This window comes from Blennius ocellaris (genome assembly GCF_963422515.1).
Source record: "Blennius ocellaris genome assembly, chromosome: 16".
NCBI lineage: Eukaryota > Metazoa > Chordata > Actinopteri > Blenniiformes > Blenniidae > Blennius > Blennius ocellaris.
This window is the reverse complement of record NC_137665.1, coordinates 6,181,816-6,324,465: the sequence shown is the minus strand read 5'-3', so window position 1 is coordinate 6,324,465 and position 142,650 is coordinate 6,181,816. Positions and strand designations below refer to the sequence as shown.

The following is a 142,650-nucleotide window of genomic DNA, read 5'->3' as shown; positions in this document are numbered from 1 at the left end:
TAAGCTGGAAACTGGCATTATGAGTTCAGAACAAGAAAAACATGTTTATATTGTAGTTAGTGGGATGAGTAAACAGCAGTTAGCTGAGCTAAGATAGCAGCTAGCTCTGCTCCGTCACAAAGTGACTCACCTCGACAACAAAAGGAGCTTCTTATCAGCATTCATCAGCGTAAAGCATTCTATCTTTGTACAGGCAGCGTGAAACTACTGAAATATAAATAAATATGTCTAAATGAACATGTTTATGCCCAAGAGGCAGAGGGTCTGAGTCGCTTGCTTCCCTTTCTTCCTCTATTGATTTTACTGTCAGTTTACCGACGAGCGTACTAGCGCCACTTAAAGGACTGGAATAGAATAAAAGAAACTACAGTTTTTTTTTAATCCACTATTATTTCTCGTTCTTAATTGTATATGATCAAAAGTGCAAGATCAAAGTATATTCTTACACTTATTTCTGATTATAGGGTGATTAAAAAAAATAAGAATAAAAAAACGCCTCAGTGCTTTTGCGTCACTGTGGCATACGTCATCACCGAGCGACATTCCCTCGCGGCGCCCGTGCTCGAAGTGGATAAAGTCGTTCAAAGGAAATGTGAGTTTTAATCAATTTTCACACAGTTCACTCGATATGATTTTCATTTCCAGTATGTTTTAAAACTGATAAAGGAAAGTAGCGTGATATTTTGGATTTTTGCGTGCGGAAGATTATTGTGATCCTCTTTTCAATGGCCGCGCATTTCACAATGAACGCTGCTGTTAGCATTAGCATTACAGGTACCAAATTTGATCTAAAAAGGCTCCAAACAGGGTCTTAACGTTCTCTATGGAGGCTCCCTTCAAAGTTCTAACAGGCTCCCAACAGACTAGACAGGCTCCTAATTCTCTCCCAACAGGTTCCGAACCCTCTTAAAACATGCTGATAACAGTCACTTAACAAGTTCAGGAACAGGCTGCGACCATACCTTACTAATGCTGTTCTGAAAAATATGTTATATCGTTACGATTTATTCATCATCAATCTTTCAATAGCTGTTCAGACAAAGTGACTTTTGGGAATGAATTGGAATTGCGGCACATCGAGCTACAATTTATGGTTTATTATGTACATAACGGACGAAGTATTTTTGTAATTGAAATGAATTTGGTTATTCACTTGCTTAAAAGAAGAAAGTGGCTATACAAATTTTATCAATCAAAATCTAACTGTCAATTATTCTTAAATAAGTGATTGGAGTCAATCTATTCCAGTGACATTTTCGTCATGGTTTTTCTAAATTAACATTCATTTCTACCTGACCTTAGGGCACCATCACCTACAAAACGGAAGGAGGAGGAAAAAACTAAAGACAGAGGCAAAGACAAGGCCACCACCAAAGAAGGAGACAAAGAGAGAGGTCGGGACAAAGCCAGGAAACGCCGCAGTGCATCCACTGGCAGCAGCAGCAGCAGGTTTGTTTCTCAGGAAAAATTTCACAAGATTATGTTGGAGAGGTAAAGTCGTATTTTGGGGGATTTTTGGGGGGAATTTGATCCATTTGTCTTTGTTGTGACCAGGTCCAGATCCAGCTCTACGTCCAGCAGCAGCTCTGGTTCCAGCTCCGGTTCCTCAAGTGGCTCCAGCTCATCTGGCTCAAGCCGTTCTGGTTCTTCAAGCTCTCGATCCTCCTCCTCTTCCAGTTCCTCGGGCTCTCCCAGCCCCAGCCGCAGACGCCATGACAACCGCAGACGCTCCCGCTCTGCGTATGTCCAATCTTCTTTCATCTGATATGTGACATTTGAACACTACTGTTTCTTCATCGTGACTCCATTTTTCTGCCTTTCTGGGGGGTTTTTTGTTTTTGTTTTTTAGCTCCAAAACGCAGAAGAGGGGAGAAGAAAAGGAACGCAGGAAAAGAAGTCCAAGTCCCAAACCAACTAAGGTTCACTTGGGGCGCCTTACCAAGAACGTAACCAAGGTTAGCTGAGAAATGATTAAAGAAGAAGGAAAAAAAGCATGATCTCACATGTTTATAGCCAATGAAGGAGGGTTGTTCATTTGCTTAGTTTTACTTTTAGTTGTCAATTCTATGTTTAGGCAGTTCAGATAATATGTGCATTAACAATAACAACATTACTTAAAGGAAAACGCATAAAATGATCTCTGTCTGAAGTCTTGACAACTAAAAGTTTGTCTTGTTTACCAGGAGCACATCCAGGAGATCTTTTCCACATATGGTAAAATCAAAATGGTCGAACTTCCGATGGATAGGGCCCACCCACACTTGCCAAGGGGCTATGCTTATGTGGAGTTTGAGACCCCCGAAGAAGCCCAGAAGGCTCTCAAGCACATGGACGGAGGTCTGTGAGAATGATCACAGGTTTAGTCTGGATGGAGTCGTCATTTTATTGTGGAATAATTGTTTTTTTTTTTCCCTTTCCTCTCATGATTGTTAATATTAGGCCAGATTGATGGTCAAGAAATCACCGCAGCCGCTGTGCTGACGCAGCGAATCCGTCCACCACCTCGCCGCCCGTCTCCACCTCGCAGGATGCCCCCGCCACCACCCATGTGGCGTCGCAGCCCACCACGCATGAGGAGAAGGTACCGCGAAGACCTTCAACACTTTTAATCCTCTTTGATTTTGACCATTAGCTCGAATGAGTCCGTTCTAATATCCCATCCGCATTTATTTTCAACCGTTGTGTTTTCGCCCAGGTCCCGGTCCCCAAGGAGGCGCTCTCCGGTCCGCCGCCGCTCTCGCTCCAGATCTCCAGGCCGCAGGCGTCACCGCTCTCGTTCCAGCTCCAACTCCTCCCGATAAATGTGTCTGCCAGATCCAGACACCACGTGGTCTCTCAGAGTCACCTTTACCTCTTGCTTTCCCAGAATTCTTGGACTCATAAATGTCAGCTGTACGGTAGCGAACAAAACATTTGTCTTATCTGTAGGAAGCAAGCATGTTGGTTTTTTTTTTTTTTTTTATGTGCAAATGTTATTCTTGTTTTAATTTTTGGTGCTAAGTAGATTCTAAACGGATTACTTGGTATTGATGTTGTGGCAGAGTTTGGACTCCATTGAAATCTACAAATGTTTTGTTTACTTTTGCAAAATTTTGAATTTTTAGATGTTTTGACAAAATAAAAATGCTGAATCATCAGGATAAAGATGGATTTTTGTTGTTCTTGCTTATGGTTCAGTCCATTCAAGATTAGAGTCCAGAAGATTGAATCCACATGCAGGGCAAGGCAAGCACACACTTGGGGCCATGAGCCATTTATAAGGACCAATTCACCCAAAACACATCCGAAATGCAAGAATACCTGGAGAAAGCCCACACATGCATGGGGATCACATGCAACTCCAAACAAAGGCATAGTGGAGACATGAATTTATGACCTTGTTACAAATTGAGGGTGGTAAATGATGTGTATCAGGATACATTTTGCTGTTTGAGCTACTGTTCTGATTGCCAACTTCCTCCCCCAGGCTGTATGCCAGACCTGAACCCAGGCCTTGTGCTTTAGATGCTCAAATATCAAGTTGTCACCCCATCTCACTTGCTCCGGTGCTTTACAAGGGTATTCGGGGGAACAGAAAATTTGTTTTTTCTTCATCACGTCGTCTGAAAACAGAAGTAAATCAGATTTTCTGTGTTTTTGTGATTTGCTGTGTTTGTTAATATTTTCTCAAGTGTACACCCACTTGCTTATGTATCATCTAATATTGATAACTATTCTTTTTTTTTATACATGAGTTTCCTCTCAAAACTAAAAGTGGGAGCTCTGTTTTATCTTGTTTCTGCTTGGAGGTTGACTTTATTTTTAGAGTTGTGTTCGCATGTCCTGAGGATCAAACACGTCTCCTTTGTCGGATAAATGTGACAAACTCGTATTTATATTTTACCCGAAATCTGTCATCCTAAAATGAACCATCAGTACGTGTGCGGTAAGATGTGGTGGATTAAAAATGTTGACCGGAACAACACAGATTTTTCTTTTCCAAATAAAGATGGTGGCAGGTCAGATGACTCAAAGCCATTTCTGTCAGGAGTCACACACCTCGCTCCAGCACCGGATCCTCTCTGGCACTCCTGCAGGCAATCAGCTAATTGATTGTCAAGCAGTCTTAAGCCCTGCAGGGAGGAGGGTCCGGTGCCAGAGGATTGCCTAGTCTTCACTCCGTGTGGAGGTGCGTCGGTGTTGTCCTCCCCGGGGGGTGAGTGTCCTCCCCGGGGTGGTTCCTGTTCCCGTTCCTGTTCCGACGCCGGCTCCAAGAAGTTCCCCGTCCGGGTCCCGACGCCGGCTCCAAGAAGTTCCCCGGTCCCGTCCGGGTCCCGTCCCGGTTCCGTCCCCAGAAGTTCCCCGTCCGGGTCCCGTCCCGGTTCCGTCCCCAGAAGTTCCCCGTCCGGGTCCCGTCCCGGTTCCGTCCCCAGAAGTTCCCCGTCCGGGTCCCGTCCCGGTTCCGTCCCAAGAGTTCCCCGTCCGGGTCCCGTCCCGGTTCCAAGAGGCCCCCCCTGAGATTCCCCCCCGGGTCCCGTCCCGGTTCCAAGAGGCTCCCCGGAGTTCCCCGGGTCCCGTCACCGTTCCAGCTCCCCTTTCCCTGTTCCCTCAATAAACCTTACTGTTTGCAAACAACTTTCTGCTTGAGGTCTGCTTCTGGGTTCAGGACACTCCACACGCTGGCGCCCAGCCGTGACAATTTCAGACATCAGAAAATTGTGAATGTTGGATGAAATGAGATAGCAGATGGATGATGGATTGACTACATTCAAAAACTCAGATAAACATCCACAAGAACACTTCAAACTCAAGCTCATGCTTTGATAATCTATAAATATTCGTCCCGTCTCTTTCCACAAATTACTAAGATAAAGTTATTTTTTCTCACAAAAATTATCTCTTGAAATAGTAATGGGGAAACAGCACATTACAGAAATGGATGTCAGAATGTCAGAGTTTCAATTGTCACTTTCCTGTCTTTCAACCATTTGACTTTACAATCAATTCAAAGGAGACGCTTCCTGTAAGAGTTGATATTAGCTAAACCTTGAGGAAACTTCTTTAACAGAAGTATCCTTCATCTCTGTTCTAAAAAAAAAAATCCTTTGCTTTTGAAAATGTGGACTTGTTTGTTTTCTACGTGATTCAACAGCGTAAACAGCTCGAGGCGCTCACGACAATGGTGGCATATTAAAGAAGACAGTTGGAGCCACTGGAGAATTGCTGGGGGAAAGTCCAAATTTAGTCTTCGCCACAGCCGTCACAGCTTCACCTAAATGGCTCCACGAGTCAATGGACACATAAAACGCACACAATAGCCACAACAGGCCGCGCCCCAGGATACTTGAGCTGATGGCCCAATAAATTGGCCCCAAAACAGCTTATAAAACATTATTTTTCATTGTTGGATTTTTATTGTCAAGGCTGAAACCTTTCATTAAAATCTAATACAGGGGTGGCCAACCCTGGTCCTCGAGAGCCGCAGTCCTGCACGTTTTAGATGTCTCCTCACATCAATACAGCTGACAGCAATTAGTGGCTCCTTGTCAAGCTTTCTGCAGAGCCTCATCGTGACAACAGGTGTGTTTGAGCAGGGAAACATCTAAAACATGCAGGACTGCGGCTCTCGAGGACCAGGGTTGGCCACCCCTGATAGTTTGGTAAAGGGTGGAACAAAGAACACAAACAGGCGCTCTGCTGCACAACTCAGACCTGCTTTAATTGCTCCTGACACATTAGGACCTCCCTGCAGCACATCTCTTCACATTCTGTTCTATTATTCTTTCCAGGGAGGTATTAAAAAAAAAAAAATCTATAGAAAAAGAGAAACCTTTGTGAGTGCTTTTTACTGTTAAATACCCTTTTGAATCATCATCATCATCATCATCATCATCAAATATACTAGAAATATTTCATTAATCCCAGGGGGAAATTCTCAGTTCATCATCATTCTCATCATCTTGTCGGCATAAGTCTGCTGTCCTCCTGTGTCACATCATATTTATAACACTTTGACAGAGGAAATGTTTTTGTTTTTTCACTTTGTAATTGCATTATAATGGATGGCAATTTGCACCTTTTTTGAGGATTTTTTTTTTTCCCCAGAGCTGTTATCTCTTATGCATTATTTAAATGGACTGAGGCATCCTGCCTCTCCCCCCGGGGCAGAGTGAGGAAAAGACACTGTGGGGTGTAGAAGGGCACAGCTCTCAGCTTTAATCAACCACACAAGGCACTTTATACACATTATTCATCTTCCTCTTTCGGATCCCTTCCGTGCTCTCTCACTCTGCAACATACAAGAGGAAGAGTTAATTGATTTAAGCCTCTTTTAATATAAGGTTTAAGGTTTTTCTTTATAGACAATGTCACATCTCTTTAAGATGATATTTCAGTGCAACAAGTGATCTATGAATCTATGAACCTTCAAGTCATGGAGGCTGGAGTCTAAAGGTGAAGGCAGAGTCCCTCACAGCAAAAACAGAGAGATAGATGTTCACACACACAAACTCACACTCACCACTATGGGCAATTTTAGGGTTGTCTTGAATGTTCTGGGGGGTTTTTTTTTTGCACAGTGACTTTACAAGTTTTCAGATTCTGATACTTTGGAATCTCGAAGCAGAGCACACAGGCCTCCTCCTCTTCATCCTTCTACTCCAGTGACACACTATTGATCTCACAGTGTCTACAAACTAAAACCAGGTGTGGTCAGATTCCTGGTGTCTGATTCATCTTCTCCCACAGAGCACTAGAATATTGATGAGGAAATGTATCTCACACTTGCTTCTATCGCCCATTTGAAGGGAGGCCAAGTGATTTCTTGGGTTCAGCACTGAGCGCAGACCATGATGATGAGTTGGGGTTGTTTACTTACAGTTCTTAAGCTTTCAGAATGATTCAGAATTATACTATAAATTATTGGTACAATAAAAGGTCGTCCTGTCATAAAAGCAATAAACTGAATGTATGTATGATGGATATTGTAGCTGCACAGCCCGCCAGCACTTTGCTTCTCCTTGATAAAAACATATATTTTGTACATTTTTAAGCTTGAACATCAGATTTTATAGAGGAGCTGGGTCAAGGCTAGGTTCAAGGTCAAAAATAATGGGTGCCCCCTCCCCCTCTTTTCGTGATAGTGAGCATATTTGTCAGATCACATTAAAGTCGATGGAAGGAAAGTAGCCTGAAAGCAAACAGGTAACCTGACGCTGCAGAAGGGAGTGTGTTTTCACCACCACCACAAATCGCCACACGGTTTGTCAGTAAATATGCTCGCAATGAGGGCTGAGCAGGAACGTGCAGAAAGCTGGAGGATGTGTACTGAGGACAAGTGTGAAAGAAAGGAAGTAGCCGACAAACAAATACCAAAATCAAGACGATTCATGCTGCCGCGCAGACAGATTGTACAATTGCTCAATGACATTGAACTGTCTTGTTTTAATCATATTTACCGGCACATTAATCGTTCAGATTTTACACATCAGCATTTTCCTATTAGCCATCCAAATCTATTCCAGTGGTCCACTCTCCGGAGAATATTTGCTTCCTGTTGTTTTTTTCTGCTCGATATAAGATAAATTACAAAAGCTACATGATCAAAATCTGTTATTTGTTGACGGACAGCAACTCATTGATGAAATATCAAGTGAAGAACATCAGTCATGAAGTTTTAAGATATCTTAAAGTACAATCAATGAAACACTTCGCTAGTGCAGATTGAGGAAACCACAAACACATCCAATGACTCGACTGGCCTTCAATATTGAAAATTATGAATATCCGACACTTAAAAAAAACAAAAATGCTTCAAGTCTGAAACATCAATCTGTATTTATGTGGATCAATTACAGTGACAAGGTGAAATAGACACATTACAGCAATCCAACGATGTATTACAGGATTGATGCAGGGTCACCATGCATATGAGGCTTTAATATTAAATAATAGTCACAATAACATAATGAGTATATGTATAAAGAAGTAAAGGCAAATGTATCCCAAAGTCCAAAAGTCACAGTGTTGAGAGAGAGAGAGAGTGAGAGTGAGAGAGATAAACACCTTGTTACAATGACAAATCTGAATTTTCACATGGGCGATTTTTCTTTTAAAAACAAAACAAAAAGAATATACAAACAAGTCAAACTTTTCATAAAATATGTTCATGTGGTCTTGACTTAAAATGACTTGTCAAATGGATACATAACAGGTGATGATGTCCTCCTTTACCGTCCAAAGTGCTCAACACCAATTCCAGAAGTACGTGAAAGATGAAATAAAAACCACGGGACAACTTATCTGTGTCATTTCAGAACTTTTTCACAGCTTTGTAACATTGACGCTAAAATGTCACGAAAAGCCTTTTAGAAACCAGGCAGCCTATATTATATCCACAACCAGCAATACTATTTTAAACAGCACAAAACAGATATCACAATATGTTAATAAATACTGTACCTTGGAGAACAAACAATGACATGAAATAAGAAAACAATGGTTGGAGGTTCAAAAATATACCTGATTAAAAACTGCCCAGGGGGAATAAAGGCAGCATAAAGTCTATTTGTCAGAATTGATCAATTGCAGGCAACAAGGGCGTCCAGTGGTTTGATCCTGCTGGCTCACTGGAGGCTCGCTCTGTGATGTTTACGAGTTCTTCTCGTTCCTTCATTAGCTTCTTCTTGCTTGACCCATGATCCAAATACGTGCATGTCGGTTTTAACTGGTGACCGTGACATCTACATGCACATTTAAAGTCACCAATCCATCTCAAATGCATGTTTTTGGGCTGTTGGCGACAATCTGAGTAAAGTGGAGAAAACCCAAGGTAAGAACATATAAGCTCCTGAACCCTAACCCGAGCTCTTTTGACTCTTGATGTGCTTTAGTTTTTCCGCCTGATATCTCAGTTTTAACAGAAAGGAAATTTGATTCACATACAAGGTGCAATCGACACAGAGAAGAAAAAAAAATTCCTGAATTAATTCCATTGAATATATTTTAAATCTATTCCATCATCATACTTCTCCATTAAAGTCCCGGTGAATTGAACAGCAAATGCTCGATTGCAGGTAGACAATAAACTAAATCAGTTATTTCTTGCCCAATATGTTTCTCGGTGCTGTGAAATAAATGTTGCTCAATAAATATCAATATTAAAAAGAATCAGCACAAAATAAAACTAAAAACAAACAAGAAAACATGACCTTGTATTGTTCTGTGTTCAACAATAAAAATAAATTACAATGTAGGCCTAAGGCTGGAGTGTCAAACTCATTTTATTTCAAGGGAATGCTGCAGCCCAGTTTGATCTCGAATGGGCACAACAAACTATAAATACTAATAATTTCAACACTTTACTGGAGTTTTATAGGAAGAGCATGTTCGTACATTCTGCCAATTTTCCCATTTAATGCACTTTTCAACAAATCTGCCAAGAACAACCAATAATTCCAATGTTTTCTTTGTTATTTCTACTCTTTGAAAGGATGTACTTCTCACCAGATTAGACAATCCTGAGGCCCATGGATTACATGTTTGACACCCCTGGCCAAAGCATAAAGACAGCCATCTGAAAACTTACAACATTTCTACATTTCAGAATACAGTGTATAAATGAACAGCACTGTGGGTCTGGTAACTAGGATGGAGACACTAAAAAGGTGTGCAGCTCTGTGATGAATTCTCTGTATTATTATTTCCCCGATCTTCATCTCCGACATTGTTTCAGTCACAAAAGGTTTATCAGCGATTAAAGTCGATAAAAGCCCCGGGGGTTAAATATTTCAGGTTCTGTGCCGCAGCACACAGCAGGTCGACAGAAAAACTCAGACATCATTGACCATTCACAATTTTTTCTGAAGACACATGCTCGGTGGTGGTGTTATGAGTGACCTCCATCTGGACAAACTGTGGAAAAACAACATGGAAATAGATTATGCATGAAGGGCAACAACAAAAACTTTAACAACAAAGAAACATAGACACAAGCTGTTTCTCCTTCCGAATGATGGAAAACACAATACTGTTATTGTTGAGAGTTACAATGATTTGAAATTGGTTCTCAAAATGACTTCCCATTTCTGAGAGTACACAACAACAAAAAAGCATATCAGGGGAACCATTTAGCACTCTGCAGTGGAGTTGCTGATTGCACAGCTTTATTGGAAAAAGAAACTATTCTAATAAATGAAAGGCATCCAAAAGTATTCAACTATACCAAATTGACACGCATGGGAAAACTGCTATAAAAATCCAATAAAAAAAAAGAAAAAAGGAATATGTATATTACCTTGGCAGGATCCTGTCTCCCCCCAGTCGGGTCTGCAGTGCGAACGCCCTTTGATTTGTGGAAACAGAGCGCCTTCTGGAAGCTTTGTCTGAAGTTATCGGAGAGGAAGCCGTAAAGAATGGGGTTGGCGCAGGAGTTGACGTAGGTTAGGATGACCAGGGAAAAGAAGAGCGCAGCATTCGTTTTGTTCTCGGGGATGATGTAGACCAGGTTGACGATGTTGGCCGTGAAGAAGGGCAGCCAACAGAAGACAAACACCAACACAATGATCACCACCATGCGTGTCACCTTACGCTCCGATCTACGCCGCTTGGTCACGCCTGCACGCACACCTGCCGACCTCACCTGGAAGTAAAACGACCGAGTAAGAAAGGCTATAATAACACATAAAGGCAAGATCCCAGTAAGTTTAACGAGACGTCAAATGAATTTGCCTTCTTACCTTAATCACAATGAGGAGATAACAGAGGGAAATGACCACCAGGGGACCAAAAAAACCAAGGATAGACGTGCAGAGGATGAAGACTGCGGACCACAGACCTTGAGGCCTGGGCCAGCTTATGTTGCAGGTGTTGAAACCTTCTTGTACACGTGAGTAGATCGTAAGTGGCAGCACGATCAGAAAGGACACAACCCACACCATGGCGCTTAAAATCTTGGCCCTCTGCGGCTTCCGCCACTTGGCACTGCGGATGGGATAAACCACGGCGAGGAAGCGGTCGATGCTCATGAGGGTCAGGCAAAAGTTGGAGGCGAACTGGCTCATGCCATCAACGGTCATGCACAACTTACAGAAGAAATCCCCATATGGCCAGTAAGAAAGAGTACTGTTGGTCCCCAGGAAGGGGATTCCCAGGATGTAGAGTTCATCTGCCACCGCTAAATTGAGGATGTACAAGTTAGTGACTGTCTTCGTCTTGGCGTAGCGAACTACCACATAGATGGCCAATGTGTTGCCCAGAAAACCCACAATAAAGACGATGGTGTAGATGACTGCCGTGGGCTCGCTGAAGAGCAACGGTGTGGATGATTCAGAGACATTGGTAGCTGTCGTCGGGTAGAACTGAGGTGAAGCCCTGCTGTTGTTCTCAAATATCCAATTGCTTGTATCCATGTTTGAAGAGGGGATACTGGTGTTCCTATGGAGTATTGTAGGAAACTTTTCTGAAAAGAAGAGACAGAAATTCACACTTAGTACACGAGACACTGAAAACTATATATTAGCATTCAAATAGAATACATTTTTGCACCAAATAGTTCATATTACGTCCACCTTTTCACACATTGCACAGTCAACACCCCAACACTGCTCTCTGGGCAAAGTGCCAAAATGTACCAAGTGAAGAGGGAAACTGAACTGTCCAGGCAAGAAGCCAACATGATTCCATTTCTCTTAATGGAAAATTGCACTTTAGCTGAGGATGGCACTGCTTGAGGCAGTTTCAGGTATTGTTTCTGCCAATGGACTAAATGTCCACAATGAAGGGGAAGAGAGGAAAGACAATCAAGTGGCAAGAAGCCCAGAGTCAAAATCACTACTTTGACAATGGCTACTTCAGGATAACATTAAGACAGATGAAGAGATTGTACAGGAGGAGAAATTAATGCAAAGGCACACTGAATCAGTGCAACGATTAACAGGGTGCTCACCGCATGATTTCAGCTTGAGACTGCAGCAAACTTTGGTTAAAAATGTAAAAATATTTATGTCAAAATGGCTTGGGTTCAGTCAGATTATACTTTTCATACTTTTCGGTGCAGCATTCAATGAAGTAACCCAGCAGGCAGCATTCACTGTGGCTTTGGGTTTACTGACAGACCTTGTAGGAGAGACGAGACATTTTCTCTTCATCCCATAACGAAGGTATTAGGATGAAATAATCTGAATTGACACAAAAGTAGTAAAATGGCATTTTGATCCCAATTTAATGATGTTAAATACATATGAATGTGAAACACAAAGGTGAAAGTGCACTTCATATACTCACATGCTATCAATAAATTCTACCACTGGGTACATGCACACTTTAATAAAGAACTCTTTATCTTCCCCATACTTACATACAATTTGATCTACTTTGCTACATTTTAAATATCAAGTCGTTTCTGAGTATGGTCACAATTTGAAATATTATCCAAACCTTTTTGGTTTGCATTGCACTCATTATTCAACCCAAAATTCTTTTTATTTAGTTTGGAAAACTACCAATTTTGTTTAAGAAATGTGCTTAGGATATATAGAAGTAAATGTAATTGATTTCCTGCAATGGACAATACAATAAAATATGGTCAAAAATATCTAACAATCAAAACTTTGTTATTTTAGTTGAGCTTAAAATGTTCACGTAAAAATGAAAAAGCCAAAAAGCCTTTTTTTTCTCTGCAGAGACAGATACCTCACTCGATGCTTCACAGGTCACCTAAGATTAAAAGATCAATCTCCAAACTGCCATTTGTCAGACATTGCAACCTGCGGCTGTGAAAAGGTGTTGCACAAATAAATACTTTGACGTAGAGATCCATTGAAGCGTGCTCCAAAAACACGGGAGTGACGCGCGTCCCGCAGCTTCATGTTGGGAAAACAAATAGTCGAAACCCATGTCCCCTTCAGACTGCACGAGGCTTGACATTTCCCTCCATTACTCTATAACGTATAATCTCTAATGTTTTTGTTGTTGATTTATTATTATTATTATTATTAATTTAAGTTTTCCCGAGCAATTTAATGAGGATTAAGAAATGCAAAAAAACAACAAACAAAAAACATCTTAGAGGCAGTGCGCAAATCCCCAGTAAGAATACAAGCAACACAAATGGTGTTTATACTTTATATCTTCTTTAAAGTCAGGGGAAATATGTGAGATTTTAGTTCTTTGGATGATGTGATCCTACCTGTGCGCCTCTTCACTATCCAGCGAGGAGACGATGCGCGTCTCCGGGACTGTTCACCAAATGTCCACTTTCCCTGCTCCTATCTCCAGTTGCCTTAAATGAAACCCGCCTATCGCTCCACTTCTCATGTTGAGGCATTCTCCCGGTGCCAGTGTGGCAAAATCTGCAAACTCCGATGCTCTGGAACCGACGCCATGGTTCAATTCACGCAGTTTTATACGCATGAAGTTGCGCAAAAGGAAAAAAATGCATCAGTGGGTCATGCTGCGCGCGGACGCACCGTATTATATACGAGCGAGATGTTACTCCGCCTTTTCGATGTGAAACACCTACCAGCTGAGCTCAACCACCAGCCAAGACCAATAGTTGGTGTGGAAGCATCCACAGCGATTTTTTTTTCCCTTTTCCTTTTTCTAGTGCGATGTCCATTCTGCAGCAGCCTCAGTCACTCAGATGGAGAGTACAGCGATGGAGATATGTCAGTTCAAACATGGGGGGGAATACATTACATTGATTCGAGCATCCAAGGCGAGTAATGCGCCAGAAATGTAAAAAAGGAGGATGAAACCGAACTATGAAGGAGATATTTGATGTTAACTCTGTGGGAAAACTACCTACTTTAAATCCATTACTTCCATGTTGTTGTCATCCAGATTAGTGTATACCGTTCATAGCAGGCCACAGTGCATTCACATAAAACAATGCACATTCATGTTGGCCCCGTGTCATCATCTTCATATCTGTTTTTTCAAAGAAGTTGGTGACACCTGAGAGTCACTCCGGTTCGAACCGGACTAAATGGGGCAGGTTTATGAGGCCAGTGAGTATACAGGTAAACACTGTCACACAGCTGTGCATGGAGGCTTGCCCTGAGGGGACAGGTCGCTGTAGCAGTGCTCAGCATGCCAGGTTAGACTGACATGGCTCATTTGCACTGGGTTTTTGTTTTTTTTCACTTGTGTGGGCAGATTTACCTGCTTCTGAAAAATTGTACAAACAAAACATGTGCTTAAGAAAACGAAAACAGTCTGTGATGAATGTTGGCATCACAAAATGTTATAGGTCTGAGGAGGTCAAAAATATGAAATGTAAAGCAGATTGAGTTTCTGATTCATACCAAACTTGGGATTTATGTGAGGCCTGTACTACGCACTCACATACAGCAGAGTTTTTTTTAAATGTGTAGCCAGGGATGCATCAAAGGGATGATTTCTTTTCCTTTTCACTTTCGAGAAGAAACTGTGAAAACATAGTAAGTGGAAGGCCAAACTCTGAACTCCACGGTTCCATGGAGAATTTGCAAATCTCCCAAATTTTACAAATCCAATTTGAGGCTGGCTCAGCTAAACTTGCTTTATTGAAATGGCTTGCAGCAGATATTTAACGATGAATTAAAGAAATAAATCCTTCATCCATGTTTCTCAACTGCTTTACCCAGCTTAAGGTCATGGAATGCTAGAGTCATCTGCCTATAGGTGATGGCAGCGTACAGTCTTTCCAGGCATTACAGGGGTAACACATAGTCACACACAGCAATATCAATTTGAAACCACCGATGAGCTCTCACATTTTCTGGGATTCAAACCTGGAACATCTTCTCTGTGAGGCAGGAGTGCTGACCACTATACTGACCACTCCCACTATTTCTTATAGGGCAGTGACTATTGTTGGAATTCAAGTGGTGTGACAAATATAGCATTCATTTATAGTTTGGTTTAAATGCAGAAACAAAAGAACACTTTGAATCTATTTAGACTCCATGCATTTTCTTTATCTTCCATTACTTTCTATTTGCTCCATGTCTTGCTCATAACTGACCGCAGCTTTATGCAGCTAATTTGGATATTCTGGCTGGTCGGTATCAAGCTTCCTCCCCACGGATGGCGAGATCGTATCAGGGTGATGTCAGTCACTGACTCTGGACGGCTGATGACATAAAATGGGCAGAAATCAATTTAAGAACTCTCTCAAAGGTAAATGAAGCACATCATCTGTGCTTGCAGCCCACAGGATCACTCAGCCCAGCTGGATCAATATTCTACCGTTGATTATAAGGACAAAGACATATGTGGAAAAAGGGTAGAAGGAAGAGACTGAAGAAGAAAGACACAATGCTGTGATTTTGGTTGGCAGAGACATAGTTTACATCAGCCCTGAAAATGACTGAAAGGAGACTTCCAACTAATTGACATAACTCCAGCTGATGTGAGTGAGTCTGCTATCAGACTGATGCACAAAGCTACTTAACTACACAAACATGCTGTATGAAATCCTTTCATGGTTTTCCATCAGCTTGTGCTCAGATGTTATTCCAACAGCACATGATATTTTGATAAACTCTTTTGTTCGTCCATACAGACTCCAGATGGGACTGTTGACTTTAGCGGGCTGAAACAGCTGGGCCCATTGTGTCATCACACAATGCCTCAAAAATGACATAATTAAAATTCTTTATTATGCAAAAGAGACTCTGATTGTGTTGGATGTATCTTTTCTTTTTTTTTGGAGGACTCTGTGTCCTGAGCAACAGGAGCAGGAGCAACAGTCTGAGCAACACGGTCTGTCACCACCAGCAGAAGCGTTGGTAGTTCATTGGAAATATGATAGGAAGAATGGCAGACTACATTTAGAATATCCATTTTAAGCTATTCAGTGAGTTTGTAGTCAAATTCACCAGCAAAACATTTTTAATAGAGTAAAAATGGAATTAAGTTGTCATCGCAGATTGAAAAAATAGCTTAGGATGATCTTATCTGAGTAGAACAGCATATGAAGTTAACACCTGTAATGAGCAAATCATTGTATGCTATTTCCTCCGCATTTGATTCAGCTCAGGGGCCCGCAGTGATGACCGATAGGTTTTGGGAATTGAACCAACAACACTCAAACCCCAAGTTTGCTTCTCTAACCTCTAGGGTACCACTGCTCAGTATATATTGTATAATGTCAAACACAACAGTCATTTCATGCCTCTTTTACAGAAGAAGAAAACCGGGAGAACCAGGCTCAGATGTTTTCCGTTGTTTGGGCTGAGGTTAGAGATAGAAAGAGAGAAAAAGATAGAGACAGGCAGCAAATAGCAACAGATTGCTATAAAACCACTTGCTGCAGACATAATGGGAACATGAGGAGGCTAATGGAACAAACTCGCAGCTGCACTGTCGGAGAGAGAGCGAGAGAGAGAGAGAGAGGGAGAGAGAGGTAATTGTGTATTATTCTTTTGTGGAGGCTGAGAAGGATGAGACAGACAGAGGAGTTGAATCGGCTTTCTTTATCTCCAACAGCATGACAGGTCACCTGTCACAACTTCACCTTTTAACAGGACGTCACTGACACACCCACTCCATGGTGTTTTAGAGAGAACCTCCCACTGTGTGCACGCCACACTTTATTTGATATTCCACAGGCATCGTGAAAAATCTGTGCTCATTTTCGTTTTTCAATGTGACAATAAACCATTCTACAAAAAGCCTTCTTACTTTTCCCAAAGAGCAAATCCAGACGAGTGAAATAGGAACTGCTGAATGGATGTATTACATTACAAAGATAAAAACCATTCCAACAAGCTTAATTACAGCTTGTCAGGAACCTACTTTCAAAGCTAAAGGGTGAATGAAACAAGGCGTTTATCGAAAAGAAGGGCATTTTATTAAGCACTTTGTTTCTTGGTGAAGAGACTTTGTCAGCCTGCATTTAATCCTGAAAAAAAATTAAGCACTAAAAGCATAAATTAAAGCAGCTTAAGAAAAAATCTGCAGACTTGTGTATGTGAAGAAGAATGTAAAGGCCTTTGAGCAGGCAGCTATTTTTTTTCCAGGGATGACAGCTGAAGTGTCTCAACCTGAGACACGTAATCAAAACCAAGTGATACTCTTCGGATGCCTCAGTACACCTGGATATTGTTCCTGACCTTTATGATCAGAGAGTGCTCATCTTCTGATGTAGAGCAGGTTAATTTGCAACGTAGATAGATAGGAACGAGGAATTCGTCTCAAGGAATGTCTCTAGGCTTTTATCATTTCATATCGGTTTTGTTTATCTGAAGGGCATTCACAGTAATCAATCCAAAAGGGCACCTTCCAGATGTGGCTGATTAGAAGATTCATATTTGCCACAAGGAAAAGAGAACCCACATCTAGAAGACAGTGGTTGGTTCAGTCTCACAGCTTATATGCATTCTACATAATTATGAGCTGCGCTCATCGCTACCAGGTTTAGAATTTCTACTTCGAGGGGTCCGACTACGATTGGATCAAAGGTATTTTTATTTGGTGCAGTTGTTGAACATTTGTTCCGAAAGAATCCGTGTATTTTTGGAAGAATTATGTCTTTGAAAGACAGTGTCTATGTGTCATAGCTGGGCATTAATGTATTTCCTGTGCAGGCTTTTCTCTTTCTTAAAGCCGAACCCACCTTCTCTTTCTCAGCTTTTTTTTGCTCATTAAGATCATATGTGTGAATTGTGTGAGTGAATGAATAAATGTGATGGATTGTGTAAAGCATGTTGAGGCTGCTGAAGTGGTAAAATGCCCTATGGATGAAGTTTAGTCTCCGTTTTATGGTCAATTCTGCTGTATATATGAGACACTCATTTCATCACGGTTGACATGCTATGGTTTAGACATTCAACTAAATTAAATATATTTTTTTTCTATGTTTTCTTTTATAAAAGAAAACATAGAAAAAAAATGTATCACTTGAAATAGAATAAAAATAAGAAATTAGAGAATATAGGCAAGAAAAAGAATGCAACAAGAATTTAAATATAGACGTTATAAAACTGAAATGTGTACACCTGTTTTTTGTTGTTGTATTTTTTTGCAGTCTTCCAGATAATTTTATTTCCACATGAAACCAGAATCACCTATAATCAATACTTAAATACTTATTGTCAATTGAATTATGGGAATAATTAAATCTCTGCATGTTGATTCATGAAGCTTCATTTGCAGCTATTTGGTCTTTTTACATTAAATCGGTATCTCTAACTCGTACACATTGTTATATGATTGCAAATTGACATTGTGGTATGGAGGAGGAAGGTTTGTGGTCCTGATCATGCTCATCGCTTCCCCTCCCTGGTCTACATGTTCCCGCCATGTTGGACTGGGTGTCTTTCCTCCTCTTGAGAGTCGTGCCGACTAATTTGTGATGACTCATTTTCACGACATCCTCCTCCTCCAGCCCCACCAGGGGTTGAGCCTCACTGATTGCAACGCAGCTGAGTCAAAGGCCGCTAATCAGAGGAGAAGATAATGCCCACAAAAAGGACAGAATTAGTGAGTGTGGGTGACTCACATGCTGCCAGGATTATCGCCACAGTTATCTGTTAGGCTCACTTCAGTGGATCACAGCTTGAGGCCAACGATCGATCGAGAACGATAAAGGTAACGAAAGACTTTGCACCAGTTTGAAAGTGAACACACACTGAAATACCTTTAAAAACAAGCAGAAATCTCATTAATGTAAAGCAGTGTTCTGTGTTCATTGCTGATAATCAACAGGTCTAGTAAGCTTACTTTTGAAAGATCTGAATATAAATAATTGAGGAATATGCTGCACTTATCTATTTATTTCAGTTATGCCGGATCTGGATATAGAGCCAGTTACAAGCTCGTTATCTCATAGCACTTTGCATTCACTGTTATTCTAACAAAAGGAAAAAATGTAACTCACAATATTTGGGATTTAAAGTGATCCTGGAGATTATTTAATTACAGTAAACCCCTAGTTAATTTTAACATTCGGTTGTAATTGAACAATTTGTCAAACCACTACACCATTGAGTCACTGAACTTATTCATGAATGATCCAAATCATAAAGACAATTTTAGTCAAATGATCCTTTATTGAACTAGTGAAGGTTTACATTGACAGAAACAAACATGCCCACAATGATGTGTAAATAATAATGAGTATTTGGATTAATTGAGTATTTTATTTTTCTAATAAATGCTAAATTAGACATATTTGTGTTTTCTGTTGGGGATTCTCATAAAATACTGATATATTTCCTGACAAAGTGTTTCATTTCACCACTACATTTTACTCTAATTGTAGTTAATCATTAGCAAGCATGATGGGCTTGAATGTTAATGGATAATAGAACGATCAGCATCCATTACTATGTTCCACTGCCACCATTTTCCACCTGTACAAAGTCCAAATGAAATTTCAAAACGTCTACATGTTGTTGCAGTAATTTTGCACGATCAATTGCTCAGACAGTGGATATAAGCCCTCAGTAGTAGTAGTGTGTCACATGAAAATCCATGTTCACCTTTTCTGCTGCATGTGACACCGTATACAGCACAATCAATTCTCCTGATTTACAGATGACAATGTGAAATATATAAGCTTTTTTATTTTTTTTTTATTTTTGCAGAGTCTGTCATGTCTGACATACATCTCAGAGTCCACTGACTCGGATGTAATCTGTGTCTGACAGGAAGACACGAGAAGAAAAGCAAACTCTGCACGCTTTGGTTGCTCCATTTGATTGTCACTCACTCACACAGATTACTCTGCAAAGGTGAACAATGGCGGCAAAATTACCCCAGAGATCCCAGTGACGTCTTTCGAAGGTCCCAACTGGCAAAAAAAGAAAAAAGTTAATTAAAGTTATACTTTCTAGCTTTTTACGATTGTCCTCGTCCCTCGCATGACCCGAGGAAGAAAGGGTGACGAAGGAGAGGAAAGAAAGAAAACACCATGCACCAAATCCAATTGTCTGTGTTGCTGATGGTTGCTGATGATCCTTTCCACTTTTCCCACACTGCCCTCAGAAGGCTGACATTTCTTACTGTCTTTCTTATCAATTCTCATCTCTTTCATTTCTTTGTTATTTTTTTCCCCATCACATCTCTGCCTTTTCTTAACAGATAATGTTAGAAATGTATTTTACTATCTACAGTACAATACTTCTTCCGAAATAGTCTTATTCCATCAGATGTGGCCTGAATACGAAGAGACTTGTATCAAAATATTACAGACAGTCGCTGCTTTGCTTGGATAAGTTTAAGCATAGGAAGTGGGGGAATCTTTATTCCACTAGTGTATGAAGAAAACAAAACCGAGTGCATCCCAAAAGAATGTTGACTCTTTAATTGAATCTGTGCAATAGTGAGTGTGGGGGGGGGGGGGGGTGTAAATATATTGTTTAGGCTCTCCAACATGTTTAGTTTTCACTACTGGGAGTAGAACTGAGCTCATCATTGCATGTGAGCCCTGCACACTCTCCAGTCAAAGGCACAGGTAAACATGTTGTTTAAAGCTTTCCTCTATGCACTCATCCTCAGCTAGAAACATTCTATGTATGACTTACTCTTTAGAGATTCTTCATGAGAACAGCTACTATTTTGCTGCAACTGTTGCATTAACAAAGTGATTCATAGTCATTAAGATTCAAACTCTTATGAACATGCAGTGGAAATGGATGACTGGTGAGTTGAAGCCCCAGCAGTCTGTTAACCTCCTTAACCACAGTAATATGTGGTTTTGCTTCTTAAGCATTTCATTTTATTCACTGCTGCTCATTCCATATGGCTTCAACTTTCAGCTGACAAAGTATAAAGCCTGGGAGGTTCAAAGTCCACTACAGGGAAAACACAGAGACGGAAAGAGACCATCATACAAACGCACTCTCCCACTGCTATAACCACTTCAGTCACTGATTCACCTGAAATGCATCTGTTTATTATGTTGAGGAAAGAAGCAGTGTTGTAAACTCACACAGCCACGAGGACGAAGACACAGACATCACGTGCAAATCCTCAGAACCAGAATCAAACCTTCTTCTTTATCTGTGAGATGACAGTGCTAACACTCTACCTTTCCCAGGTTCGATGTCAAAGTTTAAAATGTTTTATTACAAGATGGAAGAGTAAAAACAGGACTGCAGAAAATTGAAATGAGTTTCACTTTAGTTTATCTGTACATGTGTTATTGTTGAAGATAATCAGTGTTTTACCACAAATGTTAAAATATTGAATGTTGTCAGGCATCCCAAGGCAACTATTGCTACTTAGACAACAATTTGTTCAGTGATTCATTCCTCATAGATCAATTTGATTATGACCCAGAGCAATCAAATGAAGTATGATGTCAATATTATATACTTGAGGTTTCAAAGTTCTGTCTGGCTATTGTATAATTCTCCAACAGCCACTTTAATCATTAACAAACTCACTTTCTGTCTGGCAACTTACAGTGCTCTGATTTTTGATCAATTGTGTGGACATATTTCCTACAATAATTGTATTCGGAATCAGAATATATTGTTTATCTAAAATATAAACAAAAAAATAATCTTTCTTACAAACAGTACAAACATTGTGAGCACAGTATGAAACGGTCATTTTAGTTCAAAGTGATTCAGATCCACAATAAAATGTTTTCAGTTTATGGGTTCAGGAGCGGCTGCTCCTTGAGTATTCTGAATGGACACAAGATAAATAGAGTAGCCCGAGTCCACCGTGTAGACGAGGAAGTTGAATATTGTCATGATGGTGACCATCACCAGTTTGTCCCACCAACAAACACGTTCACAGTCAACTGGTCTTTTCGTGTTGTAGAAGCTATACAGTGGCCACATGACCATGGCTGTTGCATACATCACTGCAGCTAAAATGTTATAGACAATGACTGGTATCTCAAAGGGGAACGGAAGGCGAGTGGTCAGTTGTCCGAGCGTCAGTAGGATTATGAGGAGGGCAAAGATGAAGCACAAGGAGTACACAGCCACGCACCACTGCAGTTCGGGAGATCTTGAGTAGCGGCTGGAATCCAGGGATATAAATATGAGGCATGCCAGGAAGGTCTCCAACATCTTCATTATGCCTGGCAGCGTGGAGAGAAACCCTATGATCTCCCCTCGGGGACGGAGGCGCGTGAAGACCACTTCTCCGACATATATGGCCAAACACACCCAGGAAACCACGGAGGCGCCGATTTGCCGGTGGCAGGTCGAGCAGGTGAAGAAGGTGGGGTACATGATGGAGGTAGACAGGCAGAGGAGGCACGCCAATATGGCAAAACCGGCGGTGAAATCATCCCAGGCGAATGGCAGCTTCTGGCTGACTGTGGTGAACTCCAGGATGAGAATGAGAAGCGTGAAGAAGAAGCAGAAGCACCAGGTGAACATGCACCACGCCCAGTAGGGGGACCAATTGTATCCCACTGTTGCCACCAGGACAAAGCAAAGACATGTCGTGATGGTCGCCATAACTCGCATGATGCCCACAGGCTGGGTGAGCGCTCGCAAATCCACACTGACCATGGCTGAGCAGGATGAGTCACTTCGATCTTATTAAAAAGTGCACAGCTTTGTTTCCAAGTCCTTCTGCCGTATTCAGTGTATCGTTCCATGAAGCAAGGGCTTGACCCACACCCTGTCGAAGAAATCCATGTGGGGGAAAAGCCCCAAAGCGGAGTGCTCTTTCAAATTGAAACTTAGGTGTGGTGGTGTATACTCAAGCTCAACATCCTGGGCTTATCTGTGCTATTTATGGCCTCTGATTCAAGCTCTGATTGGACACATGTTAAACTTTATCATCTCGCAGTGTAATGACACTGGACTCTGGTCCTCGCCGCGTGATCAGGTGTTGTCGTATAAGGGAGGAAATTGCTCTCATTCTGACCGAGTGTTCAGTTGGCTTCTTTTTCCTGGCTTTAGAAAAAGAGGCTTGAGAATCTTTCATGGAAGGAAATGGAGCAAAGTCAGTTCAATTATTATTATTATTTTTAATCCCATACAATGTCTCCTTACGGTCTTTTTTCATTTATCTTAAACTTTTGCAAGCTCTTAATATTTCTCTTATGTTTGCAGAGTTATTATTAACTCTTGTTCCCTATCATTATGACCTTGTGAAAGATAATCCTTTCATGACACATCTGAGATTGTGCAACAGCCAAGTATGGCCAGGGTTATTACTTACAAGATAAGCAAACCAGGTGTAAATATTGATGACATAGTACCGGTACTTAAAAAAGGCCAACAAATGTATAGCTAAACTCCCACCTTTGTCCTGTTGGTTTTCCAAACATAGCTATGTATAGAATGATAGAGGACTAAGTACATTTCATGAGATCAAACTCTGTTAATAAAGTAATCTGGATGGATATTTTATTAAAAGTGAAATGTTTTGATTTCCAGTGTGTACATTACTGCACTGTTTGAGATAATTATGTAAGGTGAATATTCTCTTTTTCTTTTTGTGAAAAATATTTATTACATTGTTGCTTTATTGACTCACAAATTGTGGATTTTTGCTGCGTGAGCACAAGAGTAACTTTAAGTTACAGCAAAAAACAGCTCAGTGTGACATTTTGGCTTCTTGACATTTTCCCAGCTATGATGAAATGAAAACTAGTAGTCTGTAGGTAAGCTGTCAGATGATATCAAGATATTGTATTTCTGAGTTTAAAAATGTACTAAAATCACAGGACAACAACAGGTTAAAACGTCTTTATGTGTTTAGAGCAATGCATTTTGGTTGACACTGCCACAATGAGTCCATATTTTTTAAATTCTGCATTAAGTATTTTTTTTTAATGCACTTAAAAGTAGAATAAAAGCCGAAATAACTTTTCTATAAAAGACTTTTCGTGACTGACAGTGGAAGGACTTTAATTTTTTGCATATCTTCCATCGTCATAGTTTCTGAAGCTTGTGGGCTGTCAAAATTCTTATAAATAATTTCTTTGAGAGATCACAAAAAGGGACATTTACAGCCATAATTTCTTGACATGTTACACATCTCAAACCCTGAGCTTCTACTTTCAATAACGGCAAGGACCCAGCAGCCACACCCTGTTTCACTATTCGTTTAGTTTCTCCCCGATATGGACTTTAGTTAAAGGTATACAATGACCCCTCTCTTTCTATGAGCAACATTTAATCTAGAAAAAAGGGCGTGGAGCTGTGAAGTCATTGCATGTAGCCGCCTTGTGGCTCACAGTATGCACACTTTGACACACCTTTGCAAACATCAAATGGGCACCTCTTTTAATCATTAAGCTGATTTAACATCCATTCTTTCAGGACGAACAACATTCCACAACCAAAAACTTGTAATAGCAATAGAAATGTATAGAGACACAAACCTATGTTGTCTTTATTACGTTTCTTGACATTTTACATGATCGCATCAGTAACAATGTACACTTAATAAATGCGGCACAGACTGCAACTCAACTGTGGTTATGTTTGTAAAAAAAAAAAAAACTTAATAAGAAGGAAGGCTGGGCTAATTTGTCACATGACATGTTTTAAGATGCAAAAAAACTGATACATCACAGGAAACATTTTTCTTTTTTGCATTTTATGTTCTGCTGACAAAGAACACCAGCCTGAATGAGTAAACTGTATCTACAATATAGGCAACAAGGTTGATAAAGGTCAGTATAGTGATAACAACATGCATGTCCCATAGACAAATTATGTTAAATGACGAGCAGATGCTTGGTCTGGGATTGTCCTTGAAGCTGTAAAATGGCCAGATGACCATGGCTGTGATATACATCAACACTGCCAGGACATTGCAGACCGTAAGGACTTTGTCAAACGGTGCGGGGAAAAGAGACAGCAGGCGACAGATGGTAAAGATGATGACAAGGATTGCGAAAATGAAGCAAATAGAGTAGACAGCAATACACCACTGAAGTCCTGCATAAAACTTATATGAGGGGCCCAAACAGACGAAAATGATACAGGCCACAAAAGCCTCCAGGACCTTGAGCAGACCCGGCACCGTGGAAAGAAATCCACTTATCTCACCAGGTCTGGCCCGAGTTAACCCAACCTCAACAGCATACAGGATGAAGGCAATCCAGGATGTGACAGAGGCACCGATCTGTCTGCTGCATGTAGGGCAGGTGAAAAATCTGGGATAGATGATGGATGTTGTCAGCAACTGCAGGAAGGAAAATACCAAAAATGAGATTGAGTCAATGTCGTTCTCAGATAAAGAGAACACAGGTTTTTAAAACTCAGATTAGTAATTGCTGTTCCTAAAACCTAATCCAGCCAATTCTGTACAAGTTTATACACTTTTTTAAATACACATAGGAATGATTAAAATTGTACACACCATCAGAGTAGCCAACATGGCAAAAGCTGTTGTGAAATCACTCCAAGAGATCGGCAACTTTGCACTGACACTGATGAACTCCAGCAGGACTATGAGGATGGTGACACAGAAGCAGAAGCACCAGCAGAACATGCACCACGTCCAGAAGGAGCCACCTATATGGCCCACCGACGCCACCAGGCTGAAGGAGATGCAGGTGAAGATGATCTGGAGAAGACGGACGATGCCCACCGGCGCAGTCAGGGTCGTGAGGTCCAGCGTAACCATGGTGAATGCAATTCTGTGGTCAGTTTACAGCAGGTTGGTTTCCTCGATTTCTTCTTGTTCCGTGCAGCCTCCTCACTGCGATGCTGCCTCAGCTGTTGCTTCTGGTGGTCTTGCCTCATGTGCTGGACAGAGGAAATGACTTGAGTGTGGCTCTTGGTGCCACTCCCTCGCTGATGCCCTACCCAGTCCCAGCCAAACTGTGTAAGTGCATGAAAACATTACACCGAGTGTTTGTTCCCTGTTATCACTTCCCTCACATTCAGTTGTGAAGGAAGCTTGGGCAATGATTAAATGATCATTATAACAGGATTTAGCAAATGGGAACAGGAACTATGCCCCCACATACTTTTCAAACGACCCCTAATTTGTTCCAGGCATGTCAAAATCTATCTATCTATCCATCTGTCTGCCTGTCTGTGCTCTTCTAAGTGCTGTCAATCGATTAAAAAGATTAACTAATTAATTACAATTAAAAAAATGTATTGCTCTGTACTTAATTGCATTTAATCACATTTTTTTTTCTACTTAAGACTGAAGCTTGGAATGTATATATTCATGGAAAACCATAGAATGAATGTAGATTCAACACGCCAAGACTAAATTCACAGACTATTTTTAAAATGTCCTTTTAGCTTTGGGTGAATGCAATTTCTCTCCAAGTTTAGCTGAAATAAATAAATACATAAGTAAAGAAATGAGCATCTTTCTTATATCAACCCATTCGTATGTCTGGGTTTTGTTAAGAGTCCAGGTTTGTCACTTTGAGAAACAAAAGTTTTAGCTTATTACATGAACAAATTTGCAATAATAAATGTAATGTGAGGGTGATGTGTTTGTAGTCGGCTCACTCTTAAAAGGCATACACAGAACGACGGAGACAAATTTTGTCTGGAGCAGTCTTTTTGCTTGAATTCACACTTTCTCTATCATTTCACAACCACACATCCTGATTATGTCCACCTGTCATCAATCACATGTCTCCACTGTCCAATGAGCATTTAGGAGAGGTTTTCACTGAGATAAAACTTCAGATGAATTCAACTTATTTAATTAACCATTTTAGCAAGTACATAATTATAAATATTAGAACACAAATTTGGAAGTAATTGTAGAAATATTGTAAATGGATTTTAACAAATTACTCTGAATGCATTGATTTGTAAAACTTACAATATATACACAGAGAGAGGGGGCGAGAGAGAAGCCCCAAGAAGTAAACAAGGAGAGAGAGAGAGAGAGAGAGAGAGAGTGAGAGAGAGAGAGACTGTTATTGCAATACAGAGTATTGATCATTCTCTTGTCACCATCTTATCTATTTGACCTACTCTAGTCTGGTTGTCTTGACAGTCAATTCATGATTAATCAATTTGTATTGATCTTCTGATTCAATATTTGTCAGAGCAAAGAATAATAAGAGAAAGATACACAGGACCAAAGTCACTGCGATTGAACCGTCACTGGAAACCTACTAATATTTGTGTAAATCTCAAATGTTAACCTTTTTGAAGAAAATATTTCACATTTTTGTGTCTGTATCTTTTTGTAAATGACAAAAACACCAATCCGTAAATAACATGACTGGACTCTGAAAACCATCATTATGTTTTTGAAACAGAAAGAACTTTTGGGAGTAAAATATACAGGTATTTTTGTTCAAATGTAAACGTTAATGGTAATCAGAGGTACAAATATTGGAAATATCTACTCAAACATAGCAATAAAGGATTATAATACTGAGTGACCCTTGTGAAACTTTACTGCCCATGCTGTAAACCGTGCATTTCTTGTTATTGTTGCTGCGGTAGAAGCCCCATCATTTTTTAGCAAACACATTTTAAATTCAGTAGCTTAAAATACTTCCAAGATATTGACAAAAAGGTCAAATATTGCAACTGGTCTAATCAGTATGTCTCCTGTTACAGCTTCTTGGGATACTGCATCACCCTCCTGCTGCCAATGTGATCTAAAAAGCTATTTGCCGTGCATTGTTCCCTCCATGGAGTTGAATTATACAGGCCAGTAATGTGAAACGAGTTCTGCTTTCTGCTTTCTTTTCGTTCATGGTTCATGGCTCGAGTCAGAATAAAATTTCAGCATGAAGTACATTCAGTAAAAATGAATGAATTTGGTATCATTTCCTTTGCTGCTAAAGACAAAACCCATCAGACAAACATCACAGTTTAATAAAATTATGTGAAATAGATTTTTTTCAGCCCACGATCAATAACAGGAAAACAAACAAACTCAGACCAAACAATAGACACTCGAGAAACAGGAAGTCCATTAGAACAGTTTGAGCCACATTGAACCATCAGTGAGTGCCATGTTGTAAACTAAGAATCCTGTATGTTTCATCTGCAGGACAAAGCTGGACTCCTTTGACTTGCATTTGCTCATTTTCTGTGTCATTGAATCCATCCATAAAACATGGCTCAAGACTATTACTTCACTTGTTGGCTATCTGTCACAGGCTGGTTGCTTCGGTTCTGTACGTTGTTTTAATATTTACTTGCAATCACACTTAACACCAGTTATGTTTGGCGTTAAGGTCAATTCAACGATCCAAAATTGTTAGTATTTATTGAGTGCTTTGAGAGCTCTAGCTCTCCACTGACCTTCGACCCTCACCAGTTTGCATATCCGGCAAACACATCTACTGCAGGTGAATAAATGAATGAATGAATGTCTTTATTGCCATCATGAAAGACACACAATGAAAGTGAAATTGTTTCTACTGAACAATATAAAACAGTCAGGTTAAAATACCTGACCTAGAAATAGTTCCACTGAACACTAAAGAAATGTAATACATGTAAAAATAGTGTGTTGATCAAATATCAAATACATTATATGTTTGAACTTCTCCACTTTATGCTGTGTAACTCGGTAGAAAAGCAGAGCTGTGTCAGAATGCCGTTTGTGGACTATAGCTTGGCATTCAATACCACCATTCAGGACATTGTGATAGTCATAAGTCAACACAAACAACTGAAGTAAATCGTAGATATCATAGAAATACAAACACCCCATGAAAAAAAGACAAAGAAATAAATACAACATTTATGGAAACCAGTCAAAGTGGTTAGGTTTCTTCCTTCAGTGCCGTTTTCTGGCCAGCAGATGAAGCCAGAGAACATACCTGATGAAAAAGTGAAAAATGGACAGAAAAAATGACAAATTAATAAATACGAGAAAAAACAATGATACAAAAAAAGTAAACCAACCATTTATGTCTGATATTAGGGAAAAACAATTAGGTGGTTGGTTGGATAGATAGATAGATAGATAGATAGATCTATCATATGTTCTTGCTCTGTGACTGTACGTTGTATTGTTTTCCATGTACTTGTCTTCTCTGCTATTTATTTAATAATATTTTAATATTATTTTGACACTGTAAACATGTTTTAGGTACTGCTCTCCCTACCCCTTTCCAGGCATTTTAATCAGATATATGAGGTGTGCACATATATGTTTATAAGTATATGTGGGTATACTTAAACATAGAATATATATTTTGTATAAATATATTTTCATAAGCTGTAATTTAATGCACTATTTTCATCAAATGGTGTATATATTTTTGGGACGTATCTGTGTGTGTGTAGGGGTGTGTATATAGGGATATTGGTTATGTATATAATTGCATAAAACGTTTGAAATGTGCCATGCCTGAAATAAATGGTTAATATAGCAAAATAGTAAACAAGAACAATAATGAGCATAAATGCAATATAAAGCAAATTAACTTTAGCATAAAAGAAATAAATGAGATAAAACTACAGGGATATAAGAACGACAAGGAATAATAACCAGCAGCAATGGAACACCGGAAACGGAAGACGAGTACGACACGTAAGCATGGCAACGGCCAAACAAAGTCAGGGGAATCGTTTCCTGGACGTTGTCATGGTAACGTGTTCCGTGTTCAGTTGTACTGTTATTGTTGGTTTATTGACCTTTATCATTCCTGCATCTGTGTTGCTTTGTTTGGATAGATTTCCGTGTTAATTCAATCAATCAATTAAAAAATATATATATATAAACAAAAACTAAGACGTTTATCCGTATAAGTTCACGTGACGCTCCATGTGGAAGACGGGATGGCGGAGGACGACACCGAAGCAATTCGTTCGGTAAAGTGAACTCGTTCAAATCGTTTTGACGTGCACCGCGATTATCCCATTTATTGACCAGCAGGTTCTCGCCTTCCTTCTCTCCTTCTACCCGCAGTTGTTCATCCGCAATGTGAGCATTGGCGGCGTAACTGAGGAGTCATGGACGGACGAGACCAGGGCGACTTTAGACCAGTTTGTCGTGGACACTTCTGTCAAAACCCTGCTGGTCTTCATGGACACCGGCGGCCTGCGGGTGCAGTTCTCCGTGCCGTCAACGGTACGAGCAGCACATTCTCTCCCACCTTGGTCTATGGAGTCTGTGTGTTTTATTATCAGTGAGTCTCAACTTCGTCACGTCCACACATTTTGAAAAGGGAGAAGCTGTGGGGCCGCTGTGCTTTTTCCTCCGCAAGCCCGGAGCCGTGATCACCGCGGAGACGTTTGACGAGGCCGTGCAGTTTGGCACCGTGCGGGGCGACCCCATCCAGCAGCTGCTCCACCACATGCCCTGTGTGTGGGCCCCGGCCATCGCCCACTGCTTCTCCAAGAAGAAACACCTCGAGCACAGCTTGATGAACGAGATGCACTGCTTCCTCACCAGCCTCACAGGTGAATTATTTTATGCCCCCCCCAATGGCTGTGGGGTGCATGTTGCAGTCTCTACTTGTTGCACAAAGCACGTCAACAGTTGGTGCCTCATGATGACACACTGAATGTTTTTTTCCCCCTATTTATTCAATTCTTTATCAGATCAAGTAAGTAAAACATCTGGGAATACGGTCCTATACATCCCTATGGAAGCTTCCCAGTACAGTCCTGAAGAAGCTGCAAAGGACAAGGATCTGGTCGAAAGGATGGAAAGTAAGCTCCATATACTGTATATACAAAGGCCTTTATTTTCCTATCAGGGGTTTTTTTTTAAAAATTTTTTATTTAAAGGACATATCCTCAAATATCTGCTTTAAAGTGCAGCATCTGTGACTCTTGTGTCTTATTTTTTTTGCAATCTTTCTAATTTCATCATCCTTTTGTTTTGATTTGTCCTCCCATTTCCTCTTCTTAAATTGATGCATGATGAGGCCAATCATTGATTTGGTCATACTTCATTTATTGCAGAACATGCTTACTTCTAGTAGAACAGGATTCTGCCACCTTTATGGCTAAAAGAGGCATTTTCCCATTTTCCCACAAAACTTAATTTTCCTGGAGCCACAAAACATAAATTCTCTGAAATGAAGAAAAAACACACTTTAAAAAAGCTTTTTAAACAAGAACTTTCATTCAGAAAATGTCAGAAGTACTATTTGGATATATTTTTATACATGTTTTATTTCTTTTTTTTGGGGGGGGGGTATTTGCCCTTCTTTCGCTACACTTTTTTTCTTATTTTTTTCACATTTTTCAAAATCTATTTTTTGTTTTCCTTATTTTTTCATTAACCAATTTTTCTTTTCCCAAAAAGTTTTTAGCTGTTTTTAGCTTCGATGTTAGATCATTAAAAAAAATAAAAATCAGTGCGGTATGCAAATAAATATAAGGAAAATCTTTATTTACAAATGCATATTTACAAATCTTTTCCTAATCTTTGTCCATATTTGTATTTTCCATTCCATGTCTTGCTTGTTGTGCCTGTTGTAGCTGTTGTGATCTACTGGACGAGGCAGATCAAGGGGCTACGTGATGCCCAAATTGTGAAGATGTGGGAAAAGTGTGGTCCACTGCAGGAGATAGCCTTCTGGGAGGACCGCTTGTCTAAGCTGTTGGACATGGAGCAGCAGCTGCAAAAGCCAAATGTCAAACACATCAAGCACATCCTGCAACTGGCCAAATGTCAGTATGTGAAACACTTTTGTGAGATGTCCAGTGACATACAGGTAGGTACAGTCTGAGGAAAAAAAATAAAAAACCACTCCCAAACTATCTTTTAACAATTGTAGAATATATATCACTCTTCAGAATAAGTGACATCACTTAGGAATCATCCAATGGAGACGTGACTCACTGAAATACAATGTCGTGTTTTATTATTTCATTGTTAATATATTAAGTAAGTAAGTAAGTAAACTTTATTTATACAGCGCCTTTCACAGACCAAGGTCACAAAGCGCTTCACAGTTTCAGTAAAAACATAAACAGGAATAAAATGCAAATACAGATTTAAAAGGCCAAGACAACACATTGATAGACATAACATCCCTAAAATATTAAGGTTTTTTCTTTTTTCTTTTGCGGCAGTGGAAAAAAAGTGTGATTGGCTCCATTGCAGAGATTATTCACAGTCTATGAAGACTAAGTCTGAAATATGGCTTTATTCAAATTTACAAGAGTACATACAGTAAATAAACAAACAAGTGATTTAAGATGGTTACTTGCATGCAAAACTAGCAAAAAGAGAACAATTGGAAAGATGTTGTTAAAACATGCAGATCATAACAACATTGACTGGAGAACTATTCTCCATTGCCACTCGTTATTGCATCTGTTCTGCCCCATTGTGTTTATTAACAAACATTGACCTTGTCATCAATGCTAGAATTGTCTCTGTTTCTGTGTGTCCAGGAGTGCACTCTTCAGGCCCAATCAAACCTGGCCTTCCTCTCCAAACTGAAGGAGCCCTGTGAAGAGCTCGCCCAGCTTCCGCCGTGCCAAGTTCCCTCGAAGCTCAAGCACATTGTAAATCTCATCCGGATCATCTGGCTGGACTCCCCCCACTTTAACACCAACGAGAAGATCATTTGTCTCTTCAACCAGGTATCAGGGTGTTATTCCACTAGAGAGTTTGGGGATCAGGGCACTCATGAGAGATATATTTAATTGATGTTTATTGCCTTTTATTTGTATCATTATTTGCCATAAATATGTAAAGAAATATGCTGTGTATTTACAGAGAGCCATACTGTGTTTGCCCATTCAGGTTCAATGTAGCTACTCTGGTTTAGTTTGTTAAATGGCCTTTAACAGAATCAAATATTGCTTTTTATTTAAATATTTTTTTATTCATCCATATTTGGTAAAGACAGATTTCACCATGTTGGCAGTTTTACTTTTTGTTTTGTTTTGTTTAGTTGTTTTTTTTTTTTTTTACCATTTTGTGACAAGAGGTTTGTTTTCTGCTGTGTTCCAGTTGACTAATGAGATCATCCGCCTGTGTTCCAAAACCATCTCTCTGGACAGACTCTTTCAGGGCTATGTCTTCTCCAGCAAGCAGATCCTGGACGACTGTATTCAGTGCTGCTTGTCCTGGAAGGAAATTTACCTGCACAGTGCAAAAATTCACCACAAGTAATATAAACGCGATACACACCTCTAAACGAGTCATTAAGTTTGGTGTTGTTTATTCGATCCAGTAGGAAGGATGAACGATTATGTTTTATAAAATCTATGAGAGGTTTCAATACTAAAACATTTCATGTATCCTTCCACCACCTCTTTGTTGCTTATTTAACAATGTATTTTTTTTTTATGTGTCTTCACATCAGATATTCTGAACAAGGTTGGGTTTTGGACAACACAAGCTTTTTTGTGGTGACTGATACTTTCATTCGGAGGCTCACCGATCTGATTGAGGTTCTATTTAATTTTTTTTTTTACCCCCCACAGTCTCATTTTAATCCTATGACCAATCATCTTGGCATTTTGGGATGTTCTTTTCTTTTATCAGGTGTGTGACTGTCAGAATCAGTTTGCTCGTTGGGAGGACGGGCAGCAGAGACCTCCGCCCATCTTCGGCAGTCACCTGGGACAGACATTCACCCAGAGCCTCCTGAAGATTGAGCGCAACTTCCATTGTTGCCTGCGCAGCCTGCGTTCTGTTGACAAGCACATCTTCGATGTCAATTCTTACCTCACGTGGGAAACGGAATTCAGCAGGTTGAATTATTCAAGACTTTAGCCATGAGATTAAATCTGTAGTTATATCACTCTAATGCTTTTTTTTCTTTTAAACTTCATAATGGAAAAAGAGAGTAGCTACCAGCCTAAATGTGTGTGTTTGTCTTGACTAATAGATTTTGTACAGCAATAAAGAGCTTGGAAATGGAGACAAGGCAACTGATGGCTTCAGTATTCAAGACGGCGAACACTTTTGAGGAAGGAGTTCATCTTGTGGACATTTTTAGGCCGATTTCTGCTCGCGAGGTGTCTCTCTTTCACACACAGACATGCTTTTGAGCTCTCACTTCCCTTTTTATCTATACTTTCACACTCTACATCTGTTTGTATCCTCTCATGTGATTTTCCCCAAAGGCCAATAAACAAGCTGCAGAGGAGGCGGTTAAGGGAGTGCAAGACATCCTATATAATGAGATCAAACTGGTAAAGAATGGCATGACAAACCCAAAGTGTCCTGACCATATACCAAGTACAGCAGGCCAAGCCCACTATTTAATGGCCCTCAAATATCACTTAGAGAGTCTTGCGAAGGTATTTAAATCCACTTTGGTCCAGAATATTGTTTTTCATGGTACCATTTAAGAATTGTGCAAAAAAACCCAACAAATCTCTCTTTGTGCCTTTTTCTGTGCCTCCAGGTGATTGACAAGGCTTACTTCATGCCTGACATTTACAGAAGCGAACTGGACCAGACAGTCCAGACTTTGGAGGCGATGGTGATGAAGAGCTTCACAGAGTGGAGCCAGAAACTAGATGGACAGTACCTCAAGAGACTGGAACAGCCACTCATAGCGCGCTGCAGAGAAGGGACTGCGAAGCTGAGCATCAACTTTGACAAGTTGGTTCAACACAAGTGCTATAATGCAATTGCAAGAAAGTGCACTGCTACTGCAGTGGATCCTGTAATTAGTGAGCTTGAGACATGAGACATGCAAATGTACTTGTCTTATGTTTCATGGTTGTTGTTTTTTTTTTTTTTTTTTTAATAATCCAGCACCCTTTTGAGTCTTTTCTCTGAGATCCACTACTGGGAACGACTAAAGTTTGAGATCCCTCAGTGTGTCAATGACATTTACCAAATGAAGGACAATGTGAGAATCCTGAGGGAAAGGGTTCTGCTGCTGATCAAAGACTATAATAGGTTTGGGACATACACTTCAACAGTGATGGCATCCGCCATATTATGCTGCACTTTCCATTCTTCTTTCTGACTCCCTCATCTGCTTGTCTTGTGTGTGTTTACATGTCAGGATCATTGATGCGCTGTCTCCAGAAGAGCTGGGTCTGTTTCGGGAGAAAATTCGCTTAATGGACAGGAAGATTCAGCCAAGTCTGACGAGGTTCCAGTGGCTGTCTCGACGAGAGTCTGACGTCTTTATCCGCGACTGTCTCCTGCATGTTGGCAAGGTTGTAACTTGTAGTTTACCCCTTAAAGATGTGATCACATGAAGCTTAGGTTTCTGGCTGCACTGACCTTTAGTGTTCATGATGTGTTATTGTGATTTTTAACTCAACTGGAATCACTTATCTGACACATAGTTTACATCCAGTAAAAAAGCCACACTGGATTATTCTCACTGCGCAACCTATTTGTCTCCACACTTCTTTTTTTCATAACACTTTAGGTCAAGTCGATAGTCGATGACTACAAAGAATCACATCTATCAATCTCCAAACTTTGTTGCAAGATGAGTGAAACTTTGCTGGTTCACCTGGATGGAAAGACCGTGTACAGGTAACAAGTGATACGGGCTCTATTTTTCATTGCTCAGGATGCATGTAAACTTATATAGTAGGTAAATGAAATGGATAAGGGGCCGTCAATATTTCCCCACACAGTTACTGAGGGTTTGGGAGGGTTTTCCGTTTAGTTTAAAACATTCCCTTTCTGAACATTAGCAACCTGGAATTTGAGGTTGTCCAGAAGACTCACCAGCAAAGCTGTCTCCAAACACTGCGCTCGGCACACAGCAGTATTGTTGACATTATGACCCAGATCCACAGCATCTTTGTGAACGACGGACAGGAGGTATGTGCACTGCTATTTGTTTTGTCAGGCACATCAGTCGCCGGCAGGATTTACCCAAGGGGAATTTATTCCCAACAATAGAAATCCAATTGTCCATGTTATTGAAGTTTACCGCATATTTAAAATAAGCTTGCCTGTGACTGAAAGTTTATAAGAGATCATACAGCGATCGTTTCAGGGCTTCATTTTTCAAGTATCTGAATGAATAAGAATAAAATGTTGGTGAATAAAAGGTTGAGATTAATTATTTACATACCATTTGGATAAAACTAAATTTATTATAGCTTATTAGTTTAATAGCTTATTTGACATTTGATTTATTAGTAAGCTCAAGACAAGATTTTGTTACAATTTTGCATGTCCATTTTTACCATGGTTTTTTTTTTTTTAGGTTCAAGAATGTTGGCTGAGCTACACAGAGAAGGTGGATCAGATGGTGGAGGAGGCTCTGAGGTGTAATGTCAGGAACTCCATGAAGAAGCTTTCCATAGCCATCAATGCAGATTATAGGGCAATACCAAACCCCTTGTTTAAAGTCTACGTCACGTTGCGCCCGGCATCTTCTCCGACCACACCAAAGGTGACACTATTTGTCTCTGAGCGAAGCGAAATGTTGTCAAAATGATACCTTACGGTTTTCTCCGAATTTAAAGAAACATACGGTTAATTTGTTTTTTCTGCTTGAGCTGATATTTCAGTTTAAAGAATTTGATTGTATTTTGTGGGAATTCCTGGCACAACAGGACAGAAAAATTTATATCTATTAGTCAACCAGCACAGAATTTTCAGCTTTTGAATGTTTTAATAGACTTTTCATTGTCCTGGTGTGGTGTATGTCTTCACAAATGTTTTTTCCTTCATGTTTTATGTTCTCTAAAAGTTCCTGGTGTCATTGTGTTTCATGTTTTTCTGATTCTGTGTTTCTGGTTTGAATCCACAGTTCTTGTCTTGCTCCACGTTTAGGTTAATGTGCTTCTTCTCTGTCCTCATCTCCTGTGTCTTGTTGCTGGGTCCTCTTTTCCTTTTCACCCTGATGTGTTTCAGCAGAGCAGTGTTCAGTGAACAGAGAGCATCCATATAAGCAGATATACTTATAAGTGAAACGAATAGCCAGAAAGCGGTTCAGGGTCATTATGTGATGTAAATATTCAATGCCATGGAGAGAAAATGGCTGAAACTAGAAGGTCCAAGATAAAAGGGAAGATATGCAACACAGTAATACAAACCAGACATAACAAGTCTTTTTTTCCAGTCTTGGGATCTTATTTGAAGTCATAGCCTCCTTTTTGTTTAACGTGACACATTTCTGTGTGTGTGTGTGTGTGTGTGTGTTTTCACAGGTGTCTCTTGAGTTCTCCCCAAGTCTTGGAAAGCTCACTCAGATTGTCAACATTTTACCCCAGCTCATTAACATCATCTCAGAATTTAAACGCCTTCCCGAGCTTCTGTCCTGCAGAAAGACTCCGGGGAATGAAATATACAACAACATAGGTGCAAACATTTATGTCCAATTCATGCACGCGATTTGATATGAGCTGTATGCGAACATGTCTGTCCATCTGCTCATCTGCTCATGTTTGATCGCGCAGAGCAAGATGACGAGCTGAAGAAGATTCAGGCTGCCGTTAGCACAGGAGTGACAGCTCTTACCAGCCAGCTACAGTCTTATTTGAAGACCTGGGACAAATACAGGAACATCTGGGAAATCAACAAGGACTCTTTTATACAACGCTACCAGAAGCTCAACCCATCGGTGTCTTCTTTTGACGCAGACATCCACAGGTGTGTTGCAGTTCAGCAAAATTGGATGTTCCTATTTATTGTTTTGCTGCACCTGCTTTGCGAAATGTAGTACCCAGCATGCATTAAAGCTGGCTACACTCATTTGCTGTAATGTGGAAACCTGCCTGCTCATTATTTCCGCTTATCCTGCCATAAATGACTTCACATTTGCCCAGAACACTGTAGTTTTTAAATACCACTGTTGAAGGTTGCTATCATCACGAATCTGCCGCTCACGTCTGTTGTTTTCGCTTCTCATTTATATCAGGTACACGGAGGAGGCCGACAGTGTAGTACAGGAGGAAAGTGTATTCGATGTTCGATTCATCATGCTCGACTGTTCGCCACTCAAGTCCTGTTTGGTGCAGCACTGCAATGAGTGGCAAGCCAAGTTCACCCAGCTTCTCAGTCACATGGCCAGAACTGGCCTCCAGGAACTCCATACATCCCTGCAAGACAACGCCAAACGGTGAGTGTCGGGTTCAATAATCTTCTATTCAGGAGCAGAAGAAATAACTTTATTAGGTTGCAGTTGTTGTACTTCCATTATGCCCCTGTTACTTTGTAACTCCTTCAAGGCAATGTTGTTCTCTGTGATTGGCCTCATCAAGACAGTGCTCAGATAAAAACGTATCACTGGAATTTCCTCTCAAATGTTGCACTCACCAGTCTAGATTTAGCAGCTGGGGTGAGCTCCTCCACTGCTGCAGGTTTTGGAATTAAAATTTAATTAAATTTTATGTCGCATAGCACCTCGAAAATACAAATCAACACTTTCTGTAAAATGAATCAGTCACAGAGGTGACAAAAGTTGAATTGGTCTGATACTTTGTTGTGCGTGTTTGATGGATTCTGTCCAGGCTGGAACGACCTCCACAGACACTGGTGGAGCTTGGTGAGAGCCTGAAGCACTTGAAAAGTCTGCAGGACAATTCAGCCAAGACAGAGGCTCAGATTCCTCTCATCCATGAACAATTTGCTATCCTGGGAAAATATGAAATCCCAGTGGAACAGACTGTAAGTACTGTGCTTTTCATTAGACAAATATACATGCTTGTGTACATTTTTGCACTGAAACTATGAGAACAATTTAGAGTCGAGTGGAATTGAGTAGAAATAATGTATCTGCTCTAATCGATGAAAACGCTTGGATTCTTTTTTTTCTCTTTACCTCCCTGAAAGAATAAAAAAAAGAGGCCATATATCTTTTACATTTATGATTTACTGAAATTGTACACATAAACGGTTGCGGAAGTATTTCCTCTCATTCTGATAATTTTCTTCTGATTTTGCAGGTGCAGGAAATGCTGGAGGTGCTGGATGAAGAGTGGGTGTGGTTCCAGCAGGTATTAATTGACAGTGACATCACGCTGCAGAAACACAAAGAGAAGTTCAAGACCGACCTCATCGCCTCCTCGGAAGAGCTCAAGAAGAAGATTCGGACCAGCTTGCAGGAGTTCAAAGCCAGAGGTTCAGTGTGTTTCATCACCTTGGCTTGAGGACCGCTCTGCTCCTCTGTCCTTTTTCTTGTTGATTCATCTGATTAGATATCTCGAGTCTTGGTTATCACTTACTAACAACTCCATGTGTGCCTTATTGAATTTGTCTTTGTATTTGCACACCCAGGTCCTTTCGACAGTGCGCTGGCCACTGAGTCGGCCTTCCAACAAATAGCTGAGCATCGCAGAGAACTGGAGACCCTGAAACAGGAACAAGAAACCATCCTCAATGGACTGGGTTTCTTCAAAATAGAGCAACCATCTTCCAAAAGCATTTGCATTCTTGAAAAGGTCTGAAATAGCTTCTGTCTCATTTTCCCAAGATACTGGCACAAACAAAACTATGACAAGCTCCAGAGAGGTTTACTTTATGAGGATTAATTTGTGGTGTTGACAGTTGTTTTACGTTAGTGGTGTTTAAGGTGTGGAAGAAGTGAAGACAACCATCAAGACTGTATGTGATGAATGTAATGATTGATTATTTTGATCAATTTGTTTGTGCAAACCTCACTATGGATATATCGTCATGCAGGACATTGAGCGACTGCAGCAGGTGTGGGATATCGCAAAAGAGTGGGATTCCAAATGGAACAGCTGGAAAGGCGACCAGTTTGCAAGACTGCAGACGGCGGCCCTGGAGAGCACAGCAAACGACATATTGAAGAAACTGCACAAATTCCAGACAGAACTCCAGGTCAGCTCGGCCATAACACACAGCGATGCATTCTGACACTTTAACTGCAATATTTTACCAACATGCAAGCCTTCCAACCAAACACCAGCTTTTTATTCATGTAATCTTTATGCACTTCAGTAGTGAGGATGTGAGGTTCATCTCATTGCAGGATAAGGACTGGGACATAATGGATTCTTCTATGAAGAAGATTGAACACTTTAGGAAGATCGTTCCTCTCATTGCTGAACTGAGGAACCCAGATATGAGAGACAGGTATTGACTAAAAGTATTTCTCATCATATCAGTGCCTTTTTTGTTTTTTGTTTTACAGAAGTCATGAGAGGAACACAAACTTCATGACAGTCAAGTGATTAATACTTTAAGATTATTGTTAGAGATGATAATATCTAAAGGGATCAATAACCTTAATTGTTATTTTTTTTCTAACAGGAAAGATCTTTCACAGCTTGTTTAAAAGTGGTCACATAGAATAAGCCTGTTTCTCATTGTGGCCAGACCGCTCCTGCATTCTATCAAGAATGTTATTAATGCATTTTCTAAGAAAAAAACTAAAAAAACATTGCCATTGTATTGTTTGTATTGATTGTTTGAGCTAAGTGGTAGACAATGAAGAATTCATAATGAAATTGGCAAATAATAAGAACAGTCTAATCACTTTGTGGTCAATATCAAGTACATAAATTACATGGGTTTGGAATAAGTGCACTATGACTGTGGGTTTTTTTTCATGATCTGACCTGCAGACTGCCTTGAAACTAACTGTACTGTATATGCCACCTTTCCGCCAGGCACTGGAAGCAGATCTGCGAGGAGCTTCAGTGCTCATTTGACCCCACCAGTGCAAAACTCACTCTGGAGATGATCATGTCTCTGGGCCTTGACAATTATGCTGGCAAAATATCTGAGGTCTCTGGAACCTCCAGCAAGGAACTCTTCATAGAGCAGGTTCAGTGTGCTTTACATGGTCTCTGTGTGTTTTTATTTTTTTGCTGCTTCTTTATTTCAATACAAAGAGGAACATGTGTTTTGTCTGCAAACAGTGAAAACAAAAATGGAATTCAAACAAATGTTCTTTGTGTTGGATATCAAAGGGTCTGGAGGGCATTGCTAAGACGTGGAAGGAAGCGCTTCTGGATGTGGAGCCTTACAAAGACGAAGGCCACTACCTGCTGAGGTGAGACAGTGAGCTCTTCAACAGAGAATCTACACACTTACAGGCCTTTTACTTGTATGTAAAGCAGTAAACCTGTCATTTTCTGGCCACAACTACCATGATGTTTTCTCTCAGAAGGAAATTCTGCACCTGTGTTGGATCATGATGAACGTTTGAGCTCACCTGACCTGAAGTCTTCTCCTCCTGTCTCCCTCAGTACCGAGGAAGTCGTCCAAGCCCTGGAGGACACCCAGGTGATCCTGTCCACAATGAAGTCATCTCGCTTTGCCAAATCTTTTCAGCAGCAGTTGGACCGTTGGGAGCGCCAGCTGACCCACGTGCTAGAAGTCATTGAAATGATCCTCACCGTGCAGCGTCACTGGACTTATCTGGAGGTACACACCCACATAACCACGGTTACATTGCTAGTGTCTATGGGAACTTCCATTTCAAAAGTATACATTTACATTATCATGTTGAAGAAAGCTATCTGTCTTTTATGCCTTATCGTGATTAGTCAATTCAATCTGTTCTCTATCTAGTTCATGAGCCTCCCTTCTCCATTCTTTTAGAATATTTTTCAAGGGAATGACATCAGAGAGCAGTTGCCTTGTGTTTGCAAAGAGTTTGAAGATGTCAGTTCCAGTTGGAAAACTATAATGAGCCGCCTCTATCAGGATACCAATGCCTTGAAGGGAACGCACCACCCCGGTATGACAGCATTTCTCTCTTATTTTTTCCTTTAAATTATAGTGGAATCCAAAGTAAGCATGAATTCACACAGTTGGTCTGATGAACCAAATATGCTTTTAAAAAAAAACATCAAGTGTCATTTTTTTTAAAGTTCCATAGTGAACTAGTATTGTTTGAAACTCTTGAATTTTGCATCCAATTTCATCTACATTCCTAAATGCAAGGTGTCTTTGCATGTGAGTGACAAAGTACTTGAAATAAGCATTTGAATGTGGAAAGTAGCAGATTGGACGTAATTTTCAGTCATTTAATATAAACAGGAATGATTTTCCAGTCTGTTATTGACTTCTCTGTCTGTCAGGCTTGCCGGAGAAACTGTTGGAGATAAGAGCCAAGCTGGAAGGAATTCTAAAGGCCTTGGACATATACCTGGAGACCAAGAGACAGATTTTCCCAAGATTTTATTTCATGTCCAACGATCACATCTTGGAGATCCTCGGACAGTCCAAGAACCCCGAAGCCATGCAGCCTCACCTGAAGAAATGTTTCGATAACATTAAGAGCCTGCAAATAGAAAAGGCACAAACTCAGTCAAGCACACATCCTCAGTGGCCATTGATAGAATATGATAGGAACATTTTAATATTTAGCGGAACGCATCTAATCCTCACACATTGATATGTTTTATTTTTTTCCTCAGATTTTTAATATCCTCAAACCCAACTGTATAAAATGTGCTTTAAAGCTATTGCTGTTGTACTATGTGACTTAAATGCCTTGTCATGTCTTGTAAATGTCCTGTTACTGTGTTTTGTGTTCATTTTGTAGGCATGTGGTGAAGCAATGTGTTCTGCTGATGGAGAGATTATTCCCTTAATCCAAAAAGTGCCACTGGACCAATCCGTGGAGGTATACCAGTCATGACTGTGACTGTCATTAATTAGAATGGCTTTATTATAATACGAATTGCTGCTTTACAGAGGATATAAATGGAGAATATCTTGCTTTTTGTGTGCATGTAGATTTGGCTTTGTGAACTCGAGAATGGGATGCGTGTTACTCTGAAGCATAGCCTGAACAACTGCCTTGAAGATCTTAAGAAGATGGCCGAAGCGAGAGACAAATGGGTCAAGAAGTGGCCAGGACAGGTACATTGGCATGTCTTTTTTCTTTCAAACAGCCTGGCTACAAAGTGCTGCAGTCCTGTTTTTAGTGTTTGATGTATAAAACATGAAAGGAAGCCACATGCTGTCCAATTCATTCACTCTAACCAACATACACAATCAGGACGTTTAAAAAGAAAAACAATGAGAGGGTGTATCAGATCAGCGAACATAATGACCACTAAGTTTTATCGTAACAGGCTTAATATAGTTTCACCATCGCGGATATGAAGTCATAATCTCAGTGTAGAAATGTGAAAACATTCAAAAACGATATGCTGAAATAATGAAGCATGTTTTAAAGCAGCTTTCATGCTGATCAAAATTAAATCATTAGTTGTATTGAATGCATTGAATATGAAAAGCTTACAATATATTCAAACTGAAAGGTGTTTCTTACATGGTAAAGTTACAGCATCATCTGTCATGGAGGGAGACCTGCAGGAGAGTGTAGAACTCTACAGTGATTAGAATCCATTTGGAAATCAGTTGTCAATATTGGCCAAATGCTTCAAAATCTTAGCTAATCTTTTTTCATGTACATGCAATTTTTATCCCAATATCTGTGGCTCACTTAAAATATAGAGCTAACAAAGTTACCAGTGAGTTTCAGCTTTTCATGATTTTTTTTTTTTCCCCTGTTTTAGAGTTTGATCATAGCGAGTCAAGTCAAGTGGACGTCTAATGTCACTAAAGCGCTCATTAAGGAGAAGGATGACAAGTCTTCTCTGAGGTCCTTGAAGAAGAATCAGGTATGTTTGGCTTCTTTTATCAAAAATCTACATTTTCTGCCAAAAATTTTTTTTATGCATTTTACTATCATTTGTTATCATCTTTTGCAAACACACCAGGATATGTCTGTCAAAACTCATAAAAGGCTGTTGAACTTTAAGCTTTCATCAGTTGCAGTGTTTAAAACATAAAGGATTTCATGACATTAAATGTAAAGTGGCCTACATTAAACTTGAGTAAAATTGTCTACCTCAGGTGCGCATGCTCCAGTCCTACTCAGAAATGGTTCGTGACAACCTCCCCGAAGTCCTGCGCTTGAAGATCGTGGCCTTGATTACAGTGGAGGTTCATGCTCGGGATGTGATTGACAAGCTGGCGAAGGCAGGCTGCGCTGACGTCAATGCCTTTGACTGGCAGCGTCAGCTGCGACTGTACTGGGACAAGGTATGCTCTGGCAGAGGCAAGGAACTTTGAACGACCACAAATGCCATTGTATTTCAATTTCTTTGTGATAGACCAAAACAAAAAAACCTTCATAATTGTCCACACAGGTGGATAATTATATGACTGCTGAAGGCTCTTGGTTGCACTGGATTTTTATTCATATTATTTCCCTGCCACGTCACAATTATTTTGCACGTGTTAGTTCATCGCTTAAAATTCCAAAAAGATACATTTACATTTGTAGTTGTAATGTAAATATATCTGGAAAATTTCACAGGTTCAAATAGTTTTGCAAGGCACTACATTAATTCATGTATTCTACGCCTTAGTCTACAGACCAGAATGGTTTTACTGGAAAATAAAAAAAATATCTACATATTTGAAATGAGCATGCTTTTTGAAATTGTGATAGCTAGCCATTGTTAGAATGTTTGGATGTTTGATAATGAAGCTTGTTTTCTTTGTACAGCTGCCCACTGTGAATTTTTCAACTTAATTTTTCTAGTTTTGCAAACCGATGGGGCTAGAATTACCTGAAAAGATGCCATAATAATGTCAGCCTAACTTTGTTTGTTTGCCGCCGCCACAAGAATGCGTTTGACTGCATAATCCGACAGACCAACGCAAGTTTTAAGTATGGCTACGAGTACCTGGGCAACTCTGGACGACTTGTCATCACTCCGCTCACCGACAGGTCATGATCCATCAATATGATTTTTTTAATTGTGTTTATTTCCAGACCTATACTGGACACTACAGTCACACAGTGTTATTAGTTACATGTTCTATTTCTTGATATCATAAATTAGATCAATTGAAAAATAAGTCAACGCAAGCATTTTCTATTTAATAATCTATTGTTTATGACATACATTTTTTTCCCTCAAACATTCTATATACCTTTAATGTGTTTATTTTCCAATGCTTTTTCTTCAACATTTATGTGAATATTTAACTTTATTCCAGGTGTTACATGACCCTAACCACAGCACTCCATCTGCATCGAGGAGGCTGTCCTAAAGGTCCATCTGGAACAGGGAAGACGGAGACAGTGAAGGATTTGGGCAAGGCACTTGGCATGTATGTCGTTGTCGTCAACTGCTCAGAAGGACTGGACTATAAATCTATGGGGCGCATGTACTCTGGTATAGCTCAGGTAGGAAGGACCTTTAACTATGAGATAAATGTGATATTGACTTGAACGGTAAATACAATAATCATGTGTCGGTCACAAAGCTTTTCACTTTTCTCTGTGTGCTGCATTTTATTTGCTTTGGCCAGAGTGGAGCGTGGGGATGCTTCGATAATTTTAATCGTATCAACATCGAGGTGTTGTCGGTGGTGGTCCAGCAGATCCTCTCTATTCTGTCTGCGCTGGCAGCCGGACAGTCAAAGTTCCAGTTTGAAGGACAGCATGTGCAACTTGTCGGGTCATGTGGCATCTTTACCACTATGAATCCTGGTAAGACAGCCCAACTGCACTTGCACTGTACTTTCATTCAATGCAATTGGAAAGATCACACTTTTAGCCAAGAATAGGTAGAAGAGAAGCAAACTCTGTTGTCGTAGTCATTTTCACTATTTTATTCTGCTGTTTTTGACCTTTTTCCCTCTTTCATTAGGTTATGCTGGTTGTACAGAGCTTCCTGACAACCTCAAGTTCATGTTCAGACCTATTTCCATGGTGATGCCCGACTCTACTCTCATAGCTCAGATCCTGTTGTTAAGCGAGGGTTTCAACAACTGCAAGGTAGAACTACCACTCTGCAGAAATGTGTAGGAATGAAGGAACTGTGCAAAGTTTAGCTGGTTATGCATGTTATCCTTGCATGTTGCATTAATGATTTGTCTATAGCTGTGTTCTTGTAATGAATTTCATCTAAGCTATTTCTCTAAAAATCAACACACAAGCTTCAGTTTGAAGACATTTAAAGATACATCTTCTTCAAATCAGTGAAATGGATTTTGATAAGAAACACCATCCTTATAGTATATTTGCACATTGATGTCAACTACTTCCATGTTGTCTTACTTATACAAAAGTCTTGAAACTTCTGTCTTTACTGTCGTAGGTCTTTGCGAAGAAGGTGTTGACCCTTTACTCGCTGGCGGTACAACAGCTGTCAAAACAGGACCACTATGATTTTGGCCTCCGTGCTCTCACCTTGTTGATTCGCTATGCTGGAAGGAAACGCCGCTCTGAGCCCAAGGTTCAGGTTCCTGATGAAGGAGTGGGTCTCACTTTATCCGTCTCATTCATCAACCCTCACTTTTTCATCATTTGGTCCCTCACTTTATTAATTTTGAAAACTACCATTTGGCCTCCGCAAAACAAAAGCTGATCAAAGTTCTTCACATTATAAGGGAGTAATATTCTGTAATGGGTTCCAACATTGTGCAGGGTTTAACACTGTCACTTTTTAATGTTGACTTTGCATTTATGCCCTGTGCTTGCTTGAGTCTTCTTTGGGGAACTTTACTTCATTTCTTTCTCAGAGTACAATGTTTTAATTAAATATCTTCCTGTTATTTTTCACATTGTGATAATACATTAACATAAAAACAGCAGCCTCACAAACCTACTAATTTACCCAACCAAAACATCTATACATACATTTTTTCATGTTTTATTTTCAAGCTTTTTTGTATCGATGTCAGCTGTTAGATCTCCAGTGCCCTCATTTGACCCCAGACTCACAAGTGCCACCTTTTTGTTCAGTCCACTCAGCTTCTCTTCTGTCCTTTTCTCCTTTCATTTGATGATACATGACACAATACCTTTGAAGCACAACAATTAGTACTCGTATATTACCCATCCTAAAATCACAACGTAGCTGACAGAAGCTTCATCAAACTGATATCTACCTACATAGATTAAACATGACTGTATTATTTCATCTATGGAAGCACGGAGCACAAATGTTAGACGATGGTGTTTGTAACTTGCGTTGGAAAACAACATGGGAAAGTTACTGTAACTACCTGGACTACAATGTTATTGTACAGCGTGTTGCCTGCCTGGAACATGAATAATTATTCTCTTCTGTTTTTGTCCTCAGATCCTGCTAATGGCTATCAAGGACATGAACATCGCTAAGATGACCTCTGTCGACCTGCCACTGTTCAATGGGATCATCCGTGATTTGTTCCCTGGTGTGGAAGTACCGATTGTCGACGCTGGTCTGGTGAGTCGATAATTTTAGCATTCTTACAATGATGCATCTTGATTCAGTTTGGTTAATTATCTAATGTTCCTTTGCTAACCCGGTAATGGACTGAGGCCATCTGCAACATTTGCATCATTACTTACTTTTTTAGTTTCTTCAGGAACACAGACATCTTTCACACTTGCTGTGCTCCTTGCCTTTCACAGTGGTCTCTCACTCTCTGCATCTCTGTCCATTTACACCTCAGGAAGTGTCTATTTCTTATTTTTGCACAATGTAGCAACACTTATTTAATTCAGTCATTTAACTGTAATATCAGTACATACTTTTAAGAATCGGAAAACATACTTTATCCTTTTTGCCTTCAATCATTATTAGTTTGGTTTGCTTGTCCTCAACCAGATGTGTTGTTTATTTTGCATTTAATAGACAGACAAACTAATGGAATGGCATGGAATATTTGAGGCCACTTGCTTCCCTGTGGCTGTATGTCTCACATAGGTTGAGTGTTTCATGAGTTAATGAAAATCAATCAATTGTACCTCTATTGTTAAGATAGTTGACTTAGATCAAATAGATTGGTTGGATTTTGAGACAACTATATGTATGTGACAACATTCATTATATCATCATTTAAAAAAGTAGTGCCAGTTTAAATTTTTCTAGCAATCACTGACTTCCATCATTGCGTTTTGTGTGATGCAGTTGAAAGAGGCCATAGAGGTGGAGCTCCGTCGGAGCGGTTTGCAGGTGACGCCGTTCACCGTGACCAAAGTCATCCAACTTTACCAAACCAAAAACACCCGACACGCCACCATGCTTGTTGGCAAAACAGGCAGTGGTAAAAGTGTTACTTGGAGGATTTTAAAGAATGCCCTCACTGCCCTGCACCATCAGGGAGTACCTGGTTATCAGCCTGTCCAGGTAGGTGTGCGTCTAAAGTGAAACAATCCAATGTTTTTATCGGCTGAGCTGTTCAGTCTACCTGCTTTTACTCATAGTAAGTTAGGGTTAGCTTTGGTCTTTTGCAACTCTGAGTGGATTGAAGCAGATTGATGGATAATTTTGCAAAGTTCTTAATGGATGCAGACGTAGATGAAGGAAACAATGCAGGCATGAATGTTATCACATTAGCCACACATTGATAGTTGGTTCCAAACAGCAGGCAAAACCTGGTTATGGTGAAGCACATATGCTCACATTATACAGCCAGGTAAAAGTCTCACGTCTTCCATTTAAAACTGTTGTTTATCAGTTTCGATGTGGGCAGCTGACAGAGTTTGTGATGTTGGTCTGCAGTCATCCTGCTCTCTTTGCTCTGTTTCCTGCCTCCGTGCATGCGCCACAACAGGACTATCCTCTGAATCCCAAAGCGATGACTGTGGGAGAGCTGTACGGGGAAAACAACTTGTCTACTAATGAGTGGCGTGATGGGATACTCTCCTCCCTCATGAGATCAGCCTGTGCAGGTGCTAACACAACAACACATGCACTAATGTGCCCACTTCATGTAGTAATGAGCACAACAATGATCTAATTTTCCCATTAAAGATGAGAAAACAGACGATAAGTGGATTGTGTTTGACGGGCCTGTTGACACACTGTGGATTGAGAGTATGAATTCCATTATGGATGACAACAAATTGCTCACACTCGTTAATGGGGAGAGAATGTCCATACCTGAGCAGGTGAGAACAGTGTAAAAGTGTAAAACTCATAGGGCACAGAAAAGAATTTGTCCATTTAGCTGATGGTTTCACAAAAACAAGCGGCTTTATTTACAGTGCTAATTGTTTTTGTCATAGGTGTCTTTGCTGTTTGAGGTAGAGAACCTGGCCATGGCCTCTCCTGCTTCAGTGTCTCGCTGTGGGATAGTCTACTACGACAATGCCGATCTGGGATGGAAGCCTTTTGTTCAGTCTTGGCTAGACAAGCGAGACAAAGTAACGTGCAGCCACTCACAACAGCATAAGAAAACCATCCTCCAGAATGCTTCTCCACACCTCACATCTGCTGTCCTCTTTGTTGTTTCATTTCTCCACAGGCTGAAGTGGCACACTTGGATCTCCTGTTTGAGAAATACATAGTGAACACTTTGAACTTTAAACGGACCAACTGTAAGGAGCCGATCCCGATCACCGATCTCAACGCTGTCACCTCTCTTTGCCGCCTCTATGACTCCCTGGCTACATCCAGCAGTGGGGTATGTCAATAACATGCACCCTGTACCATCCATTGCATTTAACACTTAAATGCATTTGATGTTTCCACTTGTACTTGAAATTTAGCTCTAAGTCTGTATTTTCCACGCTCCATCAGGTGAATATTTCTGATGCACAGAGTTTGGGTAGGATGGTGGAACTTTGGTTCGTCTTCAGCTTGATTTGGTCTGTCTGTGCCTCTGTGGATGAGGATGGACGCAAAAAGATGAACAACTTCCTGCGAGAGATGGACGGCACCTTTCCTCTCAAGGTTCATTGTATAGAATGGTCTGCAGACACTCAGCCTCTCCCTTATTGCGAGGGATTTTCATGACTAGTTTAAAAAAGAAAACATTGAGAAAATTGACAATAAAGTATTTTAACAGAGGCATTAAAAATCCTCACAGTGAAAGTACAGTGCTTTTGAAGAGTGATTCTATGCCTGTAGACGCCACATCATTACCCAAAACAAACGCAGTGACGTGGTATTCTATAACCATTACAATTATTTTAATGTTATTGAGTGCATCATTTTAGGTTTGAGTTTGATTTTATGAATGTAGCACATTTACATAAATGCAATGCATCTCTTTAACTGGCAGAAATATTATCTCATGTCTTTACCTCAAATCTTTCAGAACTCAATTTATGACTATGTCGTGGACTCAAAGAATAAAAGCTGGGTTCCTTTTGAAGAGCAGCTGCCCAAAGGATGGCGCTACGATGCAGCGTGAGTAAGCAGCTGGTTTTGTCTAAGCTTGAGTGTGTTGATGTGCTCTCCATCCACCTCACCTGTTCCATATCCCATCTTGCATGTGTGACTTCTCCTTCTCCCTGCAGTGCTCCTTTCTATAAGATTATGGTCCCTACAATAGACACAGTACGCTACAACTTACTGGTGCAGGCTCTGGTGTCGAAACAGTATCCAGTGTTGCTCACTGGGCCCGTGGGTACTGGCAAAACATCTTTGGCCCAGAGTGTCCTGCGAGGCCTGGATAACAATTGGACTGCTCTCACTATCAACATGTCTACACAGGTCAGTGTCTTTAATGGTCTGTGTACAACTGGGAGTGTCTAGTCTCTGTATTTATTTCCATATCACTGCAGGATTCAAATGACGTTCTGAAATTAAAATCTGACAGCAGACGAAGGATCTGTCTCTTTTTAAAGGTTTAAGTTGAATTGCGCTGGAGCTATGGTTAACTGCACTGAATTTAGGCTGTATATATAATAATATATAATCCATATAAACATGAATGTTTTCAATTAGAATGACTCAACATGTGAGCTATTGTTTGACTGATGTATGATGTTATTAATTACAGCATTACTTTTGGTTTAGAAACCCTTCATCTACTCGGGTAGTTAAACAATAATTTCATCTGCATGTTTGTGTCCTCCTTTTCCCATGCCTCTGCCCAGACCTCCTCCACTCACATCCAAACCATCATAGAGAGCCGACTAGAAAAGCGAACAAAAACTTTGTTTATACCCGCCGGTGGAAAGCGCCTGCTGTGCTTCCTGGATGACTTCAACATGCCAGCCCATGACCTCTTTGGCTCCCAGCCACCGCTGGAGCTGCTGCGCCACTGGACTGATTATGGCTTCTGGTACGACCATCAAAAACTGACCCGGAAGGTCATCAAGGTGAGAAATGGACCGTTCATGAAGTACTGTTAACATCAATGTTGAAATATGACCATGATGCATGTTTTATATTTTTAACACTGCTTTCATTACTTCTAAATATTGTGACTTCTTAACAATCATATTAACGCTCAGCTGTGTGTGTGTGTGTGTGTGTGTGTGTGTGTGTGTGTGTGTGTGTGTGTGTGTGTGTGTGTGTGTGTGTGTGTGTGTGTGTGTGTGTGCGTGTGTGCGTGTGTGCGTGCGCGCGCGTGCGTGCGTGCGTGCGTGCGTGCGTCTGTGTTTCAGGACATGGTCTTACTGACATCCATGGGGCCCCCCGGTGGAGGGAGGACTACAATTTCTCCCAGATTACAGAGTAGATTCAACCTCATAAATATGACCTTTCCCAATGTAAGTATTGTTTTGCCAATTAAAGAAAGTTAATTTTTTCTTATCAAATTACAAAAAACTCAAATTTAAGTTAGTGTCTTTTGTCTTGTCCTTTATCAGTTCCTTACAGTAGATTGTGGTATTCTTTCACTTGTTTTATATTCTTTTGTCATAATTTATTACTACTTTTTGGTCAGACCATACAAAAAAATGCTTGATTCATGATCAAATCTGCTGCAAAATGGCACTCTGTCTCAACATCCAGCCCTTCTGTTTTCTTTGGTTTGACTGTTTCTAATATTTGACCAATACATCTCCCCTTTGCATGTAGGAATTGCAGATCAAAAGTATCTATACCACCATGATGAATCAAAAGTTTCAGGACTTTCAGGAGTTGAAGCCCATTGGGAAAATCCTGACTGAGGCCACGCTGGAGCTCTACTATGCTGTCACTGCTTGTTTTCGTCCTACTCCAGCCAAGATACACTACCTCTTCAACCTCAGGGACATCTCTAAGGTACACAAAAATGGAAGAATATACAGTGGTTTATTTCCTTCGGGGAATATGCACGGGAACACCGAAACCTAACACCTTGTTATCGTCTCCAAATGTTAGATAATGGTGTGTGTTTCTTGTTTATCTCTTCCAGGTGTTTCAGGGCCTACTTAGAGCTCACCCAGATTTCCATGATGCTAAAAGCAACATTGCAAGACTGTGGATCCATGAGTGCTTTAGGTAAGAAAATGTTTTATTTTTCACAAACTCCCATTGTCATCTGGCATATCGAAGTCATAGCAGTTCAACTTCAGTATTGATTATTATTTGTTGATTTTTTTTATGGGGCAGTGGTGGCTTATAAGTTTTTGAAGCAAGTCCCAGTTCATCTCTGGTCTGTGGGGGTAAAATTAACTCTCATCACCTCCACCACAGAGAGCCCTTGAGCAAGGCCCTTAAATCCCGAGTACTACCCAGGCACTGCACAGTGGCTGCCTGTCAGCTTCAAAGCAAAGTACCAATCTTACTGTACCACAGCCTAAAAGTGGCAGATTAAATAATTCCTTCTTCAAAATGTTGTCACTTTCAGAGTCTTCTCAGATCGCCTTGTGAATCAAAGTGACATGGATACCTTCATAGCTTTGCTTGGAGAAAAACTGAACTCTCACTTTGACATCTCGTTCCACAAAATCTGCCCAAACAAGCAACGGCCAATATTTGGTACTGCACACCTGCATACACATATGAGCACCGCAATGCCTTTAGCCAGCTCTTGGTGCATAAAGTATTACTATCACTATACTACTAAAGTTGTGGATGTGTTTTTATCTCTCTGTGTGTCAGGTGATTTCATGAGTGATGCCTCTGTGTATGAGGACCTGCTGGACATGAAAGCTCTCAAGACGTTCATGGAAAAGCAGTTTGAGGGTTACAACCAGACACCTGGCGTAGTGTCCATGAGCCCGGTGCTCTTCCAAGACGCCATTGAACACAGTGCGTCTGCAACACTGCACGCACTCTCGTGTGCAAAAGTGTGATCAACTGGGAATGAGATAAAGCAGTAGAAACAAAAATATAGGTATAAATGGTTGCATTTGAGGTAAATTGTATGATTTTTTTTTTTCTTTCAATCAACAGTAACACGCATTGTACGGGTGATCAGTCAGCCTAGAGGCAACATGGCTGTGGTTGGTGTCGGAGGCTGTGGTAAACGGAGTCTGTCCAAGATAGCGGCCTTTATCTGTGGGTACCAGTTGTTTGAGGTGGAGGTCACCAACCAGTACCGCAAACAGGAGTTTAGAGAAGGTGAGAGCCAATACTTTGCCAGTTATTTTACAAAGCTCTGTCCAAAATCCCCCCAAAAAAGGCATTCTCCAAAATAAAAAATGAATTTTGAACATTGTGACAGTGTTGGATGATGTTCAGTGTGAGCGCTTACAGAGGTGGGTCACCAAGGTGACATTCTTAATCACCGTTATGTACTCTAAATGTTTTTTTTCTCCTTTGCTTTCAGACATCAAGAAGCTGTATCGTTTGACTGGAGTAGACAACAAGCCCACGGTCTTCCTTTTCAATGACAACCAGATAAAAGACGAAGCCTTCCTCGAGGACATCAGTAACATCATGAGCTCTGCAGAGGTACCTAACCTCTACAAGCAGGACGAGTTTGCTGAGGTTTGTACGATCTTCAATTTACTTTTTGTCTTTGTGTCTATCAAGACCAAGCGTATATCTCAGTCTAACCTATTTAAATATCACCAAGTGTAAAAAAAGTGTTTACTTGTTAAAAAACCTTTTTTCGCATACTTCTTCAAAGAGGTTGAAGAAATCTGTTATTTATAGATATCAAATATGTCCATTTCTTTCTGCTTTTCTACATGCTTTCTGCCTGTAGGTATGCGAGGCTCTGTCAGACTCTGCTAGGAAAGACAAAGTGCCAGAGACTCCCGACTCCTTGTTCAGCTACTTGATCGAGCGAGTCAGGAACAACCTGCACGTCGTGCTCTGTATGAGTCCAATAGGAGAACCCTTCAGGTAGATTGAACCTATCATAGCATTTCCAAATGACATGGATGCAGTGACTGAGAGAGTGTGCTATTTGTGCACGCACACACACCTGCATTCACTTCTTGATATTTTTCTTCATTGTGCCTTGATGACTTTGTTGTAATTAGTGGCACAGTGTTGCATGTGCATACCTTGATTATTCTCCTCAGTTGGTTTCTCGAACCATCTTCCTTAATGCTTAGTGCGACGGTTAATGATGATGGTTAACTACAAATTCTGTCTGAATAAAACACATGAATGACTGCTTGCCAAAAGGAACCACATCCTTCAGTACCCTGCCCTTGTCAACTGCACCACCATCGACTGGTTCTGTGAATTTCACAAAGTCGCGCTGCTGGAAGTAGCCGAGTGGTTTTTGGACGGACTGGAGCTGGGCTCCATGGAAGAGGTGAGGCATTCGTGCACAGTTCCTTACACATTTTTGTGCTGATTTTTTTTAGTTCATATGTAACTTTAGCTTCATAGGGCTGAAAAATTGTAGTATAGTATACAGAAGATTAAGAGGTCTGAAGGGATGCACAATATGATGAAACATGAATCAACCTTTATTCTAGGATCCTAATAATTGTGGCCATGCAGTTTAATGGCCCACACAGTACACAATGTCTCCAAACTGGGCTTCATGTACTCTTTTGTACTGTTTTTCAAAAAGGCCTATTCTATTTGCCAACACCTGCTAATGAAGTACAAAATATATTACATGGTTTTAAGTTATTTAGGCTGGGGTCTCTGTTCACAAGTGCTTGTATGTGTGCTTCATCCTCTTGTAGATTCAGACAAAGATTGCTGGCATCTTTGTATCAATACACGAGTCAGTGGCTCAGATCTCACAAAAGATGAATTTGGAGATGAGGAGGAAAAACTATGTGACACCAGCGAACTACCTGGAGTTGGTGTCTGGATACAAGAAGTAAGCACTTTCATACTCCCTCCTAAACCAAATGGTGCTCTGCTTTTCTCCCTTCTTTAGGAAAATCGTGAGTATTCATGTAGGTTTTCACAGTCTCGTGGTTCAGAAATCCATTCTCAAGTGTCGCTGATATAGATGTTGAGTGCACAAAGTGTACTGGTCCAGATTTAAGACAAGGATGTTATTTCCTGGAAAGAGATGTCAAAATAGAGACGTCCTATATATGAATTATCGGGCCTATTTTGAGTTCTGCAGTACAGTACAAGGTCCTCAGAAACAAGGGGAACATGCTGTATGTGGTCATGTCATGAATATGTCGAATGTAAAGTGATCAGACCAGCGGGATGACAAGGCAGCTTTGAGAGCTGGAAATTGTTATTAAGGCTATAAAATGATCCACCTGGAAAAATGTTTACAACTGCTGTTTGATTCCAAATGTGTTTATTATCTATATTTTAGAAAATCTCATGTTGTCAATCTGGAGTGACATTTGTGTCCCTGCAGGTTATTGACAGAGAAACGCAGTGTGTTGGGGGAGCAGGTGAGCAGGCTGCGTAACTGCCTTCTTAAGCTCAGTGACACACGAAGGAACGTGGAGGCCATGTCTGTGGAGCTCATGGAGGCCAAGGAGCAGGTGGCCAAGTCCGAAAAAGAATGCGACGAATGCTTCTCTGTCATCGTACAACAGAAAAGAGAAGTTGACAAGCAGCAGAAGGTACGTTTCATTAACATGCACAAGCTCACATAATACCAAATAGATAGGATTATTATGACCAGTAACAACATGCATGCAAAACCACCGTAGCAGTATGATTGGATCGCAGTGCTGTGATCGACACATTCTGATTGACAGACAATATGGGTGAATGAACCGAGCTGACATTTTCTTATCTGCAGTGTAATTGTTTTCATGGAAAATTGCAAGAACTGACGAAAGTCGGTTGAAAATAATGTGATTGAGTTTATAAACTGGCCTTTAACACATGCTATTGCAAAAAATGCTTCATTTCTGTATGTTTCTGTCCCAGGTAGATTGTTGAAAGAGTCTTTGAACAATCAATAACACACTGGTGGATATTTGTCCGTCTCTGTATAGATGGTGAGTGCCAGCAGTGAGAAAATTAAGGCAGAAGAGTCGGAGTGTAAAGCCATAGCCCATAATGCACAGATAGACTTGGACGAGGCGCTGCCTGCCCTGGAAGAGGCCATGAAGGTAGATCAAGTTTTTCCTCTGCCATCTCTTATTTTCAATGCTGTAAATGTCGAATAGCAATTGTGAAAATACAAAGACTAATTACGTTGAATACACAGACTAATTCATTGAATACTAAGACAGAGGTTAATTACATGTTTTTGACAAAAACAACTGCTGTTCATGATGTGTTTACTGTTGTGCTACTTCAGTAGCACAACAGGTTCTGAATCACACGTTACTGCTCTGCCCTCCAACATCAACGCTCTTGTTTCCCACACAGGCTCTGGAGTCTCTGAATAAGGGGGACATGACAGAGATCAAGTCGTATAGCCGTCCTCCCGCACTCGTGGAGACAGTGATGCAGGCTGTTATGACCCTTCTGGGGAAAGACCCTACTTGGTCGGAGGCAAAGAGGCAGCTGGGTAAGACGTAGCATTAAAACAATGTCAGTCGGTAAAAGCAGTAAAGGAACTGTAAATACCCAACTGTTCTGACAATGGCCAGAATAAGCAGTGCAGATTGTGGACTGTTACACTTGTTTTCCCAGTGCAACAGTTGATTGGGAAGTGGTGAGCTTCGCACTTTAATGTTATATTCTTGTGCAGCACTTTGGTCAACTATACTAAAATGTGAAGTTTTTATTGTGTGCTATAGAAAGTCCAAACTCAGTGCGTGCTCAAACATGTAACCACAATCAAATGTTCCTTTGCAGGTGAGGCTAACTTCATCAAAACACTGGTGAACTTTGACAAGGACAATATATCGGACCGTGTGTGGAAGAAAATTGGAAAGTACTGCAAACAGGCTGACTTCCAGCCAGATATCATTGGAAAGGTTTCAGTGGCTGCCAAGTCTCTTTGCATGTGGGTCAGAGCCATACAGGTAAATGGGTGTCTGCTGGCTTGCAAAACAAGCCAGCAGACACAGTATCATTCTTGCTTAGGGTGGAAAAGATTGTGATTTGAGTTCTTGGGTGAACCGCAAATTGATATGAACCATTGATGTTAAGTGGGTAATCTAGGGAGTCTTCCAAGGTCGAGGGTTCAATTGACCGTCTCACTCTGCCGCTATGTCAAAATCTTTATTGCTTGTTTCTTGCTTTGACTTCCAATTTGTTTAAATTCTAGGTGTATGGGCATGTCTACAGGGTTGTAGAGCCAAAGAGAGCTCAGCTCAATACTGTCATGGCCCAGCTTCGAGACAAACAGGCTGCTCTGGCTGACGCTCAGAACAAACAGCAACAGGTATGAAGCTCAGCTCATCGAGCAACCACCCAATGGATGTGTCGATGCTATCTCAAGTCCAGTTTGTCTGTCAGGTCGCAAGTAATGTGTGCGTTTGCTTGTACAATCAGCTGGCAGAGAAGCTCGACGAGCTGAAAAAGCAGCACGACGAGAAAGTGGCTATAAAAAGAAGTTTGAGGATTAAATCAGAAGAGATGGAGCTGAAAATGAACCGAGCCGACAAGCTGGTGACTGGACTCACTGGAGAGAGAATCCGCTGGGAGGAGAAAGTCACTGTACGTCACACACATACACACACAGCAATGGAAAGATGGAAAATTGCAGAAAATTTTGGAAACTTCAAAGCAGTTCAGCTGCAGAAAAGACTTAAAATATGAATGTAATATGCTCTTGTAAGACAATGTCCCAGAATTTCTGAGAGGGTGTTCATATCTTAATCAACCATAAAGACCTTCTCTTTGAATTCATCAGAGTTATTTGGAAGTAAAACTCTATAGTTGTGAAACTTACATTAAGCATGGTGGTCTATATTTTCTATACTGCCGGTTTTATCATCTGCGCATTCATTTCATTCATGTTCAGGGTCTTGAACAAAACATGGGATACCTGGTGGGCGACTGTTTGCTGGCAGCATCTTTCCTCTCCTACATGGGACCGTTCCTATCCCATTATAGAGATGAGCTGCTCATCATGTGGAAGAAGGAGGTCAGATGCACTCACACTACATAAATATATGGAGTATATTCTTATGTACAGGGCAGTGAAATGTAAATGGGTTGTTTTCTGTTTAGGAAAATGTCTTCCTATATGATTAAACAGATTACAGTTATAGTGTCATGATTTGGTGAAACAGTTGTTTGTTTTTGCTCCCTGTCTTTTCTCCTCTTGGGCCTTAGCTTCAGGATTCGGGGATCCCCTACACACCAGGTTTCAGTTTTGCAGAGTTTCTTGCCAACCCAACAGTGGTGAAGGACTGGAATATTCAGGGTCTGCCCTCCGATGCATTTTCTACTGAGAACGGATTAATTGTCACTCGTGGAAACCGGTCAGTGAATGTTAGAAAAACAATTATATTATGTGTTTATCACAGATATTAACGGCTTTTCTAAATATATTTGTTACATTTAGATTTTTTGTTGTTGTTTGTGTTTGCATTCACAAGACAAAACATGATACATGCATTGATTACAGACTCACTTGATCTATTCTTTATTGGGGTTTTTTTTGTTTGTTTATTTTTGCATCCAAGATGGCCACTAATGATCGACCCACAGGGCCAAGCTCTGAAGTGGATCCAGAAAATGGAATCAAAGAAGGTGAGATGCTGACACATGGCACTCTATTACGTCTTCAACGTAATGAACAATACAAGGCTGATCAAATGGTTGCCAGAACACCACTGTGCAGCTCCTGATTCTGGTGTATTTCTGTGTGCGTCACATTCTGTACCTACAGGATCTGAAAGTTATCAACTTTCAAATGCCGGACTACCTGCAAATGCTGGAGAATGCCATTCAGCTTGGGAATCCCGTTTTGCTGCAGAATGTGCAGGAACAGCTGGACCCCTCACTCACCCCAATTCTCCATAAGTCCGTGAAACGGAAAGGTCTGGAACACACTTTCACACTGAAGCGTTCACAAATTAAACATTTAAAAAGCTAAATTTGTGTGAACATGTCTACATTTGTGTGTTTTCTTTCCAGGTGGCAGGCTGCTAATGAAGCTGGGTGATCGGGAGGTGGAGTACAGTCCAGAGTTTCGCTTTTATATTACCACCAAGATGTCTAACCCCCACTTCACACAAGAGATCTCATCAAAGACTACAATCATCAATTTTGCTGTCAAGGAACAGGTGTGAGAGAGTGTGTGTGTTTGTGTTTGTGTGGTTTCCCTATGTTTTACACTTACTCTGAAACTGCCCAGTTTCGGTGTATGTTTGTCCTACTGCCTAAAACACATCGTCTTTGGGATTTGTGTGTGTCTGTGCAGGGCCTGGAAGCTCAACTGCTGGGAATTGTGGTGCGTAAAGAGCGCAGAGAGCTGGAAGAGCAGAAGGACTCTCTGGTGATCAGCATTGCTTCTGGCAGGAGAAACCTGCAGGACCTGGAGGATGAGATCCTCAGGTAGTTGAGATTATTTTTATAATGACTTTTAAAGTGATAAATAAATAAATAAATAAATTAATTAATTAATTAAGCTCCGGGCAGCTAATGGGAGTCAAGAGTCTTGCTCGGGGTGATCTGGAAGCTGTGAGATTTGAACCTGCAGGATTCTGATCCCACATCTGTTTCTCTAAGCTCAAGGCCACCGCTGCTCCAAAAATGTTGTACATTCTTGCCGTCATAAACAAGCAGACACTGTTAATGCTGTATCAATGACGACCTAAAGTCACAAAATACTTCAGTGCCGCTCATTTTGCAGCTTTATGTATATATTCTTACAGTGTTAATCCTCTGAGACGTTATTCGTCCAAGTGGCTAATAACACTTTCACCCACTAAGTGCAACTGTGTGCAAATGATCTATTACTCAGTTTATGCCTGTGCGTAACAGTTTTTACTGTATGACGTCTTTTGCGCTTTGCCTCCTTTTTTTTTTCTTGAGCTTACTTCTCAGCATGACACCGCTCTTAATTCTTTGTTGTTTTTTTCTTTCTTTTTTCTTTATATCAATGTCTCTTATGTTGACCCTACCAGACTGCTGAGTGAGGCGACTGGCTCACTGCTGGACGATGCTCAGCTTTTAAACACCCTGCAGACATCCAAAATGACAGCGGCTGAGGTTTCAGAGCAGTTGGAGAGCAGCGAACAGACTGAACTCAAGATCGACTCTGCAAGAGAGGTGCTGCAGTAGTGCTGAAGCGAAACAGAAGTTATTCACTACATTTGTCATTTTGCCACAAATATCTCATGTTATCTTTACTACCTGTTACTTACTTACTGTAACTGAAATTAGAATAGAATTAATATTGTTGTCAAAAGAAATGCTGTTGTTACATTTTTTACAGTCCACATACTCATAGTTTTCTAAATTGCTTTTGTTAATTCTGAATATTGGTGGAGAGGAATTAAAGTATTCTGTGTTCACAGGCCTACCGCCCATGTGCCCAGCGAGCCTGCATTCTCTACATCATTCAGAACGACATGAGCAGCCTCAATCCGATGTATCAGTTCTCTTTGGATGCCTACATTAACTTGTTCATCCTGAGTATAGAAAAAAGCAAGCGCAGCTACAAGCTGGAGGAAAGGGTCGCCAACCTCAATGAGTACCACACATATGCGGTGTATAGGTGAGCATCAGGAGGTATCTTTTCAAATCTTTTAAATAATCTCCAGCCAGGTCACTTTACATTCACACCATCAGGCGATTTTGTGTCGTTTCATCGACTTCAAATGCATGTTTCTGTGCATGTGGGCGTGAACAAGACCCTGAAAAAGCCCCACAAATAGAGGCTGAGTTTGTCCTCGTAGTCACACAAACACCAGAAATGAGCACTTACAGTACATGTAGTACAAAGTGAAAAATAGCTGATGAAAGACCACTTTATATGAAATGTATGAACTAGTATGACACATTTTGAATGGACTGAAACTTGTCTAATGTGGCGTTTTGTCTTGCACAGGTACACGTGCCGCGCTCTGTTTGATGTTCACAAGATGCTTTTCAGCTTCCAGATGAGTGTCAAAATCATGGAGATGGCTGGCAAACTCAACATGGATGAGTACAACTTCTTTCTTCGGGGGGGAGTGGTACGGAACACCAAGTACACCCATGCATTGCTTTTGATTTTGAGATAGTCCAACAGGACAAACTTAACGGCGCAGATGCTTTGTGATTTATGCATTGGATGTGTGACCTACTTTTTGATGGAGTGATAAAAAAAAAAAACACGAAACAAACTGTTTTGTTTGTGTTTCTAGGTGCTAAATAAGAAGAGTCAGATGGTTCACTCGTGTCCCAATTGGTTGACAGAGTGCAGCTGGGATAACATCACAGAACTGGATAAGCTCCACAACTTCCGTGGCATCATACTCTCTTTTGAGCTGTATCCTCAAGAGTGGCACACCTGGTTCACCAGCTCTGAGCCGGAGAAAGCTCGACTACCACGTCAGTGTCTTTTTGGTGTTTTCACTGCCTTGATAGTTTGCTACTGAAAGAAATTGTTCCTGAAGCATGAAACATGCCGCTGTTGCTCCAGAACCAACCCAACAGAGGAGATCAGCATAGCCTCATCTTTACTCTCCTTTAAAAGTATCTCTCTTCTACAACCAAATGTATCTTTAAAAATCTTTGGACCTAAATAATGCTGTAAACGGATAGATTAGATGGATTACTTTTGTTGTTATTCTGACAATTTACATCAAACATGTACTGCAGAGCAAAATTTCAATGCAGGGCAAAAGCAAGGCGATAAACACACAATTTAAAAAGTACCCAAGATTAAAATACTTAAAAAGCACCTGAGATAAAATAAGGTGCGAAAAATACAGTGTTATAATAAATATGTAGAAATGAGTTAAAACAGAGTATAAATACGTTAAAACAGAATGATTGCTTTTTTTTTAATACAGCATAAATTCATTGAAATACATTCTTAATAGTCCCTTGAAAAGCAGTGAAAACAGCAGTTTAATGAGTTTAAACGCACCCCTCCAGACTGGATATAAAAAAATGTACACGTCCGAGCAAAAGAGCATGTTTGGTTTCTCTTGTTAAACATAGTAGTGTTCAGACATTTACAAATGTGTGTTGTGTGTCTCTCTCATTGAATCATCGCTGCATGACGGAACTTGAGAGTTCCCCCATTATTTCTTTCATCCAGCACCTTTTATACTTTTTTGTTACTCAGTTCTCTTAATATTCCATATATGTTTCTGCCCTCCTTCACCCTGGAATATCCTTGCATTAACTTTCCTCTCTGTTTCGTTCCCTCTAGATGACTGGGACGTCAACTGCAATGAGTTCCAGAAGATGCTGATCGTGCGTTCTCTGCGTCAGGACCGCATCTCTTTCTGCGTCGCCTCCTTCGTCGCTTGCCACCTCGGCGGACGCTTTGTAGAACCGCCTGACCTCGACATGAATGCGGTGAGTGACAGCTGTATCCATTTCATCCTATTTCTGTCTTGAGCATCAGTTCAGAAGGTTTCAATTTTACGTGTATTAGGAGTCAATAAGTTTTCTTTTTTCGTCTCATCCATCCTCACTTTCCTCTTTTTTGCTGACTACACTTTAATCTTCTTTTTTCCCCCCAGGTTTTGGAGGAATCCACCAACTCTACTCCTCTGATCTTTGTTCTGTCGCCTGGCGTGGACCCCACAGGGGCCCTGCAGCAACTGGCTGAGGCCTCTGGCATGAGCAAGCATTTGCACGCTCTCTCGCTGGGTCAGGGACAGGTCCCCATTGCCAAGTCACTGATAGAAGAGGGTGTCAAGAATGGTGCGCGATTGCTTGTTTTATAAGCTCACTATAATGTATTTATAACTTTGAAAGCTGTCTGTGCGTTCACAAAGTTAGGGTTTTTTTGGGTTTTTTTTTTTAACGATCACTGAAGGGATTCTAAACACTCTTCTGCTCAGGTCATTGGGTTTTCCTTGCCAACTGCCATCTGTCCCTGCAATGGATGCATGAGCTGAACAAACTGGTCAAGCAGCTACAAATGCAGGAGTGCCATCCTGACTTCAGGCTGTGGCTCAGTTCTTCAGCACACCCCAACTTTCCCCTCTCCATTCTCCAGACTGGCATCAAGATGACCACCGAGCCACAAAAGGTGTGCAGGGTCACATACGCAAACGCTCGTGTTTCGACTCAGTCACCTTGGAGGAGTTTCCGTGACACTGGTCTTTTGTTTGTCCTCAGGGACTGAAAGCCAACGTGAAGCGTCTGTACCAGCTGGTGACGGAGACTCAGTTTGCCCGCTGCTCTAAACCAGCTATCTACAGGAAGCTCCTCTTCTGCCTCTGCTTTTTCCACAGTATCCTTCTGGAGAGGAAGAAGTTCATGCAGTTGGGCTGGAACAATGTTTATGGCTTCAACAATTCTGACTTTGAGGTCAGATGTTCATTTAATACCAAATACAAACAGAGCTCTCTCAAAGCGAGATAAAGAATAATAAATAATTACTAATTAAATTTTTTATGCTAACAGACTATTAATCTGTGGTGTCATTAATCAAACCATTTCCATCAATCAACAGTCAAGTGCTTTAAAATGCAGGTGACATAATTGTCACATTGAACGTTATAGCACATTTCCTCTGTATTGTATGTCTGGTTCAAGCTGTACAGATTTTTGTTCTCCTATTTGTAACCGAGTCGTTCTCTGCTGTGTGTCATTGTCCTTCCTAGATGAGTGAGAGTCTGCTGTGTATGTACCTGGATCAGTATAAGGAAATTCCCTGGCATGCACTCAAAAACCTCATTGCTGACATCGTCTATGGAGGACATATCACAGACGAGTGGGACAGACGCCTCCTAACAACATACATAGATGATTATTTCTGTGACGGTGCAGTAAACCAGCATTTCTTCAAGTGAGACACTGTCACACACTCATATTTCAGCCATATTTTATTTTATGAGTTGCATTCTCAAATGCCTTTAAAACATGGAATTTTTGTTTTATGAACTGAAGGACACAACCTGACTTCTAAATACTTAGTTTGTCACATTCACACAGTTTAAGTAGAAAACACAACTGAGCCTCCTTGCTTGTTGCAGTGTGTTAGTACCACCAAGTGGACAAACTCATTACTGCCACTTAAAACAGCATAAAACACTGCTAAAAACATTGTCAGGTGATAATTGAAATTTTAAAGGGGAACCTGGAGAACATGCAAGCCCCACACAAACACGATAAAGTGAGATTTTTTAACCACTACACCAAATGTGGCCTGCACATGTTTAATTTAAATGCATATAAATAATCTCAAATAATCAAATCATATTTTGTTTTTCATGTGCCTGTTGTTCTGGTTTCCTTGTTTTTCTGTCAGATTGTCCAGCTTGCCTTTTTATTACATCCCCCGTGATGGTTCTCTGGCCATTTACAAGGAGTATATCGACACGCTGCCACCCACAGACAACCCGGAGGTGTTTGGGCAACACCCTAATGCCGGCATTGCAAGTCAGATCGCTGAGACGCAGACTCTGTTCGACACCCTCCTCTCCCTGCAGCCCCAGGTCACCAGTGGCACTGCCGCTATGGCCCGGCCCAGTAGGGAAGAGAAGGTGAGAGGCGATGCAGGGGCGACAGTAGTTGAGTGAATTGAATAGATTGTTTTGTCTTAATCCATTATCTTTGTGGAAATAATGTTGTGGCAAACTCTAACACTATTCTGATAATTCTGTCATCAAATTATTTTTTTCAGTCTTTATGTTGAGTGAATTGAAATTAAAGGTCAGAATATTAAGATTGTGATAAACAACAACCGGTTGATTCCTCTGACATGCCATTTGGATGATTTTGTGATTGTCATTCAACATGTTTGTTCTGTTTGAGGTCAAGCTATTGCTGTTTTATCACATGAGGCAGTATCATCTCCTATGGTTTCTATTGAAGCCAGTGCCTAGTTGATGTTATGTTTGAGCAAGAGAAACATGCACTTGATGCAAGTTTTTATTCTATTAATAATGTGACTTCATGGCATTTTGTTTGCTGTAATATGGCTGTTGCGCAACATCTCACGCCTGTTTGTAGGTGTTGGAGCTGTTGGCTGATGTCCGTGACAAGATCCCAGAATGCATTGACTACGAGCAAACCTGGTCATTTCTACAGGACAATCCTTCACCTCTTGACCTGGTTCTGCTACAAGAGATCCAAAGATACAACTCTGTGCTGACCACTATCGAGTACGACCTCCATGTGTTTGTGTGTTTGTGTCAAAATCTCATCATTTTAAATGAAATCAGAAATTCAGTGCCACGTGCAATTAAAAAGGAAGGAATTTGAGTGAGGGAACATTTTGCTTAATTACAATGAAGCCACTGTGATATTTATATATGATGTAAAACAGCCTGAATTCAATGGTATAGAATTGATAATAATAATATTAATAATAATAATACTTTTTGTGGTATAGAGCTTTTCAGGACACTCAGACATTTTACATCTTCACATTATAAAATCAGCAAGCATAAAATGGAGAAACATCATAAAAACAGTCATACATCAAGAGTGATCTGTTCAAGGTGTAACCAGTCTTCACCAAGTCAGCTGGGATCTTCTTCAGGATCCCCACCACTTGAGTTGGATAAAGCAGTGGAGCAGATAATGATCGCAAATGATAATAACCAGTATCAGACTAAGAAACAGAAACTAGGGGATTCCTGTCCTTGTTGCTTTAAGTTTTTGTATGTGTGTATTTAGTTCATCCCTGCTGGAGCTTGAGAAGGGGATCCAAGGTTCAATTTTAATGACATCCAGCATGGAAGAGACCTTCAATTGCATCCACGATGGTCGCGTCCCACGTCTGTGGCAGAAGGTGTGTGTACACACCGAGCACCCACAACTCTCTTTTTCACAAGCTCACTTTATTGCTTTCATTTTACATTGATTGTATGTCTTCATTTGGCTGCTTGAGGCAAAATCTTCACCTTCTAACTTCATAAATAGATGAATATATCATCATGCCTCTTTGATGGAATTGCAGTATGGGAATTTAAACTCCCTGAGAGACCACACCTGCTCGCCACTTCTTATCTGACTGCATGAAGTTGGCAGACACCAGCCAGGATGAAGTGCTGCTCGGATCAATAATAATGTGAATAAGATATGCAAAAAAAGTGGTTGTGTTCAGTCAGGATTAGAATGATAAGTGAATGCTTTGAAAAACAAATACTGTGTGAAATCCAATGTAAGCAGATAAACAAGCAAAATCTGAACATATTTCCAAACACCAAAGTACAAACTAACCATTTCAGTCACAGATCATGTTTCACTTCTCTCTCTGATTTTTTTCACTTCGTTTTTTTTCTGACCTCACACAAACTATTTCATCCCGTTTCATCCGATTATTGTTTCAGAACCTGCAGATACCGACAATCAACTTTTGTCTCCCTGCCTCACATGCAGTATTCACTTCCCCTCGCCTCCGCACATCAACCCTCTATCTCAGCTGCTCTTCTCCCCTGCATGGCCACTTTTTGACAGTAAAAAACTGCACTGGGCCGAATTCGATAAATTCCCTGTGACTTGAAATGAGTGTAGGTGTGCCATGTCTCCCTCGTCGTCTCTTTGTCTCAGCCTTTCTCTGTTTGACCATTAGGCCTACCCCTCGCTGAAGCCTCTGGCAGCATGGACCAGGGATCTCTGCCAGCGGGTTGATCATTTTGCTTGCTGGGCAAAGACCACCAAGGCCCCCACCTTGTTCTGGTTGTCCGCCTTCACCGTGCCCAATGGCTTCCTTGCTGCTGTGCTGCAGTCGTATGCCCGACAACACAACGTGAGAATTTCCCACAACCATGCCCAGACTTGTTCCATTCCTTAGAAGAAAATTACAGTGACAAGTGGTTGTGGTTAAATAGAATTTAACTCATCAAATGCCAGTTCGATTACAATCACATCCTCAACATTTCAGATTATGTTACCCTTTCCAATTGAAATAACAAATCTGTCTTCCACACAACATCCCAGTGCAAAGCATTATGGGATTTACACCACTGACTAAATCTGATGATGTTCTTGATGCATATGAACACACACATTAGTTTGATCACCTTATTTGGTCTTAAATGGAACAATCTGATCTCTCAATCTGAGGTAATTCAATCAGATTAAAGTTATATATTTTTTTTTTTTTTGCAGATATCCATCGACAAGCTCTCCTGGGAGTTTATTGTCTCCACTGAGGATGACAACAACCCCCTTCACCCCTCCGATGTGAGTCCTTCTACACGTTGTTGGATTTCTATAAACTCGTCGTCAGACCATCTATTTTTAAGACTTTCAGTCACATTTTTCATTCTCACTCAATCTGTAACAATTCTTCAAAATAAAAAAAGTTGTCATTTGTCTTGTATATCCAAGTTTTCTGTCACTGCATTTTTTTGTTAATAATACAAATTTGCTTTTCTTTCTCTTCTTCCTGTAAAAAAACGAATGCACACTCTTATCATTTCCTGTTTTTCTTGAACATTCCCGCTCGTGGATTTTTTTTACTTTCCTTCCTCTATATTCTCGATTCATATTTTCTCTCACACCTCTTATTTCTGCTCCTTGTTCCTTGCCAATCGTCTCTGATAATACCTCTATAATATAATCTGATAATAATATCTTTTGCCATATTTTATGTCGTCTCTCCTCCAGCACTTGTTGGCCTCCTTTCCCTCATTTAGTTTCCCTTATCTCGCTTCTGTTTTTCTTGTCACCGCCCTCCCTTTTTGCCTGTTTTACTCTGCCCCCTGTCCTTTCCTCTCTCGGTTGCCTGACCTAATTGGCATAGCTTTTTGTTATCGCAATTTTTCTTTTTATGCTTTCAAAATGTCACCTTTAAAAATGTTCCTGTCCTCCCGTGCTCATAACCCTACCCTTTCTGATTGCTCACTTGCTCCGTCCTCCTCTAGGACGGTGTGTTTGTCAGGGGGATGTTCCTGGAGGGGGCCGCTTGGGACAAGAACAACTCCTGCCTTGTGGAAGCTGAGCGAATGCACATGGTCTGTGCCATGCCCACCATCCACTTCAAACCTGTGGAAAAGCGCAAGAAAATGGCAAAGAGTGAGTTGGTCAGGACTTGTTGACAGAGGATTCCTTATGACTCCAGATTCTTGCAGTCTATAGTTTTTGCGTTTATGTTGTCCCATTGAGCATCACTGACCTTAGTCTGTGTCTGCGCAGGTATGTACCTGTGTCCCTGCTACTACTACCCGGTGCGAGCCGGGAGGGCAGACGGGGCATCTTTCGTGGTTGACGTTGCCCTTGAATCAGGAGCTATGACCCCTGAGCACTGGATCAAGAGAGGGGCCGCTCTTCTCCTGAGTCTGGAAAGCTAAACACTTTAAAAAGAAAAGGTTCTTTGAAAGCAAAAATTTGTTTGGTTGAAATACATATGTTCACGTTTGTTGCATTTAATAAAATAGGGGTTTTTTTACACCTCAATGCTCTTCCACAGTCATATATTTTATCCATACTTAACAGATTTGATTAGCTCTTGCAACTGTAACAGGAAATGCTAAAACAAAGACAAGAGATTAAAAAAACAACAACATGCATTTCCCAGGCATGGATTGTCTGCAGCGATAGCTTGTTCTCAGGTTTAATGGCTCCGACCAGAAGCCGACCAGACACCACTTCCTGTGTTGCAGCCTGGACAAAGGGAAGAATCAGAATGAGCCAAGCCATAAAGGGATATCAATTCATTGATCATCAATATAATCTTAGGATAAAGCTTGTAAACCAGACCAGGAGGCCATGACAGAAGAGATGTACTCCCACAACACAATCTTCACTGTCTGTCTGGTACCAGTATAAAGGTATAAACCGAACTCGTTTCGTTTGGGCGTCTTTGAACACTCCCCTGGACTCTGAACCTCCGGTCTCATGGTGCCCACTGGCACACCTGTTTCCATGAGATCTTTTTTTTTTTTTTTTAATGAGCTGCTGTTTCCACTTTGTACGGTTATACCCATATACTTGGGTCGACTTGTAATAACGTGGTGATGTTTCTGGGTACAGCATCAACCAGCGTGCTGGAGGTGTGACTACGGTACATCTCCACTTACAAACTGCAAATATTTGCATAATGTAAAGCATTAAGTTGCACTTGGAGATGTAACGAATGATGGCGAGCATTTGGCCAGCAGGTGAGTGTAACAACATCCTTGGAAAATTATAGGAATCCCTAGCTGCTGGAAGATTTTTCAGTTTTTAACTTTTCCTCCATCAGATTCTGTACAAGTGTTTTGATGTCATTCATAATCATAGACACTTCAAGAGTGGAAAAGCATTTCTTGGATTATCAAGACAAATATTTAATTCATAGTTTTAGATTTTAAACCACTCATAGTGACTCTCTTTATAAACTACGTAAAGCGTGTATATATAGTGGAGTTATGTATACTTGGTGAAAGCAGTGTTAAAATCTGTATTTTATATATTTTATTTTAATAAGTATATTTTATTCCTCTTTTAGTTCTAATGAAAGAATGAATTTTACTTAATCCATGCATGCTTTGTGACTTATGTAAATATGTATTTGTTCAAGTAGTAATGCATCAGAAAACAGGTGACAACTGCCTTGAAAAGGGTTTACATGTTTCAAACAATCAGTGGATTTGGTATGTCTCTGATTGTGTGTGGGAGGTCTTTCTTTTCTTTTTCTTTTGGAGGTCCCACGTAGTAGACATATGATGAACAAAGCTGAAGTCACAGGAAACCACAGGGTCAGGTGGAAACCAGCACAAGAAACTGAACATTTCATTTTTTTTTTTTTTTTTTTTGACCATGCATTAGCAGGGTTGTAGACTGAAAGAATGGCCCTCATAACTGTGTTTTCATTTTAATACCTCATCTTTTTCTTTGCTCCACTGGTTGTTGTTTAGGCAACATTGAGCAAACAGTGTAACGCAGCTCTCCTTTTCTCCTGACTTATACGCAGTTAGATGCTATAATGGAAGTGTAATGAGAGCTTGGTGGGTGGGGGATATCGCTGAGTTTCGCTCAGTCTGAGTGGAGGCACTGCGGGGAACAGTTATTTTTTCCTTTAGTAGTTTCACTGTCTAGAAAAGTACTCTGATATTTAAACTGTTAACCAGAGACCTCCGAAGAGAAAGACTTATCTTTTCTGTTTTTGTTGAGAGAGACTCACAGGTAAGTTAATCTTGTTTATCATTTATCTTAGAAATCAGCTGCAGTTGCCATGCTGCACTTTCTATTTATGTAACATAATAATATGACAGAACAATAGTATTTTATTGTAAAATGCTTTCTTATTGTACTTAGTTAAATGTTGATTTAAACAACAATGTTCAAACACAAAGCAAACTGTTTTTGTCTCTTATTTACTATAATTCAGTTAGGATGAATGAAGAGAAAGAATAACCAGAACTAACTGGGCCTATTTATTATAAATCAAGCTATCGATTTTACATTAAAGCAGCTATCACAAGCGTAACGTTCTGATTTAGTGCTTCTTGAAGTGTTTCTTTTTCAAACAGGAATTCTATTGCTCAAGAAATGCAGGAAGCCACTCCCCACAGCCAGTCTGGTTAATTGTTTCCAGTAGATTTCCATTATTTTCCACACATGTTTACCCTGGTACTTTAGAATTCTTCATAACGAGTATTATGTAATAAATGCATCAAGCAAACACGTAGCGTGGAATGACCAGAAAACCAAATCAATGTTTAATGATCATTTGCCTTCCAAAATGCATTTAGAGAGAGAGAGAGGGAAAATCCCTGTCAGGATGTTTTTCCCAAATGTCTTGCAAAGCACAACCACATGCCCTTTGTGGATATAAACCATCTGTCTCCTCCTGTAAACTCAGCCAGGCTGCAGGATGTTGAGATAGACCCACACTTCCAGGAACTACACTTTTTTTTTTTTCCATTGGTTTGCTTGCAGGGTGGTGTCCTCAGTTGCAGAATCTTTTCAGATCCCTTTCATGATCATGATTACTTGATGGATAAGTGGCACTTTTACCCATACAAAAAGAATTACGGAAAAATATCTGTTGTACTCTTTGACTTTTCTCTTTGACACATCATTTTTTTTCACTCATTGCTTGGATTCAACATCACTGGTATTATTTTTAACATTTAAGGCCAAAAAAAATTGTATTTTTATTTTTTTATGTTAAACAGAAATTGGGTCAAACCATAAACCACAATGTCATGCTGTTAACACTTTATTGGACCAGCAGACACATAGCACCTGCATTTATTTATTTTGTTAATTACAGTCAAAGAACATACAACAAAAATGTTGCGAGTCAGGATGTAACATCATTTATGGAATTTATTGAATTACGACAAGGGGTGACCCTTCTGCTTTTCACTTCGCATAAATACGGTTGAATTGTTTTGACCTTTTGCTTTGGAGAAGTGTTTCTTAGTTTCAGCTGAAACAATACATTTGCTAAGGAAGCTTTGCATTTTACAACAGACAGCTTCTGCGTCTTGCATGCCATAACTTAGATGGACGCTTGTGAAATAATAGGACAGTAGTACTCAGTCATATGTAGGATTTACCAAGATGAATGCATTGCCTTTTGAAATAATACAGTGAAAACTTTATGCTGTTCACAGAGGTTAAAAATGCAATTTCAGAACTTAGACTATTCCCAAACTTCCTCTTATGGTAGTAACTTTCTTATTTTCAAGTATTTCTGCATTTGCCTGGATAAGACATTTGGGAAAGTGGCTTGTGTTTTTTTTTGTTTTTTGTTTTTTTTTTAGATATGAATGATATCAAATAATAATATGGTTCCTATAAATTGGTTATGAGTTGTGTGCTCAGAAAATAATTTTTATCTTGTCTTTTACTCAATTAGTTAAAGTCACTATGTGTCAATGTGGAGACAAAAAGAGGAATTGATTTGATTCATTCATTTCACTTCCCTATTTTGTATTTGTCATGGGAGCAAAAAGTATTTGCAAATGTCTTTTTCTGTCTGTGTCTCATGTGAAAATGAGATATCCTGTATTTCATGTACAATAACGCACATACATTTATTTTGTGTCAGTTTTTCTTTCATTAAGTTTATATATATATATATACAAATGATCTTTTCTGAAACTGAAGCCGGAAGGTTTTTATCTTCAAACCTCAAAATAAAACATAGAGAGACCTCTACGTATAGTGGATGTTTTGGATTGCAACCCTAAAACTTTGTTATTCATTTGTTTATCATCAACCAACATGTCAGCTGAGCAACTGGTAAAAAGAAAATACAAATTATTCTCCCATTCAGTAAGGATTACGGAAGATGGACAAAGGATATCCACCACAACAAAGTGCGCCACCTTACACCGGACCGCCCGTGAACTATGGAGCTCCAATGCCTCAGCCGGGAGCGTACACTCAGCAAGGCATGGCCCCTGGTGCACCTCCTCCTCCGGGATACCCGGGAGGTCTGTGATTTTGCTCACTGTCCTAGTTTGTGTCTGAAAATGAAGAAACGCTTGCAATTTTCTTTCTCTCTTGTGTTTCTGATCTGTGTGCGTTTGTTTCATCCTTCTTTAGTGTCTTATGGCCCCACTGCGATACCACAACACGTCACAACAGGTGAGGCAAACCCACCAACAGAGGAAGCTCCCCAACGCAGGCCTGTGGTAAAGGTTGCTTTACATGCTGCATAAATCCGACAGCATGCACCAGCAGCAACTGCAAAACCAGACTGTTTCCTCTCCGGTTTGTGACGAGAGAAGAAAACCCCCCTGCAAGTGACCAGAATAGAACTCTGTTCTCCCACCCATTCCATGTGAACAATAGCTGCATCTGTAGCCTCTCTGCTGCACAAAAAGCTTTTGTTCAATGGTTCGTCTGAGAACAGTCACATTTTCCGAGCTTTTTTGTTTTTCTTATGCTTCTTTTAAATACATTCATGAGAATTCGTCTAGTACATTTTTGTTTCTTTAAAATTGGCTAATATGTCAGAAATTTGTTGTACAAATAGCAGCTTCTCATGGTAACATTTTAAAGTTAAAGCTCAAGAAGAAAGTCCAGAGTAATGGAATTGTGGCACTGGAAGGCACAACATCTGGCGTTTTCCTTGGGTCTGGGTCTGGGTCTTGGTCTCGCTCCCGTAACATTGCACATTTTCTCATCCTTAGTGACTCATGTGATGGCTGCACCAACCCTGGGGGAGACCCCTGGACAGGTCGTGTGTCCACACTGCCAGCAGACTGTGATCACCAACACGGTGTACAACGCCGGTCTCATGGCCTGGGCTATTTGTGCTGGCCTTGCTTTGTTTGGGTAAAAAAAATTAATGAACAAAAACTTTTAAGTAGAAATCCATGTCAATCCATCACTAGGACCTTCATGTTTTAAGAGAAGGGGATACATAAATGTTTGCAACTTGTCTTGTTTTATTTCCCCTACAGGTGCTTTTTATGCTGTTTCATCCCGTTCTGTGTGGATTCCTGTAAAGACGTGGAGCATCGCTGCCCATCCTGCCACCGACTGATCTCTGTGCACAAGAGAATGTGAACCACTCCAAATCATAAAATCACTTGCCCCGAGGGTCTTTTCTTCAGTTATCTTTTGATTACAGTCAAATGATAGTGAAAATATAGCACTTTCCTTAATAATCCAATAGCTTATGCTGTTTAGGGCAGGGGTTCTCCACTGGTCTCACCCTGGGACCCATATTTCCCCATTGTCATTGGGTCACGACCCACTTTAACAGAATTCAACCAACAACCTTAAATTTTCAAAAATATATGTTGGAAACACACATTATCTTTTACGTATTTTTCTGTGCAACATGCCTTTCAGAGTAAATTGATAAGAAACTGACGAGGATTATGACAATCGCATGTACATAAGTGAAATATAAATGTAAGTGCACAAAATAAGGTTAAAAAAAACAAACAAACATATATTTACTGTATTCAGAGAAAATTAATAATCTAAGGAGGACCATGATAACTGCAGGTACGCAGGTCCGACACAACGCATATTAAATACAGTATATTTAACAGGCCCCACCAGAATCACTGGTTTAGAGGAAATTTGCACAGCTGTGCTAAGAATGCAAACTCGCGGCCAGATTCTGATCATTAGTACCAATGTGTAAACAAAACTTCCCAAGATAAAGTGGAGTTGAAACTTTGCAGAGTTGTTTATTCTGAAAGGTTATGTGGGTACAACCATCCCAATTCTCAATTGAGCTCATCAGCTGAATATGTGTTGGCCTAAAGATGTAAAAAAAAAAAAAAAAGCATATAAACGTTTGTTTTGCATTTACTTGTAAAATATGTGAAGAATGAGATTGTGAAGCTTTGCATTTATATACAAATCCCACAATATATTTGATATATCTCTGAAATTGTCTGTGTGAATTCATTCTCTCCCATAGACATCTGTCAACATTGATCTGCTGAAAACCAAAAGATGAACTGATCATTCATTCAGGCTTTGATTGGCCCGACAGACGCAGTGACTCACACCACACACGTCCCCAGTGCTTGACTGAAAACGGTTAAACTTTAACAGTCTGTGCCAAATTTACAGGAATTTACAGAATGCCTTTGAAACTGGACATGTTTTCATTATCGATTCAAGTCAATTCAGTTTTATTCATATCGCACCAAATGCAACACGGTCGGTTAGGTGCTGTTTACAGAGGGAAACCCAACAAATCCGCACGAGCAAGCATGAGCAACGGTGGAAAGGAAAACAATTGCAGATCCAGGCTCGGAGGTGGTGTTTTTCTGCTTTTCCTGTTGGGTTGAGGGGATAGAGGAGAGAAAACGAGAGGAGAGGCAGACAGAGGAATTTGGGGGGAGGAATTCAGACCCTGGTTTGGGAAGCGGGTAGGGATATCGAAGGGTAAATTATTCTTTGGAAGATGCACGTTCTCCCTATTTTTTCCATCAAGTTCATCTCCTTCCACTTATGACGTTGCTTTAACAAATATTTGAACAGTAATGATGATCTTTTATTTCACTTCTGCATTCCTCTCGCACAACATCACCGGTCAAGAGAGGAGGGGGGAGGCGTGCCAGAACTGAAACACTCATTTCCAGTAAATTACATCGTAATCAGGCCAACATGGTTTCGGGTTACAAACCTTCATAAGAGCCGTGTTTCAGAAAGCTTTCAGGAGCAATCAAATTCAGGAAAACAGCTTTTGTGATTTTGTTACTGGAAACTCACAAATCAAGGATTACCATGTTGTGAAATGCATTTTAGTTTAACAGAATGTAAGTTATACTGGATCATTCATGACTGACGGTGGGTGTGGACTACATTTTTTTTTAATATCCTTAAAAAGTAAATGAATGTGCAAATAAGAACTGGAGGATTTGTTTGCGCTGACTTTATCTTACTTTAGGCTCTGGTTGACTGAATCAAATAGATTACAACAACTAATAAGTGGCAGACTGCCCGACATCTTCTGTGCTCTGGAGCCGGTAAGACAGAAAAGCTGCCAGCAACACAGCAGACACTCACTCTCACCATCAACAGCACTGGGTTGGTCAATTCGCCCAGTGGCTGCTTCCCTTCATCTTTTCCACATTTTGTTACATTACAGCCACACACGTCACTCTATGTTCCGATGATATTTTATGTGTCATTTCATGACACCGCTGCATCCAGATTTGACCCCTCTTGGGGCAAGTCAGTATATGTGGTGACCTGGTCATTGTACATATTTCTTCCATGTATGTTAACAACCATTGGATACTTCAAGATCAGCTGTCTTTCTCTTGAATTTAGGCATCAAAATGTATTCATCGTCATCTACAGTATGTAGGCCAGTTGGATGATAACATCTGCTTGATTTACATGAATGTGGACATGTTCAGCTGTGATGGGTCAATATCTAGGGGTGTGACATGGAAGGACAATCCATTAATCTATAAATCCATGAATACATCAGTCTTCTCCCAAATGCAGATTTAATACCAAGTACACTCCACTTTATTGTGTGTTTTGGATTCTTTCAGAGGCGGGAACAAGAAACATCTTCCTATATCTTTTCTAAGAGTCACATGTTCCAATACTTCTTGTTGCAGGTTGCAGTGACTTTTGAAGTAACAAACCTTTCTGGGTAGTCAGTAGACACTGACACAATGCCACAGGTGTATATTTATGGCTTTTTAACAGTTCACCACAGCCTCAAAACTATCCTCCACTCATGTTTGAACTTAAAGGCATATTTGATCAGTCAAGTGCGATAGACATTCAATGATCTCAATTTGATGACTGGAAATAGTTGGTGCCATGTTGAGGATGACGGATTAATTGTATGCACGCACAACATCACACCGTTCTGCAGCAGCAGTTTGTTATCACATGTAGGCATCAAGGCAGACACACACCCACACCCACACACAAATAGTGAAACTGATTCACATAGGGTGGAGCGACCAGAATGGGAGGGGGGCTGAGGCTGCAGCGGTCTGGGTGACTTCAGGATACAGCTTCGGAGAAGAGACGAGCCAAATAGAAAAAACCCATTTAATGGTTTTACAGAGAACCGCATGGTGGAACAGTGGTCAGTGCAGTTAATTTGTTCATCCATTTGTTGTGTTTTCTGACTACAAATGGATCAATAAAAATGTATGATTACACATTATAACTTTAAGTCAAGACCAAAGCGAGAAAACAACAACTGCAATTGACTTCAATTCAAAGCTATGAAGATACAAGTGTGTCCCAAACCAAATCAAACAGGAAATGCACTCAACACCATATGGTGGATACTGGAAACAAGTGAAACTTATCGAATCAAGCAACACAAATGGTATGGTCCAACATAGGGGCGTCTGTAATTGCATGGAGAAAAAAAAATCCATATGTATTTGTATAACAACCAATAGCATTTAGTCACATGGAAGTACAGTTTGTTTAAATGTGTACATGTAACTAGGTGCAGTTTTGTTTTCTTATTTTGAGACTGTGAAAGTGTATGTGAGAAGTTCTTCCCCCTCCTCTCTGTCTCTTCGTTGTGACCCGCCAGGTTGAAGCGCCTCGTGTTGACGCGCTGCAAACTTCTGCACGGTATAGTTTACTTTTCTTATTGATATACATGCCTCATTTGGTTAATTTCTTTTACTGTTCGGTGTTTTCTCCCGGGAATATATTTTTCTTTTACACAGACTTTGAAATAAGTCATCGAGACTTGGATTCCCGGAGGAGTTTGTATTCCGATAATTAGTTTGAAATAGTGCTATTTTACATTTTATTAAATTGCATTTAATTTTTTTCAAATACAGGTTTGAATATGGATAAAGAGTTCCCTCTGCGACCATGCTCTAGTCCCCCCTTGAACTCGGAAGCCACTGCTTCTTATCCAGGGACAAAGTCACACCCAGGCCTCCACCCTGATGCGCCACCTCTCCCTGGATTCCACAAAGGTCACAGCATGCAATCGTGTTTTTGTCTTAATATACACACACACACACAGACCAAAAGACGTCAAGGACACCTCAACATTCACCCATCATCCAGTGGCTGTAAAAATTCACAATGAGTCGGTATCACAAAAAGATCAGACTACAAGTTTTGGATTTTTATATATATATATATATGTTGGCATGCGTGAGTCATAAATCAATCCATAGAGGGGGAAGGTCTTTATTTCATGTCTTCTTGCAGGACCTCATCCGGAGATGTACCCAAATCCAGAATCCTCCCCAGAAGCACCTCTTACTGTTCCATACCCAGGTGGTGTGTATTATCTGTTCACATTTCAAATTATCTGGAAGTGCTTCAACAGATTTTGTCAACCGTTTCATCTTCCAGGTGTTCCCAATAGTCCTGTTCACCTTGGTGCCACACCTATCACAATAGGTGAGTCCTTCTCATCCACCAATATATCGTTTTATATTGGATTTAACATGCATGTGTCTTGAAAAATTGACTTCATCATATTGCACCAGTAGAGCCCATTATTCATCTTGTTTTAGGTTGAAAAAATGTTTTTTTTTAAAACTACTTGCAGTTCTAGTTATTAACATTGCTCATGGATTAAAACGTTTAGGTCACGGCAGATGTGTCCCTTGTTTGGTCCAAGTTCTGTCTATTGCACAGTCGGCGGGAGCATTGTTTCATTTGTACATTTGGCATGCCACCATCACTTCGATCTCTAAGATGTTGCTCAATGTGTGTAATTTGATATCAGCATTTCAGCTCATTGAAATGTGCTGTACTGGGAAGTGAATCCCAGACTTGACCAGCAGTAAATCTTTTTCAGTACATCTTCAGTCTAATCTGTGGGTGGGTGGTATCGGTGTGTTGAACATTTGTCATCCTCAGTGACGCAGGTGGTGATCTCGACGGCTCTCGGGGAGCTGCCGGGGCAAACTGAATGTCCGTATTGCCAGAAGACTGTGCTCACCACCACAGAGTACACACCTGGCCTGATGAGCTGGCTCATTTGTTGTAGCCTCTCTTATATTGGGTATGAACAGGCTTCTCATTTGAAATCCTCACGTGCTCAGATCAAGCTGTCAATCTGAAACGGTTGGCCCAAAGGAGTCGAATTTAAAGTATAATCCATATTCTCTTTGTTTCCCCCCCCGACAGGATTTACATGTGTTGTGCTTGCTTCTTCCCATTTTGCATTAAAGCCTGCAAAGACGTGAGGCACAGCTGTCCTCTTTGCAAGCAGGTCGTCTACACGTACAAAAGGATGTGAAGCCCAATTCTGAATGCGTGAGAAGTCATCTGTTACTGTGGAGGAGGGAAAAGATGTATGTAAATTACTGTCATGTGTTTACCAATTGGTAAACCTTATTTGTTCAAGAGATACATTCCAAGTCATGTCAGTAATGTCATTCTTGCTGGCTGCTGTTGTTGTTGTGACCAATATGTTATTTAGTTAGACTCCTTGAGTAAAAAAAAAAAAAAAGCAAAAAACTGGTGGCAGAGTGAGTCTTATATATTTGGGAATATTGCTAAATGAGCCATTCAAAATCACTTGAATCTCCAAAAGTTGTTTACGTGATAAATGGACAATTATCATCCACTAGTAATGGATCCCTTACCACTGTTTGCAGATTTATTTTTGGTATCTTATCACCCATCCCTTGCTGTATACAGCTTTTTTGAAACTTAAAATGGAGTTTTTCCACTGTAAGCATGTTTCTATTGTTCTTTGCCGCCTTTAAAATAGTTGAAGCTGCAGCATCAAAGTCATGTTTAAAAGGTCTAGTTTGTTGAGACTTGCATTTGCGCAGGATCTCTTTGAACAGATCTTAAGAAAGTTTGAGTCTCAGTCATTTGTGCTGTGATACTAAAATGTAAGGGTTCTCTGAACGTTCTCAAATATTTTTGGACTTGAGTGGTTCTTTTTGTATACAGTGTTTTATTCAACTCTGTCCCGTGTGTACTTTAGGATTCACTTTTTTTTTTACCTTCTGTTGTTCAATAAACAAGTTCAGATTCAGACATTGTATTGCTTTTTGCCATTTTGAATGTTTCACTTTTTCCATACCCTTATTCCAATGTGATTTTAATTGTTTGTATCGTTGCAGAAAAGCGCTGCACATGCAGCATATCTTCAGTTTGTTGTTTCTTTGTATAAACAAAGATTGGAAAATTTTACATTTGTACTTTCTCTTCTTTAATATATGTGGTGGTTAATACGGACACTGATTATTTGCAGGATTGTTTTTATTTTTAATACTTGCAGTTTGTGCCTGCATGTGAGATTCTGGGTATCTGTAAGTTCACTTCTGTTTAAATATCTGCAGTTTTCAAAACCACTTTCTTTTTTGTGAGAGACCTGCTCAGCTGTGGAGGAAACCAAACAAATTGAATCCCTAGTACAATATTTTTTTTTTTTTCTGGATCATGTGAGGTGATGGGAAGTAGAGGAGGGACGCAGCAGACGTTTTTTGGTCTCTTCCCCTCCCGCACCTCTCATTTATCCCTGTTGTTTATCTCCACTCGGACACCGTCTCCAACTAAACTCACTGGTAAGTTTTTGCGATTTTACAGCCAATTGATGCAAAATTGTGCTATTGATTGTAATTTCCCCCCCGAGATAGTTTTAGTCGTGAAGTGCCTCGGTGTGCGTAAACTGCCGCTTTGTTACTGCCGCGCTTCTGCTGCGTCATTGCGCCTTAATTAACGGATTTCTTTAATACGGAGTTGAAACGGGATAAATATAAGTAATTTCCTCATATTGCGGTTACGATGGATTTCAGCTTTTGACAATCGTCTTTTTCTTTTGTTTTGGCTGGCTAGTAACACATGACGTATTGCCAAACAATTAAAGGGGCAACAAAAACGTGTCACATATCGGCTTCTTAAAGTCCCTAACGACACCCCAAAAATTAGATTAATGTTGCAGATCATGCTGCGACCTCTCAAGTTATCTCGTATATGTTGGGGCTATTATTGCTGACTCTCCGAAAACATTTGACTTTACAGCAAAATTCACATTTTGTCCTTGTTTAGTTTGTACTGCAAATGTCTTTATTGACAAATTTACCACGTTCAGAGGGGAAGACAGGATGGTGAGAGGACAACCACCGCATGAGTCAGCTCTACCCTACCCTGCCACACCCATGGCTGGTATGTATGACATGTTATGCCTTCTGGAGGGATTTACCTCCAGCAGGTCTCCTCTCCTGGACCGCCCCCTCCCGCTGGATCCCACGGAGGTCCGTGTCTGCCCCCAGGGCTTCTTTTTCTAGTAGTTTGTATTTTCCCTTCACAACGCAGAGAATGATTTACAGAGTCCACCCAAACCAGAAGATATACACTCTGTATTATTTGATCAAATGTCTGATGCAAAAGCAGTTACTTCATTCTTCAAGTGAAAACAAAGGATTTATTTGTCATATTTGATCAAATGCCTTGAGCACATAAATGTAACAAGTCTTTTTTTCCAAGCACAACGTGTTCAGTACATCCCGAGAAGGTTTTTTTTTTTTTCCTATCAAAAATGCATCTTATTTTCGGACAAAAGGAGTTTTGGGGATTGGGGCATACAGAGACATTCAGATACAACTATGTAGATTAGAAGTTTTTCAAAATGGTGTAAATCGTGACATGTCTGACTTTGGTCCTTTTAGCACTTTACAACAAATTCCATTTTTATGTTAACATTTGATAGCTTTTGGAAAAGGAACATTTTTGACACACCCTTCAATAACTGCTTAATTTTGAATTTATCAAATCTATATATCTATATCTATATCTGTATCTATATATACAAACACAATTGCAACGTCACTATAAAGTTTAGACTGTTACTTTATTCTTGACTCAGAATAGTGCACCAGGAAGAAAGTTGTACAACCGAGGTGCTGAAATACTCTTTTCAATATATTGTTTGTGTCATCTGGCATTGCAGGGCCTCATCCAGGACTCTATCCTCAGGAAAACTACGCCGCGCTTTCCACCCCTTATGTTGCATACTCGGAAGGTATGTGTTGTATTTTTATTTTTGTGTTCTGTATTCATCCTGATCCATTCATGATTATTTTAGTTGTATATATTTTTTCCTCTGCTAGGTGCATCCTCTGGTGGTGCACCAGTCACAATCGGTGAGTTCGACCCATCCAAGAACATACTGATAATTGTCAACTATGACATAATGTAGGAAAAACATTAAAGCGCGAGTTAAACTTTACACCCTGAAAGCAAAGTGCACACATCTGTAAAGTCAAACATTTGCCAGTTCCAGTTTGAGCTGTGTAAAAAAGCTGCCTCTACAATGGGGGGAATCATTGATAATGTCCTAAAAATGACAAATACGCACTCTTGCAGGCCCAGCGCTAACAAACACCTCCATCTATCTTCTATACCACTTCATCTTGTGCAGGGTCGCAGGTCGCTGGTGCCGATCCCAGCAAACTATGAGTGACGACAACACCTTCACCAAACACCTATTATTCAGTATTGCTTGTGTGTACAGTGTGTGCACACCTGCTATGATTTCCATTGAATGGCGTTTTATTTATATTAACTTAGTGTCTGTCAGCATTTTCCAATACACAGTGAGACTCGTATCACTCCAACAAGTACTACTTTACCAGAACGACTGTATCATCTATGACTCAGTTGTTTAATTTATTTAACTTTATCAATATCACAAAACACATGACTCACATTTCGGATGTCGAGAAAACCTACTTTGTCATCACAAGTGTCTTAATTAAAATCCGCATTGAGAGATCTGTCTGTTAAAAAGACTTGGTGGGTTGTTTAATCTCTTTTGAATTCAATAGTGAAAATAACAGAAAACAAGTGTTTTATATAATATGTTTTTCATAATGTGAAACCTCATCATACAGTAATCCTGCATGAGAACACAGACTGATCTTGTCTGCATTCATCCACCAGAGGTCAGTGTTTACATTCTCATCAATACCAGAGTATGCAGGCGTGTCTCGATGAAATAAAATATCGTTGACATGCTCACTTCTTTCAGTGATACAATTCAAATGGGGAAACTTGATATATAATATAGATTCATTCCACACACGGGGATTATTTATTACATTTATTTAATTTATTCTTATTACAGCAACTGAAAATCCCCAAATTGAGTATCTCAGAAAATTAAATATACATTAATCATACTGATGAGGAAAAAAGCTTATGTACAGAAATATTTACACATATACCAGAAAACATATCCATATCTAGTTTTATGGAATATTTGATATTAATACTTATTTATCTAAGTTACAAGTTTTAGATCTTTTTATAGTGTGACACCATAAGTCATTTCGTTTCACATTTCACTTTTTACAACATTCGAATTTTCTGAGATACTCGATAATCATCAAGATTAGACCCACTTTTCAGTGAAGTTTAAGTTAATTGAGAAGCAAGTTTGAGCACTTGTACATTCAATAAATACAAAACCAAAAAAACATTTTTTCATTTTTTTTTTCTGGTTTCAAGGGAGTCAAGAGTGAAGTTTGGAGAACAAAAACCTGGAAATATATGATCTAATTCTATTTCTTGTGCATTTCCCATCTTCAGTGACTCAAGTGATTCCATCATCTATACTAAAGGACAACCAGGAGCAAGTTGTGTGCCAACACTGCCATCAGACAGTCGTACCCAAAGTAATGTACTCGTGCGGCAACCTCACCTGTACCCTCTGTCTTGGCCTCTTTGTCTTTGGGTACAAACCAAACTTATTTTTCAACAGTGGTTTTGAAATTGATTTTTTGTAAGTGGTATACTACTGTAAGGTTCTAATCCCCCTGGTTTACTCTTACAGGTGTGTGGTTTGTAGTTGTCTCCCATTCTTCTTTGATTCCTGTAAAGATCTGGATCATCGGTGTCCATCCTGCGACGAAATTATCTGCACATACAGGCGACAAATAAGCGGCTATTATGTCAGGCAAATGTTCTTTTGACTCGAGAGTGTATATAACCTCCCAACAGCCTTACAAGCACTACAACATTATTGTGATACCAAAGAGCACCCGTTGTTGTTTTTTTGTGTTTATTTATTTTTTAACTTGTAAACCTTTGTTTGTAATTATGCAGTTATGTTTGATGTATGACAAAGTAGGCTTTCTCGACCTCTGAAAACCTGCACCTGCGCAGCCTTCGCACCAATGTGTCTTATGTAAGCACTTTTGTCTCTTCGTATACTAAAAAGAGCTGTGGTTGAGTGTCGCTCCTATCCTCTGTCTCTTAATGAAATGTACTCATGGAACTCAATGTAATGACCATGAAATGGTGATACGTAATATGCATAGTTAATAACCTGTATCATGATAAACAGCCTCTCCTGGAATAAACCATTGCATTAAGCACAGGAAGCTGAAACCATCCTGGATGTGGAAAGGTTGTTTAAGAATATTATTTGTCTGGATATTGTTGTTTAGAGCTTTTAAGTGGCTGTTCCCTGCACTTGTCTACCACAGTTGCAAACGGCGGACATCTGACTGTAAACTCGTGTGCTGCAGTTGTTAGCTGAATGTATTTAACTTCATATATTATGAATGTTGAGGAAATCAGTGGGAAGGTTTCACTCTGAAAATAAAGGTCATTATTGCATCCGACCACTCACTTTAACATTGCATTCACCCAGGCAGTTTGGGCTTCAGTGTCTTGCGCAAGGACACTTGGGCAAGACACAAACCACAAACCTGCAAATGATCATCTTGAGATTGATCCAGGAAACAGGCCTTACTGACAGAAGGCTCTACGGAAGTATGCGAGTGGAAAACCCAAAGTTCAGGAAAATAATTAAAATTGTTCATTTTGATCATGAAAAATAAAGGATTGGCAGGGATGTAAGGCTGACGGCACCAAATGAAATCACACAGACAACCAAAGGTAAGTTTGAAAAGTACAAACATCGAGGTCGCAAATTTATGAGAAAATAAACTTGACTGAAGAAATTAAGATAGTTCTGACTATATTTCTTATATTTGCACTGAAATTAGGCTTTTCTCCGAACATTTCTTGTTTGTAATTTTTAGAACCTTTACTTTGTTATATTATGAAAAGTAAATAATCAAATAAACAGTTTTTTTCAGTGGGACTTTCCACCCTTACGTTGTGCCACTCTTCATTTTTACTTTTGTTTAGGTTTTTTTGACCTCACATGAGTATATTCAAAGAAGAAAGTGAAAGCAACTTGCAGGCAAGTCGTGAATTAGACATTTGGGATGTTGGCACATTACGCTGGAGTAAATAAACCCTCAAGGTTTGACTTTTCTTTATATTTTTATGTTTATATTATAGTTAAATTTTTTTTAATCTGGTCAGAAATTATTCTGGAACTGCAATAATATCCAATCATTTAGAACGTCCACAGAGCACAATGTGTGTTTAATGAATTTAACACAGTGAATCATTGTTCTTCTTTTAAAAATGTAAAAATTTGGGAATTATCTGTAATTTTTGTGAAAACCATTTTGAATTGAGGACATGTTCTGCCTAAGAACTCTTAAGAAAGCTTGAGTCTCAAGTCATTAGTGCTTTGATACTAAAATGTAAGGGTTCTCTGAACGTTCTCAAATATTTTTTGACTTGAGTGGTTCTTTTTGTATACAGTGTTTTATTCAACTCTGTCCCGTGTGTACTTTAGGATTCACTTTTTTTCTACCTTCTGTTGTTCAATAAACAAGTTCAGATTCAGACATTGTATTGCTTTTTGCCATTTTGAATGTTTCACTTTTTCCATACCTTTATTCCAATGTGATTTTAATTGTTTGTATCGTTGCAGAAAAGCGATACACATGCAGTATATCTTCAGTTTATTGTTTCTTTGTATAAACAAAGATTGGAAAATTTTACATTTGTACTTTTTCTTCTTTCATATATGTGGTGGTTAATACGGACACTGATTATTTGCAGGATTGTTTTTATTTTTAATACTTGCAGTTTGTGCCTGCATGTGAGATTCTGGCTATCTGTAAGTTCACTTCTGTTTAAATATCTGCAGTTTTCAAAACCACTTTCATTTTTGTGAGAGAGCTGCTCCGCTGTGGCGGAAACCAAACAAATTGAATCCCGAGTACAATTTTTTTTTTTTTTCTGGATCATGTGAGGAGATGATGGGAAGCAGAGGAGGGACGCAGCAGATGTTTCATTCCGTTTGGTCTCTTCCCCTCCCGCACCTCTCATTTGTCCCTGTTGTTTATCTCCACTCGGACACCGTCTCCAACTAAACTCACTGGTAAGTTTTTACGATTTTACAGCCAATTGATGCAAAATTGTGCTATTGATTGTAATTTCCCCCCCGAGATAGTTTTAGTCGTGAAGTGCCTCGGTGTGCGTAAACTGCCGCTTTGTTGCTGCCGCGCTTCTGCGGCGTCATTGCGCCTTAATTAACGGATTTCTTTAATACGGAGTTGAAACGGGATAAATATAAGTAATTTACTCATATTGCGGTTACGATGGATTTCAGCTTTTGACAATCGTCTTTTTCTTTTGTTTTGGCTGGCTAGTAACACATGACGTATTGCCAAACAATTAAAGGGGCAACAAAAACGTGTCACATATCGGCTTCTTAAAGTCCCTAACGACACCCCAAAAATTAGATTAATGTTGCAGATGTATCGTGCTGCGACCTCTCATGTTATCTCGCATATTTTTGGGGCTATTATTGCTGACTCTCCGAAAACATTTGACTTTACAGCAGAATTCACATTTTGTCCTTGTTTAGTTTGTACTGCAAATGTCTTTCTTGACAAATTTACCACGTTCAGAGGGGAAGACTGAGGATGGTGAGAGGACAACCACCGCATGAGTCAGCTCTACCCTACCCTGCCACACCCATGACTGGTAGAGATGTTATGCCTTCTGGAGGGATTTACCTCCAGCAGGGCTCCTCTCCTGGACCACCCCCTCCCGCTGGATCCCACGGAGGTCCGTGTCTGCCCCCAGGGCTTCTTTTTCTAGTAGTTTGTATTTTCCCTTCACAACGCAGAGAATGATTTACAGAGTCCACCCAAACCAGAATAAATACATGCTGTATTATCTGATCAAATGTCTGATGCAAAAGCAGTTACTTCATTCTTCAAATGAAAACAAAGGATTTATTTGTCATATTTGATCAAATGCCTTGAGCACATAAATGTAACAAGTTTTTTTTTTCCAACCACAACGTGTTCAGTACATCCCGAGAAGGTTTTTTTTTTTTTTTTTCCTATCAAAAATGCATCTTATTTTCGGACAAAAGGAGTTTTGGGGATGGGGGCATACAGAGACATTCAGATACAACTATGTAGATTAGAAGTTTTTCAAAATGATGTAAATCGTGACATGTCTGACTTTGGTCCCTTTAGCACTTTACAACAAATTCCATTTTTATGTTAACATTTGATAGCTTTTGTTTGGACTTCCTTGAAAAGGAAAATTTTTGACACACCCTTCAATAACTGCTTAATTTTGAATTTATCTATGTCTATATCTATATCTATATATACAAACACAATTGCAACGTCACTATAAAGTTTAGACTGTTACTTTATTCTTGACTCAGAATAGTGCACCAGGAAGAAAGTTGTACAACCGAGGCGCTGAAATACTCTTTTCAATATGTTGTTTGTGTCATCTGGCATTGCAGGGCCTCATCCAGGACTCTATCCTCGGGAAAACTACGCCGCGCTTTCCGCCCCTTATGTTGCATACTCGAAAGGTATGTGTTGTATTTTTATTTTTGTGTTCTGTATTCATCCTGATCCATTCATGATTATTTTAGTTGTATATTTTTTTTCCTCTGCTAGCTGCTTCCTCTGGTGGTGCACCTGTCACAATCGGTGAGTTCGACCCATCCAAGAACATACTGATAATTGTCAACTATGACATAATGTAGGAAAAACACTAAAGCGCGAGTTAAACTTTACACCCTGAAAGCAAAGTGCACACATCTGTAAAGTCAAACATTTGCCAGTTCCAGTTTGAGCTGAGTAAAAAAGCTGCCTCTACAATGGGGGGGAATCATTGATAATGTCCTAAAAATGACAAATACGCACTCTTGTAGACCCAGCGCTAACAAACACCTCCATCTATCTTCTATACCACTTCATCTTGTGCAGGGTCGCAGGTCGCTGGTGCCGATCCCAGCAAACTATGAGTGACGACAACACCTTCACCAAACACCTATTATTCAGTATTGCTTGTGTGTACAGTGTGTGCACACCTGCTATGATTTCCATTGAATGGCGTTTTATTTATATTAACTTAGTGTCTGTCAGCATTTTCCAATACACAGTGAGACTCGTATCACTCCAACAAGTACTACTTTACCAGAACGACTGCATCATCTATGACTCAGTTGTTTAATTTATTTAACTTTATCAATGTCACAAAACACATGACTCACATTTCGGATGTCGAGAAAACCTACTTTGTCATCACAAGTGTCTTAATTAAAATCCGCATTGAGAGATCTGTCTGTTAAAAAGACTTGGTGGGTTGTTTAATCTCTTTTGAATTCAATAGTGAAAATAACAGAAAACAAGTGTTTTATATAATATGTTTTTCATAATGTGAAACCTCATCATACAGTAATCCTGCATGAGAACACAGACTGATCTTGTCTGCATTCATCCACCAGAGGTCAGTGTTTTCATTCTCATCAATACCAGAGTATGCAGGCGTGTCTCGATGAAATAAAATATCGTTGACATGCTCACTTCTTTCAGTGATACAATTCAAATGGGGAAACTTGATATATAATATAGATTCATTCCACACACGGGGATTATTTATTGCATTTATTTAATTTATTCTTATTACAGCAACTGAAAATCCCCAAATTGAGTATCTCAGAAAATTAAATATACATTAATCATACTGATGAGGAAAAAAGCTTATGTACAGAAATATTTACACATATACCAGAAAACATATCCATATCTAGTTTTATGGAATATTTGATATTAATACTTATTTATCTAAGTTACAAGTTTTAGATCTTTTTATAGTGTGACACCATAAGTCATTTCGTTTCACATTTCACTTTTTACAACATTCAAATTTTCTGAGATACTCGATAATCATCAAGATTAGACCCACTTTTCAGTGAAGTTTAAGTTAATTGAGAAGCAAGTTTGAGCACTTGTACATTCAATAAATACAAAACCAAAAAAACATTTTTTCATTTTTTTTTTCTGGTTTCAAGGGAGTCAAGAGTGAAGTTTGGAGAACAAAAACCTGGAAATATATGATCTAATTCTATTTCTTGTGCATTTCCCATCCAGTGGCTCAAGTGATTCCATCATCTATACTAAAGGACAACCAGGAACAAGTTGTGTGCCAACACTGCCATCAGACAGTCGTACCCAAAGCCATGCACTCGTGCGGCAAACTCACCTGTATGCTCTGTCTTGGCCTCTTTGTCTTTGGGTACAAACCAAACTTATTTTTCAACAGTGGTTTTGAAATTGATTTTTTGTAAGTGGTATACTACTGTACGTTTCTAATCCCCCTGGTTTACTCTTACAGGTGTGTGGTTTGTAGTTGTCTCCCGTTCTTCTTTGATTCCTGTAAAGATCTGGATCATCGGTGTCCATCCTGCGACGAAATTATCTGCACATACAGGCGACAAATAAACGGCTTTTATGTCAGGCAAATGTTCTTTTGAATCGAGAGTGTATATAACCTCCCAACAGCCTTACAAGCACTACAACATTATTGTGATACCAAAGAGCACCAGTTGTTGTTTTTTTGTGTTTATTTATTTTTTAACTTGTAAACCTTTGTTTGTAATTATGCAGTTATGTTTGATGTATGACAAAGTAGGCTTTCTCGACCTCTGAAAACCTGCACCTGCGCAGCCTTCGCACCAATGTGTCTTATGTAAGCACTTTTGTCTCTTCGTATACTAAAAAGAGCTGTGGTTGAGTGTCGCTCCTATCCTCTGTCTCTTAATGAAATGTACTCATGGAACTCAATGTAATGGCCATGAAATGGTGATACGTAATATGCATAGTTAATAACCTGTATCATGATAAACAGCCTCTCCTGGAATAAACCATTGCATTAAGCACAGGAAGCTGAAACCATCCTGGATGTGGAAAGGTTGTTTAAGAATATTATTTGTCTGGATATTGTTGCTGAATTATGTCAGTTCCATAAAAATGTTTAGAGCTTTTAAGTGGCTGTTCCCTGCACTTGTCTACCGCATTTGCAAACGGCGGACATGTGACTGTAAACTCGTGTGCTGCACTTGTTAGCTGAATGTATTTAACTTCATATATTATGAATGTTGAGGAAATCAGTGGGAAGGTTTCACTCTGAAAATAAAGGTCATTATTGCATCCGACCACTCACTTTAACATTGCATTCACCCAGGCAGTTTGGGCTTCAGTGTCTTGCGCAAGGACACTTGGGCAAGACACAAACCACAAACCTGCAAATGATCATCTTGAGATTGATCCAGGAAACAGGCCTTACTGACAGAAGGCTCTACGGAAGTATGCGAGTGGAAAACCCAAAGTTCAGGAAAATAATTAAAATTGTTCATTTTGATCATGAAAAATAAAGGATTGGCAGGGATGTAAGGCTGACGGCACCAAATGAAATCACACAGACAACCAAAGGTAAGTTTGAAAAGTACAAACATCGAGGTCGCAAATTTATGAGAAAATAAACTTGACTGAAGAAATTAAGATAGTTCTGACTATATTTCTTATATTTGCACTGAAATTAGGCTTTTCTCCGAACATTTCTTGTTTGTAATTTTTAGAACCTTTACTTTGTTATATTATGAAAAGTAAATAATCAAATAAACAGTTTTTTTCAGTGGGACTTTCCACCCTTACGTTGTGCCACTCTTCACTTTTACTTTTGGTTAGGTTTGTTTGATGTCACAAGTATATTCAAAGAAGAAAGTGAAAGCAACTTGCAGGCAAGTCGTGAATTAGACGTTTGGGATGTTGGCACATTACGCTGGAGTAATTAAACCCTCAAGGTTTGACTTTTCTTTATATTTTTATGTTTATATTGTAGTTTAATTTTCTTTAATCTGGTCAGAAATTATTCTGGAACTGCAATAACATCCAATCATTTAGAAAGTCCACAGAGAACAATGTGTGTTTAATGAATTTAACACTGAATTATTGTTCTTTTAAAAATGTGGGAATTATCTGTAATTTTTGTGAAAACCATTTTGAATTGAGGACATGTTCGTCTTAATATGGTTGTGATTCCTTAATGTTAAGTCATTAAACTTTTTTTTAATTCTAAAAGTCCTCAATTTTGATTCTTTTGACAAGAATCTGTACAAAGCTTGAAAATCAAAGCCTGTTTGATTATTTTTAACAGAGTTTTTTTTTTTTTTAACAGAACCTCAAACTATTTTGAGTATAGTTCCCATGGCTTTATTCAAACTCTCTGTTGCACACTTCATGTTTTCTTGTACTGTGGCTACTCACTTCTTTCAATGTCTCTTCCTAAATGAGACATACCGGTAGTCAAATCATTTACAACCATGATGTAGCCCTTGAGTTTAACTAAAATTTGCTTTTGGACAATAATATTATCTGTCTTAATATAATAGTTTGAACAAGTTTAAATGATTTGAATATTAAATAAGTGGATAATAAAGAAAATGTTACATTATTTATGGAGAACAGGTGGGATTCTATAAGTTTATACTTCTTCCCATTCCTTTTTGGATGTTCCATCTGATTTTATTATTCTACTGTAATTATTCACTGTTTGGGTGATGAAATACTTTTGGTTATCTGGTGTGCACGCTGGACGGATACTGGTTTTGAGAATGACTGAAATAAAATAAAAATGAAAATGACTACATTCTTTCTCCTCAGATTGTCTTAAGTTCCAGTTATGGGAGGAGGTGAGTTCTAACACTCAATGTTATTCCTTGAACATCCTCTCCGAGAAAATAGGAAAAGTATTTCTTAAACCAGAAACAGTCTCGAATTCACCCACAGTACTAATACACACAAATTCCACTGGTTCATCTTCACGACTCCTGTGGCAGCCGGTCTGTCGGCATTATAGCTGACACAGTGGCTGGTCTTGCTGAATCAGCAATTTTTGGGGGACTTTTCCTGAATGTCATCACAAAAGTGTGGCCAGTCAAGCAGGATAAATGAAGTATTCATTTGTCAACATAATCTTTTTTGTTTTAACTTGTTTACAATTCTCCCTTTAGTTTTTTCCAGTAAGCCATGGAGGACATTGCCAGAGTGAGTATGTGTAAACAATAGATGTCCTCCCTCTTGTTTTTACTCTTTATTGAGTTGAATCATATCTGTGTGTAACGGTTTTGTTCTTGCTATATCAACACTGAAAAAAGCAGAATTTTGTAACAGCCTATTTTTTTTTTTTTGATTGACAGGAACTATGAATTAAATCTTAATTTTATGAAGTCTTACAAACCTGAGTCCCAAAGTGTTAAACGTCTCCGAATTCTGCTTCATGGACCAATTGGTGCTGGAAAATCTACTTTCATCAACTCTGTCGACAGTCTTTTTCAAGGCAGGATTACGGGCCGAGCTGCATCTGATGGAGCAAATTGGACCAGCTTCACCCAAAAAGTAAATTATTTGAATTGAGGATTTCAATTGAAGACATATACAAATCCATGTTTATCCATAAGTATTTTGAAACCCATCTTGAGTTTGGATTCTTATTAGGTAGGTAAGTAGTGGAAATAAAAATGCTACAAGTTCAGAAACGTCCAACAAATGGAGATGGTGTAGTATTTCATCCGTTGATTATTATTGGCCTCGACTGAACTCCAGTTCTGCTAAATGTTGAGATACTTAATTGATCATATTTCAAACATGATGAATGCATGATTTATCATAATAACAATGACTTCACTTTCTGCTTCAAAGTACACAACTTACAAAATCCGGAAAGACAAGAAGGATTCATATAACTTTGTTTTCAATGACATCAAAGGCCTGGAAGAACTAACCAACACTGAAAGAGTCATGGAGGACATCAGGCGTGTCCTGAAGGGACATGTGCGTAGCGGTTACAAGGTACACACTCTGAACACAGTTATTATTTAATTTTTTGTCACTTTAGTTTTCATGCATCCTAAACCAAACATATTACTCTGCACTCTGATATGAATGACCTTGTTTTAATGCTCTGTCAAGTTGTCTGCATGCAGTGGTTAACGTTTCAAAGTTCTTTCCAGTTCGATTCTGAAAATCACATTTCAGAGGATGATGATTTCTACAACGCAGATCCAACTTTGAACGACCAGGTTCATGTTCTGGTGTTTGTCATACCCGCCGATAAAATATCGCTTATATCTGGGACAATGCAAAGTATGATGAGAAACATCAGACAAGCAGCTAGTGAGGACGGTGAGAGTGTAAATTCAAGTGTTTCTTTCCGAAATATGACCCCAGTAACAAAAAGTGAAACAAAAGCTTATTATTCTCTATTAACAGGAATTCCACAAATGATTATTCTCACCAAAATTGATGAATGCTGTCCTAAGGTGAAAAAGGATATAAACCATGTCCATCAGAGCCAAACCCTGAAGGAACAGGTCAGTTTATCTGTGTGCTTTATCTCTTCTCTTTTCTTGGTGACCACAGCACATTTAATTTGAACAATAATATTGATGATGTTTGAACACAGGTCACCAAAGCCAGTGGATTGCTTGGCATTTCACCAAACTACATCTTTCCCGTGCAAAACTATCACACAGAAATGACACCAAACGACAGCATGAATGCTCTAATACTGTTTGCACTGACGCAGATGATTCATTTGGGAGATGACTACCTGAACAGCCAAACGGATGAAGACACTGAGGCAGAGCATGAGTAATGTCTGAATGACAAATGGCTCGAAAAGAACAATAGAAATTTTCAATATTCTTTTCATTTTATATATTCTATGTAAATGATTGTTAATTTGATTCTAAATTTCTTAATGCATTTGGATGGGCCATCGTATTTATTAGTATATATAAGTAAAAAAAAATGTTTTGGGACTGAATCATGAGGTAAAGGTGAAAGGATTGTTATGGTTACTTTTCTTTCATACTTTTGAAACATTTGGCTCTATCAAAATGTGTTTGATGTTTATGTTCCTGTTATAATGTTGTTGCTGTGTGTTGCTGTAGCTGACTAACATTTTAACAAACAATTCACATATTAGGAGTAAATATCTCTTCTATAAATCACTATTACCCGTTTTGTGACTGTTTGAGGTTGACCAAAGTGTTTGCCTCATAATGTGACCTAATATCTGAGTTTTTCGTATATAAATGTGCCTTTGGACTTTTATTTTTGTAATACATTTTTTGGGGGATACTTTTTTCAGACAGTTTTATGTTTGCAGTAATAAAGAATTATTAAAATGAAATTTAATTTTAAACTAAAGTGAGAGTTGAGGGTGAACATTTGGATTATCTGTGGATTAATTAATGTATTTTTCTATTTCATTGATCTGGAAAAGAAGCGCAACACAGACAATGTGACGTGAGTAGCATGATGTTACGTCATCACGTGATCTGCACAACAACTCAGCTGTTGGATGGTGGCTTCACTGATCCTAGGAAATGTCTTATATTACAGCAAGTATATTTGAAACGTGAAAAACGCCCAATATAAATTAATGTACAACTTCTCTTTATTAATATTTTCACCGTATGTACATCATTCTATTTTAGCGTATAAGTGCTGATACAGACTGAAATTAAAAAAAGTGTGAAATACGCTTTTTCATAATATTGTTTTGTGTTTTCTATTTCCGTATTTCCGTATACTATACAATATAAAATGTGATTAAAAAAATGTAATATTCTTCTGCGAGGGTTTAAATTCTTACTTCGGCTGTGTTTATAGATCCAGTGTTTGCTGTGTGAGGGTGGTGGTAGTTGGGACGAGCTCAGGAGGAGCATTTGAACGCATCATGGGACAAGTCAGGGAAAAATAGGAGGAAATCCACGTCGCCCGTCTCGCATCGCGCTGTCCTCAATGTGTCCGTTTGTTTAAAAACGAGCTGCCAAATAACGGATAGACGGCGTCCATAGTGGCGGGGTAACGCGGACAGACCCACACCCGGCCCTTGTTTGCTGAAAGGGAGAGGAGTTTAAAAAAAAATGGAGCTGGAAGACGGAGTTGTGTACCAGGACGACCCGGGGACATCAGCGATGATGTCGGAGCGGGTGTCGGGCCTGGCCAGCTCCATCTACCGCGAGTTCGAGCGGCTCATCGGGAAGTACGACGAGGACGTGGTGAAGGAGCTGATGCCGCTGGTCGTGGCCGTGCTGGAGAACCTGGACTCGGTGTTCGCGGAGAACCAGGAGCACGAGGTGGAGCTGGAGCTGCTGAAGGAGGACAACGAGCAGCTCATCACCCAGTACGAGCGCGAGAAGGCGCTGAGGAAGCACGCGGAGGAGGTGGGTTGACGGAGAAACGACCACACTCAGCATCCTCAGCATCCAGGTGCTTTTCCTTGCTCCCAGCAGCGTCCCAGAATTAACCCAACACACGTGGCCTGGTCATGATCGAGGATGTAAACAAGGCAGTGTCATGGCTGAAAATGGCCTGGGAATATGATCTCACTCACTTACACAGACCAGACAAGAAAAAGAAAACGCAAAACCTCAGTAAATATGTAACAAACACACCCATTTGATAGTGTATTGCATCACACAGTGAATTCTGAGCCCCGTGATAACACGTCTGGATAAACAGCAGGTGAAGTGACTCAGCGTTTTAAACCTTTATGTGGATTAAATATGAAAAAATAAAAACACTGAACCATCCCATCGCAGCTTATTGCAAACTAGCCTTACTTACCCAGTATGTGAGATGCACTTTTAATGGAAGATAATCTCTCCCATTCACCTCTGTAGCCAAGTGCAGCAAAGGCTGTGATATTAAAGGGAAAGCACACATCAGGGGTTTTTGTCTTCTTTATTGCCTGCAGAATGTTATCCAACTTCTACAAACCAAAATCCTTTTTTGCATCAATCATTAGCTAGATACTACACTGAGAACCATCCATACATCATCTATAGCTTCTATGAAAAGAAATGGCTGAAAGGCATGGACAGGTCACCAGTCCATCACAAGGCAAGCACAGAGAGAAGACAGTCATGCACAAATTAACATTTTCATTTAGCTGGTACTGAACTAAATTGAGGTGTTTCAAGCAAACTGCTTGTCTGAGCTTTTCCTCTTGCTTTATAGGTGTACTTTGAGAGTTTTTGGAGATCATTCAAGTTCCAAAGCTATTTGCGCTTAGAATTTGTCAAACTCATGTTTGCCCACATCTTAACCAGCCCAATGCCCTCAGTCGATTATAGCACCACATTGGTTATGATTAAAAAAATAATATATATATATATATATATATTTTTTTTTTTTTTATTAACTCAGTCTGACATAACCTTTATGTCTCATCTATGTGTAGTTAAACATGGCTTCTATACCTTGGCTGGAATAAGTCCAGAGACATGTGGCGATTGTTTCCTGAGCTTATTGTGTGGATGAAGGACTGATGTGACTAGGACCGTCTGTACCAGCTCGCTGCTTTGGCTCAGGGCACAGCAGACGCAGCAGGGACATTGGAAGACAGACGCTACATGATCCTGAAGCAGGGCGACAGCGTACACAACTGCTCATATTCATGCACAATGACATCGCTACTATAGCCTGTATTGATGTATACCAACGTGTTTCATGCACAATCAGACACACAAATTAGGATTGTCAGTGGAAAAACTCCAGGTCTGAGGAGGAGTGATTGTGGCTATCCCGAGCCTGCAGAGCCACAGAGTTACTTCATGTGATCTTTTATCAAAAGAGGAATATCCTTGAGCTTCCTTTTTTTAATTATTATAATTTTCCTTGGTTTTAACTGTCAACAACCTGATTCTTCTTCTTTACTGAAGTTATGAAAAGTGTCACATTTATGCTTCCTGCTGACATAAAAGAGTTAAACTTTTCCACAGTTTTTGGTGATTCACTCATAGATTTTACAGCATGTCACTCTCCTCCATGGAAATAAACCCAACAGCATCATCACATTGCTATCGATGTCATTGCAGTCTCATTCAACTCTGGACCTATGGAATGGAATGTTTGACATCCCGCCAACTGTGTGATCATTAAAACTAATTTTCAGCTTTGGATTCTCATTGGTGTTAATGCCAACAATGTGATATGTGTGTGGTGTTTTTTAAATACACATACAGCGTATTAGCAGCTCTTGATAACCAATGGCTGGTATATAAATGTGTTAAGATTTTGTCAGTTGCCATTAATGCCTAATCGGGGTCTAGATTTTAGTTGGTTCAACACATCTTTTCTCTGTTTCGAATGACTTTGGTGAAGCCAAATGCACTGAGGAGGGAGAATGAATTAAAAAGGGCAGGCAGAAAAGAAGAAGACCTCAGAGATTTATGGATGTGGAGAAGTGGGGCATGGAGAAGGTGTGTCCACAGTGAAGGGAGCGGCCCCAAAAACGAATAAGAACAACATCTATAGTAAACACTTGAGAGCTTTTTACAACATAATGTGGAAAATGATGGTGAGTATTTCAGATAATGTGTTGCTATTGTTGGGTTTTAACATTATTTATTCTAATCAAAAGCACAACGTTGTTCCACACGTCCTCTTTATACTAATAGAGTAAAGAGTAGTATGCCCACAGGAAGGAGGGGAGCCACATTAAGGCCTTGGCTTACTCATCTGAACAGGATGTGGACGTTGAGACACACACGCGCACACACACACGCGCACACACACGCACGCGCACATAAGGAAACGGGGCGACTGGAAGAATGGGTTGAACCGAAATATCCAATCCTGATTCACACCCTTGAAACTCTCATCGTGTTGTAGAACGTTGCACTGACTGTAGCACAAGTTGGTGCTTTTAAACAGGAGTTCATTTCAATAGGATCTGAAGGTTTTTCAGTCCCAGTTTGTTTGTGTAGCACTCCTTTCATATCTGAAAATGCTAAATGCATTCAACTGACATAAATATGATTATCTCAATTTGACAAAGTCAGAATCCGACGCAGAGAGACTGTTTGGGGTTAATGCAAGGAGGGAATCAGGTTAGAAAGTAATTGGTACCTAAAACATGCTTGTGTGAACAGCAACAAACTCTTGGATAAACTATCCTATTTGTCTTTGTTATACAAAGTCTTTTAATCAGCACTTCGAACATCATCAAACTGCAGGTGATCCAGCGAGTGTGACCTACCTCTCTCGTCTTTCTCTGTGTGTTCGTGTAGAAATTCATTGAGTTTGAAGACACACATGAGCAGGAGAAGAAGGACCTCCAGAACCATGTGGACAGGAAGGATTCACACTCTCGGCAACTGGAGCTCAAAATCAAGAACTACGCTGACCAGAGTGAGTAGAAAGTTACACATACGGTCACTGGTAAATGTTGTGCAGTTACTTCACATTTATTTAATGTTCTTTTCGTTTCTCTCTTTTTCTGTACTTTCACCATATTTCATCCCGCATGACTTTGACGTCTCCGTCTTGACTCTTTAAAAACACAACTATACCAAATCTTCACCCTCCTTCTCCTTCTCTGTGGGAGTAACAGTAATGGGATTATAGGATTTATGTTATTCCCATCCGCGTAATGCGGCAGTGCTTTACCGCCCATCTTATTGGTGGATTAAGCAGTGGAGGCAATGCGACTGACTCATACATACTGTTTCGCTGTGGGGAAAAAAAAAAGTAGAATTGCACTGTATTTAAAATAAGTCATTCGTTCACACAACACAAGGAGAGGGAGGAAACCATATTTCCTTATCTAATTTTTACTTTACGCATTAACAAGTGAAACAAGTAGCTCAGTCTTCTATTATTGCCAGAGATTATACGCACATTTATTTACAGCTTGTTTCATTGTCGGGCACTAGTGAAGTCACACTCTGTGAGACGAGTCAGCAGAATCCACCACGTGGCTGTCACTGCCTGTGAATAGTAAATCATTCATTCATTCCATCTCGAGGCATAGTCCACCAACACTGTAATGAGAGTACAGCTTGGTCAGAGATCATAAACGGCATTGCGGAAATTCATTTTGCGCTTCATTTTTATTCCTTTCAAAGTTAATTCGACCTCTATTTTGTAATGTTGTTACTATCACGTATTTGTAGCATTTTGACTGGGCTGGTTTTTAAGTGCGATTTGCAGATATGCTGCCATTTGTCTATTGTGTTGTTTAATGTTCCCAGCGTGTCGGCACTCTTGAGGATGAAGATTTATTTACAGACACACATGAAGCATCCCAACAGATTTATGACCTCATGATGGATAGACCGTAATGAGCCGTCGCACAGCTCCTACACACTTCATGGATATCACACTGCTTTCCTTTGCTTTTCTCTGATGTTGTTTGTTGTAGAACAGATTGGATGGTTGTTACAGGATTTAAAATGGTCAAATAATTCTGCATTCAATCCGTCTATAACGTTTCGCCTCGCATTAAAAGTCCAGGCACAGCGGAATGTGAAAGTTGCTAATATGACATTTTAATCCCAAACTCACACAAAAGGAATACCAGACTTCAGCCGCCTGCTGTGATTTAGATGTTTCCAGGAATCAGTGATTGAAATCCCCTGGCAGTGTCGCAGTCCTCACATAGGGAGGAGATCATCACACAACATGCAGAAGCTTTAGCTGCTGTAATTGATAGTATCCAGGCTTTGTGTGTCCGCAGCAGCCCACTGTGTGTGTGGCTTAGGCTGAACCTGATAGGCTAATGGGGGATTAGGTGTTTTTTGTCACTTTGTAAGTCGTCCCGACACCCAGACCTATTTGAGTGAGATTACCCCCTCTGTCAACTGTTTGGTGGAGAGAGAAAAAAGGCACACAATTAATGTCTGAATTACTGCTGCAGTTTATATATGTTCAGGTGCAGTGAGATGTCCCATGCAAAGCGATTAATCCTTGATTAACTGCACTATTATTCAGTCTTACTGTATTGTTTTCTGTTTTAGTCTCCAGGTTAGAAGAACGTGAGCTGGAGCTGAAAAAGGAATTCAACTCCCTCCATCAGCGACACACGGAGGTAACTTCAATTCCAGTCATTATTTATTTGATGTTTTGCAGCAAGTTCCTTCAAGTTGTTTGACTCTGCCTTTTTTTTTTTTTTTAACAGATGATCCATAATTACATGGAGCATGTGGAGCGGATCAAATTGCAGCAGATTAGCGAGGCTTCAGAGTCGAGCACGGTTGGCCGGGTCAGGTAAGATGGCAGATAACTCAAATCGAAAACGGATAACTGTTTTTGATTCGTTACATTTTCATCCTTGAAACACACTGACAAGTCTTAATTAGCAATATTTAGAAACTATTCTCTCCGTGAAAGTTCTGAGTCGTTTATGATCTGACAACACTGATACTGCATCACCGCAAATACATGATTAACACGCTCTTTTCTGATTCGTCAAGGAGAGAGCGGCCTCTTTCTTTAGGGATTTTCCCGTCATCAGGTGGGGCGTCTCTGCTCATCCCAGATCCTCAGACCCGAGCAGAGACCCCGGGCACAGAAGGCTGGAGGTTCAATGACTCGTCACAGCTACGGTCCAACACTAGTCTCAAGGTGTGTGTGTGTGTGTGTGTGTGTCACCTTTGTGTGATTATCATTGGCAACATGGCAATGACCACTGGATTTGGAGCACAGCACAGAAAAATACAAATAATACCTCGTTAATGATGTTTCAATGGTAACAAAAATTATGTATTAAAATATTTGGCCTTTAAATCTTCTGGATTCTCCTCATCCAGGTCCATATCTGGCCGTCTGTCAAAAGATCTTAAATAATTCAAATCATTTATAATAATGTTTTAACCTTGTTAACGTTAAATAAAAAACCCCAACATGTTTCAAACTGTTTTAGCTGGGTTGCAAGTATGAGTAAAAAATACATTATAGACCAATAAAGATGACTTGATTCCCTTTTCTAGCTGTTCTGCCCGAGCTTTGAAGATAGACAGAGTTTTGGCTTCAGATGCATTTAAAAATAGAGAGCCTTTGATAAAGCCGAGATGTGTTCGTGCGTATTTTAGCAGGTGTCTGACAAGGACACCTCTGTTTTCTGGCTCTTCTTTAGCCGTTAATGAATATGCAAGCGTCCTCTAGTGCAGCATCCGAAGGAGATCATGAAGTGCATCATGAATATTTACAAAGCCAACAGTTTTATTTGGGTTGCAGGTTCACAAAATGTCAGTTTCTGATTCATTTCTGTGCTTCATGTTGAAAAGCTTCAAAAATAACTGAGGAAACGAATATGTCTTCTGATACAATAACATATCATGATTCAGATCCTTCAGTTTTCGTTCTCTCATTATACAAAACCCTAATTGGTATTTCTCTGGCATGCGGCGTTGGTTGTATCAGTGGCCGTCAGGACCTGGAGGGTGACAGTGTTGCGTTTCTGTTAAAACTGGGACATCAGCTCCGCAGCGCAGTGCATGATGGGAGTGATGCTGCTGCATGGCTTGCAGCCAGTCACTGAGGGAGAAATAAAAGCTAGCTGGAATGTGATTGAATCTTATATAATCAGAGCTACAGGATGGTTATTGTTGAGCCACGGCCTTTTTGAACACGGGTGGCTTTGATATGCGTACAGAGTTAAATAGACGCGTCATATTTATGTGCGGGAGCTGGAGGCTTTAAGTGCTGTGAAAAGCTACGACAGGTTACAGTGTGCATATGTCCAGCCAGCCATGACCCATCCACAAATAGTCATATGAGCAAAGTCATTCCATCACCTCGAGAACTTAAATAAAAAATTAATCCAAGCACAAAATCAAAGAATGTATATGATCAGGACAATATTAAACAATTTATTTGCGTTTGGCCATTGTGACATTATCAAGTGTTTGTAATTTTACAAATCTATTTTCAGCGTAAATTATATTATGAACTTTTGCAAGTTTGTTTTAGTCACCCTGAAGGTTATTGCGGCTTGGTTGTAAGTACCCATCACAATCAATTAGAGCCAGAGATGATAGCATCATGTCTTATTTGGCCTGGTGAAGAATTTTAAACCATAAAATGTTCAGTTTCTTACCACATAATAAAAAATTCTAAATCTCCTCATATTTAAGCTTCAAGCTTATAAAAAAACTGAAACTACTTTTTACTCAAGATTATAATAGATTTTATATATATATCAGTCATATAGAGATGTTACTGAACAGCGATCCGATGTTTTGTTTACACGAACTCTGCTCAGGGCAGAAATAGAACGAGATTTCCTCCCATGAGATTGCGATTTCAATCACAAGTTTAATACGATCCATATTTAATTAAATTACTTATGGTCCATTTAGACCTGGCATATCAGGCATATCAAATTTAAGAAAAAATAGTTTGGAAGGTCTTTTGAGCAATTCAATACAATATTTAATTGTGTTTAAAAAAAAAAAAAAAGAAGTCGGAAATATGTATGAAGTATACTATTAAATATCAAATAAAAATGTAAACACCAGTTTATTGAACAACATTTTACATATTTTTTAACTAACCATCAAATCATAACCTGGTCATAAACAGCACATCAGAGCAAATACCTCATTTCTGAATAAAACCTTGAATAAAACATAGGTTCATAGGTGCTTATTCTCCTATGAATAGGATTTAATCAGGGGATGTTTGGCTGCAATACCATGAAAAATACGGCGCGATCCAGACTGCAGTCAATCCGCACAAGCTTCCATGTTTCTCTATACTTTTCATTCACTTCACAGACATGCACACTTGAAGGTGTTTGCATTTCTGATGAACTGCTTCAGCACATGTGAGCTTCATTCTTCCTCTCCCCCCCCTCCCCAAAGCAGTTGGACTTTGTCGACCCCTCTAAGGACAGGGAGGGTAAAAACGCCCAGGACTCTGCTTGGGGGAATTCACTGGCAGACGACTGCAAGGTAGTTGGATGAGTGTCTGCTGGTGGACCTGCTGGCAGCAGCACTCCTGCACAATGACTGGACAGCACAGTCTGTGTCTGTGTGTGTGTGTGTGTGTGTGTGTGTGTGTGTGTGTGTGTGTGTGTGTGTGTGTGTGTGTGTGTGTGTGTGTGTGTGTGTGTGTGTGTGTGTGTGTGTGTGTGTGTGTGTGTGTGTGTGTGTGTGTGTGTGTGTGTGTGTGTGTGTGTAGGCTTCAGTAGTTTTCCTCCACTACACTGTTTTGTCTTTTCAAAAAGACGCCGCCTCTCACCTTGTGCATTTATGGCCGCCACTTCACAGACCGCCTGTGCCGCTCAGTGCCACATGCAACCACGGCCCGCTGGAATGATTTAAATCAAAGTGCACTTCTGGATCTCGATGAATTATTGATGTGTCAAACTTACCAACAGCTTGGTTGCATCTGGCCTCTAATTTGTTTTTCATTTCAGTTCAAATGCATGACTTACACATTCGATTCGACTCGGCTCTGCATTTCTGCTTCATTCATTTGGACCTCTGGCCTCATACGTTACCTGTTGCACTATAACCAACATTCATCGCTCCCATTCAGTTGTTGTCGTGTTTCACTGGACTTCATTTGCTGTAGTTGTCAGTAGTTTTGGGGTCTTCTGTTGATTTGTGTTGTTGAGTATTGAAAGAAAGACCAATCCTGCAACTGTGAATGTTTCTGTGCAGTTGATGTCGTGTGAAGCATTTGTAGACCTGTGCTGTGTTCACTGTGTGTTAATGTGGTAGCTTCCCTCCAAAACGCTGTGTTTTTAGATGGCTTCATTGAAATGTATGCTTTTTACACTTTCATTTCACAGTATATTTGTTTCACGTTTTTCTTTTTGTTCACAGATTTGAATTAGAATCATAACTTTAGTATTTACAAATTTCACTCTTCTTTCTTCTGTGTTTGTGTATAAATATTTTGTCTGTCCTCTCATTTCCCTGTTAGATCAGAAACCGTCCTCTTTCTGCCATTTCCTTTTAAATCTGGTGTCTTAAATGTGTTTTTGTGGTTTGATATATTATTGTCTTTTTTTTTTTGTGTGTGTTTCGACCCTGTACTTTCTCTCTCCGATTCTCTTTTTTTCTAAAAGAAAGTTTGCTGTTATTACAGGATGAGCTGTCGGATTTCAACGGTTCCAAATCGCAGACACCGAAGTCCACCACAACCTCGGATAGGGAGAAGGAAGATGGAAACAGTAAGAGTACCGAAGTGCAGGCAGCACCTGGGACCAGATCTGTATCAGTAGGTAGGGTCAGCTGGACGGTATCCAATGGCACTTTACAATAAAATGAAATATAGAGAAAAGAAGAGACTTTCTACTGAAGTGGTTAGTTGGTGGATAGAGAGAGAAGAGTTGAATGGAAGAAAACAGTAGATTGCTTCGAGAGCGTCTATGGTTTTCACGGTTCGTCCCGACGGAAACGTTTTAGCATGATCGTAAAAGTAAAGATTCCAAAATTTCAAACTGGGACTCGGTACAACAAAAGAGGAGCCTGATCTAGACGCTGAAAGCAGTGGTGTCAAACATAAGGCCCGTGGGTCAAATCCGGCCTGCAAGAGGCTCCAATCCAGTTATAAACCACCAAGAAAACAGATTTTGTTCCCCAAACAAATATCTTAAGCGTAACACAACACATGACTCCCTAACTAAGATATTGTTTCGTTTTGTGTATCGTTGCTATCAAACTAGCCTCAAAGCTGTGCTGTTAGGGGGAGTTTGTAAAAACATGCATAATGCAACAGCTATACCAGCAGTAGCACCACAAGGTTTCATTGCATTGGCGTCATGTTCCGTAGAAACATATGATATTCTGGGTGCCACATTAAAGAAAAATCTAAAGTTAAAGGTTATTATTTTACTAGTCTGGCCCATTCAAGATGAAATTGGGCTGTAAGTAGCCCCTGAAGTGTTTGACACCCCTGAACTAGAGTCATGGAGTCTGGACCCCAGGGTCAAATACACACAGTTCTTGCCAAAAAAAAATTTTTTGTTTTGTTTTCTTCACTCTGAAAATATTAGAGACAATAAACTGCTTTCACAGATTTTAACTTGAACCTTATCTGAGTAATCGGCTCTCCCCCATGCAGGGTTGCCCGAGAACGAGGACAGCTCAGATGTGCAGGACATTATTGAATCCACCCCTGAGCTGGATATGGATCTCATCGGATACAAAGCCTGCAGGTCCTACAGCCACAACATGTCGGATACCGTAGTTTTTATTCCCATTCTAATGAACAGCCAAACATCACTTCCCGTTGTTGTTATCATTTCAGTACTCCTACCAAAGGCATTGAAAACATGGCGTTTGACCGCAATACAGAGTCTCTGTTTGAGGAGCTGTCGTCTGCGGGCACCGGGATCATTGGAGACGTAGACGAAGGGGCAGATTTACTGGGTGAGCGGAACAGCAGATTGAAAAAGATGCAGCATCTGTCATATCTGATATTGTAAACGTTGTTTTCATTTTTACTGACTGACTGATTTGAAACTTTACAATAGAAAGCGTTACATTTAAGGCTAGCTTTTCAGTGTTTTGTAACCTTAAGAATACTGAATATTGTGTGGTTATATAATACATATAAAAAGAGTCAGACGCTGTTTAATTGTTTAATTTTTCAGTTCACAAGGCTTTGATTTATTTCAAACAAATTAGTTTACTTAAATATATAAAGTCCCTGTGATATTTTTGTTTTGACGAAACAAGCGGATTCTTTTTTTTGATTAACTTCAAATATTCTGAATTGTATGAATTACTTTTATTTCCGCCAACTTTTAAGTTATTGTTACATGTGATGGTTTATGACAGTAAAACTAAATATAAAGCGAGTTATGTCTTCAATCAAAGTGATATCCCCAAATTTGTATTAAGATGACATGCTGTCCCATTTGATAAACTACTATCACTGTTTATTACTACTTAAAAAAACAAACTGCAAAGCTGCTCTCTAAAGCTCCTCTGGTCTTTTTGGACAACTGCTCTCTCACTGTTAATCCTAGTTTAGAATCCTTCGTAACTGCCTGCTTTTTTTTTTTTTTTTTTGCTCCGACGCTACACCGCTTGCTTTGGTCCAGCTGTTACACGCAGTGTTAGCCATCGACCCATGTTAACATCACCTCTCTCTCTCCCGTGTCTCATTCTCTGGCTTTTTTCCATATTTCCAGTGGAGTACTCTGGTGTGTATGACCTCAAACCTTTCCTTGGCTAAACCGTTTCTCTGTCGTGTCCCTTTTGACCTCATAAGTCACCTTCTGCCATATCCACCATTGTTACCACACACAGCTTCTTCATTATGTGTTATTTATACAGTAGGTTCAGCAATGCTTTTCAGCTGTTAAACTAGGTTTGGTGCATGAATGATGGAGTCCAGTGCTTCTTTTGTTGACCTAATTATTCTTTTACAGCTTAAATATTGTTTTGCCCCCGTACTGTTCCTTCCCTGCAGTTGTCAAACGTAATAAGCTTTAGAGATTTGGCAGCTCCTCTTCCGTTTTGCTTGTGGAGCCACCAGCTACACGTTTAGCTGTGGCTCCTTCATCATATTGTTCATTTCACTGTCTCAAACTATATCCGCATCTCTCCCTCTCTCTCTCTTTTCCTTACTCTTTCTGCCTGACTTGGATTGCATGGTTTTCTCAGACCTTAGTTTGATTGGTAAGACCTCACCCTCTCAATCCATTCTTTTCCTGTCAGTCATGTGACGTGTGCTGTGGGTTTGTGTGTTGTGGTAGATCCTGTTATTATAAAATACAGTAGTGAATGTGTCTTTAGACGATAGTCAATATCTTTATGTAGTGCCTTGTTAGATTTAATCTTAGAATGGTTCTAGTGTAAATAATGAATGTCTTCATGTGTAGTGGTAAAGTAGTCACTGCTTTTGTTCGTTTTTACAGTAATTTATTTTTCAGGAATGAAGCTCTGATTGTGTCTTCAATACTCCTCAGGTATGGGTCGGGAGGTTGAAAATCTAATTCAGGAGAATTCGCAGCTGCTTGAGACAAAGTGAGAACACAACTTAGACTTTTATCTTTCTCGGCTGCGACACTCGGCTTTCTCATTTCCCACATGACACTTCTGAAGCTTGACAACCATGCCGGCATACTTAAATGTTCCCGTGGCCTGCCATTCCAGGAACGCCTTGAATGTGGTGAATAAGGACTTGATACTGAAGGTGGATGAGTTGACCTGTGAGAAGGAGATGCTGCAGGGCGAGCTGGACGTCGTGCTGCAGGCCAAAACCAAGCTGGAAGAAAAGAGCAAAGACCTGGAGGAGGAGCTCAAAAAGTGTGTCTACAAGAAGGGGCAATTTTATTCTTCTTTAACACTATTTGTTAGAAGTGAAAATAAGAAAGGTAAACTAATGCACGTCTTCAAAATACTAGCCAACACAGTTGTGTCAAGCACAAGACCTGCACGTCAATTGTTATTTTTGTTTAGTGGAAACCAAATATTACTTTTACATCTTGTTTTACCCAATAAAACAATATCAAGATGGATTAATTATGGTTTGTTTTTGTATGAGGCTTAATGCTATTTGTATGATAAAAGTAATTATTTTTGCTTTCTTCCAGAGCACGACTGGAGGTGGAGGAGGTGAAACAGAAAACTAAAGATGAGGAAGACGTGAGTTTTCAGCGCTCGCTCGACAGCTTTCCTCCAATTTCTTCCCTTTTCACACAGATGAATGCATTTCTATTACGTCATGTGTTTCTGTTCAATCGCACGCTGCTGCAGAGTGACGTTCCCACCGCTCAGAGGAAACGCTTCACCCGGGTGGAGATGGCCCGAGTGCTGATGGAGAGGAACCAGTACAAAGAGCGGCTGATGGAGCTGCAAGAGGCTGTGCGGTGGACAGAGATGATCAGGTGAAGACCTGAACTGCAGTTTTATACTTTTCATAATGGAAAATAATACATTTTGATAAACAAAAGTATTCTAACTCATATATGTAATCTAAAGCTGTTTAAGTTCAGCTTTAACTGTAATGGCTGTTTTCTTATAATTAACAATCAGAGATGTCATGACAGCTGTGCTTTACACTTGTAATATCATAAATACTAGTGAGTTTTCACACTTTGATTTGGAAAAACACAATGTTACTCCTTGTCAGTGAACCTGAATCAAACATTTAACAGGAACATTAAAAAAAAACACAAGAGGCTAAAACATTAATCACATGATGGAATTCACTCTCCACATACAACATCTGATCTTTTTTGCAAGTAACTATATAATGTAGAGTAAAAGGACTCTATGGTATGTGGGATGTTTTTATGTTTTTGTTGTTTACACTCTTTCCAGCTGATTTTTTCTTTTTTTTTTAAATACAATTACATACGATCATATTTTTACTGACTACAAGAAGTCAAAAAGTAAAAAAATAAAACTGTTGCAATTTATTTGCTCATGCTTGACTGTGTGAAAAATAAAAGGACTAATTTAAGAAATAGCACATTTGTAGAAATAGCTGTGACGTTTATTCATCATGACTCTGTACTTGGAGATTTGTAGACTTCAGTGAACATAACACAATCTTGTCTTGTCTTTAGGGCCTCCAGGGAAAATCCAGCTCTCACAGAGAAAAAGAAATCCAGCATCTGGCAGTTGTGAGTCTTCTCAAGTTTATCAGATCGTGCACTTTTTTTTGTCAGGGCTTTGACGAGGCCTCCACGTTGTTTTTCTTTTACGACTCCTGACATTTACTTCCAAACATTCAAATACATTCTTTTTCTTATCTTTTCCGGGATGTGCTGTTGAATTGGCAGCATTAGGTAAAGATGATTTGTTAGACCTTCCTCCCGCCAAACCTTTCTCTTGCCCCTCACCGACATAGAGATTCTCCTCCAACCCCCCCCCCCCCCCCCCCCCCCCCCCCCCCAAAAAAAAAGTATCCAACTTTGATGTGCCTTTATCCATAATCTTTGCTCTCTGTGCAGTGCACCAGTTGTTGTTATTATCACAAACTGCTTAGACGTAACTCTCCCTGTGCCCCCGGGCTTTCCTGTCTCCTGCCTGCTGTGTGCCTTTGTGATGTTTTCCTCCTCTGTCTGCTCATAGAGGGATGAAGGGACACCACATGTACAACAACATGCACATGGTCTCTCTCTAATGCAAGGTCTAGCTGCAAATCGGGGTTTTCTTTTTTTATAAGCATAATCTTAAAAATATATAGACAGCATTTCCCCCCCCACTTCTATCTCATATGGTGAAAAGAAATAACAATAATTATTTAGATGTGACTGACTGTGGTGCTGTGCATTCAAATGTATTTAACATGTGGTGAAAAGTTCCATTTTATGGTTGACGGATAAATACAGTTGAGTTTTTGCTACGAAACTATCAACAATCGTTCACTATTCAGTTGTAGCATGATCTGATAGGGGACTCTGCTGAAACTCCCAGCATGCTTTGACACTGTACAGTAAATGTTGGGTGTTGGTCCTTGAATGTCTTGTTGGTTGGTTGGTGACTCCACCCCTCCTTGCTTTTTCCCTGCACTCCTGTGGGCTCCGTTTCCCTCTTGGCTCTCTGTAACGTGGGCACCTGCAGCTTCAGCAGACTGTTTAGCTCCTCCTCCAGTTCCCCTCCTATCAAGAAGGTGGACTCCCAGTCCAACGTGAAGTACAACTCCCCGGGCAGCCTGGTGAAGAGGAGCAGCACCTTCTCCCAGTTCCCCACAGAGAAGTCGAAAACCTTCGACTTCCTGATTGAAGAGTGAGTGATGATGCCGAGCGGCTGGTTTTGGTCCATCCGAGTAGACGCGTACAGAAAAGAAGTAGTCTAACTCTTTCTGCGTGCCTTACAGTAAGGAGCAGTGCAGTTCACCGTCCCGTAAAGAGCAGAAGAGAGCTCAGTACCGACAGGTCAAGGCCCACATGCTGAAGGAGGATGGACGAGTCACGTCACATGGCTGGAGCCTGCCCAGCAAATCCAAGGTAGAAAATACCTTTGATTATGAATAATGCAAATGAAAGTATTCCTTTGTTTAATGGGATGATCAACCACACTATGATGATATTTATTATCTTTCATTTCATCCAGTAAATTATTTGATGAAATCATGCAGGGTAAATGTCTAAAAGATGGAGACCAATTATGTTCACACTATGAATCCACTCTACCTCAGCTGTGTACGTAATGATTAAAACAGGCAGTGGAAAGAGTTTTTGTGATATATACTGACAAACATATATGGTCAGTAAACTTTATGTGCAGTGCATTTCTTTTTTTTTGGTTCACAGTGAGCTACTTTTTCCTCCACAGGTGTCAAATGGACAGGTGGAAAACAAAATGAACCTGCCTGTACCCGTTTATTTAAGACCTCTCGATCAGAAAGATGCTTCTATGAAGGTGAATTAAAGAAAAAGCTTGATAGCGTTTGAATATTACCATCATGGCATGTGTGTTGTTGTTTTTTTTTTACTTTTGTAAAACAAATAAATATGTACGACCACACTGTGTCTCGGTTTTCCAGCTGTGGTGCGCTGCAGGAGTCAACCTGTCTGGCGGGAGGACGTTTCTCTCATCAGAGCTCAGCAAGCAGACGAAGGGCTCTCAGAGTAGTCTGGATCAGCTGGAACAGGACAGTAAAGTAAGAGTTCAAAAGAAAGCCTGGAAGAAAATAATAGATTCACGGGTTCAGACTGTTTTTTTGGTTTTTTTTTAATCTTATTTTAAATTATTGGCTGATTACTTGTTGTTGCTTTAAGGATCAGGAGAAAGTGGAGAAGGAGCTGATTATTCAGGATGAGATGTCCAGTCGGGTGTGGGTGTGCACGAGCACTCATTCCTCCACCAAGGTCATGATATTGGACGCCAGTCAGCCCTCTGATATGCTCGACAGCTTCTACGCCTGCAACACACACGTCGTGTGCATCGCCAGTGTGCCCGGTAGGTTCTGTTATCGCGGTTAATACAGCAAAAGTTTTCTCCTCCTCTTTGTCACCGGGTGAATTAACCTCGCACTCATTTGTGTTGTTGTTTTCAGGGGTGTGTGATTCTGATTTTCCAGCGGGTGAAGAGGTTCCCCCAGACCCAGAGTCCAGCCAAGGTGACGGCGTGTCGCTGGCAGGAAGTGTCGCCAGCGTGGGCTCAACGGGCAGCGACGGTGTCATGGCGGCAGAGGGCACCACGGCCGTCCCGCAAACAGCCAACACCTGTGTCGGTGACCAGCCGGCTGAGTACAGCGCCCTCTCGGGGTCAGGTGAGTCACGACTTGAAGAAAAATGTGTAAAGCCTTTTGTCACATTTGAAGAGTAACCGAACAGTAGGATCTCAGTGAAATGGACTTGCTTATAAATTGCAGGAATGACTAAATCAAGAAAAACAACATTTAAATGTTGATTGATATTTGTATGAAAAGTTTGCAAATATTTTTCTGGGTATGCAGTATTTCTGCTGTAGTCTGCGTGGCGCATGTCTTATACATGTTTGCTCTGAATACTATATGTATTGAGACAACAGAAAATAGTTTTCTATGTTTTCTCCTGAAGCCATAAAAGACAAATATAAAAGACAGAGATGCTGGCTTGTTCACGCCTCATAATAATGACCATTATCATTTGTTTTACCTTTCAGAAAATAAAACATAGCTGAAAATGCTTCACAATGATCGAGAAAAAAAAAAAAAGACTTTACTGTCTTCAAAGTCGCAGCATATTCCTTGAATATTGTTTTCTCTCCTGATGGTGTTGCAGATATGAAACAGTCACATTTACGCCCACGGTCAATTTGTTGAAACCAAATGACCTCAGATGTTGTGGGAGGAAATGAGGCACACACAGGGAGAACATGCAAACTCCACACATTGGACTTGAGTCTTTGATATTTATAATGCAAGATGTCAACCACTTCTACTTATGATTGGTATGTTAGTTTGTAAATAGAAAGAACATGAAAAAAGAGTCAAATTGTCATTTCATTCAAGTCTTAGTAGGATTTAATTTCTGTTCTTGAGCTCGTATCTGTAGCTCATCTCCCAGTTATAACCTTGAGCACATCTAATTAGGAAAGAACTGATTATTAACTCATCTCATCAAAGTCCCAACCGCCACTCTGACACACCGTCTTTATTAAACCGTCACATCTTAGCTGCCGTGGAAATCTGCTCCTCACCTCATGTCAACTCAAAGAGTCAGAGGCGGCCACTTCCACTGGAAGCCCATTAACTCGGTGATTCATCATTTCTGCAGTGGAGCTGTCCAGAGAGACCAGTCCAACAGAAGACGGGGTTCCTACAGCGGAAGAGGCAACGGAAGCCACCGAGGCGAACGCTGGCGTTGGCGAGGAAGGAATGGAGGACCAGGGCGCGGATCAGAACCAACCGGGCATCTACACAGAGCATGTTTTCACCGACCCGATGGGTGTGGAGCCCACCGACTCCTCTCCTGCCGAGACTCAGGGGTGAGCACACACTCCTCAAACGATAAGGCATTTTTAGTAGATGAGATAAATATTTAAAAAAAATTTCTCAAGTTTAGCTGTTTTATAATCTCCAGAACAAATGACAGGAGCAACCTGACAATTTCTTTCAAACATTTTAAGTTGTTACCAGTGTTAAAGTGTTTTATTAAGGGTGCATTTGAAAGACTGATCACTTTTCTGCCCTCAGAGTCTCTGGGCAGGATTGTACGACCTCTCTGCCAGAAAGCTCCGACCCGTCAGAAGGTGAAGTCATGCGGATGAGCAGCGCTCTCCCCACCATGTGGCTGGGAGCTCAGAACGGATGGTGAGTTACACAACAGCCAATAGAGGGCGCTTCGACTGTAGCAAACATGGCTGAATGGCACTTTTATAGCCAAAAAGTTATATCTGGGTTTAATTTATTGATACCCTTTTTAAGACTTACTCTTTAATTTGTGTCTGACAGAATTCCTGGAATAAAGCATTTGCCCATCTATCATAATATTTTATATTTCAGTTCAAAAATATTGACTCAAACTTTAAAATCCTGTATTTTAAGCGGTCTCGTTTTTTTCTCTCTTCCTTCATTTTCAAGTTTGTATGTCCACTCCTCTGTGGCGCGGTGGAGGAAGTGTCTTCATGCCATCAAGTTAAAAGAATCCATCCTTGGCATAGTGTAAGTACAAAGTCGGCAGTGCATTTGATAAATAACTCACTCAAACGGAACTAAACTTTGAAAGTGTGTTTTAAATGTGGTTTGTAAAAGGCGTCTTGCTGCTTGTTTCAGGCATGTTAAAGGCAGAGTCTTAATAGCTTTGGCTGATGGGACATTAGCAATTTTCCACAGAGGCATCGGTAAGTTTTTACCTCAACATGTCATTTTGATTTGCATTCATAAATTACAGTATTAGTTTTATTAGGTTGTATTAAGGGTTTGATCTACTTTATGATTTCACTTTGTTGGAGCCGTTTCCTCAAACTCGCTCTTTGCAACACACTCTTGTTTCCGCCATTCAGATGGTCAGTGGGATCTAACCAACTACCACCTGTTGGATCTGGGCCGGCCCCACCACTCCATCCGCTGTATGACGGTGGTTCATGACAAGGTGTGGTGCGGCTACAGAAACAAGATCTATGTCATCCAGCCCAAGGCCATGAGGATAGAGGTACAGCTGCCAACCGCCCAATTCCAATATATATATATATATATATATATATATATATATATATATATATATTCTTGATAAAGACACAAAGTGTAATTTTGTCCTCTTTGCCGAGCAGAAGTCATTTGACGCTCATCCTCGTAAGGAGAGTCAGGTCCGGCAGCTGGCCTGGGTCGGAGACGGCATCTGGGTGTCCATTCGACTGGATTCAACTTTACGCTTGTTTCACGCACACACCTACCAGCACCTCCAGGATGTGGACATCGAGCCCTACGTCAGCAAGATGCTGGGTATTCATACAGACCAGCCTGCCACTTCCATCACCTCCACTGATTCTACCTTTTCTATGATTCAAATAAGCATTCCCTAAAAGTGCAGATTTAATCCTGTGTGTGTGTGTGTGTGTGTGTGTGTGTCCTTCAGGTACGGGTAAACTGGGTTTCTCATTTGTGAGAATCACAGCTCTGGTGGTGTCCTGCAACCGACTCTGGGTGGGAACAGGAAATGGTGTCATCATCTCCATCCCACTATCTGAAGGTATTACGTACCCTCTGGCTGGGATGTGAAACCAACCACATCCGGTTACTCCCATCACACACGCCGAAACGTTCTAATTGTCAGAGTGAAAATACACAGCGTGATCTTAATCTCATGTTCGCTGCTGCAATCTTTACCCAACTCCTGTTTATGTTTTCATTGTTGGAGCCACTTGAGAGGCGCCTCAGGAAAAACGACGCAACACAAATCTCCATTTTTTTTTATACGTCTTTGTTCCCTGCCTCTTCTCACTGTCTTTCCTCCTAAAACCTGGCCAGCGACAGCAGCTGTTGTCATGTATCAGACGATGCTTGTTGGATAAAAGATGGTTGAGTTGCCATGGTTACAGGATCCTCAGTCACCGCCTTGTTTCATAAGACGTTTGACAGATTCAGAGAGCAGCTGTTGTTAAATATTGAACATTTTTCTTTCCTTCTCCATGTCTTTACTGCAATCTTTCCTGGTTTTTTTTTTCTTCTATTGGCTGATAATCTGAGAGGGTGCTTGCACTGGAGGTGGAACATAACTACCAATACGTCAGGGACTGTTGTTTCCATCTTCATTACCCCACTTTTAACTGTTTCTGTGGGCGAAGATCAGTCAATTCCTTTTTTTCCCTTGTTTTACAAGCAATCTAATTACATAGTATGGATTTTAGGTAATTTAATTAATTGAAAAATAGAGGTTAAAGTTGCAAGCTTTTCAGCCAAAGTCGGCATTCAGCTCCGATCAAACTGTCCGGATCATTATCATCCAAAAGATAAGAAGAACGATTTAACTGTGTTGCGCATCAAAATAGAGTTAGATCGTCTGTGACGACTTCCAATAATGTTTGCGATATTTAATGAACTCATGTCCATTTGTTTTTGTTCTGTACTCTTCAGCTAACAAGTCAACGGGAGTAGTGCCAAACCGGCCTGGCGGCGCTGTGCGGGTCTACGGAGACGAGGCTTCAGACGGCACCGCCACCGGCAGCGTCGTGCCATTCTGCTCCATGGCTCACGCCCAGCTGTGCTTCCATGGGCATCGAGATGCTGTCAAGTTTTTCGTGACCGTGCCAGGTAGGGGGACGAGCTTTTTTTAGTTCTGCAGCTGTAATGATTAATCGAGTTCATAATTGGTGGGTATGAACCACAGGCAACTATTGTCTCATCATGTTTATGTACATTTAGATCATGAAATGTTTTTTTTTTTTTTTTTTTTTTTTATAAATCTGACCGTTTGCTGTAAAATGTCACCTTCCGTTGTGGAACCACAGTTTTGATTAAAAGATTATACATTTCACTGATGAAATATTTAATCACTTTGTAACGCTCATGTGATCATAAAGTTAGCAAATATGGTTTGTATCAAATTATTATTTAGATTGTTACAGTCAACGTTCCAAAAACTTGATTTCATCCGAGAAAAAGTCACTGGACCTTCAAGCATTTTTTTCTCAGTATCATTATAAGAATACCATCATTTTTTTTCACCACTTATTGATTTGCATGATTTTATGAATTAAGTAAGTAGTTACATACATTTTAATTAAAAAGACATTTTAAACATCTTTCAACTTCTGCTGATGTAAACGTGTCGTGGTCTGGGACTTACCTACAGCTCTACCATTTAAATCCCTGTTCTGGTTTGTGACCGTTCGGTCTATTTATTGTCTATTCTGACTCTTTATTAGGAACTTGACTTTGAATCGTCTGATTTCTTGATGCAGGTCAAGCGATGCCGCCTCCAGGTAGCGCCGATTCAGGCTCCGACGACCCGCCGTCTGAATCCTCCGACACTGCAGCGTCCGAGCCGAAAACGTACCTGGTGATGAGTGGAGGAGAAGGCTACATCGACTTCAGGATCGGTGCGTACGCCCACCACATTGCATTTTTATCGTATGAACTAATGGAACTAATGCAAAACTCGATAGTTGATGGATCGATGGCACATTGCTATTCTTGCAATATCAAGATATTAAAGGAATTGATTTGAATTCTGGGGTTATTGTCACTCTCAGTTTATGTTCCAAAGATTTAGTGAGAAGGTCAAAGCTTTGATGCACCTGTTCGCTCGACTCGTCTTCCTCCTCCGCAGGTGATGAAGGCGGCGACTTGGACGAGTTCTCCGAGCCGGCGGCCAACCAGCAGTCGGCGCCCGCCAAAGCCGAGCGGAGCCACCTGATCGTGTGGCAGGTCACGGCTTCTCACGAGTGAAGCAACGCGTCGCGGACTGTCGTGTCGCTGCCGGCGCCGTCCACCAACCCACCCCCGCATGCCCTCCTTCTAGTTTTTAATTTCATATTACTGATTGTTCTTAATGCCTGAGTAGCTGACTACTTTATAAGAAAAAGAAACGCAGGGGAGAGAAAAAAAAAAAAAAAAAAGTCATTATTTTTAGTCAGTGTTTTCTACGTTTTATTCTCGATGAAACTGAAATAGATACGATGGAGTTTATGTTTGAGAAATCGTCCAGGCGTTTCCCCCTCTGCTGGGCTGCATGTCGGTACGGCTGCTGCACACGGGGAAGACGGCCGCGCTAGCACATTGTTAGGTATGCAAAGTCCGAGCGGGTATACTTCGTCCCACATGCTGCCATGGAGTTACTTTTAGAAACAAATGAAGGGAATATTTTTTTTTTTTTTTTTTTTTGCAGTCATTAAAATGAAGCAGGCCATTTTGAGTTGACTTTTAAATATCGAGGACTAAGTTTGTGAACCGTCACTGAGGGCTTTCCTACATGTTCATCATCAGTAAAGTGTCAAAACACCACAAACACACACACACAGTTTGAACACCCTGGTTTACCACGGGCTTTCTTTTGTGTTCATTCCGATTCATCTCGGCACTGTGGGTACCTGTGAATAGAACCAACTTTAAGTTAGAATATCATTATATCCTCATTCGTGTGTGTGTGTGTGTGTGTGGCTGCTCAGCCATCGTCCCTCACGTGGAGAAAATCCTCCTGTTCCACCAGCTCAGTGCTTCCTGTTTGCTTCAGCTTATCGGCACTTTATTATGAAAAAAAAAAAAAGGGGGTAGATTATGAAGATGCACAGAAATGTGTGGAAACAATGACTGTGTGCACACTGAAGGAAAGAAAAAATAAAGTTGAGGTGGTCCCAGTAACCAAAGGATGAAAAAAAAAAAAGAAGTATCATCCTACTATTTTACTAGTGAGATGAATAATTGGAGGGTGTATGTGTATTTATATTTTAAGGATGCCATCGGGGGAAAATGTGCTTGAATATGGGAAATTAACTGAAAATAACAGTTTTTGTGTGACAGAAGTGCACGTGGCACTAAAAACAGCCTCTCCGGTTTGCTTCATCATTCCTTGTTTTGCTGTTACATTAGAAGTTCTGGAACGCTGCTGTTGTCCTTGTTTTTCATTATTTTGGGGCGTTGTGTGTGTTTTTTTTAATAATGTGTTAGTCACTTTCGTTAAGTATGATGTTAAGTTGATGATCGACTCTAACTTGATCGCAGTATGCCGATGTTAAACAGATGTTTTAATTTGTTGTTTTTTTTTTTTTTTTATATATCTAAAATGTTGGGCCAAGATCGGTCTTCATTCCATTTCAAAAACAGTAACTTTAAAAAAATTTTGACATTCCAGTATTTATTTCCTTTATGGAGCTGATCTTGGTTCAGAATGTAACTTTTTACATGATCAAAATATCATAGGAGGCTATTGTGAACAAAATAGTCCTATGAGTTTACATGATTGTTAATAATGGTCAAATACACATAAATTAATCATGTTGGAAATTTTTTCGACAAACCATATGATCAAAGAGTGCAAACATAAACTCGGTGGTTTTCAAAGATAAAATGTAAAAAAAAACAAAAACACGTTCATGTACTAAGCTATGCATGTTTTTTTAAGAGAACACTGCTACGTTGTCAGCTCAATCTCGGTTTATTGCCACCGTTTTGGGTGGGGTGGATGTCGACGTGCGTGTGCTTGTCTGTGTGTAGAGTACATGTGTGTATGTGTAGGAGTTTGGACGCACTCGCCAGCGTGTGTTTGATTCCCCCCCCAGTGTGTGGTGTACTGGTGCGTTCATGCAGCTTGGACAACGGTTTCACTTTCGAGTTCGGAGAGGCGATACGAACATGAAGGAGCCAAACAAACTCCCTCATTATGAAATCTGTTTAACAACCACAAAGGTGTCATCAACTCTTAAAACCGACACAAAAATGAAATTATGCTTATAAAGTAAATGTGATTTCTGCAACTTACTTAAGTGCACGTTTGTCAGATTCAACCCTCTTGTGGGCTTATTTGAGCCTGCAGGCTACAAGTTTAACACCCCTGTTCTACGCATTTTGATTTTGTTCCCAGTTATGGCACTAGGCTAATTAAGTATATCTATTTTCATATAAAACTCCCCTTAGCTGAGTTAAAAAAAAAAAAAAGATTTCCCATGTTTGAGACAAAGTGACACGAAACGAGCAGCCACTCCTGAATTGGAATGTTCCCATTTCCCAGGTGCGCATGAGCGCGCCACATGTCTGTTTACTGTACGTCCATCTGTAAAACCCCAGAGGCCGTGCTCCGATATCTGCACCGGCCTTCTCTGGACGCCGTGACGATAGTCCCTCCTGGTCAATGTTTGCTAAAACAGTATCATAGCCTTATTTTTAACAATCTATTAAACTCAGTTTCATGGAGAAGTCGGTGCTTTTGTGTTTCTTTCTTGACGAAATGTGTTTAGGATTGTTCCTGCAGTGTGATGGCTTCAGTTCATCAGCCTTTCAACCATGTTGGAACTATTCTGGTACTTAGAAATATAGTGTTTCCTTTCTTCAAGTTCGGAATAGGTGATTTTTAATTCTAAATTTGCTGTTTTAAGTGTTTCTTTCTAATAATTTGGAAGCCTCGATCTAGAGTGGGCAACACGTTTTACCTATTATCCTCCACATTAATACTCAAAGTTCTGGATTTTTCTCTTTCCTGGGAATCTTATGGAAAAGGTAAAGAGTTCCTGCTCGAGTGATAATATATCATGAAAGTTTATAAGTAGAAGCATGCAATGTTGATTTCCTCATCTCACAGAATCAATTGAAACAAAACCCAACAGTGAAAGGTACACCACAACAACTCATCTGATCCCAGAGGTTTTCTATGGGAATCGGTTATGGAGAAAGTGCAGGTCAGTCCTTGTCCCCCAGTCTCCAGCTGCTGTTCTCCAATGATGTCACCTCCATAAGCTTGACCATTTTCATCCACGAAGATGAAAGTAGGCCTTTGGCATGTTGTTCATGCAGGGGCACAATGACTGGACTCTTTAGGTAGTATGGATGAGTCACTGTACCATTCACAAAGTGTAGGGCAGTTCTGTATTGACCAGACAAACCTGTCTACACTAACGCCACCACTGCATAGCGCTCTCTGACATGTTTCTACTCGACGTGTGTCGACTTTCATCTGCTGATGACATTCTCTGACCCTTTAAGCTCAATAGCTATTTCCATCCTGTTTGAAGCCTCCAATGTTGAGGTTCTGTTGATCAATTATTTGGTGTCGTCTTGGTCTCATGGTGTCAAAATGTGGACATCATGACGACAATTGAACCAAGAGTTTGATTGGTTGATTCATGGATCCAACACCTGCGGTGAGTTCTGCCATTAAGCTTCAAGTTGGACAAAAAGTACTGAGGTGTTGGACACGTGCACTGAAAAGTCTAGAGAAGGTCACATTTAGATCACTGATAGACGTTGGAGTGTATTTGAGGAATGTGGAATTTCACCTGAAAGCTAAACATCAACTTTTGGTGAGTCGTGTATTTATAATTAAAAGTCAGTATGTTGCATGGTTTTGCCAAATTTTCTAGCCTTGCATCAGTTGTTATTGTATTTCTTTGCTTGTTTTTTTTCCTGATGACTCATTGTATTTGAAAGCATGAACTAAGTACATCGTGAAAAAGCATTTCCTGCATCAATTGCACTAATTTTCATTAGAGTCATGATTTGCCATTCACTTTTGCAGACTGACTCTACATCTGCAGAATATTTCAATGCTCAACGATTAAATTTCACCTCACAGCTAAATTACGTGCAAGTCCAGCAGCTGCAGTCTCTCCAAAATATTAAACTCCTCTTACCACCAGATGGCGCTATATGTTAAATTTTTAGTGTTTTCAGCTTCACAAGATCCATACTCAAACATTTACTGATCCGAAAAATATTCAGGATTTTCAGGTTTTGAAGCTTGTTAGTCAGTTTTGCATGATATTTTGGTGTGTGTGCGTGTCTGACAACACACGCTGGTTAACCAGCTCTTGAAGTGTGAAGACCTATGGATCATCTATCGTGAACAAACGAGTATTAAAGCCAGAACAAGATTGACTATAAATCCAAATCCAGTTATTGTTAAAAACCCTGCTCAGTAAAAAGTTTATTATACTGAGACGTTTCTCCTCAGCCAGTAGAAGGCGACGCTGCTCGCGGCCTGTTAGAGATACAGCATCACCACACATAACAACTTCCATGAAATTACATCACAGAGTAAAGCCCACCTCCCACCTCGGTCCCTCACTCTCTCTCTCTCTCCATCCATCCCACCTCATCGACCTCCGCCTGAGCCATGCGGGGGCTGACAGCAGGCCTGCACACACATACAAAGAGGCTTCTGACGTCACAGTGTGCGTTGCAGCCCAGACAGGGGGATTCTGGGACTGTGGCATGCCAGAGCTGGACTGCATTACAGCTGAGGCGCTGAGAGATATGTAATAATCTCAACTTCGTGGGAGGAAAAAAAAACAAACTATTCCACACTGGATGAATACCGATAGAATGTATATGTTGAGTAATGGCCTGTGGATTAACGTACATATTGGAGTCGTGACACTCATGACACCAACAGGAAATTCAGCTCACATGAACTGTAATCCTCTGAGACGGACCGGCGGGGTGATAATACCGGCGTATAAGCACTGCCACAAATCTGAGGCCGAATTTCAGCTCTGCTCTGTGATTTACCTTTACAGGAACAGACTGGATGGAATGAGACAGAGGAGCATTTAGTTGTGCTCACTGGGCTCATTGTTCATTATGCTGCTCATTTGGCACATGCTGATCAGAGTTAAATACACTTAGAGTGCTCTTGTATGCAAAGACAGGGGTCCACTGTTTTTCTGCGCCTCATGAAAGTCAAGGTCGAATCCTGATGCCTTCCTTTGTGCTCGGGTTAGTTATCAGCAAATCCATCCCTCACTATAAACCAGAAGGTCCTTATGTTTGTGTGTGTGTGTGTGTGTGTGTGTCCCCCTTCCTCTGTTTGTTTCCTTGTGTGGTGTGACGTATGAGTCTGGTACACAACACAAATCAATAGTGTGATCATGTGATGAGATTAAGTCCAGAGAGGACCAAACCCTTCCAGTGCAAAACAAGAGAAAAGAATATCTTTCTCCTCTCTTCTGCAAACGTCACCTGCCTCGTAACAACATTTTCTTTTCAGCGGAACAGATTCATATCATGCTGAACTCTGTGTGCAGGTTGGGAGAGGTGCATTACACGGATTGTTGCAATACTTTCAACGATGGCTGAGCTACGTCAACATGACGGCGGAGCTCTCTGTTCATTTATTTATCCGACGGTTTAAAATTAGAGATGCTCCGCGCTTGCACTCAAAGGAAGCTTGGATTGAAAGCAAAGTAAAGAAAGTAAGATATTCAGGAAGTCTATAAAAACAGAGGAGTGTACAGGTTGCATGGGGAGAATGTCAACAGAGAGAAAAGAGGAGGCACTGCTGGTGTGAAATTGGAGTGAATAAATGTGGCTCTGGGGGGAAATGAAGACTGCTGGATATCATGTGTTGAGAAAGAGCTTGTAAACTCAACAACCACTAGGTTTACCAATAAGTTTATCCACCTATGGAAATATTTGTCATATTTTCTAGTCAAGACCAAGATCATGAGAATGTGGTCTTGAGATGTCAAAACTATTATATTAGAGTAATTGGTTTTAGACTGTTGGATCTTTATGCCACCAGAAAACGTTAGCTTGAGATGCACATTGTGGCTAATGTTTCCCATTAGCAGCTGAATTAGCCGACAGTGGCACCTGAGAGGTGTTCCACTGCTCTCACCCATCTACTTCATCATTTGAAAGAAATCACTTCTCATTTGAGTTAATACTGCTTGTTTGTCACAGTCAACCCTTCGACATGTAGAAATCGTTGAAAGCTTTGCTGCCTGCTGTGCTGGTTAAGAGCTCAACGGATTGCATGAATGTACTATATAGGGTTGTTCAAAGTATCCACATTATTTGATCCTTTTCTGTCCTACTTAAATATTTATCGATGTCGGACTTTTAGATACAAGATCACCTGCTTCTTCTAAGCCCTGTGAGAAACATCAAATAAATCGTTTGTAGTTTGCAAAAGAAAACTGACCCCATAAACTAGTTAATAGTACAAATCCAGCACTTCAGCATGGCTCAGGTCCAAATCAACTTCTTTTAAATAGAATGAACGGTAATATTTTATTAGTTTTCGTCCATCTGTTATGCCCGCTTTAGCCAAACTCTCACATTCATACATAAGGGATAAAGTCACCAATAATCTTCAAATGCATGCTTTAGGACTGTGGGAGTAAACTGGAATACCAGGGGAAAAAAAACTCATGCACACACAGGAAGAACATGTAAACTGTCCACCATGCAGCTGCGCTTGTTGATTCGGGTACGATCGCAAATATACTGGCCTCAATTCTTCTCCTTTAGTAAAAGCCCATCTCAATATCTCAGGCAATAGAAATACAACAGATGATGCAGAACAAAGGTGAAATATGCATCACTGTGGCAATGTTTCTGTGACGTTTCTTGCAAGAGGAGCTCAGTACGATCTATTCTTTGTCCTCATCTGACTGGTGTGTGTGTGTGTGTGGACAGGTGTGTTTGCACCTGCTGGGGGGGGGGGATTTAAAAAGCCTCCTCAGGAGCAGGAGCGCCCTTGGCCTCTTGTGGAAGTGCGCAGTATTTTTCTTGTTGATAGTCTGGGTTAAGCATTTTTCTGATCTGAGCATCACAGCATTGTCAAAGCTCACCGTGCACACCAGGAACACGTCTGCACGTGAAGTTAAAACATAAACGAAGACGACGGCGTGTGCTGGTGGCTGTACTGGGTGTGACTGTATGTGTGCGTGTGCGCCTATTAATAGCACATGATTAAAATGCTGAGGGGACTGAAGTGGGGTTGAAAGTGGGGACACAGTTTAGTGTGACACCAACGGTGAGGCAGAGGTTATATATGGGTGCAAACCAGTTGGCTGCTTGCCTTCCTTTCTTGCTCTCCTCCTCCTATTTTGGGAGGAGAGCACACAAGTACACGGGTTTAACCCTGTTGTCAAGTCAGACTCGGTATTAATCCACCCTCTCAGCAGTTTTCAATGTTTTTGTAGGTGTTGAACTGCTCAGTGGACAACGGTGTAGGCACAACACAAATATAAAAAAAGTGAATAATTGATATAAGAAGTTATAAGGTGGTTGCTGCCCGTGGTTGCATTGACAGTGTAAGTCTGAATTATTGACATCACCGAGGAATCATGTGCACGTGTGTTTGTGTGCAAGCTGCATGTTTAATTATTCAGCAGCTGCAGTGCTGTGTGTGTGTGTGTGTGTGCGTGCGTGCGTGTGTGTGTGGCTCTTTATGTCCTGTTGGGGCTGTTGGTGGATGTCCGTGAGGAGCAGGGCCAGCAAATGGTCTCAGTAGTCTGAGTGACATCACTGCCCGGCAGAGCATGACAGGCGGCGAAGCCACAAGCAGCAGGGTTATGTGGATAATATTATCCTCTCTCCTCGCTCCTTTATTTATCCCTCCACCCCAAGGGTCTGGTTACTCTTTCATCAGTGACGTAGATGTACTGGTGTTATCACTCGCCTGCCCTCCTCCTGCTCTTTCCTCTTTCTTTATTATTTGCAACATTGTGCCTCTGCATGCAGGCAACAACTAGATTTTAGTCTTGTGAGTCACTCTCTTTTTTTTTTTTTTCAACTTTTGAATTGCATGATTCATGGGGCTGGCAGTGTTTTTTTGTTGTTTTTTTTTCTTACTCTAGAGAGAGAGAGACACTTTTGGCTTGAAGGCAATCTGTACTCCTTCTGACAAGTGAATCTTCTTCTGGGATTCTGTCTTATATCGTCTGTAATCATGCACACATGTAAACATAAACAAATCTCACCAGTGAGAATTAAAATCCTGTCAGGTGACGCTTTGTGCGGCACACAGGCTGAAGGGCTTTTAAAGCACATTGCTAATTGCCACAAAGTCATTAAATTGAGCAAATAAACATGGACTCGATGGTAGATTTCACAATTCCTATTGTACCCCAAATTTGCTCAAAATATAAACAGTTGCGTGTACTTTGAAAGGATCTGCTTTCTGCTGTCAAATGTTAAATAGGCATTATGTGAAAACAAGTCAATACTACTTCCTTCATTTTGATTTTTACTAATGGTTGCACACTTTTACCTTCAGCTTGGAGTGAGACTTCTATTGATATTTATCCAGATCACCGTCAAGTTTTGCATTTAAAGATGAAAACATCTCGCTGAAATAGAGGACAGTTTAAGATCCATGCATTTACAGCATGTGCCAGAGAATGAAGGTGATTTGATGTGTTTGAAGTGCAGATTAATTCCTCCTTGTTAGTCTATTTTAAAATTGCATTGTAAGAAAAGACTTTTTGGAACAGTTCTGTCGTAAAAGTTATAGAACAAATGCAACAACTGCTTAAAAGCTTTAAAGCAGGTTATAATATTCAATATGACTGTGATGAGAATGAGTTATAGTCAATAAAAAATTAGAATGGCTACTATTTACCAAATATTGTACAGAGTTGGTCACCATTTTTGCTTTGGGATTTTCAATTGATCGAATCGTCTTTTAATTATAAAGCAGAAAGTTCCACATTGAGCTAAAAACTGAAGCTTCCTTCGAGGAAAGACGTGCAACGTGAGAGCTGGCACGTACTGTATTTTCAGCTAACGAAGCTGGTCCACCAGCATGTTCCCAATAGTAGTCAGCTCTCACATACCAGTACCAAAAACACAGCATATGCTGGTATAACCACCATGCATTATGCTGATGACCCTCTGATTCTGGCTGGCCTTTGGTTTTTTTCTCTCTCTCAGCTCAAATAACCTTTGAAGCAGCTTGCAGAGTAGAAATGTCAAGGAGCGAACTGGTCACTCACAATGTCAATCATATTCCCTCCACATCGAGATCACGCTGCAAAAAAAACATTTTTCACATCCTCCCAGTCCGGTTTCTTTTATCACTCCCTCCTCACTCTCCACCTTTCCAGGGGGACTAATCCCTTCATATCCCTCTATAAGGTCTCTCTGGTGAACTATCACCAATCTTTTGATCCCACTCTCATGTCGACCTTTTCCAGCGGTGCTCCTGAGTCACGTTCATCTGAAGACCCCCGGGGACGTGACCAGTGGGAATATTGACACCTCCCACCATCAAAAGCAACAACAAGCGGACATATACGTATCTGTGCGTGAGTGTGTGTCTGTCATTCTTATAAATGTGGAATCATTGTAATTCACTCGTTTTCTCTTTTATTGGAGCACTCTCAATTCCGTTATCTCCAAGAAGTCAGTTCAAGTGTGTTGCAAAATTTACAGCCAGAGAAGTCCATTCTTTTTAATTCATGCACAGCTGACTAATTCTGATTCGTCTCGATCTGAGTGAGGTGTGATCATCCTGGGACATACACCTCTCAACTTGAGAGGATTCATCTGCAGAGAGGCCATGAGAGGACAGAATGACTGATTTCATGACTCTTTTTTCACTTTTAGATATAAAATGCATCCTTGTAGTTTGGATGGCGTCAATAACATCTCTTCATCATGTGGACATCACCATGCTTGATGCTGACAAACGGCTCCTACAACCTACAGGGTCATGCAGTGTTATAATTTGATGATTCATCAAGACAGAAAATGTAAAAAAAAAAAAATAGTTCAATTTTGTTGTTTTTTCAAAATTCACCGCTTAAAAGCATATAAAGTTTCAACTGGGTTTATGAGAAATAAAATGCAACATGAGATATTTGATTTATGATTTTACACCTGTATCGATACTGAAGTTTGTGTAAAGCTTCAAAAAGCATATTTTAGGAAGTTTAAGACAAGATGCACAACATGGTGTATTTTGATGAGAAATTGTTTCCAACATTATGCTAATGAATGGAATAAATGTTAAAATATTGCTCATGGGCCCGAGGCAACAAAACTACCAATTCTTGTAAAGATATATCATTAATTAACATCCCATTCACTTCATGGAGCTTCTCAGAACACAACCAATGTTTCTGCTGTATATTTTTCCCACTAGGAAGTTTTAAAGGTCTCACTTCCCAGTTTTAAACTTCCTGTAATCTCTACTGGTTGCCTGGTAACTGGTCCTGTTTAGTGTAACAGCAATACGGTGGAGCCATGGTGGTTATTGTCAAGGAATATCATTCATTATTCTACTACTATCACTGGTGACATGTCCAAGTGCATCGAGAGATTTATCCTACTGTCATTATTTGTGTTGGTTTAAGAGCGGGAAGGCCACAACAAACATTATCCGATATCAAACTCTGTCCACCAAAGATGATTTACTGGTGGTTTAGTTGGAATTATATCACACTATGCAGCCACATGTCTCCGGTCTTCACTTTATGCAGCTGAGTAGCAGAAGCCTTGTCTCTCCGACTGTCTCTGCACTCTACATTATGGTTTATTTTTAAGTAAAGGCTATAGGCAGACAAAGCCCTGTGGCAACATCTGCTACTCAGCATGAACTCTGTATTCACACTATAGTCGACTGTGCTTTGTGTGGTATCTTGTGAATAGATGATTTAAAAAAAAGAGAAGAAACTTTATGAAATATCTTTTAAATCTACTGAATTTACCTCAGTGCTACACACACAAAACATATTCAAACGCTGAATAATGCCGATTATGTGCGATGGGATCGGTCACTGGGTTTGACGTGTACCTTCGCTGATGAAATCCATATTGGGACGTGCGTACGTATGGACGCAAACGAATGAAAACTGCTCCTACACGAGCAAATGCTTTGTTGTGGTGTTGCATGATATGATTACTGAGCATCTCTGGGTGCGGTGGCGTGGTGAGACGGAGCCATAAATCTCTGACGGGGAGACAGAGACAAGCAGACAGATGGGAGCAGAGAGACTGAGTCTGCAATTCATTTACTGTAAGAGCGCCACATGTCTTTGGTGGTGGAATGATTTGTCATTTTCACTTAGCGAGACAGCGTGGCTATATATTCACAGGAGAGTAAAATAGATCAGCTGCAGAGGAAGTGCAAAGTTAGGTTAACTGGCTTCTGACTACAACACCATTGTAGCACATCTGAGTAGTGTTGCATCCATTCACTGAGTTTTTAGTGGCTCAACATAGATATGAAACAACTAAAGCATGAAGATCAGATTTGTAGTGGTCACAGTGACACTTCAGGTCCCACATTAACTCAAATTCAATTTAGAACGTTTTCAAACCATAACATATGTCTTCAAAGCCTTTGTATGAAGAACCAGAAGAGAAGAAAACTTATTTGCTCCTCCTTTCACTGAACGTGTGCCCATATAGACAATTCATAGATTTTCTCTTGATGACATCATGCGGGGAAATAAGCACTCTCGTTGTAGTGGATACACTAAAATTAAGAGAAATAATCCAGAAATATTTGGATGAAGTAAGTGACCTTTAATTTGTAGCACTGCGGTGAATAGGAATTTGAGATGTTAATGTACACACATCTTGCAATACAACATGATTTATTAAAATAGTTCAAGCCAAAAGTCACATCCTTAAACTATTTTAATACCTAAACCTGAACAAAATTAGCTGTGTGTCAATATGTGAGGGTAATGCAGTTTCCTCCCAAAGATTAAAACATGCATCTGTGACTGGCTTTTCTCTCTAAATTGCTGCTCTGTTGAATAAAGTAGCGTGAGATGGCTTGTGGGTGCAGAAGTCTATCCTGACTGGTTACTCTCTCTGTCCTCGGCTTTTCTCCACTCCGAAATGTGTTTGTTCCAACACCGCTTGTCCATGCGTGAATTTTTAGAAAGGAACAGGCAGTTTATTTGTGTGCAAATGGGTGAAAGGAGTGCATCCACGTCCCTGACAGGCTGTCGAGATAAAAGCACATTCGAAGGCTGATGTTGCGGTTAGCTGCTACTCTGGGGGCAAGGTGACTTGGAGACACGTGTGTCAGGAAGTTTTGAAGCCTGATTATGAAAATAACCTATTATGCAGTCTTGTTTTTTGACAAAAGTCTAATATGTAATGACAACTTGGACAAATATAAATTTTTTACAATTTTCAATCAATGGAATTATTTGATAAGTTGACTCCACCGCCGTTTCTTCCTTGTAATGCCTCCACATCCTCACCTCCAGAAAGAGTTTCTGTGTCTTCGCAGCAAGTGAGGAGTCTGTCAAAGATGTATTACCATGACAACCTGCATCCAGCATTAGTAACTTGAAGTGTCAGGGAGAATCCAAACCTGTGAGAAACGAGGAGAAACAAAAAGACACATGATGTGGGTGGAAGCAATTCGAGGGGAAGCATCGGAAAAGGTTGGATATAAATACCGAGCAAAATGTCTGTGAGCACGGGCGGAGCGGCAGACTCCGCAGCGTCTCCAGTCATGTATGATCACGGTCACACACGTGTTGACGTGTGCATCACCTACTCCACTCGTGGATTATTCTTACTCATCTTTCTAGACATCCCGAGAGGGAAAATAGGTGTTTTATCATGGGAGGAAACGTGGATGCATAAAACTTCCTGCACACTGTCATCAAAATAGAGTGCAAGCACAAAATGAAGTCACATCACGCAAAGGTGCGTCTGAGTTGTTATTTACATCACGTCCAACTCTGTGGTGAAGGACTTCCATCGGTGTTGCTGTGCCACCAGCTTTTTTTCTTCTTCTTCATTTCTTTTGAAAACAGTGGATATAATTTACTGCCCAGTGGTAAATTACTACTCACATAAGCATTTGCCTCATCGCAATTATTACCTTGGCTCACATAGTTATGGAAACAACCGCAAAGTAGGTCATAATGAATGCTTATGCTTCTTCTTTCCTGCAGAAAGATTTGTGTTGTGACATGTTTCTAGTGTCTGTCAACTTATGGCCTGAAGAGGTCTCCAGCACCGATTGCCTGAGACTGCACCCACTTCTCTCTCTCTCTCTCTCTCTCTTTTAATTTCTTTCTCATAGTGGGTGTTGCTCTGAATTGTAACCGCCACCTCAACTGTTTGCCCTCCAAACTTGCCACTCCTTCATTCCTTATTGTGTTAGTTTATGAGTTACAAGGAAATGTGAACTGTTGAGTATCCCACAGTTGAGTAGTGGTAAGCCCTTCTGTATCACAGCGAGAAGACCCCGGTTCTATTCTGGATATTTGGGCTCGTGAGATGTCTTTGTGTGTAGGTTTTCAAAGTTGTGTGTGTGTACACAAGATAGATTCAGTTTTGCTTAAATATTCCACAAAAACAGCCAAAAGCGTCAATTCCATTACTTTTTACCATGCAACTCATACAAGACCAAGCCTGTCTTCAAAGCTGCAACTTTGAGATACAATCACGCCCAAACTCCATGACATAAACCTTCCCTTCAGGGATGTGAACTCATACTTTATACGTGTCAAGCTAAATGAATTTCTGCTCTCTCTTTCCTCGCCCATGTCCATCTCTGTCTGACTCAGACACGTGTGAGATACAGCTGGAGGAATCACGGCTTTTACTGGTCGCTGCGAACGCACACACACACGCACACACAGCAGGGCAGAGGTGGATTAAATTTACTAATGTTTCTGCCAAGGCTGAGCTGTGGCGGTGGAACACGAGTGCCTGACCTCTGGGACTCCTTGCAGGAACATCTGTCTCTCTCATGACAGGCTGAGGTGAACAACTAGTACATCTTAGCTGAAGGGAAGAGCTGCATTTCTGAGCATTTTTTTTTTTTATGTGGCACGGTGCCTTGATATTTACGAGGGCGCCGGGTGCACCTAATAGGTTAGTGAGAAATAGATTGATGATAGAGGGCGAATCAATACAGAATGGCAGACTGTTGGTTTTTGGAAGCTTAAAACAGAGAAAAGTGAGATTTGGTTTTTAAGCTATTATTTGAACAAACGCTTTGGCCGTTTATAGGGCTACTTAGCCAAAGCAAGGGAGCCCATTTTTGTATTTAATCCTGAATTTTATTAAAATTCTTTGTTTGGATTGGCAATAAGAATAAATGCTGAGGTGACAACATATGGCCACTTGTTGGGCACTCATTCTATGAACTGTTAATAAAAGAATGACATTTAATTCAATCTTTCCAGTTACCCATGGCCCCATGTGAGGATATTTCCAACGTTGACCGACTCCTGTTTTGTCTTTCAATGGGATCATTGTCATGTTTTGTTGTGTTTATAAATGGGCCTATTGCACATGTGCCCATTCCCTCTGTATCCTGCCGGCATGTTGCACAAGGTCCTTTCAGTAAAGGAGAGTTCATTTGGGTGTGAAAATGCCAGTATCAGAGAAACTTCTTGTGCACTGAGGTGTCGGAAATATGTCAACCTCTGGAGGGGATGCTTTTTTTTTTTATTATTCTTGGAGCATGGGTATGATTTGTTTGACCTTTCTTAACCTGTGTAGGTGGAGGTTTTACTGTATCCAGAATTCAGTTATTATCTGAGTTGTTCCTGAGAATATCTAAGGCTTGGATTGTACAGTAAACTGCATGGTTACGGATGGCATTTGGATTGAGTAACAGGGCACGATCAAAGCCAGAGTTGCATTATCCATCAAGAGATGAGGTGTGACCTTTTTACACAGTCGTGTGTGTGTGTGTGTGTGTGTGTGTGTGTGTGTGTGTGTGTGTGCGTGTGCGTGTGCGTGCGCCTCAGTCTGTTTCCAGGCAATTGCCGCAAGCTCATCATGTCACAATACTTATCCTCTCACAGCTGCAAGTCTTCTCACTCTCTGGTTGTGTAAACTTGTTTCGTGAGGGAGCAAATCTTTTGAATCCGGCTACAAGGAAACTGTGTGATGACAGAGTACTTCTTTGGATCCTGATCCAAGTGGTTGGCGTCTCTCTTCACAAAATCCCCGCGATCAACATTGTGTCCAACAGTTGCAGAAGAACTCAAATTCTTCACTCGAGTGGTAACAAATAAAGCACTACATTACAAGTGTCCCAAATTGTTAAACACATGTATTCGTTTTCTTCTCAGAGTCCAAAACATTAGTTTGAGGTAATTTGGCGACGAAATGACCATACATGTGAATGTGCGTGATTGTCCCTTCATCTTTGTCCTGCACATGATGCACCCTGCCTTCACCTACACTCAGCTGGAATTGACCCCGTGTCCTTCAACCTTAAAGATTGTTGGCTGTGAGTCAGGTGATACAGTGATTCTTCCAATGATCACAGAGTTGGCAGTTTGACATCCTCTTCAGAAACCCCCGAGTTGGCTTGTGTTCATCTTTCAGGGCAGCTTGGGAGTCCTATGACACTAATAACATTTTGTTTTTCATTATAACATCTGAGTGTGTTCAGCTTGGAGGAATCCTCATTACAATGTGTATATGTGTATATAGCAAAGGGGATTAAAAAAAAGAAAAGAAAAATGTATCTTAAGACAGACATTTTAACCATGTCACCTGATGTTGTGTGCTGGGTCTTCATCATCTGCGGATGAGTCAGAAATATGGTTGTCTGTTTCTCTATCCATATTCCTCACAGTTTTCATGCCTTTCTATAAATACTGACATATTTCCTCATTCTCATCCGCATCTCTTGGAGCAATTCTCACTCTGCTAGTGCACGTTCAAAAGGACCCCAGTCTAGATTTCGACCATCCTAATTAATTCTCATGCTGGGAGACTGTTTTTCAGACTTGGGATGTTGCTGTTGTAAAGTATCAGGAGAAGCAGAGAGACATTCGAAATGCTGCATCTGTGGGCGGCAGATGCTGCTGAGAAACACCGTCCTCACTGTGAAGGTGGGTGGAGGTGTCACACTGGCAGGCTTTATTTACTCTTTGCGTGAATGCTGGGAGGTCCCTGACTCCTGATTTGCATCTGTACCTGTTTTGTATGTGGGCGAATGTACACTGCAGGAGCGTTCTGTACAATCTAAAGAGCGGTAGACAACCACACACCAGCAAACAAACACAAACTTCAAGGCGATTTAACATGTCAATGGGTAAAAATCTGTTTAATTCAAATGTGGAAAAGCAATCCAATTACGACATAACAGTCTGCGTTCATACAGCTCCTGTTTTCCCAGCAATCCGATAGATGTAGTCAGCGTGGCGGATTGTTTAGAGAGATAAACAGATGGAGAATGACAGGATGAGAAAAAAGAGAGCCACAACTTGACAGCAAATAGGTTTCTAATGTAACCCACAAGCGCCTGCATATAAAACATTTTTTCAACACATCCTCATAATTCTTGCCATCCACGCAGTCAACACCGTCTATTGTGAGCAGGCAAGTTGAAATTTAATTGGACTTGACTTGAGCATTAACAAAGCAATCAGTTACAATATCACACTGAACATGCTGCTCGCATGGAGTCAATATACAAAAACAAAGCAGGAAAACAAAGTCTCAAAAAGTTAGGATAAATAAATAAATGCTAAATGAGTAAGAAGCCAAGCTACTTTGCATAAACTTGCCAGTAACATTAAATAAACCGAGGCAACAACTTTTCTTACGACACCCACATGGCTCATTTTTGTTTTGGTGATGTGCTTTCTCACTGAAGTTGCTGCCTTTCTTTAGGAAAAAGTAATAAAAACTGTTTTTTATGAACACATAGGGTACTTTCATTATTTAAAATGAAAATAATCTAGATTGTTTAGTTTCTTGATCAGGTAAAGTCATGATGGTGGCTCAGCGTACTGTGACAACTGCTTGTCAATAGTGTCAATAGTGACAAACACACGATCATGCAACTTTGCAACGCCAATGCGACATACATTAAGATCCATTTGAGCTATTTCATTGGCTAAGATTGCACAATCCTTATTGTGCAATTACAAACCTTGAAGCATGATGAATCAAGGTCTTTCAAATAATTAAAAGATTTTTGTTTATTACGAAAGTAGTAAGAGCAGTTATGAGGCCTGTAAAAGTTAAGAATTGCCATGTAGAGCTATTATTGTAGATCTTTGCAGCGGTTGTTTTCAGATGGCTTCTGCATCCCTTTTTGCTTGGGATTCTTTGCCGCTCACAGAAAAAAACCAACATACGTTTTCTAAACCTTCTTGTGTTGATTGCCACAGGTAGGCAGTGTCTACCTTGACTGCTGGACGAAGGCACACACACCTACTCACACACAGACCCGTCTGCCACAAGTGTGCTAAGCAGATTTGCAGTCCGGCGTATTTGTCCAGTCACATCTTTGAGGACAGCGGCTGAGAAGGCAGAGGGCTTGAGACGGCGTAGATTTGGTGGTGTATGAATAGCAGGGCTAATCTCCGCGGGCCATGGGAACCTGGAGGGCGAAGTACGCGCTGGACCGTTTATTCGTGTGGCAGCCAAAGAGCTGCTTGGCCCGGACAGGATGGTGACCCGCAGTGGGAGGGGATTGAGGTCAGCTTGAAGCTTTCTGCTACCAAAGCGAGCTCAAGCTTACACAAGGCTAATAAGAAGTACTGGGGGTTATTTTAGTGTGTTAGTGTTTACGTTCACCTTCTGAACTGAACAGAGGATATATTGGGCTACGTCCTGTACTGACAGACAGCTTTAACATTGGCTAAATCAGGTTGTTTGCCAGCATTTGGCTCCACTGTACTCTACTGGACCAGATTAGAACTGTTCACTTTGCAGTGCCAAATTTGTGCCCTAATACTTTGACACGCATTCACATACACGTGGACACATACGCACATACAGGCACTCACAAACATGCAGTGCTTTAAAAAAAAAAAAAGGAGGTGGCAATTATTAATACCAGTCCTTTCTGCTCAGTGAGGTCAGGGTGCCTTTCACAGCTTGTTTGTCAAATTTTGCAAGCAAACACTTCTCCAAAGGGAAACATGAGTTTCTGTTCATTTCAGCTAATTTGCTACAACTCTCATTAACATTACTGCAGCCTGCTTTCCCAAAGGACACCATGGCAATTTAGATTTTAGATCATTTGGTTGTTATTTTGTCTTCTGCCACGTAATTATATGGTAATACTCACTGTAAGAATAATAAAACAATGAGCATAGAGACAAAGCATCCTATCTCATTGCATTTCACTGTTTTTAATTTGTTACTGTCTTGCATTGTATAAGTTGCCGTCGCCCTGAAAACAAAGTCTGATCTCTGGGAAAAAAAAAAGTGAATCATCTCTCTTAATGAACTGCTACTGAATATCAATACCCTCAGTAGCAAAATCATTAGACAGCCGTGCTCAGTTCCTCGAGGATCGAAGGAATCCTAACAGCACCTGACCTTCAATGATTATCTCCCAACTTGAGAAACATGTCAGCTCTAATTGAATCCTGTCAGTCCGCGACGGATATGAGGACATCTGCGCCTCAGCCCATCTATCCAGTCACTGTCCATACATTTTTCATTCCATATTGATTCTCCCTGTCGATATTTCTAATACGTAAAGGGGATGTTAAAATTCATGAAGGGTGTGTAGGTCATGCACTTTAAAAGGCACCACTCACACCAAGTCTGGAAAAGTGCTTCAAAAATTCCCTTTTTTTCCCCCCTTGTATATTTCACCTTCACCACAACATCAGGGATCTGTAGTTTAGCGGCTTATCTGCGGTGAATTTTGTGAAATGTAGGAATGGAGATGATCAAGAAGGAAAGTACGTGTGTGAATGATGCTGGAAACATTCAAGAGACACCCGGACTAAACAAGGAGAGATCCTCCAGGAGGGTCTCTTTCACTGATAATAGTTAAGGAAGAAACTAGCAGATTTCTGGATGAACAAGCTGATTAGATTGATGGACAAGTGATGGAAACAAGGTTGTGATCAAAATGTCCAGTTTGCTGCAGCAGGAGGACTGCAGGACGGTCATGTTTGCGGAACACTAAAAAGAATCGCACACATAATGACCGCTAATGGCTGATAAGTAAAGACAGTGATGCTGCTGCGGTGCGCTTGTTAGCCAGTAGTTATAAGTTGTGAATGTGCCAGGTCATGACACACTGAAAGGCTTCAGCAGAGCCATTAACGAATAAATAAGCTCCATCCTTCCTCAGATTAGCCGTGTGCCAGGTGCTTGAGAAATAATATACCACAGAAAGAGAGGGAGCTTTCTCTCTGACAGCTGCATCATATTTATTTCTCTCTTTTTTATCTTCTCTTAGCTCCCATCTTCCTTTTTCACTTCCCCTAATCTTCTTTCACTCCCTCCTCGCTCGGGTACACCATACCTCACTGATTTCTCTTTTGTCACGGAGGCCATTTCTCTTTTTTCCCCCCTCCATTTTCCCATATTTTCTATTATTTTTCTCAACTTTTGTATCCATTTCTGCACTTTATCCCCTCTTTGGTCACCTCCATTTCCTTTTTCAGACACTATAAATCTAATATATAAAAGCTTGTACTGGTTGCCTTGTTGGAAATATTTCTCATGCAGAGGAGAATTTGACTGAGACGTACTCTCTTTTCACATTCTTTTTTCCCCTACTTTCTCACAGCTATTCTTACTGTGAGTGCATTTTTTTTCTGGAACATAAGCAGCAGTTATGATCACTGACAAGAACATATGTGAAAATGTGAGAATTATTTTGATCAGCAATGAACACATTTATGAAACCTCATAGGAGCATGAAAGACAAATGTTGCAAACCCAATGCAGCAAAGTCACAGCCATCCATCTGAGAAATACTTTACACATGTGGCCTTTTCACAGAAACTCCTGTTGATTAATCATCCAGGAGAACTTTTGGCTCTTCGGCCGAGCTCGCTTGTTTTCCTTGCTGCAGACAGTGCACAGTTGTGTGCTGTTTACAGAGTCAACATGAGGCCGAAGCTGGCCCACTGCATTAGTGAATGCCATAAACAGGTTGCACATCTAACTTTGTCCATATTAGCTCCGTTTATGCTTGTTTTTATAAGTGTTTAAGAAGGGCGGCATTGATCCAAAATAAGCCCAAAACCTGTTGGCGTGTAACTTCATGCTCAAAATAGCAAATAGGAAATGTAATGGTGCGACCGAACGCAGAAATATACGTACCTCGTATGTATATTGGCTGATTCATGAACCTGTGAAAATATGGTGAGCGAAAAACCAGTTTTCATATCTGCATTATTTATTCCACTGCTGGTGGTGCATCAGGTGAGGTCTTGAACTTGAGTGTGGGGGTCCTGATTGCAGCAGGAAGGACATTCAGTGTAAAAATGATCCTGTGTCGACCCCTGCATGGAGAAAGCAGCCAAAAAGACACTTTAATTTGCATTCTCTATTCCAATTTTGTGAAGCATTGGAAATATGTGAGGCAAAGGCATTTATCAACACAAACCAAATGTATGCCTTTAATGAATGTGTTATTGTACTAAAGAATTACCCAATTTTAACCCGTTGAAACATGGATCATGTTATGTTTTCCGACTGTGATAGAGCCAACAGTAGCTGAATGGATTAACATTTGACTGCGTTCAGCGAATAAACATTCCTGACGAGATAAAATGGGTCCAATCTTATGATCCAGCATTCAGAGCTGGGAGACTAAAAGGGAGAACATCCAATTCTTTCTTCTGTCCTATCAGAAAATGCACAAGCAATTGTGCTAAGATATAAAAGAATAAAAACCGAAATGTGCCAAGACCCTTATTTTCCACATTGGGAGATAAACTCCTGTATTCATATTTGGCAATATGAAATTACATCTAAATTATTTTCTCACAGGCTGTAGGTTAGTATCTCTAAATTAAACCTGGGTCCATTCAATGCAGTGTTAATATTCATGAACCACGTAAATGGAGGTTAGTATCTAAACACCACAGAGCACAGTTATCATGGCTGCCTACATGAACATAAACACAGTCTCTCTGCTCAGTCCAGGTTGGCTCCCCTTTTTTCTTTCTTTTTTTCTTTTTTTTTTACAGTGCATCATAACTCTCTCCTCTACCCATCGCACCCTCAGGTGTCAGCACGGCGTGTGCTTTATGATGGCCCCAGGGGACACCGAAAGATTGGATGGACATGCCTTAATACCTTGAAGGTCACTGGGCCGGCTTTGTGTTGTTATGGAGCATGCATCACAGTCTAAACCCATTCTCCTGCCACTATAAAAACAAAAACAAAACTCGCCACACAAACTGAATAGTGCTTGCAACTTTTTGCCACTACTGCAGAGAGAGAGAGAGAAACGGCACACACAACAACAAAAAAAGAAAAAAAACAGGGTAGATAGAAATGGATTGTATTTGAAAGAACAGCAGTTTTTTTTTTTTTTATGTTCATCAGCTATGTGTTGTGGGATTTATGCTACCCCTGTCTAAAAGTGCCCCTGGCCCTGTGCTTTATGACACTAATATGAATCAGTGTTGAAGTGCAGAGAGCATAGGGAGCATAATATACGTTCAGCCATCTACCTCCAGATATCGGCCCATCGCTATGCCTCTGCTGGATTTCAGTGTAAATGGTAAAGTAAGACTGTGTATGTGATTGAGTAATACTGCAAATACCACTTTGAACAATGACTACAAAGCAACTGTTAACATGTTATTATATGACATAATGGCCACAGGAAATTAACAAATACAATGATGGTTATTTTCCAGAGATCCACTCGCTGCAGACGAATGAAGGGACAAGAGGCTCAGACCACAAAATCCCAGTTCTACTGTCAGAGATCCTGCAGGGAGGTAGAGACGGGTATAGAGAGAAAGAGAGAGCACAGACTACAGGAGATGACATGTAATAATGACACATGATGAGTGAAAAAGGAAATAAAGTCAGCGTAGGCACAGCAGCAGTCTTAACCTATGGCAACTTCACTATAAAATGGTCCAGGGTGGCATGAACCAGCTCTAACTGTAAGCTTTATTGAATAGAAAAGTCCTAACCTTCAAAGGTGAAACTGTCAGCCTCCTTAACTGAAACTGAGAGCAGGTTCCATATGAGAGAAGCCTGATAGCTGAAAGCTCTACCTCCCATTCTACTTTTAGAAAACCAAGGAACCTCCAGTAAGCCAGCACTCAGAACCAAGGGTTCTGCTGGGGTAACATGGCACCAACAGCTCTCTTAGATATGGTGGAGCCTGGTTTTTAAGAGCTTTATAGGCTAGAATATATATATATATATATATATATATATATATATATATATATATATATATATTTATTAATTTTTTAATTAAGTTCTAGATTTAGCAGGAAACCAATGAAAAGAATCTAATATTAGGGGATGTTTCACAGCAGGCGACTACAATATGTTATGTCACAGTCACAATAAATAATCGATTTTATGTAACAGGGAGGTCAAAGTGCAAAACAATTTCTCACCACATGTCTGTGATTGCTTTGACAGCCATGTTCACAAAGCACAGAGCCGAAAAACTGCTTCCCCTCAAGTCCCGAAACGTCCACATTCACCACCCGGATAATTCGTTTTGTCTTTTTGTTTTCCTTTTCGATGCTCCCAGTGCATCCGGTGGGTTTTGTGAGTCACCCGATTTAAATTTGATTTCACCGTCATTTGAGTCACATTTTTGTTTTCTATTCATTTTCCTTGACAAGAGCGGAGCAACCCCTTCATGACCCCTTCGATTATACCTTCACTTCACATCCAGGAATCACGGAACGGATGTAACATTATGTTTTTCCATATACTGGATGGGAAACCACAGCAGTAATTCATGTGATCAAATTGTCAGTATATGATTGATTTGTTAGTTTCAAGTGAACCTTCCACTTGTGGCGTTAAACGTATGTTCCGACATTTTTTTCCCCCCAATTTAGCGTAAAATCCTTCCACACATATTTGTTCACTTCAATCCTGGCAGAATTAAGTACATTTTTAGTGCAAGGGGAGAATCATTTTCAATTCTGACATTGTTTTTAATCATCACAAACAAGACAAATTGAACCTCCATTTTAATACAGAATGCTTAAAATCCCTGGCGTGTGTTTGTATTTACACCTAAATTGATTGATGTTTCTATGGCAGCTTGGGAAATATAAAAGAATGGAGCCGAAAACCAGCACAGTGAGTTGCTCCTGTGCTGATCACTTAAATCGCACATATTAATTGATACATTAAAGTGCAACGTTGGGTCTGCGGCAAACCCTGTGATTCTCATTCTGCCTGCTGGTGATGCAAACACATGCACACACAGCCAACCTGCTGTACGCAGAGTTTAGCGTAAACAACCATCAGTACATGATGTCCCCTTCAAAGTGGCCTCACTTCAGCTCCGTGCACTGCATAACCCATTACTCATCCACGCAGCGAATATCAATTACGCCCCACATGTAAGTCAACACACCAAACACACATTGATCGCATTTCTTATGCTCACTTCATAGACGTGATATCCAATTAAAGCAATGATGCTCGGTCGACCCGCTCCGTCGACGCTGCTTCGTTAAGCCACGCAATACAAGCATCCCAACGTTTTAAAGTGAGAAGCTACTTCCTGAGATTGAATCATAAAAAAAAAAAAAAAAAAAAGAGATGGATCGGTGTCAGATGGGAAAGGTGCTTTAATCTTAATCAATAAGAGAAGTCACAGTCCATCAAAACACTGACAGGTTTCCCGGAGCACGCCTCAACATGTTCCTCTCACATTTCTCATGTATGCAGGAGATGATAATATGATTGAATGGTGTCCAGGTCAGTCTAGTTTATACATTAAAAAAGCAATGCTTGGTTCATGGAACCTGGATTGTTTTTCCATTTGCCAACTCCAAAACAAGAGTTAATAATTGGCGATTTTTATCATGCGCGCCGGAGTGCAGTGTTTGGACTTTCTGTTAATCTAAAGCAGATAAACCACACTCCGCTGCTTTCATTGCTCACCTGACTGTTTACTTTTCCTACTCCTCTTTTTCCAGCCCCTTCATCCTTCCATCTGTCCCTCTTGTGTTTCCTCAGCTTGAGAATGAGAGCAGATGGAAAGGGAGCATGTTGCTTTACGCCAGGTGGTCGAGGCGGTGGAGGGAGTGCAGATTGGAGGGAGGGTGAACAGGGCTCATGGAAAAAAACAGAGGAGTCCGGTCTGACCTGTGATCGGGATTGAAAATTGCGATTTATAGAGAATCCCTCGCCTCAATTGCAAAAAATGATCCCTAAAAAAATCATCATTTTCTATTTATGCTCAAACCTTTTGTTTCTTTCCACATGATTAGAGGGCACTTTTATAATGGTTCTGTGTATCATTTTATAAAGTGAAATCATGCACTGTGATGAGTAAAACACGGTGAATGGACCACTCGTCCACAAAACTGAAACCCCGGACAACTCCTCCACATGATTCCGCACAACTCGTACACAAGGATTTTTTTCAACATTGTTAATTTAAAGGATTGAATAGCAAAGTATATTTGACACACTTGGAAGGATTATTAAGCCATATACTATACTAAATATATATATGGGCATATAGTAGATATCAAATCAATCTTTATTTATATAGCACTTTTTTATACAGTGAAGTAACACAGAGTGCTTTAACAAGAATTAAAAACAGAATGCAAAGATAAAATAGATGAATAAAAAGCAAATGAACACACACCGACACATGCAGACACACACCATAAGTGAAGACATGCCTAGTGATATTAAGACATGGCAGGGCACCGAGGACTAAGGGGAGGAAAGGGCCGCATTTTGGGCCTTCCACGCTGGGGGTGGCACAACTTTTAACCACAGGGGGCACCACCCCACAGTTCCCCCCACCCCCCAGCCCGGCAGACCAGCCAATCCCACCATATACGTGGAGGAGCAGCCAGGTGCCTGGGTCGGGGAAACCCATGGGACGGCACCACCAGCGGCAAAACCGGCCACCACCAGTGTAGCGACCCCTAGAGGAACCACTGGTGATAAAAATTCAGTTAATAACTTAATGAAAGTAGAAAATTAGATAATTATCTAAAATGGATAAAAGTAGATAAATACATTGATAAATTACATAAACATATATACATAAATAAATAAAAACATACACATATATAAAATCAGTTAAAAGCCTGATTAAAAAGGTGAGTTTTTAACCCTGTATATAGTAGAAATAATATGCAAAAGTACGTTGTACAGGATTTATTTTTGCAAGAAACATTCTGAAATCTCATCCATGGACGAGTTGTCCAGGATTGCAGTTTTGTGGACGAGTTGTCCTACAATTGTAAAACACAAGATGGACGTCACAGCCTATTCTGACTGATGTCTTTATCTCGCTCCTGTCGAAAGATCATATGCTTTATTTCATATGAGGCTACGTTTTCATAAAATGTGGTGTCTTGTGCAGATTCCTCACTGGCAATGTTAAAATTAATACATAAAAAAAAAAAAGATACTTCCTTAGTGATTCCCCTCCTTTCATTAGCGCTCAGCTATAATCTCTGGAAGGACATCAGATAGCCAAACTGACAGCTCGAACACACACACACACACACACACACACACACACACACACACACACACACACACACACACACACACACACACACACACACACACACACGTATTTGGGGTATGGTGCTTTGGTCAGTGCGTCCCATGAACACTTTAACCCCGTTGACGGGCCGCTCTGATCACACTGACCAGCCAACAAGGTCATGTTACTCCCCAGAAGAGATAAAATGGTGGATTACTTGGTTCGTTGAGGCTAATGATTGTCCACAACCTGACGAGGCAGCTCTCAGGCCCCATTCACACGTTACAAAAACGACGATATTTCAATGCTTTCGGGCCTTTCGTTTACATGTAAACAAAGCTACAAGTCATCAAAAACGTCAGACAGCGTGAGATAAGTTGAGTTTAACATCATGGTATGTTACGGAAACGTCATCAGCATTATACTGTATGTGTGCTGTTTGTGTCAATAATTTTGGCTTGATTGCATTTACAATCACAAATGCTCTTTTGTGTCAAGGAGCAGAGGCTATTTGCTTCTCGTTACACTGCCACCTATAGGTTTGGAATGCTCATAGTAGCTCTTAATGAGGTTTTTATAGAGGATTGTGTGTGTCTGCTGTGAACAATGCTTTGAAATCGTAGAGGGGGAAATATCGGTTTTTGTAAAAACCCAGCTGTTCGTATCTGTGGCCTTGTTTTGTTGACCATAAATATTCATTTTCAGCCATATGAACCACGTAAATAAGTTTCAGGGAAGACCTTAGCAGTGCCAGGCCCATTGAGTTTGATTTTATCAGTGAAAAAAATTTGATTCAAATAGTGAGTTTATTCTTACATTCTTACTATTAATATAAAAGCGACAAAACATGTACATACTCCGTGTATATACCACTGTGCCAGCTATAAAGGAGAGGTTTTGTACTTTTAATTATCTTTGGTGGAATTTTTATTCCAAACAGTCTCTGTCTGTGTTTAATGGGTCAGCCATCCCTTCCAGCATGTTCTTTCAAATGTTTGACTTGCAAATTCAGTATTTGCAGAGCTGTTGCTTGACAGAGGATGGACTGTGTGCACAATGGTGTTGTGATTTCAGTACTTTGTAACACATTGCAGGATACAAACACAGCCATATCAGAAAGAAAACCAGAGATGTCCCGTCATTTTAATCCCTGACTGTATCTGTGTAGAGTCTCTTGAACAAAATAAAACAGTGAATACAAACTATTTTAAAAGTTATTGCACTCTTTCACAGCTTCAGCAATCCCTGTAGCAACCAATAATGTAATACTTTTGGCCATACACAAATGAAATATAGCCAATGGTGTAATACAATTTTTGATCTAATCTTAAAATAACAGTTTACCAATAATAAGTTGCCATATTACTGTACTGCAAGGCAAAATTATGGACTTGGCAAGATGGTTTTTGAACCCACAACCTGCTCTACCAATTGAGCCACAGGCATACAAATAAATAGTAAGCAATCCTGTCACTTTTCACTATCAGCCTAACAACCAGAGACCTTCAAACAGACATTCAATCATCTAAAGTCACTACTTACCTTTACATCACAAGAACTGTTTTGGATTGTGGCAGGAAGCCGGAGGACCATGAGAAAACCTCCGCACACAGGGACAATATACAAATTTACAAATTACAAATGAGCTTTCATGCTGTGTGTCAAACATGCTAACTACTATATGTAGGCCCCACCTGATCCAGCAGGTTTAAAATGTACCATCGCCACAACAATACCACCAGCGTGGTTACTTACATCTTATTAGAAGAAAATATGGAAAACAACCTTGATTAAGAGTTTCGCCTCATGATGATTTAATTTCTATTTCTGCGAAGGGGTTTAGGTAGAAGGGAACAGATGAATTACATCCAATTAAGCATGATGTAACATGATAATCACACATTTCAGTCCACACCGCTCTGCTTCGAAGAGATTAGAATTC

General features: G+C 40.3%; 9 protein-coding genes across 17 annotated transcripts; 6 read left to right on the top strand and 3 right to left on the bottom strand.

Annotated features, from left to right (window-relative positions):
* Positions 1–522: 522 nt before the first annotated feature.
* rnps1 (RNA binding protein S1, serine-rich domain) lies at positions 523–3,108 on the top strand. The gene is made up of 7 exons (XM_080510974.1): positions 523–592; positions 1,303–1,449; positions 1,555–1,740; positions 1,850–1,955; positions 2,184–2,337; positions 2,440–2,581; positions 2,696–3,108. Coding segments are annotated over exons 1-7 (843 nt in total). The 5' UTR covers positions 523–590; the 3' UTR covers positions 2,802–3,108.
* Positions 3,109–9,816: 6,708 nt separating this feature from the next.
* Positions 9,817–11,387, bottom strand: LOC308141693 (somatostatin receptor type 5-like; the record flags this gene model as incomplete). Its single annotated transcript, XM_080511902.1, has 3 exons — positions 9,817–9,891; positions 10,274–10,618; positions 10,716–11,387. 3 exons carry the CDS (start codon positions 11,385–11,387, stop codon positions 9,817–9,819), a joined length of 1,092 nt encoding a protein of 363 aa, XP_080368028.1.
* A 10,173-nt stretch (positions 11,388–21,560) lies between these two features.
* Positions 21,561–22,442, bottom strand: LOC308141692 (myeloid-associated differentiation marker-like; the record flags this gene model as incomplete). The annotated part of the gene is made up of 1 exon (XM_080511901.1): positions 21,561–22,442. The coding sequence occupies one exon, from the start codon at positions 22,440–22,442 to the stop codon at positions 21,561–21,563; it is 882 nt and encodes a 293-aa protein (XP_080368027.1).
* A 2,044-nt stretch (positions 22,443–24,486) lies between these two features.
* LOC308141804 (myeloid-associated differentiation marker homolog) lies at positions 24,487–25,521 on the bottom strand (the record flags this gene model as incomplete). Its single annotated transcript, XM_080512029.1, has 2 exons — positions 24,487–25,077; positions 25,255–25,521. 2 exons carry the CDS (start codon positions 25,519–25,521, stop codon positions 24,487–24,489), a joined length of 858 nt encoding a protein of 285 aa, XP_080368155.1.
* A 4,103-nt stretch (positions 25,522–29,624) lies between these two features.
* Positions 29,625–68,005, top strand: dnah2 (dynein, axonemal, heavy chain 2; the record flags this gene model as incomplete). The annotated part of the gene is made up of 86 exons (XM_080511900.1): positions 29,625–29,657; positions 29,755–29,916; positions 30,014–30,248; positions 30,390–30,500; positions 31,278–31,513; positions 32,199–32,390; positions 32,764–32,921; positions 33,119–33,206; positions 33,301–33,488; positions 33,647–33,776; positions 33,885–33,953; positions 34,169–34,368; positions 34,781–34,937; positions 35,156–35,265; positions 35,430–35,559; positions 35,951–36,139; positions 36,900–37,050; positions 37,149–37,341; positions 37,610–37,810; positions 38,202–38,358; positions 38,637–38,811; positions 38,968–39,131; positions 39,373–39,534; positions 39,686–39,789; positions 40,326–40,482; positions 40,629–40,711; positions 40,908–41,085; positions 41,263–41,401; positions 41,745–41,962; positions 42,212–42,292; positions 42,406–42,531; positions 43,194–43,298; positions 43,534–43,722; positions 44,313–44,416; positions 44,689–44,878; positions 45,004–45,184; positions 45,345–45,472; positions 45,795–45,953; positions 46,782–46,907; positions 47,595–47,813; positions 48,241–48,358; positions 48,441–48,577; positions 48,695–48,832; positions 48,934–49,092; positions 49,209–49,361; positions 49,729–49,820; positions 49,931–50,126; positions 50,513–50,737; positions 51,026–51,130; positions 51,441–51,626; positions 51,760–51,845; positions 52,195–52,325; positions 52,449–52,598; positions 52,743–52,910; positions 53,119–53,279; positions 53,500–53,639; positions 53,928–54,060; positions 54,443–54,582; positions 55,087–55,297; positions 55,679–55,795; positions 56,058–56,199; positions 56,490–56,659; positions 56,905–57,021; positions 57,132–57,296; positions 57,604–57,726; positions 57,918–58,066; positions 58,271–58,337; positions 58,477–58,627; positions 58,725–58,873; positions 59,011–59,144; positions 59,717–59,861; positions 60,110–60,309; positions 60,643–60,769; positions 60,941–61,127; positions 61,957–62,105; positions 62,273–62,456; positions 62,597–62,787; positions 62,877–63,068; positions 63,365–63,549; positions 64,012–64,246; positions 64,716–64,867; positions 65,385–65,499; positions 66,283–66,459; positions 66,822–66,896; positions 67,580–67,730; positions 67,851–68,005. 86 exons carry the CDS (start codon positions 29,625–29,627, stop codon positions 68,003–68,005), a joined length of 13,011 nt encoding a protein of 4,336 aa, XP_080368026.1.
* A 1,655-nt stretch (positions 68,006–69,660) lies between these two features.
* Positions 69,661–74,007, top strand: LOC308141393 (lipopolysaccharide-induced tumor necrosis factor-alpha factor homolog). Its single transcript, XM_080511535.1, has 5 exons — positions 69,661–69,821; positions 71,926–72,085; positions 72,198–72,239; positions 72,788–72,932; positions 73,061–74,007. Exons 2-5 carry the CDS (start codon positions 71,941–71,943, stop codon positions 73,164–73,166), a joined length of 438 nt encoding a protein of 145 aa, XP_080367661.1. The 5' UTR covers positions 69,661–69,821; positions 71,926–71,940; the 3' UTR covers positions 73,167–74,007.
* Positions 74,008–79,527: 5,520 nt separating this feature from the next.
* LOC308140923 (lipopolysaccharide-induced tumor necrosis factor-alpha factor-like) lies at positions 79,528–83,666 on the top strand. The gene is made up of 6 exons (XM_080510894.1): positions 79,528–79,609; positions 80,137–80,210; positions 80,995–81,066; positions 81,155–81,187; positions 82,635–82,779; positions 82,879–83,666. Exons 2-6 carry the CDS (start codon positions 80,150–80,152, stop codon positions 83,015–83,017), a joined length of 450 nt encoding a protein of 149 aa, XP_080367020.1. The 5' UTR covers positions 79,528–79,609; positions 80,137–80,149; the 3' UTR covers positions 83,018–83,666.
* Positions 83,667–85,200: 1,534 nt separating this feature from the next.
* On the top strand, positions 85,201–89,384 carry LOC308141927 (uncharacterized protein). Of its 2 annotated transcripts, XM_080512188.1 has the most exons (6): positions 85,201–85,296; positions 85,831–85,988; positions 86,689–86,760; positions 86,849–86,881; positions 88,328–88,472; positions 88,572–89,384. In XM_080512188.1, the coding sequence occupies exons 2-6, from the start codon at positions 85,844–85,846 to the stop codon at positions 88,708–88,710; spliced, it is 534 nt and encodes a 177-aa protein (XP_080368314.1). In that variant the 5' UTR covers positions 85,201–85,296; positions 85,831–85,843; the 3' UTR covers positions 88,711–89,384. The 2 variants fall into 2 exon arrangements, 1 of the variants encoding a protein (XP_080368314.1); XR_013936987.1 differs by having other exon boundaries at positions 85,221–85,296; positions 85,829–85,988; positions 86,849–88,472.
* A 4,665-nt stretch (positions 89,385–94,049) lies between these two features.
* spag9a (sperm associated antigen 9a) lies at positions 94,050–117,748 on the top strand. 8 transcript variants are annotated; one of them, XM_080511549.1, is made up of 31 exons: positions 94,050–94,470; positions 97,321–97,441; positions 99,049–99,119; positions 99,210–99,298; positions 99,505–99,655; positions 101,899–101,985; positions 103,130–103,265; positions 104,108–104,201; positions 104,294–104,415; positions 105,658–105,672; positions 105,963–106,020; positions 106,150–106,302; positions 106,590–106,641; positions 106,753–106,883; positions 107,568–107,624; positions 108,568–108,732; positions 108,824–108,953; positions 109,282–109,368; positions 109,493–109,609; positions 109,728–109,908; positions 110,006–110,221; positions 111,210–111,420; positions 111,629–111,745; positions 112,016–112,096; positions 112,208–112,275; positions 112,438–112,586; positions 112,705–112,876; positions 113,010–113,123; positions 114,008–114,184; positions 114,835–114,972; positions 115,203–117,748. In XM_080511549.1, exons 1-31 carry the CDS (start codon positions 94,171–94,173, stop codon positions 115,319–115,321), a joined length of 3,879 nt encoding a protein of 1,292 aa, XP_080367675.1. In that variant the 5' UTR covers positions 94,050–94,170; the 3' UTR covers positions 115,322–117,748. The 8 variants fall into 8 exon arrangements, with proteins under 8 accessions (XP_080367675.1, XP_080367677.1, XP_080367674.1 ...); XM_080511551.1 differs by having other exon boundaries at positions 101,896–101,985; positions 103,130–103,214; XM_080511548.1 differs by having other exon boundaries at positions 101,896–101,985.
* Positions 117,749–142,650: the final 24,902 nt, after the last annotated feature.

What these genes read in the sequence shown, in the direction of transcription:
- LOC308141393 (XM_080511535.1), top strand. Translation starts at nt 71,941, where the DNA reads ATGGACAAAGGATATCCACCACAACAAAGTGCGCCACCTTACACCGGA. An exon ending in ACCACAACACGTCACAACAG is followed by an intron (nt 72,240 to 72,787) that starts GTGAGGCAAACC and finishes TCTCATCCTTAG; the next exon opens with TGACTCATGTGATGGCTGCA. An exon ending in GCTGGCCTTGCTTTGTTTGG is followed by an intron (nt 72,933 to 73,060) that starts GTAAAAAAAATT and finishes TTTCCCCTACAG; the next exon opens with GTGCTTTTTATGCTGTTTCA.
- LOC308140923 (XM_080510894.1), top strand. Translation starts at nt 80,150, where the DNA reads ATGGTGAGAGGACAACCACCGCATGAGTCAGCTCTACCCTACCCTGCC. An exon ending in CCCTGCCACACCCATGGCTG is followed by an intron (nt 80,211 to 80,994) that starts GTATGTATGACA and finishes CTGGCATTGCAG; the next exon opens with GGCCTCATCCAGGACTCTAT. An exon ending in CTTGGCCTCTTTGTCTTTGG is followed by an intron (nt 82,780 to 82,878) that starts GTACAAACCAAA and finishes TTACTCTTACAG; the next exon opens with GTGTGTGGTTTGTAGTTGTC.
- spag9a (XM_080511547.1), top strand. Translation starts at nt 94,171, where the DNA reads ATGGAGCTGGAAGACGGAGTTGTGTACCAGGACGACCCGGGGACATCA. An exon ending in CACTGGCAGACGACTGCAAG is followed by an intron (nt 101,986 to 103,129) that starts GTAGTTGGATGA and finishes CTGTTATTACAG; the next exon opens with GATGAGCTGTCGGATTTCAA. An exon ending in CTACGTCAGCAAGATGCTGG is followed by an intron (nt 112,877 to 113,009) that starts GTATTCATACAG and finishes TGTGTCCTTCAG; the next exon opens with GTACGGGTAAACTGGGTTTC.
- LOC308141927 (XM_080512188.1), top strand. Translation starts at nt 85,844, where the DNA reads ATGGTGAGAGGACAACCACCGCATGAGTCAGCTCTACCCTACCCTGCC. An exon ending in TCCCGCTGGATCCCACGGAG is followed by an intron (nt 85,989 to 86,688) that starts GTCCGTGTCTGC and finishes CTGGCATTGCAG; the next exon opens with GGCCTCATCCAGGACTCTAT. An exon ending in CTTGGCCTCTTTGTCTTTGG is followed by an intron (nt 88,473 to 88,571) that starts GTACAAACCAAA and finishes TTACTCTTACAG; the next exon opens with GTGTGTGGTTTGTAGTTGTC.
- rnps1 (XM_080510974.1), top strand. An exon ending in ACTGGCAGCAGCAGCAGCAG is followed by an intron (nt 1,450 to 1,554) that starts GTTTGTTTCTCA and finishes TGTTGTGACCAG; the next exon opens with GTCCAGATCCAGCTCTACGT. An exon ending in TCTCAAGCACATGGACGGAG is followed by an intron (nt 2,338 to 2,439) that starts GTCTGTGAGAAT and finishes TGTTAATATTAG; the next exon opens with GCCAGATTGATGGTCAAGAA.